Genomic DNA, 144,179 nt, shown 5'->3' on the forward strand with positions numbered 1-144,179 from the left:
TTTTGGTAATTTTTTTCGTTTAAAATACAGTTGCCATACAAACCGCAGTCTGAGACACTATAGCTACCATTATTTAAAAGTTCTAACTGGGTGTTGTACCATTTCTGTGTCCGCAAAGGAAACACTGTCACTGATTGCGGCTTTTCCTTATATGCGGCCGCGAAATAGTGCAATACAAAACATATTCGCACCAGGGCCAGGTAATTTCAAAAATTTCATTAGCCGCTAGCGTGTCTCTACAAAAAAGTCGAAACTACTGCGCGTATAACGAATTGTTCCTTTTCGCAATATACTGTAACACCTATTTCCAATTTTTTGAGATCCGATACTAAAGGTTGAAGAATTTTATTGTAGCAATGCATCTTGGCATCTAACAAGATACAATAAATCATCGGAAATATTGTTTTCGGCGAACTATTGTACCTATTTATTCGGAAAATACTGTATTCTAAAATTGACGACTGATATTTTATTTATTCTAGCTCTGGAGCTAAACACTTCGATATCATCCTGATACAAGCTGAGCCGAACTGCATTAGGATGTTCTTGGATATATTGGCTCTTCTCGAGCCAAGAGACATATTTTTTAATTTCACTGTCCGTCTAACATTGTTACATAACATTAACCAGGTAGTTGCGTAAGGCGTAACAGTGGTATGATTTCATGTTATAGTTACGTAACCTGAAAGTAACAGGAAGATTGAAATCTCTCGCTTATTTTTCAATAACGCTGTTTGTGGTAATATTTATGATTTTGCAATTACATTAAAACAATGTAACGGTACGTAACAACATTCCTTTAGTTAAGTTATAATTTTACTGTAAGGCGACGAAATAAGGACATGAAATGGAAACTTGTGCGCTCAAAACTATCGACGGTTTATACCTCGCGACAAAGCCGCCCTCCTCGGTTAAACATTCGACAGTTAAACAACCCGCCCCGCCAGTTGCCGAAAACTAGGCGCGTGTAGTGGATGAAGCTCTGCCTTCCTCTGTGGAGCTAGATGCTTCGACCCTCGAAAACGGATGGAGTAGGATACGCTCGGCCGTCAACGAGGCTGCAACCGCGGTGCTAGGTGTGGAAACCTCGAGTGCACGAAACGATTGGTTTGACGGGGAATGCCAAGAACCGATAGAGAGGAAAAAAAGAGCTTGGGAAAACTATCTGAGCATATCCACGAGAGAGAAGTTGGCCAAGTATCGACGAGCGCGGAATGAGTTGACCACGGTCCTGAGAAGGAAAAGCGCCAGAAGGAGGGCAGAGATCGTGAGGAGCTGGAACAACTATTCGGGGTTAAAGACACGCGCAAGTTTTACGAAAAAGTGAACCAAACTCGTAAGGGCTACACACCTAAACCTGACATGTGTAGGGTCGGGGGAGGGAATCTAATCATAAACGAGTGCGAGGTGGTCGATAGATAGAAGCAGTATTTCGATGAGCACCTTAACGACGGTATAGTAGAAGGCGACGCAACGGAAGTTAACCTCGGAGTACATACAAGCGTGCCGGTTCCCGATCTCGAGATCCGGCGAGAAATTCGTCAGCTGAAGAATAATAGTGCCATCGGAAAGGACCGACTCCCGGCAGAGCTCTACAAAATTGGCCAAGAACCACTAGCAACGGCATTACATTGGGTAATTTCTAGGACTTGGGAGGAGTGGATGGAAGCTGTAGTCTGCCCCATCTACAAAAAAGGCGACCGGCTAGATTGCTGTAATTACCGCAGCATCACGTTGGTCAACACCTCAAGGTGCTCTCCCAGAGGGCTTGGAGAGATTCCCATCGTACACCTGGCGAAAGTTGGGAGACTACAGTGAGCCGGCCACGTCGCAATGATGCCGGACGATTGTGCAGTGAAATCCATCCTCTTCATTCAGGAACCCCAACGGCACCAGGGATAGAGGAATAGAGGGGTCCAACGTGCTAGATGGCTCGACCAGGTTGAAGCAAACTTGCGTGTGTCGAGACGCGTAACGAATTGGCGACGAATAGCCCAGGACCGAGTACAATGGAGATGAATTCTTGATACGGCAAGAGCGACCCCGGCTCTCGGCTGATAAGTTCTTCTTCAGGACGAGGGAGGGAATCTAATCCCAAACGAGCGCGAGGTGGTCGACAGGTGGAAGCAGTTCTTCGATGAGCACCGATATAACAGAAGGAGACGCAACGGAAGTTAACCTAGGAGTGCGTACAAATGATAACAACGTGCCGGCTCCCGATTTCGAAGAGATCCGGCGAGAAATCAGTCAGCGGAAGAACAATAGAATCCGCCGGAACGGACCGACTCCCGGCAGAATCGGTCAAGAACCGCTAGCAACGGCATTTCACTTTCAGTTTCAAGGATTTGGGAGGAGGAGAAACTGTCGGAGGAGTGATTTGGTCCATCTACAAAAAGGGGGATCGACTAGATTGCTATACTTACCGCGGTATTACGGTGGTCAACGCCGCCCACAAGGTGCACCCCTGATTTTGTTATGTCGTCTAACCTCAATAGCAAGAGAATTCGTAGGGCAGTATCAGGCGGGTTTAATGGTGACTTGTGCTACTACGGATCAAATTTTTATTTTCCGACAAATTCTCCAGAAATGGAGGATTTCAGGGCAGCATACGATACAGTTGAACGCAAACAGCAATAGCAGATTTTGCACGAGAACCGTTTTCCGGATAAACTGCGACTGCGACTGATCATGATCAAAGCGACCCTGGAGCGAGTGATGTGCTATGTGTGCCTTTCGGGGACACTCTCGAGTCATTTTAAATTGTGTAGACCGTAGAGGGTTGCGACAAGGGGATGGATTGTCCTGTGTTTTTTTTCAATATCGCTATTGAAGGTGTGATCCGGTGAGCAGGCATCGACATGAGAAGAACGATCATCAGCAAGAGTAGCCAACTCCTAGCTTTCGCAGGCGAACTCTAGATCATTACTAGAAACCTTGGGACGGTGGAGGCAATTTACGCCAGACTAAAAGCGGAGGCTACGAGAATAGGGTTACAAACCAATGCGTCAAAACTCAAATATATGTTAGAAAGAGGCATTAGAGAAAGCAACGTTTGCCTCCCACGGGCAGCGACTATGGACGGCGATGAACTAGAAGTGGTTGATGAATTCGAATATTTGGGATCTCTGGTCATCACCGTCAATAATGCGAGTAAGGAGATCCAACGATGCATTCAAGCTGGAAATTGAACCTACTTTTCTCTCCGCAAGACGCTTCGATCATGGAGCATAAGCCGCATAAAACTGATCATGTTTAAAACGCTAATCAGACCAGTAGTCCGCTACGGACTTTAGACAATAGAAAATATACGTACATTTGTCGTATTTGAACGAAAGGTTTTGCCTTTTGCAGACTATTTTAGGTGGAGTGCAAACGGACAGCGGAGAGTGGTGTAGGCGCATGAACCACGAGTTGCAGGCACTACTTGGAGAGATTCCTATCGTACACCTGGCCAAAGAGACTACATAGGACCGGCTACTTCACAAGGATGCCGGACGGCTGTACAGCTTGCTTGCTTGCTTAGGTGGCCTGCCGTCCTAAGACAAAGCCTGTTGAACAAAGTTTCTCCATGTAACTCGGTTGAGGGCTCCCGCTCTCCAATTCCTCGGACATCGAGTACTCTCCGCCAGATCTCGCTCCACCTGGTCTAACCATCTTGCTCGCTGCGCTCCTGATCGTCTTGTTCCTACCGGATTTGAGGCGAACACCATCTTTGCAGGGTAGTTATCCGGCATTCTTGCAACATGCCCTGCCCATCGTATCCGTCCAGCTTTAGCTACCTTCTGGATACTGGGTTCGCCATAGAGCTGTGCGAGTTCATGGTTCATCCTACGCCTCCATACTTCGTTCTCCTGTATGCCGCCGAAGATCGTTCTTAGCACTCGTCGTTCGAAAACTTCGAGCACTCGCAGGTCCTCCTCGAGCATTGTCCATGTTTCATGCCCGTAGAGAACAACCGGTCTAATAAGCGTCTTGTACAGGGTGCACTTTGTACGAAGACTTAGTCTGCTCGACCGCAATTGCTTGTGGAGCCCATAGTAAGCACAACTTCCGCTGATAATACGCCTCCGAATCTCACGGCTGGTATCATTGTCCGCCGTTACCAGTGAGGCAAGGTAGACAAATTCATCGACTACCTCAAACTCATCGCCGTCGATCAATATACTACTGCCCAAGCGGTGTCGTTCGGCCTCGGTTCCGCTGGCCAGCATGTACTTTGTTTTAGACGTATTTACCTTTAACCCAATCTTTTCTGCTTCGCGCTTTAGTCTGGTGTACTGTTCAGCCACCGCCACAGATGTTCTGCCGATAATATCCATGTCATTGGCAAAGCAGACGAATTGACTAGATTTGTTGAATATCGTGCCCCGCGTGTTGATATCCGCTCGGTTCATAACACCTTGTAGCGCTGTGTTGAACAGCAGGCATGAAAGACCATCACCTTGACCAAGCCCTCTGTGTGATTCGAATGAACTTGACAATCCACCCGAAATCCGAACACAGCACTGTGTACCATCCATCGTAGATTTTATCAGTTTTATGGGCTTCCTGGGGAAGCTGTTCTCGTCCATGATTTTCCATAGCTTTTTCCGGTCGATGGTATCATATGCGGCTTTGAAGTCAACGAATAAATGATGCGTGGGAACTCTGTATTCACGGCCCTTTTGGAGGATTTGCCGCAGTGTAAATATTTAATCCGTTGTAGACCGACCTTCGACGAAGCCGCCTTGATAAGTTCCCACAAATCTATTCGCAATTGGTGATAGACGGCAGAAAATGATTTGGGACAGCACGTTATAAGCGGCATTGAGAACGGTGATCGCTCGATAGTTCTCACAGTCCAACTTGTCGCCCTTTTTGTAGATCGGGCAGATAAGCCCATCTTTCCACTCCTCCGGTAGCTGTTCCGCATCCCAAATTCTAACAATTTGTCGGTGCAGGCAAACGGCCAGCTTTTCTGGTCCCATTTTAATAAGCTTCGCTCCGATGTCATCTTTTCCAGCTGACTTGTTGTTCTTTAGCTGCATGATGGCCTCCTTAACTTCGCCTATCGTTGGGGCTGGCACCTCTTCCCCGTTTGCTGCACCGTCGAAATCGCTTTCCCCGCCGCTTTGGTTTTCCGTCTGGGCGCCATTCAGGTGTTCGTCGAAGTGCTGCTTCCACCTATCCGTCACCTCACGATCGTTCGTCAGAATACTGCCAGTCTTATCCCGACACATTTCGGCTCGCGGCACAAAGCCTTTGCGGGACCCGTTCAGTTTCTGGTAGAACTTCCGCGTTTCCTGAGAACGATGCAGCCGCTCCAACTCTGCATATTCCTGCTCTTCCAGGTTGCGCTTCTTCTCCCGAAAGATTTGGTTTCGCTGCATCTTCTTCTGTTTGTGTCTTTCCACGTTCTGACGTGTGGCACTGCGCATGTTGGCCGCTCGCGCAGCGTTCTCCTCATCCATCACCCTCCTACATTCATCGTCAAACCAATCGTTCCGGTGATTCCGGGCCACATGCCCGATGGAGCTCTCCGCTACACTGCTGATAGCTGTTTTGATAGTGTTCCAACAGCTCTCGAGAGGGGCTTCGTCCAGCTCGTCCTTTTCCGGCAGCGCAGCTTCAAGTGAATGCGCGTAGTTTGCGGCGACGTCTGGCTGCTTCAGCCGCGCGAGGTCTAACCGAGGCTGGCGTCGGTACCGAAGGTTGTTCACAACGGAGAGGTGGGCGCATCTTAACCATCACTAGGTAGTGGTCCGAGTCAACGTTAGCGCTTCGATAGGATCTGACGTCGATAATGTCTGAGAAGTGCCGACTGTCGATCAAAACGTGGTCGATCTGTGATTCTGTCTGATATGGTGACTTCCAGGTGTACTTATCGTGGATTCTGTGCTGGAAAAAGGTACTTGGACCATGTTCTTGGAGGCGGCAAAGTCGATTAGTCTTAGGCCCATTTCATTGGTCCGTTGGTGTGCACTGAACCTTCCAATCACCGGTTTGTACTCTTCCTCCTGGCCGACCTGAGCATTGAAATCCCCGATGACGATCTTTATATCATGTTTTGGGTAGCGGTCGTATTCACTCTCCAACTGCGCGTAGAACTCATCCTTGTCGTCATCGGTACTTCTGAGGTGAGGGCTGTGCACGTTAATAATGCTTATGTTGAAGAATCGGCCCTTGATTCTCAACCTGCACATTAGAGGATTGATTGGCCACCACCCAATCACCCGTTTCCGCATCTCGCCCATCACTATGAAAACTGTACCCAGCTCGTGTGTGTTGCCGCAGCTCTGGTAGATGGTATGTCCATCTCTGAACGTACGTACCATTGAGCTCTTCCAGCTCACCTTCTGCAGCGCTAAGACGTCGAACTTGCGGCTCTTCAATACGTCGGAGAGCACTCGAGTGCTCTCTCGGAAGTTGAGAGATCGGCAGTTCCACGTCCCGAGTATCCAATCAATAGTCCTTTTTCGTCGCGTGGGTGTATTCCGATTGTTCCAGTAAGAATATATTTGTTCTTCGTTCCGTGCTTTAGTATTTTTCGTGGTGACGGCTTGCAAAGCCTGCTACACCAACCCCCTGTTTCGCCGGAGGGCCAACGAAGCTCGAAAGAGCCCTCCTTTCCTGTCAGCATACGACCTTGGCTTCCACCGGGGTTGGTTACCCGATCTCCACAAAAGTTGCTCGTATCCCGGCTGGTACCACGAGGAGGTAGGAATAGGAGTTGCTGAATAAGAGGCTATGGACCACTGTAGGGTCTATTTTATGTCTACACGTGCACAAGGCACCGACGGTACGTATTATTCAGCCGTTTACCAGCCGGACGGCTGTGCAGTGAAATCCGTTTCAAGAGCCCCACCGGCACCAGGAATAGAGGGCCCAACGTGCTAGATTGCGACGAGTAACCGGTCCCTGGTACAGTGGAGAGGAACTCTTGATGGCAAGAGCCACTCCGGCCCTACGTTGTTAGTTGAAGAAGAAGAAGAAGAAGAAGAAGCAAATGAAGTACCTTTAGAAATGATTTTTCGATATCTGATTTCGTTGAAAAGTTACAGCAAAAACTATGGGGTCCCTCAGGAGAAGTGTTTCGCTGTATTTAACGCCTTTTTTCGAAAACATGTTTTATCACCTTGCGAGACGTGTATGTCAGAACTAAGAATTTGGCTAAAAAGATTTCAGCATATAACAATAAAAATTGTTATGCATACGTTTCTCGAAATCACAATTTTTTAATATTTTTATGAGTAATTTTTGATAAAATAGCACATTTTTTGATAAAATGGCCACCATTCTGAAATTTTTTTTGAATGTTTGAAAACCGCTACGTAACAATTTAGGTATTGACCTAAAGTTTCAAGATCATCATTGAAATCCATTTTCCGATACTCTGTTGGTTCCTGGCTGGTACCACCAGTAAGGAACTGTTTACTAGAGCGCATTCACGCGACCAGCTGCCAACAATAAACACTGCATTTGAAAAAAAATCCAAAACACATCTCTAGGGTAGGGCGCTCTCTTAAGCGCCAAATAAAAAATACGGATCTTAAATTTTATAGAAAAGAATACATAAAATTTGAACAAAATCAGAAGAGTTATAAATTTTGGTATGTCTTTTTGTTATGTACATAGTTACTGGTATATTACATAACTATAATATTACGTAAAAGAGAAAGTTTATTATTTGCTCAAATTTTGGGTGTTGATCTTTGCCCCCTGAATAAATGATAACATTAGATCACAGAAAACGGTTAGCCGGCTCAGAGATTTTCAACTGTAATTGTCAGTGAGCCAAAAGCATTCAAATATTTGAATTAAACATTTCTATGCATCAAACCATCCAACTTTCGGTGCACCTTTATTCAATTTTATTTATGTTTGCTAAACAGCTACTTTCGGCAAATTCCCTCAACTTCCCGCGCGATCAGCTTGAACGCGGTGTTTGCGTACAAAACTGCCTGCGACGGATTTCGGAGGCCACCGGACAAATCTACAAAGGCGGCGATTTGGATCGTCAAATCAACTATGTCGGCCAATGTGTCAACAGAGAAATCTATGAATCACATCGGCTGCTTGGGTCATCGACAGTCTTGCACTGCCTCTCAGAGGATGATTTTCAACGAGAGTTCAGTAACTATTGGAGCATGCCTTCCCGTAGTGAGGACAATAAATTGGCATGAAATGTAGATTTTTTATTTTATTTTAGGTTTTAACGAAAAATGTTTTCTCGGATTAACGGCAGTGCTGATTTTACTAGTAAAAATCGCCACAGTGCGCGATTTTCGCGGAATTGAAGGAAGATGTAAGTATATTGTTGAAAACCTAGCCTAACTACTTTTAACAACACGTAATTTTTAACACCTAGTATTCACCTCAGTCAAACCAACAAGCGAATAATATGTTTTCTACATATTGTTCCAGTCGATCGCCTTCTGAAACCATTTGCTCTGAACCGCAGCATTAAAGCATTGCTGGATATTAATAGATCCAATGAAAATCTTCATTATTTAGAAGGCCTGCGTGCCATTGGCATGCTCGTGATCCTTCTTGTGCATGCATCATTACCGATAATTCGGATGCCATTAAGCAATCCGGAAGATGTGGAAGAGGTAAAGCGAAGATGTTTTCATGTTTGAAATTTAGTACAGATTAGAGTACATTTTGTTATTTTACCTTCCAGCAAACCAACCACCCATCATTTCCCATGTGGAACTCATTCAACACGCACATGATTCAGTTTTTCTTCACCCTCGGAGGAATGGTGCTGGCCGTCAGTTTCCTGAATCACATCGATCGGCAACCGAACTTTAATTATCGTTATCTTTGGAAGAAACTGCTGAACAGATTGAGCCGAATCATTCCGGCATATGCATTTTTAATTTTCTATCAAGCAACATTATTCAAACGCACCAAACAAACGCCGGTGGCGGCAAAGTTTATCGATTACTGCAGTGAACACTGGTGGGGAAACCTTCTGTTCATCAACAACCACATTCATTTGGATGAACCGGTGAGTTGAACGCTTTATGCGCTTGAAAGCGAAACTTGCGTGCAAGTCAACGAAGGATTGAATGCAAATCTTTTCTGCTATTTTATAGTGCATGAAATTTGGCTGGTATTTGGGGGCGGATTTTCAACTATTCCTCATGGGCCTGGCAATTATGGCATTGATTTGGCGATTCCCTGGCAGTAAAAAGACATGCGTCACTGTACTGATTTTGATTGTTTTTCTACTTCCAGGATATGTAATTTACACAGAAGAATTAGATTCAACCATGAATTTTAATATGCGGTAGTAAATTATTTTGTTTAAAACCTACAAGCAAAATATAGCTAGTCTGTTGTTCTAGAGACGCGCTTGGCGAGCTACGGGAAAGCAAATTTTTCCTGGAATTTTACACCCCAGCATTAACGAACGTTGGATCATATTTTTTTGGAATCATAACCGGAATTGTGTATCACTCGATTGTTCGAAATAACCTTCAGTTGAAGGTGCAATTTTATGGGCCAAAAGTTTTACGAGCTGGCTTGGTTGCACTCTGCATTCTGAATGGATTTCTTGTTGTTCTGCCATCGATGGTGCCGAAAAAACCGTCATTATTTTTGGCAGTTTATGGAACAGCTCTGAAATCCAGCTTCGGAATTGTTTATTCAATACTGTTCTGTTATTTTGGTTGCAAATCGAACTCTATTTCCGTAGCCTTTCTCGAACATCCCGTACTGCAGGTGATTGGAAGATTGAGTTACAGTATCTATATTGTTCAATATTCAGTAATATATACTTTATATTCTAATATGAAAGTGCCCATCATGTACAATGCTTTCAATATGGTAGGTATTTATTACGTACGACTATCAGCTAAAACTTGATTAATTATTTTTAAAACCTATTGCAGTTTTTCATCTCAGCCGCAATTGTGACGATGACGTTTGTGTGTGGCATTATGCTGCATTTGGTCATGGAGATACCTTGCCATTCTGTATTGAAACAAATAATCGATGGAAAAATATCTGTGATAAACCTAATCAAACCGTTAGATAAAGTAAAATGATATAACTGAAGAAGCACATCTTTCAATTGGCTGCCATCCTAATGGGACTGGGAGCCACTGTACCCCCTTTCCTGTTAGCATACGACAACCGAAGTTGCGTACCCCAGCCGGCAGCTCGTGGAGGTAGGAATAGGAGTTAATGAACAGAGGATATGGAATGCACATGTTCACGCTTTGCCAGTCGATTCAATTCCACGAATTTCTGTTACTATCGGGTGTTGATGACATCAACGATTGAGTTCCTCTTTCGATATCCAGTTGTCATGTTACCAGGCGTATCATTCGTGCAGGCAGTGATTAATAAATACATACCTGTAGTTTTTGAGTTGTCTCCGATGAGACGTACCACGTTTCGCAGGCGTACAATACGGAATTAACGTTTGAGTTGATATTTTGGGTTTTGGTGTGTTTGGTCCCAAGTTTTAGTTACCTCGGACGCGGGTGAGAGGTAAATCTACTAATCAAAGGTACAGCTTTGCTAAAGTGGTAAAGAAATGATATCATGTGAATCAGATTTCCCAAAAATCTGCGATGGATTCAAGTGGATTTCTTAAAGAATTGTCCAAAGTCCTAGGGGTATTTCTGACTATTCAGATCGATGAAAGTGTCCATCCGGTGTTCCCTCCTTAAGATCCTTTGCAAGATAATCCGTAAGAAGATTCCTAAAACAGTTTGCTTTGATTTTCTCGTGTAAATCTTATGGAAGCGTTTGCTTCAACTCTTTTATTTATACGGCCTCTTGTATCAATTCCTTTAACCATTAACCTGATTTAACGGAATAGATTAGAATGCTTAGATTTAGTGAACGTCGGAAGATTCGGTGCTGACTGTGGGTTGTCAGTAAATCCCGGGAAGTGTTCTGCCTTGACGTTTACTAGGAGAACAACACCAATTATATTCAAATAGGGTAGACGCACCATTAGTGGTGGTAGTACCAGTAGTGTGGAAACTCGAATTATTCCATTATTTTTGCAGATTTTGGTACAAATTGGATACTTATCAAATAATACTGTTACTGGTAGTTCGATACTTATCAAACTTGTACCAAAATCTGCAAAAATAATGAAATAATTTAGGTTTCCACCACTACTGGTACTACCACTACTACTGGTGCGTCTACCCTATAGCTACGAAGAAACAGATAACCCGCAGGTGATACGGGACTTAGCAGTTGTGTTCGATGAAAAACTCTCGTCAACTGCCATATCAATAATTTAGTAAAGGAATGTTTGCAGATGCTTGCACTAGTGCGTCGATTTGACCGCGAACTGAACGATCCGCATGCACTGCTCGCTATATTTACTGGCTTAGTTCGACCCAAAGTGAACTTTGCGAGTACCGTCTGGAGGCCGCAGTACACCTATCAAATCAATCGGCTGGAAGGCATGCAGAAAAAATTCGTAAGATTTGCTTTGAGTAACTTGGTACGGAACAACGATCAACTCCCTTCATATGAGAAACTTTGTATGCCTGTCGATCTGGACACTGTGACTGCCAGACATAAAATAACGGATGTTATCTGGTCGAGTAAGAAGCCAGGTATTAAGCGACAAATTGAGTTTGAACAGGAGCCCAGCTGTCCTTCGTCGGCGCAGAACTTTTGAACTTCCTCTGCGAAGCAGAAATTATTCGCAGCATGAAGCGATATGCAGGTTTATGAACGAGTTTAACGGGTTTTAAAACATAATTACATTGGTGTAACATCTACACCGAATAAGTTACGACGAAGACTTAGCTTGCACTTCAGAGGTCAATTACAGTCAGTCCACAATTATGGGTAATTTTAGCTTTTTCTGCCGATTAATGCATGAATATTATACTAATTGATTGATGAAATTGTTACTCATAAGTAACATTAACAATTTGATCAATCATTAGGTGATAGCAAAGTAAAGCCTAGGTGCTACATTTCGTTATCGAAACTTGACCTTCTGTTTTTATCCGACAGACTTCGCAGCCAGCTGTAAGAGTGCAGGACAATTGCAGGGCCAGTTGCTACGATCCTATTGACTCTAACAGCCTCTCCCAGTCGAGATTCGAACATACGACGACTGGATTATTAGGCCAGCGTCATACCTCGCAATCAACTGGAAGGCGATATTCAAATGGAAATTAGCAGCCAAAGCTAAAATGACCCACAATTGTGTGTGCCCCATGATTGCGGACTGACTGTAATTGACCACTGAAGTGCAAGCTAAGTCTTTATCGTAACATATTCGGTGGCGCTGTTTTCAGATAATATACAAGTAAATTTATAGCATCGATAAATTTATAGTAACCTACTCTGGCGTAGCGCGAAGACTGCACCAGGTGATGCTAGTGTTTTATCCAAGTTTTAGGGGTGCAATTGAAACGATGTTTTGTTAGAAAATTTGTTCGAAGTGTTACGTCTGTTAGGCTGTGCCTATACCCTTAAACTATATATTTATATAGTTGAAAGACAACTATTGCTTGGGCAATAGTGCATGTGTAACGATCGACGGCGATAAGTTTGAGGTAGTTGACGAATTTGTCTATCTTGGCCCTCAGTGCGCCAAGATAGACAAATTCGTCAACTACCTCAAACCAGTGGAATTCGTGCTTACTATGGGCTTCACAAGCAATTGCGGATGAGCGGACTAAGCTTACGTACAAAGTACCCTATACAAGACGCTCATTAAACCAGTTGTTTTCTACGGGCATGAAACGTGGAAAACCTGTGAGTGTTCGGAGTTTTCGAAAGACGAGTGCTAAGAAGGATCTTTCGTAGCGTACAGGAGAACGGAGTATGGAGACGAAGGATGAATTATGAACTCGTACAGAACTATGGCGAACCCAGTATTACAAAGGTGGCTAAAGCTGGATGGATACGATGGGCAGGACATGTTGCTAGAGCGCCGGACAACTACCCTGAAAAAATGGTGTTTGCTTTAAGGGGAAACCGAAAGTGGCTCAAAGATGGCTGGGTAAATGGCTACCATTCGAAGCATGTATTGTTTTGTGCCTTAAAAATGCATCTGTATTGGCAGAGCACGCTTTCGCCACGTAATCAGTGCTTCCAGCGCTGTTACAATTTCCTAAAACTTGTAATTCAATTTATCGATCTGCTATGTCTCAATAAACGCTCAGCAAAACATAATTGCTAATGGAAAATAAATTTAATTGATCATATAGATCATTAAGTGTTCATAAAACGTATAATCTGGAATTAGTGAATAGATATTTGGTTGCGCACATATTTCGTTGAACTAGCGATTTCCGAAAAAGCAGCAACACAGTATCAAACTTTCGTCACGTCAATGAGCTTTTAAAGAGCTTTCAACTTTCGCCGCATCGATGAGCTTAGAGCGAAGTAAACAAACAAAACGCAAACGCAGGAATCAAAAACGCAATCCGATGCAAGCGGATTAATTAAACATCCTAGTGATCCTACGCATTATTCAGTTGCTGCTGTTAATTTTGATTGAATCGGAATGCCTTGATAAAGAAAACAAACACTTTTTCGCGATGTTTGTAGTCAGTGCGGTTGGCTGCGGATCAGCTGTTTATGTTTGCAAGCTCCGCTATTTGACATATATTACCAATACTGATACAATATTCAAATAAACGTTTAGGTTTTTGACGAACACATGAGATGTACAGTACAGTGTTTGTCGCACTAACAGAATAACGTTAGCCACTTTCGGTTCCGCCTTAAACCCGGTAAGAACAGGACAACCAGGAGCATATCGAGCAAGACAGTTAGACCAGGTGAGTCGAGATCTGGTGGAGAATACACGGTGTTCCCATAGAGTCCGTTTGATACTATTCTACGAATTCTTTTGTTTTTGGATATAGACAAGATTTGGAAGTGCGATGTTGACCAGCGTAGTGCATGGTAAGGCTTGTTCGTGACAAAATTTGGACACCCCTAAACACACACAGCTTCGGAAATACATTAATGAGTGAAATATTTTGCAGAGTGGTAGACGTGCTTTCTGAAAATATGACACTTGTTTATAGTACAAGCGCTCAGCGTAAAATGGCGTCGAAAGAAGAGCAGGTGTGAAAAACAATTGTGTGCAGCAGCAATGAAAATCCGGATCTCTCGTTGAGAAAACTTGCCAACAAGCTTGGATTACCTCCAAGCATTGTTCACAGTGATTTAAAATCGTTCGATACTCGTTTGACAACAGTTAGGAAGAAGGGAAGTGGAACAAAAACGGATCTGAGGAACCACCACATCGTTGCGAAGGTAAAACAAATATTACGGAGGAGACCAGATCTTTCTGTAAGTACCATTGCTCGTAAAATAAAAATGTCGCCAACATTCGTGCACACTTCTAAGCAACGACAAGGCATGAAGTCTTTCAAGATGGGGACTGTGCCAAACCGTAATGATAAGCAAAATACGACGGCCAAAACACGCGCTCGTAAGCTTTATCGCGAGTATTTAACGAAGTTTCCATGCGTTATAATGGACGATGAAACGTATGTCCTAGGAGACTTTAAACAGCTCCCTGGTATGTCTTTTTACACTGCCATGAAGCGGAATGGCGTTGCAGAGCATCTTAGGACAAAGAAGAAAGCCAAGTTCCCCAAAAAATATTTAGTATGGCAGGCCATATGCAGCTGTGGTCGAGCAAGTAAATGTTGCATCACTACGGGAACGGTTAACAAGGAAATATACCGTGAAGAATGCCTGCAGAAACGATTGTTACCGTTCCTACACAGCCATGATGCACCCTCGCTGTTTTGGCCTGATTTGGCATCCTGTCACTACGTCAAATAAGTTTTGGAATTGTATGATGCTAATGGAGTCCATATTGTACCGAAGGAGGCGAATCCACCTAACTGTCGAGAGTTACGCACCATCGAGCGGTATTGGGCTTTGGTGAAGAGAGAGCTGTCCCAGCACAAACAACAAGCAACAACTATTGATAAATTTCGGAAATCTTGGACAAACGCCGCTAAATTGGTTGCCAACAAGTCTCCACTGACACTCATGGTAGCGGTAAACTCCAAAGTTCGCCAATTTTTCATGCAGACCAAATAAGTAATGTTAATTTATTTGATAATTATTAACGGTACACGCATAAATGATATAAAATTGTTTCATAGATTAATCTTCTAGCAAATTTGTTTTATTGCAAAATTGAGGTGTCCAGATTTTGTCGCGAACAAGCCTTAATTACAACAACCAAATACTTTTTTTGCAGATGAGTTAAACCATTGTTTTCATTGCTTCTTCTCTCAAACTCTAGAAACTATTCAATGAACTGCCGTTACTACTGGTTCCATACCATATTTGTAGAGTTCTACCGGGAGTTGATCCTTTCCGGTAGCGTAACTAGTTAGCATTTCTCGCCGAATCTCCTCGAGGCCGGGAGCCAAGAAGTTTTTGGGCATTCCAATTCATCTTATATTTAGGACATTGAGGAATTGTCAGCTAAATTTGACAGATCTCCAACTGTGCAGTGAGTGGCATCGCGCAAAAGGTGGCGGTTTATCGTGTCCTACCAAAGAACAATCGAAACCCAGCTTTTACAGCGATCTTCAATACGGGTATGGAAATCAACAGTGTTTGGATCGTGATGAGTTGTGCTGGACCACGGAATACCGACCGTACTTGCGTCTATCCGTTATTGTAAGCATCCTACAGATCACGGCGGGTTAGTTGTTGAAGAAACTGCTAGTGGAGGTTTTACGGCAGGACACGCTCACTAGCTGGGGTGATAGCAGGTTCATAAAGCAGCATAACGATGAAACGGCCGAAAAAGCATGTAACTCCCAAGTGAGTTGCGACCCGGACAAACTGCAGCAGTACGAGACCCAAACTTCGTCGCAAGGTCCGCGCAATTGGACAAGCTGGAGGGATTTCGCGATACAAAGTTCTCACTGAAACTGGAACTGATATGTAGTGTATTGATCGGGTGGTTCACGGGTATCACTATTCACAACTGCTCGTCGACGGTGGTCGTGAGTTTTGACTGGCGAGCGCTCGCTGATCCTTGATGCAGCTATCGTCATCTTCCTTGCCGGTCGACGGTGAAATGACCAGCGACTTCTTTCAGGCGCTTCCTGCGTTGACAGGGATCTGTTGACGACAAACGAGACCGCCTTCTGCCAGACCGAGAAGGTAATCCTCCTTAGTGATTAGGACCCATGCCCGAGGGTTAATGTCCTCTTTAGCGCTTAGCTTCCGAAACGCGATCGCTAAAGAAAACGGTATACCAATGTATACAAAAAGGCGATATGAGGGCGTAAATTTTATCCCATTAGTAGTAGTTCGGCTTATGGATTTTATTTTTCTTGGTGTTACCTGAATGCTCGGGGTAGGGTAGGAATGTTCAAATGTTCAAACCATCCGAAATTTTCAGTTGGTACAAATAAAATACCTTTTATAATAAATATTTGCACTTCCACCAAGAGCTTTATCAATTGATTTAGCGGATTGTCAACCGCATTATCTACTGTTCCGTAAAACTTGCGTGCGTTTAGTGTTTAGTACAAGTTCAAAATATGTGGGCGTTTATCTAAATATGCATAAAACAAAAATAAAAAATTATCTGATCCTACTGTAACGACTGGTTACAATAGATTACATAAATCTTAGCTGGATCTTCTAAACAATTTGGAGTATCCAGATTTTCGCGTTTAAATCGATAAAACTACTTCCAGCAATGTAGCAGCAAACAAGCATATGGAATCTCGTTGATGTGTGTCTATTCTGATAATTAATAATTATAAAACATTTAATCCCAATTTTTCACTGCCTAAATTTTTTTAAATAATTGTCTACTTCAAATATAATAATGAATTGTGATTATTTGTACCACTTTAAAATTTATGATTTTTTTTATAGTTTTCATGTCATCCTCCTATATCACAGTGGCGCGGCGGCCAAGAAGTATTAGGATATGTTGCTGTTTCGTCGTAATTGCCTATTCCCGTCCTATCCAACACAAATTATTAATGAAATCAGCGATTTTTATGACATAAAATGCAAAATTAGTTATTTCCTAATATTTTAGTTGGTTGACTATCATACGCGATCAATCAAAGTGAGCTGAGTTATATTTAAATGTATTTTTTCAAGAATTCCTGGCAACCAAATTTTCTACTTTTTTCGTGCGACGAAGAAGACAATGTCGACTTCAATTTCCGTCATTCATCAAATGAAAACAACTCACGCAACGCATTGTCGTTATTTTGCAGCCGGGAAAACTTGCATGGCCAGCAGAAATTTTGCAGAATAACATTTGTCATGCTGTCCTACACAAATACATGCGCGCTAGCTTCGTAAACATTATTGTGATTTTTAGTTTGGACGATGAAAAATTTTGATGGACGGATTTTAAAACGGTACGAAGAATGTAAGAAAGTAATTTCAATAATATGCTTTACTAATCGCTTTTTAGTGAATCCAAAGTGCACGGATCGGAAAGTAAATGTGTTTGAGTCAAATCAGCACATGAACTTTTGGGATATTCATTAAATCCACCTAAGAAATGATGAAAATTAGAGTGGCTTTCCTTATTACGACGGGAATTTATAAACCCTATTAATATTTGATTAGAATCCTATCAAAATTCAGGGAAATACATACTAGCAGTTACTACTACTCATAATGTCACATTATAAATAGTTCATATATTTCTTGATTACAGAACCCCCTACTGCAAGTATAGTGGTGTGGTTTACTTATGAGAAAGTATTCATTCATACACAAAAACAATTCATCCGTACATATTAAACAACTCAATTTGGATTGAATTGAAGAAAAATAGTGCACAAAACAAACGAGGAACGGAAACTCTATACCAAAAGGCTATAATATGTGTGTAATTTTCTAACAAAACTGAACTGAATTTGCGCTCTCAAGATGTACGGAATTGTGTTTTAAACTACCAATAAACTGAACTGAAGATCGGTTTGATCGCTTATTTTATATATGAAATGATTCTTTGGTTACATTGGATAAGTTTACGGAATTGCTCTTACTATTTCGTAACGATACGCGAACAACGAAAAAGAAACATCACCATTTAGACGACCAGAGCGTCAAAGTTGGGACAAAGCATATAAACTTTGTTCGGTATGAGTCGTTAGAGACGTTCGAACTGATCGATACTATATAGTTTTTTTTTGTTAAGACAATAAACTATTAATTTGAGGCAGTCAATTTGCTTTTCCATTGGCGTCTGGTTAGTTTTCAGTCAGCAGATTTTATGCACTGTGGTTCGTTTGTTAGGGTGGCAGCATTTACTCAACATGTGTGAATATATCATTTGACGAATTAGTAGAGTCGATTGGTGTTTGATCTAACTATGAATCAGTTGTGCTTCACTCAACAACTACTTAAAACGGGTAAAAACTAATAATGATAGACAATTATCATTTCTTAAAACTTCCTGCTGAATAATACATGTTTCAGGGTGCATCATATTGTACAATAAATAATTTAAAATCTTAAACGTAGAGTATGTATAATTCAAAGCTTCTACATGTTACGATTATTTACAGAATATTCTTTCAAATCAATTCGACCATTGCATTTTGTTTGATTTCCAAGTTTGTTCTAACAAATCGACACTTTAAAATTTGGAATTTGCATCCTGGAAAGTCTGCTAAAAAGTGAGAGAGAGCTATATGTATTTGTTTAGCAGGAGGACGCACTGGCATTGGTTGGTTGCGGTGAGCTGGTGTCACTTTGGTTTGACTGATTTTCGTAACGATTCCGCAAGCTGGATAAAGCCGTTAGGAGCCGATTGTTTGCCGCGTCCAGGGCGGCAATTTGCTGTCCTTGTGCCTCGATAACGCGCTGCTTGTGCGTTAGTACAAGCGACATTTTGTACTGCTCCCGTCGGAGTTCCTCTTCCATTGCCAGCAGACTGCGAAAAAAGTAAACCCAAATTGATTGTCAAAAAATAAATGTAGAGCTTAACAAGAAAGATTGGCATATAAACATATTAGGGAAGACCAACGAGGTCCCTCTACTTACCGCCCAATAATGCTTCGAATCTTGGTGTCACTGTGGTGCGAAATGGCTTCCAAATCTTCGGCGACCTCCTTCAGTTCCGATTCCTCCAGCTTCTGTCGCAGTTCGTCCACTGATGCCTGAAGCCGCTGGATTTCTCGTTCGCATTGTTCGACCGATTTACTGGTACTGGTACGATGACGGCGTTTATTATCTAGGTGACTGCTCAGCGCCCCACCGAGACCGACGTGACCGTTGAATGCAACCGAAGACGGGTGCTGTTTGGAACCACTTTCCGTGTCGGTAGAGCTATCGGAGAGAGTACGACCGGAATCGATGCTCATCCTGCGCTGGTAACGATTGCTTGCTCCTCCTCCGCTGCTACTGTGGTGGTGGTTGTGATGATCCCGACTATTGTTGGTGTTAGTATAACTGTTAATCGGTTGCATCTCCAACGGTTCTTCGCGTTTATACTAAAAAGAAAGCGCAAAATTGTAATCCACGTGAAAAATAAAACATAACCTTAGCGTACTTACCTGCATCAGTGGATTAGTCCGTGGCATTCGACTGCTGCCAAGTCGCCTTCCGTGCAGCCCACCGAATGATTCGAAAACGTTTCCATTCCCAGTGTTTAACGAGTCTATATCCCGATAGTTATCGTTATTGCTTAACCTTTCATCGCTGCTGGACGTGTGCAGATTACCGCCGCTTCCAATCGTACTGAGATGACTTTTATAGGCACTGCCTACTCCGCCTACAAGACCTCCATTGCCTCCAGCTCCGGCGTTCGAGCCAATAATTAAATTGTTGTTGTACGCATTTAGTGCAGTCCCAGCACTAACATTGGTACTTTGATGATACAGAGCATTTTTGTATCCCAGAGGAGCATACTGACTATCTTGATCATTATTATTATTGTTATTGTTATTGTTGATGCACGTCAAGCTGGATACGGTTGCCGTGTTACTTGCTGGAGTGTACCGTTGCTGGTTAATGTATCCGTACTTGTTGTTGCTTATCTTTCTCGGGGGTGGAACTTTATTCGTTACGTATTCAATTTGCTGCTGTCCGAGTTCCACCGGACTCGAGCTCTGAGATTGTGTTGTGATGCTTTGGTAACCGGAACTGCAAATGTTGGAAATTTGCCCGATCGATATGTTGCTTCCTTTGCCGGTCAGTTGTTCTTTTCCTCCCTTTTGATTTTCCGTAACTCCCTGTTCGTCGGCGTAGTTCAGCAGATCTTCCAGATCATCCAAGCTCATGGGCATGTTTGATGGATTCGATGCAGGGACTGCCGGTGTTGGAGTGCTACTCGTTACCATGTCGCTGTGGGGGATTCCGAGACTAAGCGGGTTTTTACCGAGATCCGAAAGCAAGCTCAGCTGGGAGCCGTTCAGATTTCGGCTTCGACTGCCGTTGATATGTACCGTCGTGGACTTCAGCAAAGGGGTGGGACTTTTCCGATTGAAAGGATTGCTTGGATCGAAACCAATCTGAATGAGGTTGTTTGCGTTGGTATGATCATCCGTTTCATTGCTGATGCTACCGTTGCTGACAGTGACGTTATTGTTCCGGGGCAGGGTACTAGCCCGAATGCCACAGTTCAAAACCGGACTTTTCTCTTTCTCATTTTTCAGACTGCCAATATTGTTCGAATTGTTCGGGTAGTACTGCGAAACGGTTCCGTACGTTCGAATACTGCCAATTGGGTACTGATATTTGCTCTCGTTGGAATTGGTACTGGAAACGTTGTGATGTTGAATATTTGCACTTACTACGTGCAGGTTGGTGGCGGAATTAATACTTGAGGTGGAGTGCGAGTGTTGCAGAGAGTTCATACTTTGGTTTTGGCTCAGCAGCGGTCGAACCGTCGGATCGTTATAACGGAAGATGTTCTTCTCTAGCGAGGTTGGTGTCAGAACGCCACGAATGATTCCTCGCTCGGCAGTTTGCTTAACTGGTACGGTTACCGTGTTATGGTTCTCCTTGTTCGGATGCGGCTGCGGTTGAGGGTTTTGTTGCTGAGTGGTGATGAAGTTGTTGGTTTCCTTGGCAATGGTGATTGCTTCTAGAATCGCCGGAAGAGGGTGCAAGTCTATTTGCTTCGATGTGGGAATCTTTTGAATGCTCTCGGCAAGTAAAGTGTGCAGAATCGAGAGTTGCTTGCCTTGATCAATGTAACCAGCCCAATCGAGGATGCTTTCCTGCAGTGGGGATTCGGTACGGGTTGAAATACTGTGGAGGAATTGTTTCATTCGGGGAGCTTCCTGTTCCAGAAAATCATTGAGGAACTCCATGAAATTTTCCTTGCCTTGGAAGCGCGTGAAATTGGCTAACGTTTGCAGGGTCTTGGCGACAAGCGTCAAATTACGGGTTGCTCGCGCAGAGGGAAGCTCATTGGTGATGTTGAAAAGACTAGGAGACAGGATTGCCGGACAGAGAAAGCGTAGGAAAATTGACGCACTGATCAGATTGTCAGCCATATCCTCACGATCGAGTAGCTGCAATCGCTCGCGGAATGTAGAGAAGCAATCTCTCAGTTGCATTGGAAAGTTTTTGCCGCTGTCTACAATACTGCTCCAAGCAGTTTTCACCGCATTTCTTAGTGCTTGCTGCTGACGGGACAAGGAGCCATTTGCCTTCAGAGGATCTACTTCACAATCGCGATCTGAAGAGATTATTTCCGATATTGGAGCGGAGAGAGTGTCCTGTAGATACTGTTCGCCGGTCAGTTTGAGGAAAGCTTCCATACTCTTAGTGGCAAGTGAGTTGCCCCTGAAGGTTAACCGTTGATCGCCTACGCGTAGCAAATCTAAAGCGACGACATCGGTCAAAAACGCCGCTGCCATGCCCTGTGCGTGCATCAGCAAAACCAGCGCTTGTCCTATGTCTTCCTTAGCTTTCACGCCAATCACAGGTTCCAAGATTTCACAAACTTTCTTATAATTTTCTTTCAGGTAATCCAGAAACTCCTGGTAAACTCCAATGGGAAGAATATCTATGCTTTGGAAGCGACACTTTATCCTTAACGTAGGAATGGGTTCTTTGGAAGAGTTTTTGCTGATACTATCGTGCTTTTCCGCAATGATCGGGTACCAATCTTCGGAGAATGTCCGGGAGGTTACCTCGTGGATTGGGATTTTCACGCAGCCCACCAGTGCATGTTTATCTCGCTTTTTCTTCTTTTCGCCTTCCCGGTAAACGTTAACCGTTATAACGTTTATATCCGGCACGTCCGGAAAGTCGAAGTACTCACCCCAGAAGAGTAGCTCGGTACGTAATTTCACGGACGTTCGTCCATACAAAGTTTTGTCGAGATTAATCTCGCAGAAGTATTTCTTCTTCGGTGGCAGTGCTTTGGCTTCATACACCCACATTTTGAGTGAGTTGTCCATTCGCCTGGTGTTCTCAGCGTTGGGTGCAATCGATTTGCGCAAACTGTATATCCAAAGATCCCGCTCCTGTCGAGATCCGCAGCTGTAGTACCGCTCACCGCGAGGACCACCCCGCACCTGGAAGCAGTGTCTTCGGCCGAGCACGGAGGCATGTACCGGAACCACTCCGATTGCACCGATGCAGGATAGATCGATGGTGGACATCACAGCATGATTGGAGAGTAGGCTCTCGTGCGACCGCGAACCCCGTAAGCCACCCTGACCGCGCTTCGAACGCTCCAGCTTGGTGACGGATTTAGTTCGCTTCAGCGGGTTCGATCGGAAGGAACTGAAAACGTGAAAGGATCTGTTAGTCGTTTACCATGCGGTGTATGTGAATGTGAATTCTTAGCTACCGTTTCGAGAAGAAGTTGGTAAAGCGGGAGGTGGATTCAGATTTTTGTCCCAAAATGGGTGTGCTTGGTGCTGACCCTCTTCGGCATGCCTTTTCGTAGGATGTGTCTGAAAGAAGATAGAAAAAGAAATGAATTTAGTTTTCGTTCTGACATGCTAATAGCGAGCAGTCTGTAACTGGGACATTATACAATTGAGAGCACCATCAATCATCACGTTCCATCTGCTGGAATTTCGTTTCCTCATCGTTTGAATGAAGTCCGTGAAGCGGGCGGGTGGAAAACATGTCATTCAATTTATTCTGACTGATCATCAATTGATTGAGGTCTAATTTTGTAATGGGTTTGGATAAGATGAAATGCAGTGTAAATGTTTGTAAAATCGCAACTGGCAGGAATGTGGCCAACATAAAATATTTTAAACATTTCCATCAATTTATATAAGATGGTTATAAACGAACATATTGTTGTTAAAAGCCTTACTCGAGTGTTCAGAATTGTATGCATTTGAATTTCACCCAACTATTGAGAAAAAATAACAATCCCACATTCAACCACTGACCGCATCTATCAATCATTCCACAAATAGATCGTCTGTTTTGCGCCTAAATAAACCCTTTCCCTGCTATGATTTAAATCCAAATCCAAATCGGTTGAAATATGAACCTTTCGAGCGAGTAGGAGGACTAGGACAAACATATTTACCAACGACGTAGGTCGATTACTCAACGGATTCGGAATTATTTACTCCAAATCAGTACCATGGATGGATGGACGTTCCTGCCAAACTCGGAAAAAGGTGTCACGTATCAGCACAGCCTCTAAGCCAAGCCAAACAATCACCAAAGCTAACGGGTTGAACTTGTTTGTCTTCATGGGTTTCCGAATTTCAACACGCATCTTGACGCGCTTCAGATACGACGCCGGACGGACGGACGGATGGGACGAGGCCACTACGTGGATGATAAAATAAAAACAAATCCGAACCGAACCGCGTCTTCGCGCAGCGCAGCAACAACCGATGAATTCTCCGGGACCATTCGAAATCACATTTTTCGTTTGTTTATCTTGGCTTCCTGCTGGGCATATGTATAGTTGGTTGTTTTATTGTGACTACGCACAGCTTTTCCCATCTTTTTTCTTTCTTTTTCTTCACAATCACTAACACAAATTTCGTCGGCAGTTGGCGTTCGTCATAAGACATCGTCGTGGTTTAAATCTTATTAATTGAGATCCATTATTGTGCGCTGGACCTCTCGCCCATATGGCAATTGACTGGATAGGGTTGAGTCATGATGTAGGCAATTCTTCATAAGAGACAAAGTGTGAGAAAAAAACGTTCATAGCTTTTCGATGTGGGATAATTTTTAGACTTACTTATATTGTCACGATAAAACTAGTTGGCACCACGACGTCTCTTATAAAGTTTAAAATTCTGGTTGGCTTTCGGTCACGGGTTGCGTGCGAAAATATTTATTTTCCGTTTACAGTCGACGTTTCGAGGGATATCCCCTCATCTTCAGGACAGCTATTGATTAACAAAAAATTTTTTCAAAGTTATACATGTTTAACACTGATTACAATTTAACTACTCACAACGTATACAAATATTTTTTTGTCAAGTGGATTGTGTCATTGTACTGTGGAAAGCTTGTTATTCTACACTAAAAAGGAAGTAGCACATTCGTAATGTATTTTTATGACTATTGATTTAAAAAATTGAACTTACACAGGTTTTACCCGGGCACATCGAACACAGATTATATAATGAAACTTTTCAAAGCAGCTATGTGAGACGGCGAAATTGTTTAAGAAAAAAAGCTTGCAAGGAACGCTTGGAAACAACTAAGAACAGAGATGGCGTAACAAAAAAGAACGCGTTGGTTGAGAGCTTTGATGAAGATTATTGAGCAAGAGAGTACAAAATGCCAGCGTAGGTAGAATTCAAATTGTCGGTATCGGTTCTAAAATTAACTGTGGAATTATCAGAAAAGATGTGACACATCTCTAATATTTGTAAGGCTTGAATTCTACTATCTTGATCGATAATTTTGACTCTCGATAAATCAAAATTATGATCCTCTTCAATTATGTGAACCATGAGCGCCGTTTTTTTGAATTCGTCTCTTTTGTTGTCGTCTCGTCCAGAGTCTGATTGTTTGAATTCTTGATATCGCTTTATCAATGAACGATGCCCGGATAGTCGTTGCTTAAGCTGCTGCGTTGTAAGTCCAATGTAAGAACTTTCGCAGTCGGCGCAAGGAATACGATATATCACATTGCGTCTCAGAAGCATAGATGTCGGGTCTTTCAGCTTTGAAAAAAGCGATGCATTTGTTTTTGCACACTTGAAACTAAGGCAAACGTTTTTTTGATGTTTGTGAATGATCTTCGCAAGTGCGGGAGTAAGATTGTCCACGTGATGAAGCGATCGATATACTTTTTCTTCGCCTTCCGCTTCACTATTTGAACTAGTACTGGAACTTTTTGTGGTAAATCTGTTTATCAGACGATTTATTAACGTGCTGGGATAGTTGTTATTTTTCAAAAATTCCCGTACTATGTTCTTCTTCTCATCAAAAGACTTGCATGTTGAAAGTTTAAAAACTCTTCCTATAAAACCAGTGGCTGTGTTTAGCTTTTGTGTGAGAGGGTGAAGCGAAAGGAAATTTAACATACGTCCACTGGATATTGGCTTACGGTACCAGTCGGTGACGATTCTTTGCTCATCCGTTCTTATTAGAACCATGTCCAAGTACGGCAATCGGTTGTCGCTTTCAACCTCGCACGTGAATTGTATGTGTGCGTCATACGTATTGAGCGCTTGCTTTACGTATTCAATTTTGTCAGCTGGAAGAGCGGTTATCAAATCGTCGACGTATTTTTTGATAAACGGTATTGGTATATCGATTGCTGCCATAACGTGATCAAGTAATGTTTCCATTACCAGGTCGGCAAGTGCAGGACTTAAAGGATTGCCCATAGCGGTTCCTGTCTTTTGCCGAAAGTATACTCCCCGGTAAACGAAATAACTGGATGAAAGATTAAAATCAATCAGGTTGGTGAACAAATCTATGTTTTTTATCGTTGTGTTTTTCTCGATTGAACTCCAGTTGTTTCTTACCGCTGCCATGATCAAGTTTCTCGGTATGCAAGTAAACAAACTGACGACATCAAAAGAGATCAGTACATAGCCTGGTGGAAGTGAAACGTTGTTAATGAATGAACAAAATTCATATGAATTTTGAACGTTGTATTTGTTCTGATCTATCGATTGCCGGATGATGCTTGCAAGATATTTTGAGGGATCATACGTTGGGCAGTTTATGCACGATAGTATGATTCTCAATGGACTTCCAGGTTTGTGAATCTTTGGAAGCCCATAGATTCTTGGGCATGTAGCATTGTAAGTTACCAGCAGAGATCTGGTTTTTTGATCAATCATTTTTTGATCGTGTAAAGCATTGACCAGTTGATTGTTTTTTGTTTGTACTCTGTTGGTCCAGTCCGTGTTTATCCGTTCATATGTATCGTCATCGTCGATAAGGGTTTTCATTTTATCTTCATATTCTTGTTTATTCATTATTACAGTTTTGTTTCCCTTATCGGCTGGTACAATATATATGTCCGGATTATCACGGACGAACTTTCTGGAAATATGGTAAGCTCTCATCAAAAAACGGTTGACCGAATCAGCTGTAGGATCAAGTAAGCCGTTTTTTCTTTTGTTGAGGTGATTTTGAATAATGTGTGTGAAATGGTTTCGGTTTGCTGCTTGTAAAGCTTCGTCCGTTTCCAGTTTGAGAATTGATTCCAAATCTGCTATAATCTTAAAGTATGGGACTTCTCGATGAGAGCTTACCATATTTCCAGAAAGTTCGTCCGTGATAATCCGGACATATATATTGTACCAGCCGATAAGGGAAACAAAACTGTAATAATGAATAAACAAGAATATGAAGATAAAATGAAAACCCTTATCGACGATGACGATACATATGAACGGATAAACACGGACTGGACCAACAGAGTACAAACAAAAAACAATCAACTGGTCAATGCTTTACACGATCAAAAAATGATTGATCAAAAAACCAGATCTCTGCTGGTAACTTACAATGCTACATGCCCAAGAATCTATGGGCTTCCAAAGATTCACAAACCTGGAAGTCCATTGAGAATCATACTATCGTGCATAAACTGCCCAACGTATGATCTCTCAAAATATCTTGCAAGCATCATCCGGCAATCGATAGATCAGAACAAATACAATGTTCAAAATTCATATGAATTTTGTTCATTCATTAACAACGTTTCACTTCCACCAGGCTATGTACTGATCTCTTTTGATGTCGTCAGTTTGTTTACTTGCATACCGAGAAACTTGATCATGGCAGCGGTAAGAAACAACTGGAGTTCAATCGAGAAAAACACAACGATAAAAAACATAGATTTGTTCACCAACCTGATTGATTTTAATCTTTCATCCAGTTATTTCGTTTACCGGGGAGTATACTTTCGGCAAAAGACAGGAACCGCTATGGGCAATCCTTTAAGTCCTGCACTTGCCGACCTGGTAATGGAAACATTACTTGATCACGTTATGGCAGCAATCGATATACCAATACCGTTTATCAAAAAATACGTCGACGATTTGATCACCGCTCTTCCAGCTGACAAAATTGAATACGTAAAGCAAGCGCTCAATACGTATGACGCACACATACAATTCACGTGCGAGGTTGAAAGCGACAACCGATTGCCGTACTTGGACATGGTTCTAATAAGAACGGATGAGCAAAGAATCGTCACCGACTGGTACCGTAAGCCAATATCCAGTGGACGTATGTTAAATTTCCTTTCGCTTCACCCTCTCACACAAAAGCTAAACACAGCCACTGGTTTTATAGGAAGAGTTTTTAAACTTTCAACATGCAAGTCTTTTGATGAGAAGAAGAACATAGTACGGGAATTTTTGAAAAATAACAACTATCCCAGCACGTTAATAAATCGTCTGATAAACAGATTTACCACAAAAAGTTCCAGTACTAGTTCAAATAGTGAAGCGGAAGGCGAAGAAAAAGTATATCGATCGCTTCATCACGTGGACAATCTTACTCCCGCACTTGCGAAGATCATTCACAAACATCAAAAAAACGTTTGCCTTAGTTTCAAGTGTGCAAAAACAAATGCATCGCTTTTTTCAAAGCTGAAAGACCCGACATCTATGCTTCTGAGACGCAATGTGATATATCGTATTCCTTGCGCCGACTGCGAAAGTTCTTACATTGGACTTACAACGCAGCAGCTTAAGCAACGACTATCCGGGCATCGTTCATTGATAAAGCGATATCAAGAATTCAAACAATCAGACTCTGGACGAGACGACAACAAAAGAGACGAATTCAAAAAAACGGCGCTCATGGTTCACATAATTGAAGAGGATCATAATTTTGATTTATCGAGAGTCAAAATTATCGATCAAGATAGTAGAATTCAAGCCTTACAAATATTAGAGATGTGTCACATCTTTTCTGATAATTCCACAGTTAATTTTAGAACCGATACCGACAATTTGAATTCTACCTACGCTGGCATTTTGTACTCTCTTGCTCAATAATCTTCATCAAAGCTCTCAACCAACGCGTTCTTTTTTGTTACGCCATCTCTGTTCTTAGTTGTTTCCAAGCGTTCCTTGCAAGCTTTTTTTCTTAAACAATTTCGCCGTCTCACATAGCTGCTTTGAAAAGTTTCATTATATAATCTGTGTTCGATGTGCCCGGGTAAAACCTGTGTAAGTTCAATTTTTTAAATCAATAGTCATAAAAATACATTACGAATGTGCTACTTCCTTTTTAGTGTAGAATAACAAGCTTTCCACAGTACAATGACACAATCCACTTGACAAAAAAATATTTGTATACGTTGTGAGTAGTTAAATTGTAATCAGTGTTAAACATGTATAACTTTGAAAAAATTTTTTGTTAATCAATAGCTGTCCTGAAGATGAGGGGATATCCCTCGAAACGTCGACTGTAAACGGAAAATAAATATTTTCGCACGCAACCCGTGACCGAAAGCCAACCATAATTTTAAACAAAAAAACAAACGGTCGTTTTTTCATTATAGTCTCTTATAAACTTACCACAAGTGTGGCGCAGCAATACAATATTACACACCAATCAAAATTGATCTTATTACGGTTGCTTGTCAAACCGCAATAAATCTCATCGAACAATCAATCTCATCAAACAGATTTATTGTTGCTATTATGTACGATATATGTCACAGTTCAACACCGAGATCATTTTTTGATGCGAGGCCGTATTGTCATATTCTAGTATTTTGTTTTAGCATGCAAACAAAAGTTCATCAAAGTGCAAAGTGTTTTGCAGAAAGAAAGTTATTATCAATCGGTTTTCCTGTCACAGAAAGCAACTAAAATGATTTTGCTAGAAAGTGAAGTTGACTAACTGAATATATTCATTTTGTTAAAACAACAAGCACTAAGAAATGTTGGCTCTCAAGGTCACTATAAGCAAATCGTTTCAGTCGTTATAATTGCCGGACATGTAGAGATATAAAAGTTACTAGGGAATGTTGTTGCTTCTTCGTAATTGCCTATTCCCGTCCTATCCAACACAAATTTTTAAAAATATCAGCGATTTTTATGACACACAATGCAAAATTTGTTATTCCCTAATATTTTAGTTTGTTGCCTCTCATATGCGATCAATCAAAGTGAGCTGAGGTTTATTTAAATGTTTTTTTTTCATTAAAGAATTCCTAGTAGCCAAATTTCCAACGTTTTAGCATAGACAAACAGACGAGACACTCGCGATTATTCCATCGTCCAATCAAAAACCACTCATTTTTCAAAAAAGCATGTTTCGCAACATGGCCACAACGCGGCGCGCGAGTGTTGCTTTGTGTTTAGTGATGTCCAAAATTTTCAATTATTCGATTACCGATTAATCGGCGAGCGTTGTCTGCACTAATCGATTAATTCAACTATTCGCACTAGTGGTATTCGATTAGAAATATTGGAATACTTTTTTCATTAATTCGATTAATCGAACGATTATGAACGATTAACGGCCATTATTCGGGGATTAATCGCATTCATATTGTTTCCTTTGAACTGTTCGATTAATTCAACCACTCGTGCTGGCAGTATTCGATTAAAAATTATTCGAATATTTTTATAGTTATTCGATTAGTTGAATTAATCGAACGATTAACGGACATCACTATTTGTGTTTTCAGTACAAAACCATTCAAATGTACAAAACCCTACAGTATAAAGCCCTGCAAATGCAAGCTACTCCGCAACATGCATAACAGAGGGTGCTAGTGTGCAAGCAAAATGTGCAGGACGATGGTTTTCAAAGGATTTTATTCTAAGTGTCATGTCAGTTCGTCAGTGAAGAAAGTGTCTACTAATCGTTTCGATTTCCGTCATTCATAAAATGAAAATAACTCACGCAACGCATTGTTGTTATTCTGCAGCCGGGAAAACTTGCATAGCCTACAGAAATTTTGCAGAATAACATATACAATAACAACAATACAACAATAACAAATACATGCGCGCTAACTTTTTAGTTCAGACGATGAAAAATTTTGATGGACGAATTTTAAAACGGTACGGCGAGTTTAAAATATAAAGTCAGTTGCGTAATTTCGATCAAATGCTTTATTTATTGCGTTTTAGTGGATTCAAAGGGCACGGATCGGAAGGTAAGTGTGTTTGAGTCAAATCAGCAGCAGAGCTTTTGGAGCAGGAAAATAACGGACTAACGTAAATATTAGTTACATCGTTAATTTACTGTGGTTTTCGAAGTGTCTGTTGGAATGCACCATACCATACCATATCGGCTGGTGAATGGCTATAACAGTGTAACTTGACCACTTTTAGTTATAGCAACTCTTATCCCTACCTCCTCGTGGTGCCAGCTGGTAATACAACCAAGTCCCGGGTAAAACCAGAAACTCCCCTCTGGTTGGACCCGCGTGGTTGTAAACAGACAGGGAGAGAGGGACACCTAGACCTTAGACTTCTGGTCTACCAGGTGTCTGAACGGTCCGTTGGGACCCATTGGGGCCGATGCCAGTAAGGTTTCAACTTCGGTAAACTGGCGGCTATGTTATTGGACATGATTCGGACACGATATACAACACGACTTAGGGCTGGCATTTGCGACGAGCTCCCCTAGTAAAGTCACGTGGTAGCGACTTGAAACGGCGAGGTGGCAAACGGTGCATGTGTCTCCGTCCCGTCAAACCTGGCAGGCCTTCAAGTACGTTCCAAATCCATCGACCGGCGACCACCGGGCGGGAGTAGGTTCAGATGCATTTTCCTGATTTACGCCGATCTGGCTCTGAGGTGCAGTTGCCCATAAGGCGCTGCCCCAACCCTCGCATGGTTCTCCATGTTCCATAGATCGCCATGGGATCATTAAAGCGACTACTTCAAATGGGTTTGGATAGCGGCTTGAAGGGGGATCCTTTAGAATCAAAATGAGTCTTTTAAACAAATTTACAGCAAGTGCAGATACGGTGAAAAACCCGTTCGCGAGGGGAGGTATCCAGCGTTCTCCACCAAGGGTGGAGAAGGATGCAACCCGAAGTGCTAGTGTGGGTGGCAAGGGCAGTGGTACGCCTGCCACGCCAGACACAGCGATGAACGGCCCATCGCTAATTAAGGCGATGGAAAAGAATAGGGAGGAACTACCCAAAGTGGTAGCTGCGTCACAGCAGCTCGGTATAATCATCAAGTTCACATCAGGTCGCGGCGATTTCTCCAAGGACTTGAAGCAGAGCTTGCTCATGCTTCGGAAAACCTTGTGTGCAGCGACCAACGTGCACAATGACCTCGTGGCGCGTGCAGTAGAGGTGAAGACCGTGAAGGCGTCGAAGTCAGTACAAACGGATGCCTGCTCGTTGACGGCGTGTCACAACGTGGCCCTGGAAGCCACGGAGAGCGCTACCAACAGCGGGAAGACATACCGTAGGAACGGTGCGGAGTCTATCATCGACGTGACATTCGGCAGTCCTGGTCTGATAGGAGACTGGAGGGTAGACAATGGCTACACTCACAGTGACCATCAGGCGGTCCGCTATGGTGTCGGTCAGATAACGAGGCGGCAGGTGGCGAGTAGAGCCAACACTCCAACCATCCGTGGATGGAAGACATCATACTTCGATCCCGAAGTATCAGATTACCGGCTTACTGGTGGACAGATGAAATTGTGGAACTCCGCGGAGCGTGATTTCGTACGAGAAGAATTATGCAAAGAGCTCGTTCGGACGAAGGCAGGGTTGAATGTCGAGTAGCACTTGTTGCTGCACGCGCAGCGCTTAAGAGTGGCATAAAAACTAGTAAACGAGCCTGCTTTGAAAGGTTATGTGCTAGTGCCCTGCCAATGCAAACCCGTGGGGTATTGCCTACAGGGTCGTAATGGCAAAGACCAAGGGCGTGATGGCGCCCGCAGAGCAATCGCCAGAGATGCTGGAGCGGATCATCGAGGGCATCTTTCCGCGCCACGAGCCAAGGCCCTGGCCCCAGGCCGCTGAGTCGTCCCACGGCCGACGTTCCAGTATCTCAGACCATAGCGTAGGATGGTCGGCCTCCCAGCCGACCATCCAAAGTAACGTGGGCGACGGCGGTTTGGAGGTCGAGGAGGAAGTGACGGTTACGAACGAGGAACTCATCGAGATCGCTAAATCCCTAAAGGTGAGCAAGGCACCGAGGCCAGACGGTATCCCGAATATGGCCATTAAAGCGGCTATTCTAGAGGCTCCCGAATTATTCGGGGCAGTAATGAGTAGATGCCATCTTGTCTGTCACTAAGACAGCCGAGGTGGCAATCCAGCCCAAGAGGACAGGTATCCTTTATTGCGCAGTTGTCACGTTCGACGTGAGAAATGAGTTTAATAGCGCTAGCTGGGACTCCATAGCCAACTCGCTTCGGAACGTCCAAGTGCCGGTGTCGCTGTTCAGAAATCTAGAAAATTATTTCCAGAATCATGTGCTATGCTACAACACGGAGGAGGGTCAGAAGTGCGTTCCAATCACCGCAGGGGTTCCGCAAGCTTCCATACTGGGCCCGGTGTTGTGGAACGTCATGTATGACGAGGTGTTGAAGCTAAAGTTCCCGGTAGAGGTGGTGATTGTCGGCTTTGCGGACGATATCATTTTGGAAGTCTACGGGGAATCTATCAGAGAGGTTGAGTTGACGGCTGCCCAGTCTATAAGCATTGTTGAAGATTGGATGCGATCCAGGAAACTGGACCTAGCGCATCATAAAACGGAGGCTATCGTGGTGAACAACCGCAAGTCGGTGCAGCAAGCAAATATCAGCGTCGGGGAATGCACTATTTCCTCAACGCGGTCCCTAAAACTCTTTGGAGTCATGGTCGACGACAAGCTCAAGTTCGGGAGCCACGTCGACTATGCCTGCAAGAAGGCTTCCACAGCTATTTCGGCATTGTCTCGTATGATGTCTAATAGTTCTGCGGTATATGGCAGCAAACGAAAGCTATTAGCCAACGTGGTCCTGTCCATACTTAAGTATGGCGGGCCGGTGTGGTCATCGGCGTTAGGTACCAAAAGCTATCTAGCCAAGCTGGAAAGCACCTATCGTCTCATGTGCTTAAGAGTGGCGAGTGTGTATCGCACAGTTTCATATGACGCAATCTGCGTCTTAGCGGGTATGATGCCTATTGGTATCATCATCAGCGAGGACGTAGAGTGCTTCAACCAACGTGGAACTAGAGGCATACGGAGTACCACAAGATCGGCCTCGATGATCACATGGCGGCGGGCATGGTCTAATTCCACAAAAGGCCGGTGGACACATCGACCCGGGATAAGTCAGTGGTTCATAAAACCCGTACATGGTCCGATGGAATCTGGTTGTTAGTAAATTAGATGGGCGAAGCTGTCTACGAAAAGCAAGGAAATCAATGCGGGACCGCTGAGCCGGGGCATCTATTTCATTGGTAAGAAGCTTGGCCACAAAAGTTGCTTATTGAATCCTTCGACGACTCTCGAATGTCTCTAAATCCAAAAGCTGGCATCGGTCTACGTAGTGGGAAGATTGCTAGGTAGACGGCGGGGTTGATGTCTCAGGGCGATACGAACAAATATTCGGTGAACACGTTCTATTCTGGCTTTCCAACACAGGTTATGAGGATTGCAGATGACACAGGCATTCTCAAGTATTGGACGTAGGGTATTGTCGTTATCGTCGGGCCACTGTTATGGTCGGGCCATCACGATTTTACAGTTTTAGTAACTCATGATAGGGGGGCCCCGTAGCCGCAAGGTTACCGAGTCTGCTTTGACAAGTGAGTGGTCGTGGGTTCGAATCTTAGTAGAATCAAGCCATTTGATGTCAAAGTGACTTTAGCATGGGTTTATTCTCAGGCCCCTCCAATTTACCCTTCCTTCGTGCTGAATTCTATATTTACCCACTGAAGCCTCCTGACAGTGCAAATGTCCCTCCTATAGTTAAGTGTACTGGTCAGAGGTACGAATGAGTCCTCGCCAGGGACGGCTGTAATATGGGATAGTGCTGGCAGCGAGGAATAAGTGGGTAAAGTAGATCAAGCTTTGAAGGAAGGGTGAACCCCAATACACACAAGCACGCATAAATTTAATAAGCATATCGCTCACTCAATAGCGATTATAGCAAAAAGAAATGCAGTGCAGGTCATACAGCAAACACCCGGGCGATATTACAATAGATCAACTATACTGGTCGCAGTAATGAGTCCACACATGAAAAAAAAAAAAAAACTCATGATATCTATGATACAACCATTGTAAAACTTCTTACTGTGACAGCTAACTTTTCACAATATTGTGGGTGTCGAACATGTATTCAAAACACCCGTACTGAATTCAGTGACTTTTAGAAAAAAAGTTTTCCAGGCGCGAGGAACTTTTCTTCAAGAAATGATTCATGAAATGCAATTATTGAGATAAATTGTGAAAATGTATGAAGTGTGTTGTGCTGCATACGAAGACTTTAGAAAAATCCCCTCCAGTAAGGTGTTTGGGAAGGCTAAGGTAAAATACTAGAAAAGCGCTATTTGCACATGTCGGGCCACTTGAGTAGTCACGGTTGGGCCACTATAATCGCTAGAGAATGTCAGTTTCGTAAAATGTGATGAAATAAAGCATAATTAATACGATAAAAACCCAGATTTTTGGTGTTTTCTCCTAGTAGTTGTACACTTCGGAAAAGGCCATTGTAGCAATATTAATTTTACAAGATCGCCAAAATTTCGCAAAAATGCAATTAAAAATAGAGTATACCTATCTGAGCCGTTGTTCACGGAATTCATTCTTTTCATGTCTCTAAATAATATTTCAATACGTATGTCTTACATTTTCTGCGGAGGCCCAACCTGTACAACATGGCCCGACTATGACATCATTTTTTTGTCTTCACGTAGATGCCTATAACATTTTTATTTTTCAAGCAATCAGTTCAAAATTTTCCGGAAATATACCTTTTTCTTAGACCTTTGCAACGTTGTATTTAGATTTCCAAAATTCTTTTTGAAACGAAAGTTATGGGCGAATTCCAAAACGTGGCCCAACCACGACGACACTCCCCTACCAACGCGCAGCACAATGTTCTCAAGCAATGGGGATCTGTGAAGTCTCGGGAAATTTTTGTGATGAACCCAAGCTGTTGCGAAGCAATATAATGTTGGTTGAACATGAGCTTGTTATCCAACAGAACTCCAACATCGTTAATCTGATCGACGCGTCCAAGCATAGCACCGTTTATCGCATCGAATCTGTCCAAAAACAATTCCTTTTGTACGCACTACGTAAATTGAATTGGACCGAATTTCTTTTACCACCGTATAGAGCACACTGCATGTTTATAAACATAGAAACACTTAAAGAACGCCATGAACTTGCAATGGTAGCTTCATCAATGACATTATTTTTCAACGGGTACAGTCTAGTGAAATACTATCCAAATTTAACGTTTATGTACCCAGTCGTAGTTTAAGATCCGGTAATCAAATGAGATGGGCGTATTACATCGGTGGAATGTTATAACCACAAATAAAGGCAATGTTTATTGTGACTTTGTTTCTATTACACCAATCAGCAAAGGTGTCCAACACCAATAGCGCTTGCAATCGGTAGCAATCAGCGATAGGTTGCACAACGATATAGATCTTTAGATCGTCAGCATATATCAGTGCACATCTGGAACCAAGCAAAATGGCAATATCGTTAAAGTACAAGGCGAATAGCAAAGACCCTAGGGTACTGCCCTATGGAACACTAGAAGAATTACTGAATGCACGTGAAACTGTGGAATCTAGCTTGACACGTAAAGTACAGTCTGTAAGATACGATCTCAACCAAGAAGTCAGTCTATCAGATACACCAAGTTTAGAGAGCTTGTGCATGAGTATTGGATGATTCACCGTGTCGAAAGCGGCCTTAATATCTGTGTACACAGCGTCAATTCGAGTTCCTGTTTCCATCTGTGAGATGCAGGTACTAGTGAAATCCATCAAGTTCGTCGCCACAGAACGACCTGGCATCTTTTGAACTTTTAAAGTCAAACATAAACAAAAACCTACCATGCGACACCTCAAACTATGCTAGAATTCAAAAATCAGATCAAAGGAAGTTAAATCAACTACCTAGCACCACGTTGGTAATATCTGGAGAAGGTCTGAAAACTTCCGGGAACACCCAAACAAGGGGCCAGTTTTGTCCACAAACAAAAACTTATCGTGCGACACCTTAAATCGCACTACAGTTCAAAAGCAAGAATAATGGAAGCCAAATCTGCTATCTAGGATCACGTGGGTCCTATCTGGATATGTTTGGGGGACTTCGGGAGCCCCTAGAGAAGTCAATAAGACAATGTCGTAACTCAAAAATTTATCCAACGTGAGATCTGACCAAAATTGGATCAGGGGTGTTGGATGGCAAAACAAACCAGCCAGCTGTCATTTTCCGTTAAAATTGTCTATTCTATTTTTCAGTAGCGGTATTTTAAACACCGAGAACGTAAGTAGAGCTGGGTCAACCACCCACTACGAATGGGTTGAAATGAAATTTGCTAGCAAGCCCTGAATAGGCAGGATATCGCAGCAGAGACTGATCCATGGTCTCGTGGCGACGCATACTCGATAATGAAATGAAAAAAGTTGAGAGAAATTTGAGTCATATTTCTCGGATTTCGGTAGATATCGGCTTCGGTAGACGGCGTTGACTGAGTCATACGTTTGAGTTTATGCAGTGTCAGGGTGTTTGCCGTTGATGCCGTGTAACAGCACAGATTTCACATTATAGTTAATAATTCTGATCTTGGTACGCAAAGCTATCTGGTTTAATCTACATATATTTCGCCAACCCACAAAAGCAGACCTTGTCTACCTTGCCTACATGCAGCTATGATAATTTTGTTACCGCCGTCTGACACTGCCATTTGGCTACCAAGATACTGATAACTTTCGCCGGTGTTTGCCTCACTACTGCACAGTGGTTCGGTTTCGAAAAAGTGCGGACACTAGCAATTGGGTAAAAAATGCGTAATTTTTCAGGGTAGTGTCTTCGGAGAAGTTTAATAATAAAATATAGTGCATCTTTCTGCACTATTAAGGTGACCGTGAATTCATCTATTAGGATGATACAAACTTTTGTTTTCTTAAACAATTTCGAAAAAATTTTTTTTTCAAAAAGTTGCTGAACATATTAAAATAAGCAACTTTTATGCATATAGTAACTATCTATCTCTTACCGGATGCGAAATATAATGATGTGTTAAAAGAGAGCACTTACAAATCAATTACGCTCAATAACTTTGCATACGATATTTTTATTGCTTTCGAGTGTTCTACAGAGTTATTCAGTATGTTAAAATACACATTTTCTTTGAAGACTGTTTATCGCTAAGACACCTATTTAATAAGTTATAAAGTATATGAAAAATAAAATGCGCACTATTCAAAATAAACTAAAAGGTATACAGCCCTAAGGGTTGTACGAAAGGGTGACGTAGGACTATATCAGATCATCAGATCAAAGAGTAATGTAAACTGAATTTCTGGCATATGAATGTTTATAGCAATCTGTGAGTGCCATTGTTTAAGTGAATGTTTAAAAGAGAAGAGCGCAAAATTCAGATTCAATTATTCATTGAATGCAATGGTGGCTTTGAAATACGTGGACGGGGGTTCATAAGTACAACGCCAGCAACCTTTGAAACATAGATTTCTTTTAAAAATCACTTGTGTGCATCAGAAAGGTTGAAATGGTAATGAATGACCAATTTCTGTTTTATTTGTATGAGAATCCTTATTCTCCTATCACAGGGGTGAGGGGTTTCAAATCATCATAAAATAAATAAATTTAACATAAATTCATGCCTCCAAAAACCCCCACATGCCAAATTTGGTTCCATTTGCTTGATTAGTTCTCGAGTTATGAAGAAATTTGTATTTCATTTGTATGGGAGCCCCCCCTCTTAGAAGAAGAAGGGGTCTCAGTACACCATAGAAAACATTCTTACCTCAAAAAACCCGAACGTGTCAAATTTGGTTCCATTTGTTTGATTAGTACTCGAGTTATGAGGAAATTCGTATATTATTTGTATGGGAGCCCCCCCTCCTAAAGAGGGGAGGGGTATCAATTTACCATAGAAAAAATTCTTGCCTTCTGAAACCCCTACATGCCAAATTTAGTTCGGTATGCTTGATTAGTTCTAGAGTTATGAGGAAATTTGTATTTCATTTGTATGAAAGCCCCCTTTCTTAGAAGGGGAAGAGGTCTCAGTACACCGTAGAAAAAAACCTACCTCCTGAAACCCCCACATGCCAAATTTGTTTCCATTTGCTTAATTAGTTCTTGAGTTTTGAGGAAATTTGTGTTTAATTTGTATAGGAGCCCCCCCCCCCTCTTACGCTATCCTTTAAATTGCTCTCTTACCCCCTATAAAATTGATGATCATTTTATCTATCCAACGAAATATAAATTGTTCAGTTTGGTTCAATAGTTTAGTAGTTATTAGCATTTGAAATCTTTCATTCAAGCGTTACACTTCTATTTTCGTTTTCACAAAGTGCTATCCAGTCCCAGTATAGTAAACAAAGACGTAGCCCTACGTCAAAAAATTTAATTTCGGGCAACTATGCGCAAACCAGACTACCGTTAGGTGAAAATACTATATTTTGTCTATAAAACAAAAATGTTTCCATCATGAGATCTCCAAAGGAATTTCAGAAAAAGTCAATGGAAATTTTTTTTGATAAAATATTTTATAACTCATTAAATATGCATCTTAGTGAAAACCAGTGTTGAGAGAAAATGTGTATTTTAGCATACTGAATAACTTTGTAGAACATTTAAAAGCAATAAAAAAATTGTGTGTACAGTTATTGAGTATAATTGGTTTTTAAGTGCTCTTTTCAAACATATCTTTATATTTCGCAACCAGTAAGACATAGATAGCTACTATATTCAGCAAAGTGCTTATTTTAGTATGTTCTACAATTTTCCGGGAGATTTTTTTATGTATTTTTAAAACAAAAGTTCACAAAAAGTCACCCTAATAGTGCAGAAAGATGCGCGATATTTTATTATTAAACTTCTCCGAAGACACTACCCTTGAAAAATTACACATTTTTACCCAACTGCTATATTGTCAATATCCGCACTTTTTCGAAACCGAACCACCATGTACTGTAACGTTGAAGCGATTGTCCACATCAAACGATTTGGTCTTGTTGACGTCAGTTAGCTTAGACTGCATATTTGCATGCCGTTGCAACATCGTCAGCCAGTTCGAAATCATTAAGATGCTTCGTAGTAAATATGCTGGCAAAGCATTCTTTGATTCGGTCAATTGTACCTGCCATGATCTCGTCAATTACGGCGAGCAACCATGATGGTAGCTGCTCAGGTCGGATTGGACGAGGCTCCATTATGCAAGACTCTGCATGTGTAAGCCTCGTACTGTGCTTCGATGAGATTGACGATTTTACGAGTTCTTCGCGTCTCATGATGCCCAAAGAGATTTTCGTGATTGAGTCGAGCAAAAGCTGTTTCGTAGTCAATGAATATCAAATAGACTCGTTGAGAGAATTCATTTACCTGTTGTTGTTAATGCAGAATGTTACAATATGGTTCTCACAAGATCTTCAGGTAAGGAATCTCGCTTGCTTTCATCGGAGAGTTGCATCGTATGCTGTGCATTTCTATAAATGCGATCGACCTCAGGAATCGTTTAATACATTTAATACATCGGATGGCTGTTTTCATTGGCAGATCCTGCCGAGATGTCAATAATTGGTTGGACGTCGAAGCTTGAAGAAGTTCGAAGCAGGAACCGAAACGGTTACATTTTTTCTATACATTTGCCAGTATGCAGGGCCATATCAGAGTCTCAGCCAATCCGTTGATCCGTATTGTTTCTGTATCGAGAGTACCTATCTCTTGCATGCGTCGAAACTAGCTCGAATACGTACATGATAATAAGCAAACGTACTCTTATGTACGGTAACCAGTCACGCAAACTGTCGCAAATGCGGTTTTCGCCTAACATTTATGTTTTGAAAATTGTTTCATTTTTGCACGATTTTGTTGGTTGATTACTACTTTTAGGATCTGGTATGAATAGATGCAGCAGAGTTCGGTTTCAATTTTGGGAACGCTCTTGTTCGAAACCGCATTATTTGGGAAAAAGCTGTAAGCTATGGATTAGATAGCATTTTATTTCGCCTTAGTGTTAGCAATATAGATGATATTACTGGATTAAGTGTTATCTATATGTATAAAACTGAACGTGAGTATATTTCTGTGTTTGTATGTTTGTATGTTACACCATAACTCCAGAACGCCTTGATCGATCTCCACCAAACTTGGCACACATATTCTTTGATATAAGGAAATCAGCACCGGGGGGTTGATAGGAGAGGAGGAGGTCGTAACAGGGGGATGTCCATAACTCCGAAATGCCTGGACGGTTCTTCACCAAACTTGGCATACATGGTCCTTGGCATAAGGGAATCAGAACTCAGGTGGTTGAAAAAAGAAGGGGGGGGGGGGGGTCATAAGATGAGCGGAGGCTCAGAACAGGGAAAAGCGCATAACTCCGAAATGCTTGGACAATTCTTTGTCAAACGTGACACAAATGTTCCTTGACATTAGGGAATCAGCACTGGAAAGTTGACAAAAGGGAATCCCTAACAAGGGGAAGGGATCTAAATAAGTAAAAGGGATAGCGTTTCTCTTGCATTTAAACTAATTGCAGTTGTGCAACTAACTTTGAGAAAAGATGGGGGTTCCACCGAGGACGAATATATGGTAAATAAACTTTTGTTTCGTCTCCATTATTGGGACTTTCATACAGCAAACCGATGCTACGTGGCAGAAGAGGAGCTGACTAGGCAGGAACTGACATATAGGGGGACGAGGAACGTGAGTATGAATGTATGCTCCACCATAGCTCCGGAACTTTTTGACTGTTCTTCATCGTTGTTTGTCAAACACATGTTTTTGACATGATTCTTTTCCAGGGGGTTAACAAAAGAGGAGCACGGTCTCTTAAAAGGGAAAAGAAAGGTTCAAATGGGTAAAGGGGTGCGTTTCTCTTGCATTTGGAACGATAGCAGCTATACAAGTTGTTTCACTTCTGAAAAGGGGAATAGGGTGGCCATTATAAAGGGAGAGGTTCAAAAACGCAAAAAAGGCTTTGTGTCAATTTAAAGGGATTACCGAGAAAACAGATTTACATGTGATTGGGGGATAACGTGAGAGGAACTATCAAAGGGAGTAGACATATTTAAATGAAAAAAGGGTTTTGTTTTCTTGCATTATGAGAGTTTTCGCTCCAAAAGCAGATATACAAATGACTGAATGACAAAGGGGCCCCGAGTAAGATCTTGCAATCAGCTAGTTTTTTTATTTATTTATTTACTATTTGATGGGGCTTTCAACCGTTGGTTGGTTCGCCCCAAAGCTAGTTTTTTTTATACTTACGGTGTGACAAGACTGCAAATCCCGTTATTACCAAAATTACCAAATCACCCAGGATCAGCAGATATCTGACGCTTTTCCCGTCTATTAAAAACTTTGTCTATTACCTTCGTAGGCAATTTAAAAAATAGTTTTTAATAAAAATGTTTTGATTTCTTTATTTGAAATAGAATATTATTTAGCTTGCAGACATATAAAATCACTCGACGAAAACAGGAAATTTGCTTTAATTGGTACCGTGAATTCGGGTGAAATTGATCACTTTTTCGAGTATTTTTTAAATATCTTTGAATAGAAACATATTTAGGAAGATGATTCAATTTTAAAATAAGTACTGTAGTGCTGGCTACACGACAGTATCATCTATATCTTATATAAATAGTTTTATTTTAGATAAAACTTAATGTAATCGTGAAATTGGAAATTTACAAATAACGGGTGAAATTGATCACGTAGAAATCAAGACGATATTGCTATTAAACCATACGCTCTGACAGCAATAACCAAACGTGCAGTATAAAATCTGGCGTAATCGAGATATTGCCTGTATGTAGGCAACAATGTCGCGTACAGCAACTAGCACAAAAATCAAACAGTCAGCTCTACATTAGCATGGTTGATGCATCTGCTAAATAAATATGAACGATAAAAAAGATATTAAGCCAATTTTAGCATCGTTATCATTTGTTTTTGTTTAAACATTGCTGTATATATGTGTAAATGTACGATTTTCGTATACAATCTTCATCAATCTAGTGAAACAAATAATTTAATTCTCCTCATATACGGGAGCTTGACTGTCTCTTTGAATGTGTAGTTGCATTTCGCTATGTAAGCACAAACCGATCTCTTGCACTCTCATGCAACTGCCATATGGAGCGTTTGTAAAATTTGTGCGAAGTATTGTCTGTCTTTTGCACCCTTTTATAAATCTCCATTCTGCTTCACAGAAAGAATAAACTTTCGCAGGTGGCAGCTCCATTTCGCACCCATAGCGATCTAGAAATCTATGTTGCCTCAGTTCATGATGTTATCAATCGTTTTATTTCGTAAAAGGTCAAATCAAACAATTTCTGTCGCATAATTTTATTCATGGAAATTATCAAAGCACAGCCAGATAATTAGAGAATCGAATTAGTTCTATCAAAATTTCCTTCTGCAACGAAATTTGTGTTAACAGCAAGGAGTTTTATCGGGCATGTTGAAAATTGCGATTCGATCAAAATAGTAAATTTTAAAAAATCAAGCCATTTACGAGATCAATCTTGCTGAAAGCCAAGTGACTTTGACCTGTAACTCAATCTTTATATGGATGGGTGCATATTCAGTTTTATGAATCAGTATAAACGTAGAATAAAGAGTTTTTTACTCGTTGGTCCAAGGTGATCAATTTCACCCGACTGATCAATTTCGCCCGAATCGACGGTACCCTTCACATACCATTACTGATTACTGATCATGTCAGCAACAGTATTCTATGAGTAAAGTGGGTTTTTTCCATTTAGTTCTGCCACTACCTTGCAGAACTTTGCTGAATAAAAAATATTAAAAATTCAGTTTTTCAAAAATCAGTATCAGGAATTCGCTAAAAGTTTGCTGTGTAGTCTTAGACTTGTATCTATGTAGTAAGAAAATGAATTGACATCTTGGCTAAGAGCTAGTAACTAATGCAAACCATCGCTAAACTAGAAAATGATACTTTTCTGACAAACGACACATTCATTCGCTGAATACTATTTCAAAGGTTATTCATTATTCAACGGATTGCTAGGAAATATCTCAAGTCTGCTCACCGTTTTTATAACACATATTGTCAGGCAATAAAGGCTGGTTCCTTAACTACGGTGAAGAAATCTCATCAAACGCAGGTACAATAAATTTCCACTATACTCAATATAAACAACCTTCCTGCCTTGGGCTTGATTGTCAAAAAAAACCAACTAGCAACGACAAGCATTAATATTAAAACAGCTATATTCCATCTCTCAAACAATCCGGAGACCATTACATCTTGAGCAATTTCCGGGAGACCAGGAAATTAAATTTTGATCATTATAGGCCTTAATTCGATTCCCCAGTTTGCTGTATTAGCTGCGATTGTGAAAGATTTGCTTCAACTAAACACACTAAACAATCACGTGAACTGCGAACGCAGTTCGCTGCTGTCGAACGAAGTGGACAGATTTTCACTCAAATTAAAATACCCTTGAGGCGGAAGACCTCGACCAGCGCGTTGTTAACCCTCTGCTCTGGTGAGGCGCAAAACCAAACAGAGAAAAGATATATGTTAATTATACTTTCACGTTGAATCGAAACCCCTCACGGCTAGGTTGCCGTCGCCGTTTGACCAGCAGCGCAAAATAGTAACCACGATTGGAGTGTAATCCTAGTAAGGAAAACACAACTTTTGCTCACGGTGTACTCAGCTCAACAGTAGTGTCACTTAGCCATGAAATGCACTTAGCAGATCACTATAAGTTCCTCGGCTGTAGCCATGACTTGTGATCGGAAAGATCCTATTAGCAGATTACATTCACTCGTAAATCTCGTAAATTGTGCCTACCCCGTCAAACGAAGTTTGAATTTTGTTTACGGTAGCAGCACTGCTCTGGGTTTGCTACCAAATGAACGGTGACCATATTTTAATCATGTGGTTTGGAAATGCGCCTGTAAACCGTGGACAGTACTGGGCTTTCAAAAGATATACATTCCTTTCGGCAGGCGCGCTACTACTACTGCTGCTGGACGTAAATTGAAACGGAAGTGAGAGTGGGTCACCACACCGACCGCAAACCGCAGACAGAAGGAGAGTGCCGCACAACGCAATGACACGATTGACGGTTTAGTATTCCGGCAGCTCGTGCCGCTACGAGAGTCTTAATTTAATTCGATAGTAGGAAAAGGATGGTTTGAAATATGAAGCCATGATAATTTATAAGAGTATTCGGATGCAATCGATAAATTTAATGAAAAGCAGTTTGGATTTGACAAAAAAAAAACTATTGAAGTTCATCCATTCATTGAAGTTACCGTTTACGATATGGTTTTTGAAACTTCAATTATCAAATGGAAAATATTTGATCGAATAACGTTACTGAACACAAGGACAATAGCTAAGAATTATTTAAAAATAATAAAGATTCGCAACTTTGTCACTTTGAACTTACAAGCGAAGGCAGCAATTCCATTAATACATTTCCATTAATTCCCTGGGTTATTTATAAGATTTGGGAACAAGTGAAGTAATTTCTCTGGTGGAAATGTATGAAAGGAGTTGTTTGTCGCATGTATAATCCCATGTATAAAAAGAGTGCCGACTGTTCAATACGATTGTGGCAACAACAAATTTTCACCATCCGACAGATCTTGCAGAAATGTCGGGAATAGAATATGTCCACATACCATATCATTATTTATTTCAAAGCAGCGAACGATACAGTCGATCGAGACCGGCTGACGTATGCATGAAAAAATGGACTTTTTTTCGGGTGGTGATAAAAAAACTAAGACACTTAATTGAGTTTGATAAATTTCCCATGGAAGGTAATTATATTAGTTTATTTGCAAAAAAAATCTACAGCTCTATCAGTCGAACTATATCCGTGATGGCGAGAATAGTGAAGCTACTTCGTTCAGAAGTGTGCGCGTTCAAAGAACGGTACCCCGCCGCGTGCCAAAACGGACATCGTACGGCACTTTGTGGACGCCGGATACGCTCGTTCCGGCATCTACAACATCTTGGCACTATTGGGCAACAATCAGAGCATCGAAAGAAAGCCCGGTTCCGGACGGTCGACGACCCTGAGCGACAAGAAGCTCCCAAGGATGCTGATGAGGAAGACCGAGGAAAAAGTAGCTTCATCGCTGCGTGCGCTTGGCAGTAAAATAGTACCTTCGAGTCCCTTCGAGACGCAGTGAGGGTTAAGACAAATGGAAGCCAACTGGCAAGTTTGCAGATAACTTCAACAGCCAAAAACTTTGTGATGGCGAACGCAATCTACGCCAGACTATGAGCGGAGGCTAGGAGAATTGGGCTAAAAATAAATGCATCGAAGACCAACTGTGTAACAGGTAGAGGCCGAGGAAGGACAAAAATGCACTTCGCACGTACAATGACGCCTACGTCATTCGCACGTCTACAGGCACTGATTGACGAAATTTGCATCGTATATACATCTGGCGAAAGTCAGCAGGCTATGATGGGGCGGACAGGCCTTAAGGATGTCGGACAATAGTGCAGTGGAAACGCTTCTCTTCGATAATCCCGCCGGTATCAGGAACAGATAGCTCGAGTAGTTTGAAAGCGACTTGCGAGTTGTTAGACGCCTAGGAAGTTGGCGACGAGTGGCACAAGATCGAATTCAATTAAGACGCCTGCTTGAAACGGCACTAGCCACTTCAGCTTTATGCTCGCAACAATGGCGACGTGGCACCTCCGCGCCAAATACCACTTGTAGGACGCAGCAATGTTGCATCGATATACAGAGCAAATTAAATGATCTCTTCGAGTGCTTCCAGATTGCAAAGTCTAAGTCTATGGTCGTGAAAACAATCTCACCAAGCATCAACGGGATGGGACGGTAGCGGGACAACAGATTAAGTAGGTGGAAACTTTCCAATATCTTGGTAGTTAGACAACGCTCGATAGTGGTATCAAGACTGATTTAGCCACATGGATCAGGAAGGCCAGTTGTGCCTTTTCAGGCCTGCGAAACATCTGACGCTCAAACCAATTCACTCTTCATGCCAAAACCCGAATTTTCAACTCAAACGTCTAATCCGTATTGGTCTATGCCTACGAAATGTGGTGCGTCTCAGCGGAGACAACGCAAGAACTGCGGGAACTCTGGTGGCCTGACAACTGGATATCCAGCGAGGAACTCCATCGTCACTGTCATCAACGGCCGCAACAGGAACAGGCAACAGGAATTCGAGAACGTATATGGAAGCAGATTAGACACACCTTCAGTAAAGGAGCGAATGAGATCTGCAGAGAAGTACTCGACTGTAATCCGCAAAGACAACCTAGAAGAGGCTGACCCAGCGGCTTATGGCGACGCAGCTTAGCCAACGATATCCGGGCTGCTCACGAGAACCTGTCCTGGCGAAAGGTGAAAGCCATGGTGAGTAACTATAGACAGTGGAGATCTCTAATCAAAAACCTACGCACCTACAAATAATTACAGATCTGATGACATCAAGAGCGATTCCTACAATACGTTCGAATGAACCATTGCAAAAGCCCATGCAATATATGGAGCGAATATCATTTTTGGAGGTGGAACCCTCACTGGAGGAACGATTTTATTCAGGTATTGGCAAATACCGCTTTCTTCCGTTGACCAATAACAACTGCCTGAAGATGATAAACTACATCTGGCCATCTATAGTACATACTTTCCACGTTTATGCAGGGGCTACATTTGAAATGGAGACGCTTCGAGATCGACTTGTCCCAATTTAAGGTCGTTACTTTTCGGTTACCATCGATGTGAGGTCTTTTCGGGAACCGAACAACGACTGTGATTTTTGAACGTTTATTTGTTTATTTGTCTTCATGATTCATCTGACACTTAAAGTCTTAATGAATATACTGGTATAATATAGTAACTCATATCATGGAAGATCTAGAAATCTTATTTTTAAAACAGTGACTGGGTTCGTTAAAAATATACAATTCTTCCACCAACGAGAAGGCGCGAATGCATGCCGTGACTGGTTCATTATATCCGAAAGATGATCTATGGAAATTAGGCAAAAGTAGTGTATCGTTACGTAACGTCCTTTGCGGGGCCCGCAAATTCAAAGCGGAAAGCAGCCAGGGGGAGTCGATTTCACTATTTAAAAGCTTTCCAATCAGTATTGCTTGTTGAATGGTTCGTCGTCGTTGTAATGTATCTAATCCCAGAAGTCGACATCGGTCAGGGTACGGAGGAAGGTCAGATGGGTTGCGCCATGGTAAATGCTTTAAAGCTAACCGGATGAAACGTTTCTGGATGCGCTCGATTCGAATACTCCAAGATGCTTGATGTGGACACCAAACTACAGCAGCGGTTTCCAAAAGAGGGCGTACAAGCGCACAATATAGCGCCTTTAGGCAGTGAGGATCAGTAAAATCTTTTGCAATTTTCGAGATAAAACCCAATTGGCGGCTCGCTTTAGAGATGACAGCTGAGCGGTGTGAGTCAAATGAAAGTTTCGTGTCTAGCAGGATGCCCAGATCGTTTATCTGATTTACTCTCGAGAGTGTGACACCATCAATTTGGTATGCAAAAGTGATAGGCGTTAAGATGCGATGAAAAGTGATCACTACACATTTGTCGGTGCTAAGCGATAACTTATTTCTTCTACACCAACCGGCGAATACATTAAGCAATGATTGAAGACGCTCACAATCTTCTATGGCCTGCACAGCGGAGTAAAGTTTCAGATCATCTGCATAAATGAGCTTGCAGTTATGATCGAGCAACAGGGCGGCGTCATTGAAGAACAGAATGAAAAGCAATGGACCCAGGTTGCTTCCTTGTGGAATTCCAGATATGTTGGAAAATGGTCTCGATGTACAGGAATCAATTTTAACTTGCAATGCTCTATCAGAGAGGTACGATTTCAGCCATAAAACAAGTTCCTCAGAAGCGCTCAGTCGAGAGAGTTTACAAAGCAGTATTCGATGATCAATTTTGTCAAAAGCAGCTTTTAAGTCGGTATATATCACATCCATCTGGGCTTTCAATTCCAGGTTCGTAATACACGTAGAAATAAATTGCATCAAATTAGTTGTCACTGAACGGCCGGGCATAAAACCATGCTGGTTAAAGCAAGCAGATATAATTTTTTAATCGCTCTAAACGAGCTCCACTCACAATGATCTCAAACAGCTTCGATGCAGCGGAGAGACTTGTTATACCACGATAGTTTTTCACGTTTCTACGGTCACCGGATTTGAAAACTGGAAACATATAAGAGTGCTTCCACACGAAAGGAAATTTTCCTTCCAGGAACGAGCGATTGAAAATACAGCATAGAGGATCCGCAAGTACTGCTATACAACGGGATAAAACCACTGCAGGAACTCCATCTGGGCCAGGCGAAAATGTACATTTCAATTTCTTTGCAGCTGCCACAACAATTTCCTTTGTAACTACAAAAGTACGTACATCGACTAAATCGATTGGGACATCGGAGGCAGCATACTCGGCTTCCTGTTGGGTAGAACAGGCGGGATTGAAGACAGAAGCGAAATGTTTAGCAAATAGGTCACAGGCGGCTGCAGTTGACGTGGCAGTCACTTCGTCAAGAAAAACATTTGATGGTACCGACGAAGTTTTCCGTTTGGAATTTACAAAGCTCCAAAAACTCTTTGGGTTCCTTTGGGGAACGTGCTGAAATGTTAAAATCACTGAGAAATATGCTTTTCAACATCCAGCGATTAGAAGCTGATGGAAACGTACCCCATCACATCAGCGGAATGCAGAATAGCAGGAGAAATGGGTAGAAGATGTGAATAGGCTGTGCAGGGGATGGGCACGGCGGAATGGAAGACAGTCTTAATAGCCGATTCGATGAAGAGTGTCTGGAAGTGACAATCGAAAAGAATCAGACCACAAGTTGCATGCTCACTGCCCGTACACTTCATATTACAAGAAAATACAGGAAGACCATAGCTGCCGTAAATAAAGCCCATTATCGAAAGATGTGCGACCACGAAATCGGGCTTCTAGCATGATAACACTATTTTTAGAAGCAAGAAATTCTCATGGCCGCTGACAACTTGTTTTCTGATGAATGAGGTTAGATGGAAGGAGGGCTTTCAGGTATTGCTAATGGGTGAAGAATAAGCAATGTTATACAGGAGCAGGATGAGGGCAACCCGCTCAAGAGAAGATTTAAAAAGCAATTAACGCACTGAGAAACGACATGGTCACAGGTAGGAACGGCATACTGGTTGATTTTCTAAAATTAGGGAACGAGTGCTAAAGTATTCATTCATAAAAAAGCTCTTTATAAAAAAGAGTATTCATATTCAATTGAAACATCACTTTTTGCTCAATTTTACACAAGCAAGCTCTCCCGCAATCTGCTTTTCAAATTAAGATCGTTAGCGGAGTTCTCTGTTGGCGAATGCCACGTCTAGTTTGAGACAGATCCTAACTAAGTTCTTGGAGACGGCAGACTCAACATCGCTTAGAAAATTTCAAAGCAGCGTACGATTCAATTAAGCAAAATGAGCTACGGCAGATGATGCTCGAATGCGGTTTACCGACTAACTTGAATAAGTTAGGCTAATGAATAAGGCTAAAATGCGTACAAATAACTTTTGTAACGTTACAACGCGTTGGATGGGCTGAATCATGCGGATGTAGTTACTCTCAAACTCACTATTCAATAATGCTTTGGAAGTGAAATACAGTGAAGAACAGTAGGTATTAGGAAATGACACGTGCGTTAGTCAGCTCCAGGCCGTGGTTTCCTATGCTGTACGAAGAAGTCGTCTCCATTCCACTCGGTCCATGGCCGCAATTCGTCAGCCACGTAGTCTACGTAGGGTCCGCAGGTCGCCTTCCACTTGATCGATACATCTTGGTCGCTGCGCGCCCGGCCCTCTCGTTCCAGTCGGATCGTTATTGAGAACTTTTTTAACCGGGCAGTCGTCCGACATACTCGCGACATGCCCGGCCCATCGCAGGCGACCGATTTTTGCAGTGTGAGCGATGGGTGGTTGCCTAAGCAGCTGATGCAATTCATGGCACAATTTCCTGCCATAATGCGTCTTTGTATTTCTCTGCTGGTGTCGTTGTCTGCGGTAACCAGTGAGCCCAGATACACAAACTCTTCTACCACCTCGATTTCATCACCGTCTAAATGAATCCGGGGAGGGAGGTCAGCATTCACTTCTCTAGAACCTCTTCCTTTCATGTATTTTGTTTTCGATACATTAATGACAAGTCCAATCCATTTGGCTTCAGCTTTCAGTCCGATGTACGTTTCCGCCATCCTCTCAAAGGTACGTGTAATGATGTCAACGTCGTCAGCGGAACCAGAAGCTGGACGGTCTTCGTAAACATCGTGCCACTCGTGTCTATACCCGCTCTCTTATCACACCCTCCAAAGCGATGTTGAACAGCGAACATGAAAGCCCATCACCTTGCCGTAACTCTCTTCGAGATCCAAAGGGACTCGAGACTGCCCTGATACTCGAAGAACACACATTACTCGATCCATCGTCGCCTTGACCAATCGCGTTAGTTTATCCGAAAATCCGCAGTAGTGCATAATCTGCCATAGCTGATCTCGATCGATCGTGTCGTACGCCGATTTGAAGTCGATGAATAAATGATGCGTGGGCACGTTTTATTCGCGACATTTTTGCAACACTTGCCGAAGCGCGAAAATCTTTTGCGTGGTGGCACGGGCACCCATGAATTCCACTTGATATTGCCCCACGAACTCCTTTGCAAATGGTGATAATCGACGACATAAAAGTTGGGAGAGCACCTTGTAGGCGGCGTTCAATAGTGTAATTGCGCGGTAATTCAACTTGTCGCCCTTTTTGTAGATCGGACACACGATACCTTCCGTCCACTCCTCCGGTAGTAGCTCCTCCTCCCAAATCTTGACAATGACCCAGTGCAGCGCTCTTGCCAGTGCGTATTTCAGCAGCTCGCCGGGTAGCTGATCAGCCTCAGCTGTTTTATTGTTCTTCAGCCGACCGACCTCTTCTGCTACCTCCTGGAGATCGGGGCTGGTATTCTGTCGTCTTCTGCACGTGCTCCAAGATCTGTTGCCATATCGTCACCTTCCTGTTCAGCTGCCTCGCTATTAAGGTGCTCGCCATAATACTGCTTGCACCTCTCGATCACCTCACGTTCGTTCGTGAGCAGATTACCGTCTGAGTCCCGACACATATCGGCCTGCGGTACATAGCCTTTGCGCGAACGGTTTAACTTCTCGTAGAACTTCCGTTTATCGTTAGCACGGTACAGTTCTTCCATCGCTTCGCGATTTCGATCTTCCTGTTGGAGTTTTTCCCTCCGGAAGACCGAGTTTCACCTGTTCCGTGCTTGGTTATATCGCTCCACATTCGTCCTCGTACGGTGTTGCAGCATTCTCGTACGTGCTGCATTCTTCTCCTGCACTAATTGCTCGCATTCGCCGTCGAACCAATCGTTTTTTCGGTTCGGATTCATTGTACCTAGTGCCGCCAGAGCAGTACTACCGATGGCGGTCTTAATGCCTTTCCAACTATCTTCAAGAGTTGCTGCGCCAAGTTGCTCTTCCGTTGGTAGCGCTGCTTCCTGCGCTGCGCTGGGCAACTCAGGTGTCTCGTAGCTGCTCGATGTTGGGTCGCGGCGTACGACTTCGACGCGTGTTATGCACCGTCGAGAGTTTTGAGCGCATGCAGACTTCAACTAGGAAATGATCCGAATCTATATTCGCACTGCGGTAGGTGCGAACGTTTATAACAACAGAGAAGAATTTACCGTCGATTAGAATATGGTCAATTTGGTTTTCTATTCGTTGGTCTGGTGATCTCCAGGTGGTCTTGTGGATATTTTTGCGGGGGAAGAAGGTACTTCGAACTACTATACCGCGGGAAGCTGCAAAATTTACGCATCGTTGGCCGTTGTCGTTCGTTGCGGCATGCAGGCTGTTTGGCCCGATTACCGGTATATATATAGCTTCTCGTCCTATCTGCGCGTTCATGTCACCGATGACGCGCGGACGCGCCGTCGCGGACAGCCATCATACACCTGCTCCAGCTGCGCGTAGAACGCCTCCTTCTCGTCATCGGGTCTCCCTTCGTGTGGGCAGTGCACATTGATGATACTGTAATTGAAGAAACGGCCCTTAATCCTCAACTTGCACATCCTTGCGTTGGTCGGTTGCCAACCAATCACACGCTGGCGCATCTTTCCCAGTACTATAAAGCCGGTTCCCAGCTCGTTGGTGGTGCCACAGCTCTGGTAGAAAGTAGCCGCTCGATGCCCGCTTTTCCATACCTTCTGTCCTGTCCAGCAAAGTTCCTTCAGTGCTACGACTTCGAAGTTTCGGGGATGTAGTTCATCATATATTATCCTATCGCAACTCGGGAAGCCGAGCGATTTGCAATTCCATGTCACGAGTTTCCAATCGTAGTCCTTATTTCGTCGCGTAGGTCGACGCCGATTGTTCCGATCCCTATTTTCTTCTTCGTTGTTGGTAACTTTTTGTTTTCCAGGACGGCTTGTTGGGCCTGCTCCTAACCCCCTGTCTCGCCGGAGGACCATCGTGCACAACACTGTTTAGAGTCCCTGTTGGCACGAGGACGAGTATAATAATCAGCCGCCCCTAACATGGAGAACAGACGCTGTTTAAGCCGCACCTCCTTGGTGAACAGACGCTCGTGTTTGATGAAGCATTTCCTCTACCGCCATACTATGGTTACCGCGCCAGTATTCGCGTAGGAAATGACACGTGGTTCTTGATTTTGCGAATTACAACGACATTATCGGAATCATGCGAAAGGTGGTGGAACAAGGTTTTAGGACTGAGAAGTTGCGAGGTTGAAGGATATCACTAACTATGTCAAAACAAAGTACGCTGCTAGGTAATGTGGGAGTCCCTATGATGTTGGAGGAGAAGCTGGATGGGGACTGGTTTGAAGTGGCCGAGAAATTCATATATTTTGATACGCTCGATATGGGTTCTACAATCACATGATGAGCTGCATCATCGTATAAGGCCTTCTACGGACAAATCCCGTAGTTTGCAAAGTTGCAAAAAATTAGCGATCTTTAGAGCTCTGATTCTAACGGTTCACCGGAGAAATACTTCGCTTCAGCTGTATTACACATTTTAGGATCAAATATCTTTTCTGCTAAAACAACACCGGTTTCTTTAGTTTCAATGTGACTCGAATAAATCGCAATTAAAAATAACGATCGGCTGTAAATAAAGATTTCAATGTGCATTGATTCATGCCTTTTATCTCACCTCAACATTGTGTCAAAGTCAATGTACTTTTCTAATTGTTAACCCTCCGAACTGTTAAACTGTTACTCTCATTAGAGCATGTTAATTGGATGTATAATATTGGCTCTTTTTTTTTTTCCATTACCATCATTTTTCCTCGACTGCTGAATTCATACACATATTCCGAAGCAACTAACGGGCAAAAACGCTGCTAGTCATAAAAATGTCAGTTGTTGAACTTCCCCATACTGTCGAACAATAAAACGAAACGTTTCGGTTTAAAACAAACTGAACTCCGAACGATGCTGCTGGGTGCTCGATATGTGATTCAAGCACCGTGACTAAATAGATAAATATGGTAGCAGCAAAGGTGCTGCCACATGGAATCGGAAATCAAAATAAACCCGCACACATCGTACAGCCGCGTTCGAAGCGATTCCAGTCGGTGATATTCTGGAAGATAAACTTAAAGCAGACCAGCTGTGGTAGTGGTAGAGCTTATCAGCCGTAAGGAATCTGTCAGCGATTTCAACAATAAATTCAAGCATTTATTGCAAGCTCTGCAACGGTTTTTGTTGCTAACGATAAATACGTAAATTTAGCGTGAAAACAATTGAAGTGAAAGTTATATTTGAAACATATTTTTAGTAAAAAAAGACTGAAGGATTGTTAATTAAAATAGTAAGTTTGAAACTAAAGACGTTTTTCAATGGAGACCATACGTTACTTAGGCACGTCATGAAATATCATATCACACATTGCAGTTCGTTTTGCACTGCAAAGTGTTTTTCTTTCCGGTCAATCGAACGCAAGTTTCGTAGAGAATACATTAAATTAAATTAACTGTTAACGATAACCAAATAGGATATCAACAGCGCGCTGGAAACGCTACCGTTATGCGAAGGGAAGCGAAGAGAATGAAGCCGACCCAGTTGAGAACAAACACTGTTATTATATTCGAATTATTTTTCGTCGTCTTTCGAGGCGCTTTGATCAGATTCGGGTGGACCCCTAGCGAACGAAAGAAAAACAATTTTAGCTTTCAAATGTGCGTTGTTAGTATGGTTCGACTAAGGATGGTTTCATAAAGCCGCCATGGCGCACCAATGCCAACAGGCGCAGGCATGCAGGCGCAGGCTTGCAGGCTTGCAGGCGCCAGATCTTGGATATTAGATCGAGCGTCACAATCTGTAGTAATTGTTCTGTTCTAATATGCGCGGTTCAAGTGTACGGCAAAAACAGGCAATAACAAATTCAGTGTTCGATTAAATAATAATTATAAACAATAACTGGGCTCATCATTTACTGTCTTGGAATACATCGACCGAAAGCCGCCATCGCTTGACCGGACACTCCGACACGGTCCACGAGACCAAATCTCTGCCCTACCGTAGCGTACAAATTTGGAGGAAGCGTGCTGTGGTTTTTTTACAGTTACTTTGAAACTGGAAACATTAAAACTGTCGGCGCGGCGCGCTGAGCTTCAGCCGTATCTGTGTCCACGCGCAGCATACTCCAATGTGCCGCAGACTGACCACGGGCCGGAGGAGTAGGTAGTAACGACACATAATAACTTCGACGATTTTGGATTTATGGATAGTAGTAACTCGCAACGACGAGCCAAAAAAAAATCGACTACGAAAAGGGTAGCGGTTTCCCGTCAGATGCGGGCGAAAGAAAGGAATCTCGTTTAGACATTCCATTTATGGAATTACAACTACCACGATAGATATGTTATCGACAGAAGAATGCTGCGCCGCGCCACGTATGAGTCACAATGATCTTCGCGGGATATCAGGCAGCGATGTAGCTCTGGAGCATTCATTTTCGTTTGTCGGAAGAGTTACATGATGATGGTGCTTCTGTAGATACCAATTTAATAAAATTTACCTGGAAGGAGAGAAAAAAACAGTCATTAGTCATAATGCCATTAGTGAAAGTTATGAAAGTATGCATATTTATAGCATGTAAAATTAAGCCAATGTGGAATATACACATGTTGGTCAAAAGTAATTTAAAAATAGGTGAATTAAAAATACATATTCAGCTTTACCAATTGTTTCATGTGCGATTGTGCAAGAAATTTATACGATTTAGTTCAAAGAACGCATATAATAAACATTCACAGTTCTCTCGATGAATCAACTCTCATTCTTAAAAATGCCTAAAGAATGACAACAACAAAAAACTAAACGGAATTGAAATAATAAAATGTTCCATTCAACCTATCTCACTTCGGCCCTAATCAAACTGCAGGAGCGTGTTATTGAAGTAAACATATGGCAAGTTGGCGGTTTCATATTGCCAGCAATCGGTGAAGTCTAGAACGTAGGTCACATACCATTCTCCACGAAAAAAAAACAGAAAAAATCAAGAAATAATCTGGGCTGAATAATACTTACTTGCTGTACGCAAGTACGACACGATGGAGGACCATTTTGTGCTAAGACATCTATTTCAAATCAATGGGCTTATGTGTATAAGTGCATGGAGACAACATATTAAAATATAGCAAAAAGCAAAGCAAAGCCTAGGTGCTACATTCCGTTATCGAAACTTGACCTTCTGTTTTTATACGACAGACATTCGCAGCCAGCTCTTAGAGTACAGGACAATTACAGGGCCTGTTGCTACGATCCTATTGACTTTAACAGCCTCTCCCAGCCGAGATTCGAGCATACGACGACTGGCTCATCAAGCTAATATTATTTTTCGATGCCAACTGGCATCGCATTGGCATGACATCGCAACGACATGGCAAATAGCAATAAGTATGAATAATGCTGCAGTTTCCGTCGTATTTAGTTCAGTTTTAGATAAACTGTATTTTGCATAAATACAGCCTGAAACGCTTACGCTTTGCTGGCTTACAGGATAAGTTTGGAGAGTTGATGACAAGCCAAAAAAAATTGTAATTTATATGTATCATCCTATTCAAAGGAAGAGAATAGTGGCTAACAACTTTTCAATTTTCGTAAGCATACAAAAAATTGATAAATTTTTAAAGAATCTTGATTTAATGGATGCTCCCAGATAATGGTCTTGTTTTTTGAGCTCGTAAATTGAGCAAGTAAAGGTTAGGTTGGTAAATGGTTGAATAACTCACGTAGCTGTAGATATAAAAGAGACCCCGTAACTCCCATCCCTACCTCCTCGTGGTACTAGTCGAAATACGAGCAACCTTAGTGGAGATTGGGTAACCAACCCCTGTGGAAACTAATGTCGTAAAAGAATAGCCTTGCCAGCCGTGAGCGACTACCTCCAGGTTAGGGACGGCTCATGACGGTAATCTGACCCCCGGTACATCGCCATTTTTCTATCACTAAATCTGAAACGTCAAAATCACTGGGCGAGAAATCACCTGATAAAAATTCAATGGGACGGCCATTGTTGATTGGGGTTCAGTATCGAAAGGTTCATCTTAATGAGGATACTGTCAAACTCTGTATATAAACTAAAATCGAGATGTCGAAGAGGTGCGGTGATCTCACTGCACGGTGGATAGTCGTTTCCTCACCAGATTTACGGCTGTTTGGAATCTCAGGTTAGAGGCAGCATATAACAGCGACTGATCCGGAGCGGGCGGCTGACTTATGAAACGCTATGTGACTCGCAGACCTGCTCGCACCTTACGCTTAACTCCACTCATAAGGTTCTGTACAACATCCGCACAGGTTCCTCTGTACAAAAACCCACTTTTCTTTATGTTTTTCTCAGATTTGACCTCCTTGGGATGCTTCCGTAGTGCCTACTTCATAATAGCCCAGTATTTTTCAATGGGTCCTAGCTAGTTCCGGTGCGTTTTTGTTCATATCTTTAGGTACAAAAGTAACCAGGTTGGCTTCGTATCAGGACATCCTTTGAATAGTGGTACGAAGATAGATCCGGCCAGAATATCGCAGGGCCCTCGCCTGTTGCTTTAACAGTGGAAGCAGACGCTTCTGTAGACACTCCTTGAGGTACATCTGGCCGTTTACAGTCCCGGTAGTGACGAACGGCGCACTCTGTTCGCCACTTGAGCAAATCGCTTCCCAAATCATGTATTTCTTGGCAAACGTCGAAAGTTTCTGGTTCCTTTCTTCCCCGGAACATCAAATTTGTGCTGGGCGATGAAGAATAGTAGCCCCGAGAGTCCGCCTTGTAAGTCCAACATCAATGATGAGACAATAAGGCTTCGTCACCATCTTAGTGTACAGTAGAGATGGTCGGGTAGCGGAAAATTTGCCCGAAACCCGCACCCGTACCCGTACCCGCCGGGTTCGGGTATTGAAAAAAAAATATTTTGCGGGTTCGGGTGGGGTACGGGTTCTTAATTTTTGTTTTTGAAACCGGGTACGGGTCGGGTATCTCTATTGACCACATTTCTAAAGATGGTCGGGTACCAGGGCCCGTCCCGAACCCGACGGGTTGCGGTCGGGTTCGGGTATCAAAAATAATGAACTTGCGGGTTCGGGTCGGGTACAGGTTTTAATTTTTTTTCTTAATCGGGAACGGGTCGGGTTCGGGAATTCAAATTTTCATACCCGACCATCTCTAGTGTACAGTTTCCCACCGTATTTTACCTTTCGTCACGATTTGGAGCCTTCTGCACTTTGCACGTATGCAGTCCCTCCCGGTCCTTGGTTCTCTGAACGAAAGACTTGAACAATTTCAACTTTTTGACCAGATCCCTGACCGAAGCATTGGGATTCCGCTTAAACGCTTTCACGACACACTTGTGATCGTGATCACTAATAGAACATCCATTCTGACCGCATTTCTACTTCCGTTCGATGCTCAGTGTTTCATAGTAACGTTTAATTACACGACTTACCGTTGACTGCACGATTCCGAGTTGTTTTTCGATGTTCCGCTGAAAGAATTGAGGATTTTCCAGGCGCTTGCGCAAAATCAATTCGACGACCATTTTTCCAATTTACACTCTAAACTACTTCTACCCAAATTTTCAAGATACCCATGGATCAAGGCACAATGGATAATTTTTACAACGTTTTTTTCGTGATGCAATTTGATGTGGGATTACGTTTAGGCGTGGGAAATAACATTTTGATGTGTTATTGATTGGTAAACAAGCTGAAGCGGTCAACAGAAATAGGAAAACGATTGAGGATCCACATCCACCAATTTTGGGCGAGGTTAGAAAAGCAGCGAGAGACCTGAAAAACGGTAAAGCAGCTGGAAAGGAAGGCATCCCCGTCGAAGTTTTGAAAGTTGGAAGCGAACGGTTGTATTGTGCAATCCAATAGGTTATATTAAAGGTATGGGTTGAGGAGAAACTACCTACGCACTAGGGCCATCAGGGCTGACTTAATTTATAAACCTAGTTACTCTGATCGGCAAACTCCAACAAACCAGATCTAACTAAACTCTAATAGGCCCTTTTTGAGATACTGCAGTCTGCGTCCTATTAGTGGTCTACAATTGCAGAGCAGATGTTCCGACGCTTCGCTCTCGGCGTAGCAAAAGCGACAACTATCTTCTTGTCAAAACCACGATTTCGAGGATAATATTTGCTCGGACAATGTTTGTTCGAGAGGACAAGACTCTCTTATTGATACTCGGCCACTTTTGAGTAGCTTTAATGCTCGACGTTATAGCTTTCATTGATTGGTTAAGCGATTGTACGGCCATCCAATTTGATGAATACCAAATGTTCACCTTGCTACAAATCACCGATAAATTCCGGGAATTCAACTTGCAGTTTAACTTTATTGATTCAACATTCAGTTGCCAGTGGCAGACTTCGTTTCTTTTACAACCAGTTACGAAGCATAAAATCGCTCTATGATCATTGATTTAATTGCGAAAATATTTATTCCATTTGATGATCAATTATTTAAGTTGGCACCACTGAATATCCATGCCCGTTGCCTTGGTAACGTGTCAGCGAACCGCTGCCGTGCATTCGCAATCGCAATCGAAACGAATTGAAATCTTTACTTTCAATTCAAGTGAACACTTTACGCAAAATCATTATAATACCTTTCTGAATTGGTTAACTACTAGAGCGCTAAAGTTTTATGTGCATCAAGTTAGTGGTCAATTTTAATTGTGAACATAGTATTTATTGAAATTTATGACCCAAGCACTAATACAACCTATAGAATGTTTAGTGCTTTGAGTCACGAAATCTTCTTACTGCTAGCAGGTTAGTCGTACAAATTTGGATTTTTGTGATGGTTTTCTGAGGCTATGAGAATACGTTGATAGGCGAAAGCGGGAAGGGAAGGGAGTATTGGGTGCCATACTGACTGCCATAAACGTACTCTGATGACCCTATCGTTAAGTTGATCGATTTAAATTACGGGTTACCGCAAATTGAAACAAACTAGTTTACAGCAAGTTGATACAAACTTTGAGCTCGTAAGTACACAATAACTCAAATTCCCAGGGCAGCTTGATGTGAGGAATGAGACTCATAATATTAAGAGTGTTACATACTAGGAAGATTGGCGAATGACTGGGTTCAAGACACAATACAGTTCCGTCTTAGTGTATCTTAGTGTTTCAGCAACCGAGCCCCTGGCTCCCTCATCGTGGTACGAATTCGGATGCGAGTAACCAATGAGAAGTTTTGCAGCTGGTCATATACTGATAGCGGAAGCAGACGTTCTTTTTCTGAAGGAAGTTTTTCCTGCACATCTGTTTCCCAGATTAAGAGCAACTCAAGCAAACGCAACTAACCTAAAATGGAATCCCCATCAGTGAGATAAGAACCTTAGACTAACCAACCTGTACGAAAGATCAATGACCTTTGGCATACAAATACGAAAACTTGCCCAGAAGGTTAAGCTGGCACATCTTACAAGGGAAACTGGCCGCCTGAAGCTTGAAATTCTGGGGTTGTACGAAGTCTGTTGGCCGAACACTGGCGAACACAACACACCATCCGGGTAAGTCTGCTCTACTCTGGCATACGTGGTGAAAATATTACTCGGGCACGAGGAGTTGTGGCCCTAATGAGGTGGAACTCGAAAAACGAAAAAATAATCATCGCCAGATTTAGAACAGGATTTAGGGACCTTGCAGTGCCAACAGATATTGTCAACCTGCAGTAGAAAGAAGGAGAGGGGTTGATAAATTTCAAATTTCAAGCCCTTCAAGCAGCGAACCGTGCAGCTTGAATGCGTCATGCGAAGTGTACACTTCGAAAAAATCCTGTAAATTTCCGTCTTTTGACATGCACATAAATGGAGCATCGCAAATGATGAAAAATTACGTCACAATATGAAATATCGCAGCTTGTGTTGCATACATACAGGCTAATTTATTACATAAAAACAAAGCAAAGCCTAGGTGCTACATTCCGTTATCGAAACTAGATCTTCTGTTTTTATACGACAGACTTCGCAGCCAGCTGTTAGAGTACAGGACAATTGCAGGGCCAGTTGCTACGATCCTATTGACTCTAACAGCCTCTCCCAGTCGAGATTCGAACATACGACGACTGGCTTATTAGGCCAGCGTCATACCTCGAAGCCAACTGGGAGGCGGCGTGATTTATTACATACCGTTGTTAATTTTCTGGAGTATCTGATTGTATGTCATAGCGAACATTGTCAGGAAGTTATGTGCAAATTGAACAGCAAGTTCCAACCAAGATCATTATTATTTCAGACGTAACATCAAGCATCGTTATGGGGGTATTCATGCTACCGGAAATTAAAGCATAAAAAGCTGTCGGGGGTTGGTTGCATACGTTGCGCGGCATGTATAATGTATGTCATATATGGCATTCAAGACCTTATATTTGCTTTGCAATAAAAATAGTTTAATCATGGAATAACATGATTAGATTTTCCATTTGTGTGAAAATTATTAACCTGATTCGTTTGTTGTGCGTTGCCATTCCTTTGATTCCGCGTTGCCAAGACGAAAGAAATTGTAAAATAAACTCAAAATCTCTCAAAACAAACATTTGGATATCGTCAATATTCAATAAGAATTCAATCAGAAAGTGATTTTAGGTGCTTGAGTTGAAATGACAAACATAAAAAGTATAGATTGCTTTGAGTAACACACGTGTAAATTGGATACTATTAGGAGAAACCTTTGAACATTGAAGATACAAAGCCACTATGGAATACAAACCAATTTAAAATACACTTTTTAAGGCAAACAGACTTTTTTAAGAAGTAAGCTATATAACATTGAACGAAAAAAACGCTCACATGCTACAGAACAAAAAGGCAGAACTAATGGGTAATATGTTTTCTCCTTTTCACGGATCGAAACGAATCATGAATGTGATCAAAGTTGCTCAGACACAATGGATAATCGTGGCTAACGGTTCTATTTGCCAGAGCAGGTTTACTACCACCTGGTGTTGCTACAGTCGAGGTCAACACTCGATATGTGCCATTGTACACCTAGGCAGTTGAACGCGACGAACGTGGACAAAACGCCAGGGAAGCTCCAATCGTTCTGAACGGAATGGCACTCTCGTCGGGTTTCACACACTGCTGAACGCTGTTTTTTTAAATGCATTGTACTTTGTCGGTACCCATGCCTACCGCCGGTAGCTTATCAGGGAATGAGTGATAAGCCAAAATTCCAACAACTCTTTGAAACTGCCCTCTTTTCATTTTTAGCAGCACTACCGCACAGTGATGGCGAGACCTACCACTAACGAAATATGACAATACATCATTTATTAATTTCAAAACCAGTCATACAACCGCTAATAAATGTTTAAAATTCTAATTGGGACAGCCAGTGATCTATACCTACTGGCGAATGTCATTAGTTGAACTCAGCAGAACGAAAGATTACACACAGTTGATAACCTCATTGTTTACATAAACAGTCACCCGTCTACAGTCAAGCCGAGTAAACGGACCTCTCCACGAAATAATTGCAACTTGCATGGCATGTTAGGAAATTTTAGATTATCATTTTAGAATTCAGCGTTATTCTTTGCACTTACGTTGCTGTTGTATGTGAACATCGATATATGTACAACATTGCGCCATACAAAAGGTTCTTCTGTGCCACATGTCAGTCACAGCTCACATAAATGGGTACAAATTGAATAGCTCGTGACTGGACAAATGTACACTAGACTGTGAGTCTACTCTGAAATACAGCCGCCATAATAACAATAGCAAGACCAGCGAAACTCGCTGATTCAGTAGCACCCGTGTATCATTAAGTGCCTTATCGCAACCTAAGCTGGGCGGACACAAAGCGTTCCGAGATTCCTGTGTAGCCACCACCATCCACCAAGCTGCCTAGGAGCTCTTCGACAGTTCGTGTGTAGGCGGTGAAATGAGGGATATTATATTTACGACTTAAATTGGCGCTGCATGTGTGATTTGCCAACGTGCTATAGTTATATGAGTGAGTACTTGGTTAGCTACTGTAACTATTATTGGCATTATCATTCGTATCTGATTCTGTCCTTCATAGAAATTTCTGTTTTTTGAATCAGTAGAGCGCACACTAGAGCACATCTCCAGCATATTTTCGTGCTATAAATAATTAAATGAATAACATAAAAGTGCAAAATCAAAGCGGTTGGTTCTCGACGCTTGTAACCTATTCGATTCATTTTCTACGCATTTTAATTTTACTAAACAGCGGAATTTATTATATGAGAAGGTGTAAATTCTCTATACGTTTTCTTTGTGATACCCAAATTCCCAAACACAGACGACACAACCATATAAAACGAGATATTTCCAACCTTAAACGTACCATATTCTGCGCAGTTAAGGGGACATAAACGACTAAATTTTTTGAAAAAATCGTAAATTTTTTATTTCAGATTTTGACTCTGCAGTCTTTTCCGCTTATTTTGATACTTATTTTGTAATGAATGTAATGAGAAAAAGGTACATAAAGTTTGAAAATCATAGTCTTACATGAGCAGCGTTTTATTCCGGCGAGGTTGTTCCACATCGCACTGGAATGCTTATGTGTTCGATCGTTTTTCGGCGACTTCTATTGGTCGGATCATTACAAAACTAGTATTTAAGCGAAAAAGACTGCATAATCAAAATCTGAAATAAAAAATTTATGACTTTTTTAAAAAACAAAGTCGTTTTGTCCCCTTAAGAGATTTTTATTATTCTTCGGCTATTATTAGTAATCTAGACTTGTAAATCCAACGTTGATAGCAGCAACATGTAGTGCTACGGTCTTTAATATCAAGCAAGCCAACAAGTAAGTATATTTTTCGTTATGCAACATCCACATTTGTAACTAATCCACGGTGCCTAATTCTACGCACTTTCTTGCGCATGTTCCTAATTCTGCGCAAGTTTGTTCCTAATTCTGCGCATCTAAAAAGAAAGAATGAATGCTTATGTCATGTTGTTTATGTCTTTAAACGTTTTAACACCAAAAATCCGGCATTTGCCATTACCAGAATAAATCTACGATCCGGCCTTCTTGTGCTGTTCTGGTGGCACTGAAATATTGTTATCATTTTGATTAGCTCAACTTAACCCTCTAACGGGCAACATCGTAAAAACGATGCGATCAAGCAAATGACTACTTTATCATGAAAGTACACTCAAAAGAAGCTCGAGTGTTGATTTTCATGAAAAAATATTTATCTGGAGAACCGCCAGGTATGAAAAAGTCCAATTTCTCGTTTTAGTTTTTCATGCCAAACGCTCTACCCAAATATTTTTTCAGTTCAACAATATCACACTTACCTGAAACCGGTCGGCAAAAAGGTAATTTTTATATTTTGTAAGAACAAAACGTAAAGGGTCCAAAGGTATTTAAGAGTCATTCTAGTTCTTACGTTAGCACGACTACGTAATTGAAGTTAAATATCACAAAATTGAAGCATGTAAACTACTCATGGAAAAAATTTGAGGAGGTCGAACAGTTTATTCTAAATGTCATTTTTCTTCAAAAGTAAAAAAGAGAATATTCGCACCATATTTTTTTTCAAAATTTTTCAGCATTCTTGTTTTTGAAAGATAACTTTGATGAGAATGTTGTGGTATTAATATCAAAATGTCAGGAAATCTGTTCTGAACATATTTTTCATTTTGTCAATTCAAGACAAATTTCGTATGTGGCTCTGGAGCCCCAAAAGCGAAGGCCGTCTACAGACGGTCTTACCCGTTAGAGGGTTAAATATTCTCTTCTTGATGACGTGATGAGCGAATTGACTCGGATTTTCTGCATACTGAACATCATACTTTAGACTGATATTAAAAATTCTGTTTTCATATAGAATCCTCTTCCACTTTCCCTGACAGCTTCATGAAGTTGGTTATTCAAAAAAAAATCAGAAGATATGGTTCCATGAACGAGATGATGCACAGGATTCCAATCAATGCAAGTTAAAGGTTTTACTAGGATTCTCATGCTTCTATGCCTCAGCCATTCGGGGAAGCTTGCGTATTCTTTCGCGTTTTCTTCTACATTACTGCGCATAATTTAGAACATGAATATAAAATCAGTGCCTAAACATGCGCAATACTGCATCGCTTTTTTTTCTAAAGAAGGCACTGCATGCGACTCTTTTTGTCGTAAGGGTAAGCATGACTAAAACTAATTGCTTTTTCGAATACTGCTAGCTAATTTGATCATTGCAGTGAATTGCGATCATAAATTTGTTAATTTTCTAGAAGGACAGTCTTAGCGTTGAGGCTAACGACAATATTTTCTGACATATAAAATACTTTCAGTTTCACTTATTATTTCGTTGTCAAATATTATGGCCCTTTTGTAAATAATGGTGTCATATTCAACAGACATTTATTAAAAATAACACAATGATCATAGTTATGCACAATGTTACAAAAAAGATATAAAACGAAAAATGTGCAGAATTAAAAGCAGCGCAGAATTAGGTACGTTAAAAGAATTGTACAAAAGAGCAAATAAGTATACCGACGAGCGAGGAACTAGTTGACCACGATCCTGAAGAGTAAAACGCGCCAAAAGGAGGACAGAGATCGTGAAGAATTAGAACAACTACTCCGAGCCTATGACAGGTGCAATTTTTAGGAAAAGGTGAAACAAACTTGTAGGGGCTACACTACACACCGAAACCTGACATTGGCATGGACGAGGGAGGGAATCTAGTCACAAACGAGCGCGAGTTGGTCGACAAGTGGAAACAGTTCTTCGATGAACACCTCAATGGCGAAGCTGCAGAAGTAGGTGGAACGGAAGTTAACCTAGGAGTGCCCATGAAAGATAGTAATGTCCCAGCACCTGATCTCCAAGAAATAAAACGATAAATCGGGTTACTGAAGACCAATTGAAGACCGCTGATAAGGACCGCCTACCGATTGAACTTTATAAATATGGCCTACAAACGCTGGCAACGGCTCTACGCTGGGTTATTTCAAAAATTTGGGAAGAGGAGAAGCTACCAGAGGAATGCATGGAAGGAGTCATTTGTCTCATCTACAAAAAGGCGGATCGGCTCGACTGTTGCGACTATTGCGGCATAACGCTAGTAAACGCGGCGTACCAGGTATTTTCTCAGATCCAGTTACTCCGGTTGTCTCCGATAGCTCAAGGTTTCCTAGGGATATATCACGCGGACTTCATGGAGATCGCACAACTGCGAACCAGATTTTTACCATCTGACAGATCTTGCACATGATACAGTCGATCAAGACCAGTTATGGCAGATAATACTCGAACACTGTTTTCCGGATAAACTGAGCAACTGGTCAGAGTTACATTGGATCGAGTGATGTGTTTCTTGCACATCTGGGGAACACTTTCAAGTCCCTTTGAGACGCGACGAGGGTTGAGACAAGGTGACGGTTTACCCTGCATACTGTTCAACATGGTTCTTAAGAGGGTAATCCGACGAGTCTCAAAGGAAACAATAGTGTGCCTCTGACAGACGGTAATTGTAGACGGCGACGAACTAGACGTAGTAGATGAGTTCGTGTATTTCGACCGCTGATGACGCAAGAAACGCAAGAAGCATACGCCATCGTACGGAGCTGACAATGTACAAAACTCTATTAGACCGGTATTTATTTAAGGACTTCAAGCCGTAACGCTGCGCATGAAGAACACTCGCGTCCTTGCCGTGGCGGAGTAACAAACTGATAGCGGAGAGTGGCGAGGGCGTATGAATCACGAGCTACAGCCATTGCTTGCAGAGATTTCCATCGTACATCTGACGATAGTCGGTAGGCTACAGTAGGCCGGACACGTCGTAAGGATGTCGGAAACAGCACGAGCCACCCCGGCTCCAGGCTGTTGACAACGATGGTGAGTTCATTTTCAGCCTAATTGGCGATTTGAAAGTCCAATCCAGAATTATTTTACTGTAATAGGACATCGCCTCTAGTTTCTGATAATAAATAACAGAAGTTGGCGCTAGTGTTTCATCATGCGCCATGCGTGAGAGTATGCTTGAAACTATCATTGTTTCCCTGTTGAATACAACAAATGTCATTACTTTGTAACGCATATTGTACATTTCGGAAACAGCCCAGTTTTACGCGACAATAAATTTACTCAACGCAGCAACATTACTCTCTCATGCATCTCAGTTTTTTTTGTGTTTATCGCTAATCGCAATATTACGTTTGACACCTGAACTAATAAATAGTTGGTAAACATTATTGTTTTTATTTATTGCGTTCATGTTGCGAAATTTAATTTTTTCGAATTGAAATGTCGCAGACATATTCAACTCTCGGGTGAATGGTAGTAAGATGCTATGGAGAGGTATAGGAAAAGTTTGTTTTTTTTTATCAAAATTAGGCAGAAATAAACAAATAAAATATGATTAGTGATTGTTTTTCAGGTAGGTAAACATAGATAGGTAAGAAATTTTTATTTTACTACCACTAGAAAGGCGCCATCTCTTCAAAAGCAACGGTTCGTATGGTGTCTTATTAATTCATTTTATCAACAGCGCATATAGATAGGATTACACCTTAAATAGCGATGTTAAATAGCATATAACACAGTCCCCTTGCAACAATCCTCTACACAACGCCTCCGTAACACGCACGTAGCACATCACTATCCAGGGCAGGTTTGATCAGCCGCAACAGTGTATTCAGAAAACGGTTCTCGACTGTATCGTATGCTGTCCTGAAATCTACAAAAATATGATGCGTGGGCACGGTGTATTCTCGACATTTTTAGAGGATTTGTCGGAGTGTGAAAATTTGATCTTTGGTAGTTCCAGCCCACCTATCCGTGGGACGAAAGTTGTATTTGATATACGACGAAAATCATTTTGAAAGATAGAAAAAGCGACTAACTAACAGGCTACGATCACACATGTTTCCTCAATGGTTTCTTTGAAGGCATTTTATACTTTAGGAGTTTCAAAGTACCTCATAAGTACAGCATAACTACCTTTGTGTACTTTTTGATCGTCGGTTTTGACATGATTTAATTGACTTTGTTGGCAAGATTGAACTTTTATACAGGCTTCATTCTCGGGTTTTTGCTCAGTAGATGCTCAATTGACTATAGCGCTTCAACTAAACCGAATTCGAAAAAGTAGTGTAAAGGGCGATTGTAGAGCTTATTATTATCTACATTATTGTAGAAGAAAGTATGGTTTTATCTTTTGTATTTACGGCGCAATGCGAGTGCTACCCCGTTGGTAGCCAAATGAGCGTCTTTTTGCTACCAACGGGGTAGCAGCCCCATAGCGCCGTAAATACAAAAGATAGAACCATACTTTCTTCAACAATAATGTAGATAATAATAAGCTCTACAATCGTCCTTTATACTACTTTTTCGAATTCGGTTTAGTTGAAGCGCTATAGTCAATTGAGCATCTACTGAGCAAAAAACCGAGAATGAAGCCTGCTTTTATATGTTAGAAATTGACAATCGAAAGCTCTAATTACGAAGTATTTCGGAGGTGAGGACAAACAAAGCAATATTTTTCACAGTTTGCAATCAAACTTTTCGGTCTGTTTATTATTTAAGCTTCACAACGACGTGTTTTTCTGAGAAAATATTATTACCAAGGAGACAAAGCTAACCGGAAGACTAATATACAAGTGATTGCATCACACGACGAGGAGAAGAATATTTTAAAATCAAAACAAACACCCATATAAGAAAACGACCAGAGTTAATTGGTTTTGTTCCACAATTGGATTCGATATAGTCATTATTCAATCCCGAGTCGTCGTCATCGTCATCGTCGACGAATAGAACCGGCTTTTTCCTTTCCGGAGTGACGGAAACGTGGTCAGGAAAGCGACCTGAACAGTTACATCACAATTATTTCCCCCCACCAAAGACGATCGCTAATCGGGATCGGGTGGGTTGAGGACGGACTGCAGGCAGCAAGCGAAGCGATCGCAACACTCGATCACAACCTGCAACCTGCTTCAGGCGGAAAAGCTGTTCTCTTTTGGTTCGATTTCCCGTCGGTTACTGTTGTGGTTTGGTTGATTCGATTCCAGCGTACCTTTTTCTTCACGGAAATTCAATTATTCAGCTTTCATTCCACAGGCTGCCCTTCTTGGGCCACCGCCACCGTTCGTTGATCATATGGTCAATCGAGTATGGCTTGTAACGCTAGGGGCTAAGCTACCGTGTACAAAGATTGAAAAGACTCCAAGCGGTGGTTGTGCAATTAGTATGACAGAGTGAGAGAACCACTGCAGCAGCTAAGACTGATTTGATTAGTTTTGGCATTGGGTACCGATCGTGGACTGACTGCCCATAATAATGGTGAAAAGTGCTGTTAAAATGATTGAGGTTAGGTCTATCATTATGTTGAATTACCAACACGCCTTTGTGCAGAAAGACTGCAAACAGCTCGAATAGGAGCACATCACAGTGTTGGGGTGCCAAAAGTCTGTTAGGCAGTCAGCTGTAGTTCGATTGGCGGCTGGTTTGCGGTGTATGAAGCACCTAGCATCGGCAATGGCGTGATCAACATGGGCGTCAACCGCTTTACCAGGAACTCGTTAACATTTCTGAAATTCCAGAGGAGGTCTGCTGGTGCCAATGCTTTGAATTATTAGAATCAATCAACCAGTGAGCGGAATCATTATTGATGTGTTTGCGCGATAGGCAAATTTAATTCTAATTTAGGTAGTAGAGTGAAGAGCGATAATTAATTTAATATTAAATAACATTTGCAACGTTACATAACCACAAACGATTGAAAAAATATTATTGTAAAAAGTATGCATCATACTATGCGCAATCGGTCCCACATTCCTTTACCTGTGTGTGTGTTCAGCAGATAACCGGTTCTGGAGTGGAGCAGCTCGTTCGATTTTATCTGCTTAATGACGTGCTTTTAAAATTGTCCCACAATAGGCATTTGATCTGGGACACTTCAGAAATCTGACACTATGTTGCCTGTTGCATAATGATTACAAGATAAGGATGGAGAATTCCAATAATGTTGCAACCCACAGTTTTTTGTTATATAAGCGTTCATTGTAATGCAATGTCCATTGTACGTGGTTGCGTTCCGCCCAATTGAAAGGCTCTTTTCGAGCTCTTTTTTTAGATCGGAAACACAAATTTCGTAACATTAATTAAGGGTGCCGTTCCTATACCTATCGATTCGAATTGTTCGTTCAATATTGATGATCCAATCCGTTCAACCTTTGTGTATTTATTGCGTTTCGCAATACTTTCCAGATGTGTGATCAGTTTTTGTTCAAAACGAGTGCGAGCCATGTGCTACAGATGCACTGACATTTGCTCAAGTTCATACACTTTCGTAACACCAAAAGAAACAAGATTCGTTTCTTTCTCACATGGAGATTCTAAACTCGTTCCGGCCGTCAGCTCCATCGACGATGGTCCATAAATATATTAGTTGTCCGTCACGTTTCTGATCACATAACGCGAAAGCTCAGATGTCGGGATGGGGATTAATTTCTACCGGTCGGTTGAAATGGAAACCTGCGCCGAGATCAGACAGCGGCGGCGTTGTCCTGATTATGTCATTCCGTCGCGCGGGATCCGGTTTCCGAATGATGCGGTAGTTATTTTTATCTGATTATTTTCAAGACAATAACGAAAGGTGACGCCAATGCGTAAAGGATTTGCACGTTAAGAATTGAAATGGTTAAGCTACTCGCTGGTTTCTGCTGGAAGAGATCACAGTAGATCATCTTTGGTTCGCCTTGAAATTACTACTACTTTGTCACCAGTCACAAAACCGACGCCAGAGGCATATAACAATAATTTAATGACCAAGTAGTAGACATTCCACTTTTTACTTCACGGCGTTTCAGTAGACCATTTAGCAGCGCGGCTTCTACTCGCAATGGGGAAGTCGATAGTCGTAAGAAGAAATAAAATGGACAACCAGGCAGTAGTGCCACACTGCATCAGCCAGCGGCAATAGCACACTTCTTTTTTGCATCTGCAAATAAGTGAATATAAAGCCACCTAACGTCAGCAAAAAATGCAAGTTGCAATAGAACGACTCTCTCGCCATTCTGTGATCCACTGCCATTCGTTCTACATACCTACAGATGTCGACATCAGCGGTGGTTAGCTTCAATTATTCCGTATGAGTTTTGTAGATTCATGCGGGTAGGACAAAGGAGATAAATATAGGTATATGCGGGAAAGAATGCGGCTGTATTTATTGTATCAGGAACGAATCGAAAGAGTAGATTTGTATATTAAAATGTAAGTACATTTTTAGCAATCTAGAAAAAATTTTGGAATAGTTTTGACAAAATTTTCTTCAAAAAATGTTTTTAAAAAAAGAAATATGACTTAAGCTATGGATATTTTTTTTGTTTACCAATTTTGAATTTTTCAATGGTGAAAATTTCACGACAGTGCACTAGTTGTTTTTCGGTTTCTTCCCAATTCATCAATCGATCGGAATGAGCATCCACGATTTAGAAGATTTGGAAAAGTTTTGATCTATTTTGACAGGTCGTAAAGAGTGCACGCATTTGTCACTTGCATGATACGACATGAAGAGAATGTATTAAATTATTAGCATTAGCATTAAAGGAGCAATTCATTTTTAATTTTATAAGGCTTTCAATCATAGTTCAATACGCTGAATATAACAGTACACTGGAAACGGCAGCAATCTTATACCATAAACGCATTATTTTGTCTGTAACCAAAACCAGACCCCTGAACCCCCCATGAACGCTCTCTTATCCGGGGCAAGATTTGCTGTGGGCCGAAAAAGAACTTGGTGCTATAAACACAACAATATTCGTGATAAAAACGATATACAAATGTCAGTGCCCTGGTTGAAACCCCAGCGCCGAGTAAGCGAAGATTCAAACCAATTACGTCAGATTGCAGTCAATACAAGCATCAGTAACGTAGTTGTATCTATTATTAGTGATACATTTAGACATTTTGGTCATACATTCCAGTGATCTCCGTTACAGTGAATCTAGATTTTCACAGCAAACAAGTGTTGTTTCGTTGAAGTTATAGAAAAATTAGTTGAGTACCACAAATTCGCACTCAATTAGAGGCGAGGCGACACACGCGGGCTACTGCTAGTTGCATTTAAAGCCAGAGGGGTGGTGTGGTTGCCAAACTGCATGCATTGTTCATGTCCCACTCATTGGTTTTCTTACTTTTAATTCTGGTACCTACTTACTGGTTGATTCATCTTAAAGCAACTGAAACTAAGCAGAAAGCAGTTAAACACAGTGTTTTAGCATTAATTTAACTATTTTTTATACGCCTCGCGCGTAAAAGCTTAACAGTTAATTTAAAAAAGTTAATTTTTCTTATGTGGTGTAGCGAACAGCCCATGGAAGTAACACTTACATTTCGACAGGTGTCTAAACCCAGCAGACGACAGCAGTTTGCTGATCTTTCCAGGAAATTTGTAGAAGAGGATAATGAACAAATTCTCGGTGTACATTCTATAGTTTACCGGCCCATATAAACTCATGCGGTAAATTCCAGTATCAAACGGAAAATTGAACAATTTTGAAGCAAAGTGGGCCATTGAATATACTAACGATCTTAAATATGAACATTTCCCTGTTCCATCCTATTCAGTTTGGCTCCCCAAATTTCATATTTAAATTCTATTGCATTTCTAGTGCGATAAACGCTTTGGAAACAACAGTTATCTACACTCAATATCAATTGATTCCATACGCACTAGTCATTAAACAAATGCAGAAGATCCTGTAATATTCTGCAACTCTCAAGTAATCGACGAAAAACTGCCTCACCCCCAATGAGCTGCATAGTTTATGTAGATACAGAACAACAGTGGTTTGAGATTACTACCCTGTGGTACACTAGAACTAGCTGTAAACGCGGCAGACTGGTCGCTACTGTGGTACGAAAATTTGGTAAAAGGTATGTATCCAACCATCTACATGATCTTGTGGTACACCCAATCAGCTCCAGCTAGCTCCTGAGAAGAATAGCGTGGTTTGCATAATATTACCAGGTTATGCTACAGATTGCTAATACAGCAGTCCCCCGAATAAGGCGTTTCCAATAAGGACGGTCTCGAGTGATTCCATTAGGGCGATTGAACGTCCTTATTGGAGTCCACGCAGCATACCCAGCTAACATTTTCGTACGTATGTCAAAGTGAAAAATGAGAAATATGTACCAATATATATCTTGAAAAATCGCACTAGATGCACTAAACCAGCATATGCATACTATTTTGGAGGCGATATACGTACTGCAGATTATAACAATTCACATTCATAAGTATTTGAATACGATGAGATCCGACTCAACATGATTAGTTCCATAATGCTACAATTCTGTGATGAAAATCGTATGTAAATCGATCGTCATCATTTTGTACGATTGAATATAAACTAGGGTGCGATTTAATAAGCTTTGTGTACGATTTCGACTTTGTTTAGAGACATTTTAGATGATTTTTCATATATTGATATACGATTTGTGGTTTGCGGGGTATGGGAATTGACTTAATTGTTCCAGCATGGAATAACTCGTGATCCTGACCGTATAGAAGGTTGGTATCTCCGACAAAGTTGTTCGGTAGATCAGCGAGTTTTCGTTGGATTATAGTATTTCGGAATTGTTTCACTACGTAGCGCTAGCGTATATGTAATATTTTTATACAGGTTGTATCTTGCGCTGCCGACTATCTAGAAAGTTGCGGTCTTCGGAAAGGTTACTCAAATGACAATCACCTTCAAGATGCTATGGAAAATAGCTAAAAATTATTCAACGGGTGGTGCTAGTGTATAAGTGATCTTTTTGTATTAGCCATAACTCATGATCTTGGTAATATAAGAAGTTGCTTTCTTCGAAAAGGTTGTTTAAGTGATAATGATTATTTAACTAGCAGGAGAATTAATTAATATTTTGCTCGTTATGCAACGAAATGCTGACCACTTACAAAAATTCTCTGCAACGTTAGGCTATTGCAAATTATTTTTTAAGTTTTTGTTACTTTGTCCTGTTAATTTCAGAAAATTGGCAAAAAGGATTGATTGAAAAATAATAACGTATACATGAAAAGCAAGAATGGATTAATGTATTACGATTAAACTTTATGTAAAAATGCATAAAACGCCTAATTTTTTCTTGCGTCATAGGTAATACTTGGTAATGTTGGTAAGGAAAAAATACATACACACATATACACTCTCACTTTGTACTGAATTAAGCTTTACCGACCATTAAGACTCTAGACGGGCTCTAGCTAGTTATAAGAATGATATTTGTTCGAGGTGCGAAAAAAGCCACTTGTCTAAAGGTAAATTATAACTAGAGAGCCTTGCAAAATAGTAGAAAAGTACGTCTAATAAGCAGTTCGCTCACTGTATAGCGATACTGCAAAGAGACTGAAGTGCGGAATAAACTGGCAACTAAAATTTTGGAATTTTTTCGCAGCCCTTATGCTTAACAACAAAGGAGCTCAGAGAGAAATGAGAGTATGTATATGTTAGATCTCTCTCTCCTCTTTTTGTTAATATTTTTTGTTTTGTTTATGCTTGCCCAGTTTTGCTAAAAATGACGTCGAAACAAGAAGCATTTCGGGAGCGCGTTGTACACTTCTACGAACTGCAACAGAAATCTCGGCAAAAGTAAACGGTACAACATTTAAAAAGCAAACATGTTGCGCCTTCGACTGTTTACCATATCCTAAGATGCCCAACAACTATTTGTAAGCAAGGTAGTAGAAGACCAACCAAAACTATGAACGCAGAAGGACATCGTTCTCTTTCTCTTTTCTTCAACAACAAGCCCTCTGGTTTGGCTATCAAATAAGATGCACCAAACGGATGTTTGAAGAAAATTTTGATCCTGTTTCTACAAAAACATTATGCAGATGGGCAATACGTGTTTTGGTCGGATAGCGCATCATAGCATTACGCCAAAAAAAAAACACAATCGTTCCTGAATACCCATTCGATCCCATTTTTACCCAAAAACCACGACCCGAAAAATCTGCTTCAGTGCGCCCAATCGAAGATTTCTTCAGGATTTTGAGTTCCTTGGTGTACAAAAATAACTGAAAAGCCACGAATTGCAAACAGTTGATTGGTAGAATCAAGAGATGCATTCGCAAAGCTGAGATGACGCCCGTACACCGCTCCTGTTTCGACGTCAAACGAAAGCTTCGCCGAACACCCGATTACGGACCGTTTTCAAATGTACACTAATTTTTTTTTTCAACAATGGATAATGTAGGGAATGTTCCCGGTTATGAAACAGGTTTTGTTTTTTGGTCATAGCTTTTGATCGGATCATCCAATTTTAAACCTTTTTAAAACATTGGAAAGTTTAAACGTGTACCTATCTTTTTGCCAAAGGAAGTATATGGTTTTTGTTTAAAACACAAAAGTTATAGCAAAATTTCAAAACATGGTTTTTTGTGGCTAAAAAATAAGTGTCCCCGGTTGTGAAACACCTCGGAAAATCATTAGAAAAGAAAATAAAATAAAGAAATATTGAAGGAAAATCAAAAATTAAAATCATTAATTCATGGAAAATACTAAAAATACAAAATCATTGATCAATTTCTTCGTTTAATCATCTAAATCTGAATCGCAAAAAATACATGTAAAAAAGCAAGCATATTATTGGGGCATTTGAAGTGCACTGGCCTGTTACATGTGTTACAAAGAATTGAGATTTTGCTAAACTTAAATGAATCTTGCTGCCAGAAAGATTCATAATGCCCAAGTTAAAGTAATGTATGATCAATGAAGTATAAAATAATTGATTTTCTAGGTGTTTCACAACCGGGGAACTCGACTGTTTCATAACCGGGGCGGTGGCCATATTGCAAAAAAATTATATAATAATTTTTGAGACAATTATTTCACATAAAATTTATCTGCGTGATGAAATAGATGTCCAAAAGTAGGATTCTATGCCTTTACTTGACCTATTTTATTTCATTTGGTACACAAAATAATAAATTGCAAAGCATGCGAAAAAACTTTTTTGGGTGTTTTTTCAAACTTGTTTCCTACAAAGCATTGTAAATGTTGATGTTTGACCGATGTTTGCTCAAAAGTTATATTACTATGAGACTAGACGTTGGTAGTAACTTGACAGCACAGGATAATAAAAACGTTAAAAACTACGGGTGTTTCACAACCGGGGCCGTTTCATAACAGGGGACAATCCCCTATCTTTAATTTCGGTAAATCAGATCTTCTTCATGTATCTTCGTCTTTTTTTGACAGCTTGAGAAAAAAATTCCAAAATTTTAGTTGTCACCCGTTACAACATCTGGATTATTACAATAGGCCAAAAATACTGGTTGTGATGATAAGGTCCATACAGAACAAAAACATCTCATTTTCTTAGTAAATGTGGTGAGTGACCATTAAAAACCATTAAAAATCACTTATTGAAATCGAAGCGTAGGAGATTTTCCGATCGATTGGCGGGCGCAATCAAGTTCAAAATCGATCTGTATATCGCTGAATTAGGCTTATACAAATTTGGAAAAAAGTTTATGTCCTGGTCTCGAAATATTGTTCAAGGGGGGGGCAAGAAAAAAATAATAACATCAAACCTTCAAAACCGAAACAAAAGAGTAGAAACCAGTGTTTATTTTTCCATATTAATGCATATTTAATACAAAAATGTTGTACAGTACTTAAATTTTAGTTCAAACCGAACCAGTCATTGAAATGTTTGGAGAGATAAATCGTAACGACTGCCTAGCAATGAAAATGTTATTCCAATTTAATTCCAGTTTCGCACATTGCCATAATCCATACTAAAACTCTATTTTTAAAGCAGAAGAAGATGCACAGTACAAAAGAAATATAACTTAACATGACTTGATTTGATGTTAATGTCACAAAGTCCGAAAAGTTTCGAACAATTCAGTTACATCCTTTCTGCATGCAATCAATGCATGGTAAAATATTGTATTTGTAAGGTAATATTGTAAGCTTTATGTCCCCAACATCCAAAATTAGGGTAAGTTCTTGGACACTACGGAATAAAACGACCAATTGGAGCCCCGAAAACACTGAAAGCTGATATTCCGGAGTGTCTAATTTGTTGTATTTCTATTTTAATCTATCTGCTACCTATGACAGCATAAAATAATCCTACTGCAATTCGGAATATATCCGTCAAAAGCGGTACCAAATTTCACTAATATATTGTTTAGTTTATTGATGCCTCAATCTAATTCGGTTCTTTTAAAACAAGTTAAAATAAAATGGAATAAGATTTAAAGTAAATGGAGCCAAAAATCTGATTTCAAACACATCCAATTTTCGGCTTTGGGCCCGCCTGCGACCTGTAGCAGGAATCAAAAAACTTAGTTGGTGAACGAAAGTTGATCGAGACTAAGCGGATAATTACTTTAACTTTACACATATTGGGTAATTTAGAAATGTAAACTCGGTGAACTGTAAAAAATCTGCTTATCACTATAGAATGCAACATAATATGTATTACACTTTATTTTTTTGCCCCTTCAATTTTCGAAAATTTTGGAAGGGGGGGGCGACATAAACTTTTTTTCAAATTTGTATAAGCCTTATTAGCCCACAAAACCTAACCACTTTTCGTGACGCATTTGTGTAGGATACATCAGGAATCTTTTTTAGATTTTTTTAAAATGACATTCAACCGCTAATCCATAGGATATAGTGTTCCATCAAAAAACAATAAAAGCACAAAAGAATCACATTTATCCGGTTGGGAACACTTATTTTAACTCTACGAAGGATAGAGAAATTCTTCGTTTCTTCGGTACTGTTACGGCTTAGTTTGTGATACATCAATATTACCTTGGTAAGAATATCTTAAATTGTAGAGCACATAATTGAAGCTTACCTGTAAGGAAAAGAGAAAAATAAATTGCATTAATTTCGACTGACATGACTAATATATTTTACAAATAAAGTTAACATTTTTCCAGTTTAATTGATTATTTACGGCGAAAACCAGCAAAGATCTAATTGATTAGAGAAAGGTAATTTACGGTGACTCAGGATTTTAAAATCATTGTATTGGAAAAGGATTCTGACTTCAAAGGTACTCTTATAACAGTTCACTAATTTACGAAGATACGGACATTGGACATTGAGCACCGACAAAAGTCGGTCTATAAAACAACACAACAACAGTGATTCTTCATAGAAGCGCTAAATGCAGGGCAAATCGGCTTTCGAGGCACTATGATATTGATCTGGTACTCCATGTAATAACTCGGTAAAGCTACGATAAATGTGATCAGATTTGGTATAAGCATCACCTGGAGCGGAACGGTTGCTAGTTCATATGAGTGCATTATAACAAACAGTGCCGCATAATTGAACGCGATTTTGGTACCAAGCTAGTGTACCGTCCATAATTACGTTTTGCGGTAGTTTTACTTTTACACAGTCAGTCATTTATTTATTCATTTCCCTACATTTATAGGTTCTGTTGAATGGTGCAGAAAATGAAGTTGTTGAAAGCTACAAAACAGAGATTGAAGATGACGGAAAAACTTTGGATTTACTCTAACCTTAGACGACATGAAAAATCAGCCAAAACTGCACATTGGATCATCCGGAAGAAACGAGTTACGTGCCATACTTACAATAGAGTCCACTGCCTCAAGTGTAATAATTATTGAGGCATAACTTTCTTCAATTATGTATCCAAAATTCTCTGCCGTATCCTGTTTTTCATGCTGAGGCTATTGCAGGAAATCTTTGTTGGCAAGTATCAAAGTGCTTTTCAAGAAGAATGTTTTATCTCACGATAGACTGTCATTGATTCCGAGAATCTAACCTGCGGACCCACCAACTGTTCCAGCGCAGACTTTAAGGCGACGTACGATAGTCAATTGAAATTAATTATGGGCTAAGCCCGAAAATAATTTGGGCTAGAAGAGAATCGTGTCACTCTTGCCTGTTTTACATCATGCGTTGGGATAACAATTGTAATAACATTTTTTTTAAGTAGAGAGACGCAAAGCAATCAAGGCCTTGTAAAAATTGTATCCAGACGACAATGACTTCGACGGATTTCAGAAAGAGGCCTTCGGGCCCTTCAAGCAGTAAGCAGCGAGAATTGAGGCCCTCATAAACTTTGCCATAACAAAGATCATGATGACTACGACGGTACGACGGGGTGAAGACAGCTTAGACTGCCTAGCTCACAGATTTATTCAAATATTGTGCTCATACATCCGGTAGTGCTCTAGCTTATTTAGTACGAACTCCACAGGAAGCCAACCTACTAGGAGTTAAGGATCAAAATCTTACGACGAATACTTGGCGTCTAATTGGATGATAGAGTGTTGCGTAGTTGCATGAATCACCAGATTTCCAAAGTATATGCAAAGCTACGTAATGCAAAATCATGGATTACAAAATACAAAGTTGACATTTATATTAGTTTGAAGGGTCCCTTGTAAACAATGTCGGTCGTATAACTTTCCGTGTACTGCTGCCATTTGAATGGCAAAAATCGATAATTGGAAGTAAAATCGTTAAAAACTAACCAAGATTGTATTACTTCACATGTAGTAAATCTTTCTGGAATCTCGATTCTTCGGTTAAGCGAACAACGTCATTGTTATTCCATATGCCTTTGCGGGTTAGCCTGCTAATAAGAAAACAAACATTTTATTTATTGCATCATCCCTTTCTCTCTGTGTGGGCTTGACACATTTTCTCGACTAAGAATACTTCCCCGCAGCTCACCAGCAGGTGTCAGCAAACATGGCTACCGGTTCGTTTTCTGGCTTCACGGGGCTAAACCAAGCTATTTGTTTTATGCTCTATGTGCTCTCTCTTCCATCAATCGGGAACGTGCACTTCCTTCCATCAATACCTGCATATTACGAAATGCTTGTGTCTCTATATATATTCGAGAGGCTTTACGATTTTTTATGCCTCCTCATGAATGAAGACGCAATTTAGGTTAAATAAAAAAACAGTCTGACTCATGCTGATAAAAATCACCACACGTCGGAAACAATCCTTCTGATTTCGAATGCAAGTGTTATCTTGCCCGGCTGCTAAGTGGTACTCCACCTTAAGCTCACTTCTTACCTCTTGGCTCAATCGTCCATCGATCGAACGAGATATTGCCGAATCACGCGTTTTCATGAACTGCAGCTAATTCGGTGACGATGAGCTGTTCCCACAATGGCGTAAAATGTTTTTTTCTATCAGAAACTAATTAGTCTCGTCGGAATTTTCAGTTCTCGTCAGACTTAACTACTTAGTACCTTTTCACAAAAAATCTCTTAGATTGCACGTAGGTAATAAAAACTTAAATTCTGATTGGTACACCATACTGCCGGAAGAAACAATTTTGGATTGAGCGGAAAACTAGGTAATAATTTTTTTTTTGTGAAATTCCTCAACCATCAACGGTAAGCACAAATGACCTACCCTATCGTGCCACACTCTGAACAGGATGCTGGTTCCGGTCCGGACCCCTTGTTCTGGCAGACGACACACAAAAGTTGTACGAATAAGTACCAATAAATGTAGGTAGGCTCGACCGGAAAGAGGAAGTAAAATAAGCTAGGCATCAGTCGTCTCCGTGAGCTTCGCGGCTTCAATGCTTTATTGTGTGGCTCATTCTCTTCTGTGCTGCCGACAATAGATACGTAAGAAGGTAGAGAAAAAAAATGTTTTCAACATTTTTCCGCCGTCACTGACGCTTCCGATGGCTGGACGGACGGTGACTTGTGGAGTTCTTTGAGGAATGCGCTGTGTGAAAAAAATGCTCGTAGGGATGTTCAAGCATGAAATTGGAAAAGAATTTTCGTTGCGACTGATGAAGCTTTCTTGCTGAAGTATAAAACAAATCTGGCTTTTAGCTGTCACATGTGAAATTGAGATGGGATTTCACAGTGAAATTTTCTTATGAGAAATAATATAATATGAAACCCACTGATTGCATGTATACGTCATACTACACCAACATAGTTTTTTTAAATACAGGCTTTCACGATTCGAAATCTGGCAAATTAAAAAAAATATCGTGGGAAAATCATTTGAAATATATTAGTCATAATAAACAGAATTAACTTTTATGGCTAGCTATTCCATTGCTCAATAACTTGTAATGTTTCGCAAGATAAAAAAGAAACACTACTCAAGCTGTAGTTAAGCTCAATTTTGCGGAAACACGTAGTGCTTTATATTTTTTATGTTTTTTACAATTATTCTACCCTTGCAAAAAAAGCAGTTAAGAAATATAATATGTTATTTATTTGTTTCGTTTTACTTCATGATAGACGAAGCGTTGCTTCCCAAGTGACAATGCGAGTTTTTATGCGCTCTTATTTAGGTAGAGGATCCATATTTCGCTAGGAGCTATATTTCATGAGTTTTGTTTACATATTCTTGACATTCTTAAAAGTGATTATCTAATGAATTTGTGAATTGATAAAATTTAGACGTCATATGTTCGAATCTCGGTTAGGCGCTGCTGTTAGTTAGAGTCAGTAGGATTGTTGCACTAGCTCCGTAACTGTTCTGTACTCTAATAGCCGGCATGAAGTCTGTCGATAAAGAAGGGTCAAGTTCTTAAGGACGTTTATACCCATGGCTTTGTTTATCTCTGTATTGACTATTCGCGATATTTGTGCAGTCACAGACTTCGTCGTGGATAATGTCCATAGGCGCTACGTCTACTGCTCTTGCATACTTACCACATGACGAACCGTCTCCCAGCGACGATTTCAGAAATGTGGTGAGATAGTGCCAATCTATCTGCTTCCGCTCATTATATGCAGTGATGCTAATGTCCAGCACATCATTTGTGGCAGCTCAGATATTAATCTGAGAGGCTCTGATTTGATGGAATAGTTGATTAGTATCAACCTTGGAATACTCAACATTGGCAATTGTTCAACTTTCATACGAGCAGGTCGAGAGGAAGTGTTAGATATAACACTCTGCTTTAACAGGATCAGTCATGAGTTGGCACAATCAAATGATACACTAATATCTGATCATTGTTTTATATATTTTGATCATTTGGGTGTTTGCTTGAACGCTGCAACATTTCGCAATCCGAGATTTTCCGACTGGGAACTCTTTGAGGAGGAACTCGCGATGAAATTTCAAGGTTTAGAACCGACGATAGAGTTATCGATCGACTTGGGTGTGGCTGTAGATGTCACAACGTCTTTAATTGTAGAATTAATAAAACAACTAGAGGAACACCTTGGCGGAACTCTCATGTCGTGGAACTAGAGAAACGATGCAGGAAAGCCTGGAATAGACGTCGTAGAGATGGGGTGGAGGCTTTCAAGCAGGCCCGGAAAGCCAATGCAAAGGCTCTACGATGTTCTACACGCACGAGTTGGCACCGATTCTGCAGTAAAGTTTCCAGTTTCGGCGAGGCAAGCTGGCTTAATAAAATACTGTCAAAATCGAAAGATTATCAGGTTAACAACAACATTCGAAGTTCGAACGGCGATACTGTAAGAACGACAATGAAATCCTGGAATATCTCTTTAATAGTCATTTTCCAGGCTGTGTGGAACCTGAAGTTCGAAACGGGTCAGAAATCGTTTTAGGTGATTAAGACTCATGGGTTTTCGGAGCCTTGTTACAACTGAAGCAATTGAGTGGGCCGTTTCCTGGAACAGATGGAAGGATTCAAATACTTCAAACACATTCTGAAAAGGATGTTTGTGTGTAATATTACTATTGGGTACATCCCAACTCAATGGCGTGAAATAACCATTAAGTTTATCCCTAAAGGAGGACGCTTGACAAGTTTTAGACCAATCAGTCTAACGCCTTTCTTGCTTAAATCACTGGAGTGGATTGTTGACCACCACATCCGCGAAACAAGCTTAGGAGAAGCTCCTCTTCATTCAGCACAACATGCTTATCAAAGTGGCAAGTCCACAACCACTTTATTACATGATGTGGTGAATAAAATTGAGGTTGCTTTTTCACGAACGGAATCTTGCTCAGGAACTTTTTTGGATATTGAAGGCCCGTTTGATAACGTTTTTTTGGAGGCTGACCGATCAGATGGTTCTAACAAAAATATTACAGAATTGTAGCTCCAGTTGATTTTTCCATCAAAATCTATATATATTATCTATCTATAAGATCTATCTATAATCTATAACAGCCTTGTCTGTAGCCAAAACGGTTCCCTGGTTTCACTGGTCATACTCGATTGCGGTCGCAAATTGTTGCTGAGGACAAGTTTGCCCTTGCTCCTAGCGATGTAACGCTCCGTACTTTTCCGTATAGGACTTTCTCAAGTGTCTTTTCTCCTAGAGAGGAGTGGATGTCAGGCTACATGGAAAGGGAAATTCCTTGTACGAAGGTCGCACAGGTGCTGGTGTTTACTGCCGTGAGCTGGAATTGGAGGAATCCTATTCGTTGGGCAGTTACTGCACTGTTTTTCAAGCGGGAATCTTTGCTATTATGTGCGGAGTACGCATACATTCTTTCAGATGCTTGCGATCACTAACACTTATAAGCTGTAGTAACTCCCTTGAGATAAAAGATGGCGCTAGTAGTATCGTCCTTTGCTGTGTATATACGAACCTTCTACTATGCCCAGTCTTGAGTTCTGTAGTTTTCGGCTATAGGCTCTTATTTATCATGAGTATGCCCCCCAGGGGTTGTACTATTAATAAGTTACCAAGGATTGTAGTATCTCCTCGGGGGTACAAAAATCTCACGGTATTTATGTGCTTGTTCAAATTCCTTATCCATTCCTTCCTATTCCTTCTGTTTTCCTTCCCGTCCTCACCAAGTAAATGATGACACGAACAAGATGGGCAAGGCACAAATCTTCTGCATGATTGTGAGGAACATGCTGCTCGAGTCAAAGATGCTGATACTTGAAAGTTAACAAATACCGGGGAACCACAGCTGGTTGCAAAGTCTGTCGTATAAAAACAGGTCAAATTTCGATAACGGAATTAGCACCCAGGCTTTGCCCGTTAATTTAAACTTTTGCTTATGCAATCTAATGGTATTTCAATTTGAACCGAACCTGTACCGTAAAAAAGAGAATTGACCCATCAAAATAAAAATTCTCGTAAACTCGTTTTCTTCGGCATCTGCTTCAGATGATTTGTTAATGATTTGTAGAAATTCTTTTATTCTCCATAAATCTTTTATTTTGCGGTACCAAAAGAGACAGGGAAACGATGAGCTGTTCGATATAATGTCAACCAAAATATTAATCACTTTTGAATCTACTAAATATTTTTGAAACAAAAGTAGGATCAACCGGAATTTACAACTCACATGAGATTTTAATGATCTGGATTTTAAAGAACCCAGCTGGAGCTTTTTATATGCTGCTGTCATTATCAATTACGTAAGATGTTGCTACATCTATTGTTTCGTGCAAGCTCCAAGGCCCAAAGAAGTGATCCAGCTCTCCAAAAAGCAAAAAAACTCAAACATGTTCTAAAAATTAGTTTAGTCCTTTAGAATAAACGTTGGTTATACGCGTTTCTAAATTTCTTCGCGTTGCTTTTCTTCTAAAATTTTAAATAACTAGGATAGCTCCTGCATGCGCCTTTTCTGTCAAGACTTCAATAATAAGATGAACTTGGTTGTTTCTCACTAATCATTTGATATTTTTTTTACTTTAGTTCGCTTATTGCAAATTTGCCTTTTGGCCTATTTCATATGATTTGTCGGGCAGATTTCATGAGGTTTCTTGACGTTCACTTCCTGGAACTCGATTTAGACTGCATTTTCTACGTACATTCATTTTTGCTATAATAGTACACCGTCACTTTTCGAAAGCTTTTATTTTAATTGCCAACTAACTGTATACAATAATGTTACAACTTTTGCATGGAACATTTGCATAAGTTCATTATTTTCATCGTAACACTGTATAAAATGATCTAAGATTGTCGAAATTATTGTACCATTGATTGGTTAGCTTGACTGTGCAGATAGGCAAACTCGGGAATGGTTTTCTTTTGAGTTTCTCATTTCGAAGTAATTAATCTTTTGATTGATCATAAGCCATTCAGCAAATCTGTCTGTTTGTTCGTTCGTTGAGCGGATCCAAACTGTTCAGCTCATCGAAGTGATCCAATTCTTTTGAACAACTCCAGTACAAAATGTAATCCAGTATCAAATAAAATATTCAGTATAAAATGAGGCAAAGCGAGAGGTCAATTCTTATGGTTATCATGGTCAAACAAATAACACATTCTTCGTATTAGAGAATATTTGCATCACAACAGGTTTGTCAGGGCTAAATTTGGGTCAAGATTGCTTCATTATTTGCGCAATGGATTGGTAAGACACCTAAGTTCGCCCTCTGCCCTCAAACGCCTTCGTTTTTCAACAGTAGGTCTAAGAACATTAGGCTTTAGGTGTTAGCTCAATTGCTTTTCTTTTACCGTTTTTGTAAACCATCTTTCAATTCTTTTTTAGTAAAATGACATTTAATGGTAGGACATTATCTGAGAATGTTACCATTTTTTTTGACATTATTCTGTATAATACGCAAGTTTTCGATACAGTTTATTTAGAAGATATTTCTTCATTGAATATTTTTAACACATTTTTACAGTGGACTATTTCCATCCATTCTAAACTATCCAAGACTAGCTTGGAGTCTAGTAAAGCTAAAGTCAATATCACCGGGTTTTGGTGAGCATAAAATACCTTCAATAGGTTGAAATCCAACGAGTTGGCACATCCTGTTTAAATTTCAATAGAGATATACCCGTTGTTTTTGCATGTCAGTCATTACTGATAACGCAAAGCCTTTCTTCTTAAAATATTGGACAACTGATTTAACTTTATCTACCGTCGATCTGATAACCTTCGCTATTGCGTTTTGAACAGCCAAAATCGACGCATTAGACATCACATTCGCTTTAGCTTCGTCTCTCTTGTTCTTATTGAAAAATATCAGAGGGTTTGTGTACAAGACACGACCGCATATGTTGGTGACGCAGGACTACGTAAGTCTCTTTGTAGTGATAGTAGCATGTATCCATGTTTGTAATCATTCGATGCTTCATGTATATTTGATATATTTAGTATATATATATATATATATATATATATATATATATATATATATATACTAAATATATCAAATATACATGAAGCATCGAATGATTACAAACATGGATACATGCTACTATCACTACAAAGAGACTTACGTAGTCCTGCGTCACCAACATATGCGGTCGTGTCTTGTACACAAACCCATATATATATATATATATATATATATATATATATATATATATATATATATATATATATATATATATATATATATATATATATATATATATATATATATATACTAGCTGACCCGACAAACTTCGTATTGCCACAAATTAACCTGTGTTGTACATAAATCATGAATCTCGGATGATCTTTATCACTTCTCGAGTTTTGCAAGTCCCCCAGTGGGCGGCGCTTCCGACGGCGGGTCACCGGCAACACTCGCGACCGGCTCGTCCTGAATGATCTAGTGTTACTATAGATAGTTTTTGTGGTCTTGTTATTGATTAATGTTTTATGGAAGAGTCTCGAATTTCTCGAGTTGGATTAGTTTTTGAGTTTCGCCAAAATTTCTGTTTTATTTGTATGAGAGTCCATATCCCCCTACCACAGGGGTGAGAGGTCTCTAACTATCATAAAATAAATTCAAGACTCAAAAATCTCCTACATGCTAAATTTGGTTCCATTTGCTTGATTAGTACTCAAATTATAAGGAAATTTGTATTTCATTTGTATGGAAGCCCACCCTCTTAAAAGGGAAAGGGGTCGTAATACACCACAGAAAAAAAATTCTGCCATCTAAAACTCTCACATGCCAAATTTGGTTCCATTTACTTGATTAGTTCTAAAGTTATGAGCAAATTTGTATTTCGTTTGAATGGGAGCCCCCCCCCTCCTAAAAAGGTAAGAAGTCCTAATTCATCATGGGAAAAATGGTTGCCTCCAAAAACACCCACATGCCAAATGTTGTTCTATTTGCTTGATTAGTTCTCGAGTTAGGAGGAAATTTGTATTTCATTTGTACAGGAGCCCTCCCTCTTAGAGTGGGGAGGGGTCCTAATTCACCGTAGAAAATTTTCTTGCCCTCGAAAACCTTCACATGCCAAAGTTGGTTCCATTTGCTTGATTAGTTCTCGAGTTATGGGGAAATTTGTATTTCATTTGTATTGGAGCCCCCCCTCCTAATGTGGGAAGAGGTCCTAATTCATCACAGAAAAAATTCTTGCCTCCAAAAACACCTACATGCCAAATTTGGTTCCATTTGCTGGATTAGTTCTCGAGTTATGAGGAAATTTGTATCTCGTTTGTACAGGACCCCCCCTCCTAAAGTGGGGAGGGGTCCCAATTCATCATTGAAAAAAAAATTGTCTCCAAAAACACACACATGCCAAATTTGGTTCAATTCGCTTGATTAGTTCTCGAGTTATGAGGAAATTGGTATTTCATTTGTACAGGAGCCCCTCCTCTTAAAGTGGGGAGGGGTCCTAATTCACCATAGAAAATTTTCTTGCTCTCGAAAACCTTCACATGCCAAATTTGGTTGCATTTGCTTGATTAGTTCTCGAGTTATGAGGAAATTTGTATGGAAGTCCCCCCTCTTAAAGGGGAGAGGAGTTATAATTCCTCTTATAAAGAGGGGAGGGGTCTCAATTCACCATAGAATAAATTCTTGTTACCAAAAAAAACACCCACATGCCAAATGTTGTTCTATTTGCTTGATTAGTTCTCGAGTTAGGAGGAAATTTGTATTTCATTTGTACAGGAGCCCCCCCTCTTAGAGTGGGGAGGGGTCCTAATTCACCGTAGAAAATTTTCTTGCCCTCGAAAACCTTCACATGCCAAAGTTGGTTCCATTTGCTTGATTAGTTCTCGAGTTATGAGGAAATTTGTATGGCAGCCCCCCCTCTCAAAGGAGAGAGGAGTTACAATTCCTCTTATAAAGAGGGAGGGGTCTCAATTTACCATAGAATAAATTCTTGTCACCGAAAACACCCACATGCCAAATTTGGTTCTATTTGCTTGATTAGTTCTCGAGTTATGAGGAAATTTGTATTTCATTTGTATAGGAGCCCCCCCTCCTAAAGTGGGGAGAGGTTCTTATTCATCATAGAAAACATTCTTGCCTCCAAAAACACCTACATGCCAAATTTGGTTCCATTTGCTGGATTAGCTCTCGAGTTATAAGGAATTTTGTATTTCGTTTGTATAGGAGCCCCCCCCCCCCTCTTAAAGTGGGGAGGGGTCCCAATTCATCATAGAAAAAAATTTTGTCTTCAAAAACACACACATGCCAAATTTGGTTCCATTTGCTTGATTAGTTCTCGAGTTATGAGGAAATTGGTATTTCATTTGTACAGGAGCCCCCCCTCTTAAAGTGAGGAGGGGTCCTAATTCAACATAGAAAATTTTCTTGCCCTCGAAAACCTTCACATGCCAAATTTGGTTCCATTTGCTTGATTAGTTCTCGAGTTATGAGGAAATTGGTATGGAAACCCCCCCTCTTAAAGCAGAGAGGAGTTATAATTCCCCTTATAAAGAGGGGAGGGGTCTCAAATTACCCTAGAATAAATTCTTGTCACCGAAAACACCCACATGCCAAATTTGGTTCTATTTGCTTAATTAGTTCTCGAATTATGCAGAAATTTGTGTTTCATTTGTATGGGAGCCCCCCCTTTTAGGGGGGGGTGGGGTCTCTAACCATCACTAAAACCTTTCCTGGCCCTAAAAACCTCTACATGCAAATTTTCACGCCGATTGGTTCAGTAGTTTTTGATTCTATAAGGAACACAAAACAGACAGACAGACAGACAGACAGACAGAAATTCTTCTTTATAGGTATAGAATATATATATATACATGCTACATGCGTTGTATATAACATTTATCAAAGTAGTAACATTGTATACGTTCAATCCTCAAAAGTTTTCTGAGTTATTTCCATGTGCGTTTGGAAACAATTTAACAAAATCAAGAGCACAAACTATTGCTTTCCTGCTACCTTACGAAAATTAAAGATTGTTTTTATTACCAATGGTTCCCCCACGTTGAAGGGATTTTACCAATTCAATCCCATTTTATCAACAGCACATCTTTTCACTACACTTCCAATAAAACGTCAAACATGCGTATCCATACAGAATCATATTAAAACCGAATACTATAGCTGTTGCGCACTTTTCCAACACAGATATAAAATTCACCTAGGTTTAATCGTTTCACCGTAAAAAATTTGCAATCTATTGGAACAATGGACTTTTGTAATTTTTTTGGCACACTTTCCTAACACAAACATCAAATTGGATTAGGTTTAATCGCGTTTCGCGTTCGTAAGAAATTTGTTGGCACGAGGGGGCTTTGTCACTCTTTCTGGCGTACTTCCCAAGCAAGGACATCAAAATGGTCTAGGCTTAATCACGGTGTGAAGAAATCTTGTTGAGACGAGGAAACTTTGTCACTTGTTTTGGCTTACTTCCCAAGCACAGATATTAAATTGGTATAGGTTTAGATCATCATAAAGAATTTTACAACCAATCACGCAGTGTGGATTTCCAGTTGGACAATGCTTCATTATTTTCTATTTTTCAATAGTACGTACTCTGAAATCAATAAGTTTCATTATTGGTGGGAATGCGTAGAAGATTTTTCGATCGATTGGCGTAAAAATATTTAAAATCGACCTGAAAACCACTAAGCTATTAACGCCTTTCTTTCATTTTTTCGTGACGCTCGCATTTTTCGATTTTTTGGAATGACACCCTATCCCAAACCTTGCCGTAAGACGTAGTCCTACGTCAAAATACCTAATTTCGCTAATTCCTTACACTTCATTTCAAATAGTATTTGGATAAAAGAGCTAAAAATTCATTAGTATTGGGTACATTTGTTTTTTCCTACCAATCGTCTTGTTTTAAATTCAATGTTTACCTTCCTAAACTATTGAAAGCAGCTATCCAATACAAATTGCAAAATTAAACCAAACTCCGAAGGCTATTTGCGTTATTCAACAACATATAACGTACATAAATTTTTATTAACAGCCTACTGTTTAACATACTCATCGGTATGTGTTAAATCACCAGATGTTATGGAAAGGGAAGTCATGAATGGAACACGATTCTTCGAATAATTTTGTACATTAGATACCTAGTCAGACTTGGTAATTTAATCATCCGGGAGGTATAGCAGAAAATTGATTCATGTTCAAGTTCAGCACCTCCATGGTTAAAAGTAATGTACCAGGAAACTGCAGTGTACATAAAATGTTATACTGTTAAAAGCTTATAAGTAGAAAGTCCAACTACAAAGTATTGTAAATAATTCGTGGCAGATGAAACATTAGCAGGCTTTATAGTTCGTTGCCTTCAAACCTCACTGCCTCCAGTACTCTTCGCCGTAAAGCAATACTAATTTTCCATGACAAAAGTAATCCCCCCTTTCTTCTTCTATGATGAACGCCAACCCTGTCCAGTCTTCCAGTCGATAGCACTAGCTGGCATGGCATGGCATGACGAGACACGAGCAGATACAATTACACTCGTATAACCTGCAGCTAGGCAACAGAAAACAATTTTACACCCGAGTGAGCCCAGACCGGAGAGCCGGTTTTGCTGCTGTAGGTACACACCGACCGCGTACACCGTTGTTGTTGTGCTGGTCAACGTCAGCTCAAACGAATGTAAACACACATCAGGCCTGAGGGCCCGAATGGCGGCGCGGCGATGCAACGTGCCAGAGTTTGGCACAACAGTAAAATTTATTATTATACCGTTTTGGCATAAAAGCCACAGCAATTTCGATCAACAACTTCGAGCGTGGTCTTTCGGTTCAGTGGCACACCTTTCCTACGTAGGTTTTAGGTGTCGTAAACCTCCGGAGGCATCCGTGACGTCACCAATACCGGTACCGTATGTGTATGTTAAATGGCGTGCGAAAGATTAATAAACCTTTCACCGGTGGTGCTGATTAACACACCAGCCAACACCCGGACTTTGGGTTGACTGGAATTTTATTACCTATAGAGACCGGTTTCGATCCGTACGCTGATTCACGAATGAAAGTCAAGGTTGAATGACTGCTGCATGATAATTACAACTAATATGACTACTTACCAGAATGAACGCCGCTTTCCTCGTCTTTGTCATCCTTACAGCGAAGAAACATATCGCGAATCATTTCATCCGCCTTTTCACCCGATTGTATGAATTTCTCCAGCCGTGTGTAATCTAACTCTTTAACGACTATTTTAAGTAGATTGAGATTGTCTACGCTCTGATCCACACATTTGGACGTGAGACTTTTCAGCAGAGAGTTGCTTCGGGACAGTTTGGTAGAATGCGTCCGCCTGATGAAACTTAATGACTTCTTCGGACTGAGTGCCGAATATGGCGATGAGGTTTGATCAGGAGAAGGGACCGCGCTTCCACCGACGCCGCCACCGCCAACACCGGCATCCGAGGAGTAGTTGAGTGAAATCTTCGGCGTTGATTTTAACAGGAACGAACTTTTTGGCGGAAACGTATTGGCGGGCGACAGATTTTGCGGTAAAGTTTTCGACTTTTCCTTCGCTGGCGATGGAACCAGCCCGGGTTTCTCGGGCAGATTGAGAATGTTGTTACGGCTACGTGATTTCAGCAACCGAATCGGCGTGGAGGTGTTGCTTTGCTTCTGATGGCACGTGGTCTCATCATCATCGATATTGACGCTGGCATTTAAAACAATGCCATATCGTTTCAGTTTGTTTTCCCTTTCGCTGCCTCCCAGCAGGTTGTTGGAGGAGTTCAGTGAATCGTCTAGGCTCCAGTCGAAGCTGCAGGCACTGAGATCCGGATTGTAAATTCGCTCTAAAGATCGTTTCGAGAAATCATCCGCAGCCGGCATCGATGCTGTACCAGCATCTCCGTTCGGTTCGTGACAGGAGGCATCCGAGTTCAGGGGTACATAAAATGTTGATCGTCGCCGAGACGATTCAGTTGAGGCAAACGACGTTTCGGCTGCTTGTAGCATTATTGGGCACTATTAACGTTTATTGGACATTTACACTTAAAACTTTGGTGTTTTGTACGATGATTTTCTCCCATAAACGGCACTAATTGGTTACAAATCACGCTGATTTATTTGATTTTACGTTCACTTCACTTTTTCACTGGAAACAAAATTGATAGTTGCACGATCATATAGCATTGTAAAGCACGACATTAAAAGCTCTAAAGTTACAGAATGCGAGCGAGCATCATTAGGCACTTGTCTTCAGGATTCACTGCCGATAAATCAAATGGTTGGCTTGCAACATGGTTCAAATTATCCCTTTCGAGGGACCAACAACCTCAACTCAGCGAACGATCAACATAAAAGTGAAAACAAAGGGACCAACATTGTAAAATAATTAGAAAAAGCTTTAACTGAAACAAGTTCTTAGACACTTTAGTGCTGATATTCCGAATCCAATAACAAAGCCACAAACAGGGACCTTTGGCAAACATTATTGTAAAGACGGAAAAGAGACAACCCAAAATTGACCGTGTCTATGACGCATATGCACTCACTCAACTCACGGTAAACATAACCAGAGAACGAAACAACACACGTAAAAGAAGGAAACCCCTGTTTCAATATAAGCACGATTGTTTTACGACTTTTGTCACTTAAGAGGGACCACGTTTCTGGCTAACAACATATTCTGGAAATAAAAAAAAACGTATGCAACCAACACTATTTAGAAAGAGAAAGGCGCCAAGAAGAACGAACATTCTAATTTCGAACATAGATCCTGTCGCTAGCAGAGGGCATTTTGTTAAAATAGCAGGTTAAACACGTGAAACTCACTTATGTTTCTTAAAGTGATAACTTCTGTCCCTATGCCATCGATTTTAGATGGCAAATGACTAAGGGAATATTTTGATGAACATAAATCTTTTGCTGATGAGCACAAATGGTAGCTGGAAATGGTGACGCCATGTCGGTTGGAATGGGATTCCAACTTCATGTGTTAGGATGAAATGAAAGATGAGTCACTGTACGGCCCCACATTCATTGGGAGGATTCAGTCGAGTAATGCCGCGTGTGATTGTGGTTCGGCGAGTGAGAAGCATAAAAGCAACATCCTCTGTTCTCAGTCATTTGAGATTATATAGATGCCAATTAAGAGCAGCTTATGACATTAAACAGCGTTTTGTTGTTTTTAAATTGACGTTCCCATGACTTTGACTAATCATCAGCAACATACACAAGCATACGAAGTTTTATTTTATTTAGAGGTTTACGGTTGAAATCCATCTTCAAATAATAACGAATGTTTCTATCACTGTTAAAACAACATCCATCACATAAGGTTTCAGTAGCAGAAACCCCACCTTCACGCTGTTTACATAGTTTCGTTTGCAAATTTCTGCTCTCCATCGATAAAATCGCATTCGTTCGTTGAACAATTTGAACCACACTCACTGAACGTACACTCAATCTCAATTAGAAGCGTATTCCTCTAGTCTGGTTCTTCCTCCTTCCTGCCTAGACCAAGCAACCACCTTTTAACGAACGGAAGCAGACACTGAACGCCGGAGCTCCTCTCTCTCTCTATACGCCCGTCCTGATACCTACACCCATATCATTCAGCTGCGAACGCGTAAAGCCCCAGTCTCGCGACAGCACGCCGCAGTGATGCAAATAAGCCAGATCGCAATCATTCGATAGCATTCAGCCGAAGTGATCCTTAAAATGAAACTAACACATGGTGTGACGATGGTGCTCTATACGCCATTGAATCAAATGCAAGGAGTTTTTTTTTCTCCTAACAATGGTAATAACACTCTTCCCCCGTTGTCCACAAACGGCGTCCGGGGCCAGTGTGTCGCAGTTATGCATACTCGCACACCACATCAGTCAATTCAAATTGGTTGGGTTTCGCCGGAACGGGCATGTCGATGTTGCCGTCCTCGTCGTCGCATACCACAGTTGCCGCGTCAAATGAAGAATGTGTCTAATTTAGATGCAGATGTTTTGATAAGCGCAGCGAGCGAACTTTTAACCCAACAAGATCCGTAAAATGAACTATAAAATGGAAATCCAAGAAAGGTGTTTCGCAAAAGCATGAAAATGATTTTAATTCATGATGCTTTACGAATTGGTTTTCAAAATGAGGCATAATCGATCAATATCTCTCTTGTTACAAGTAGGTCCTTCGAACGGATACAACAACACGGTGCTTTGGAGGTTGCAAAGAACCGGAGTACCCTCGTTAATTGCGCGCCGAAAGCATTAACGTTGTTTTTACTTATGCGCCGTACCTTCTTTTTCTTCTACATATACTTTTTCCCATCGCATTACTCTTTTATACAATCAATGGAAGTACACATTCTACGTCATGCTCAAGAATTAAATTTTTTTACAACTACCAGCTACAACTAAGAGGTAAAATTAGTACCCTGCAAAGAACCGTTCCGAGGCCACTTTCGTCGAGGGGGAGGAAACGTTCAGGAGGGATCTAGAGTACGTAAAGACGCGGTGAATGCCAGCCTATCGACAGAGATAGATGTGTTTTCCACTTCGTTCTGGTGCTGCTTTGGATTTCGCTTTTGTGAACATACCACTCCACCAGCCAGGCAGTCAGTGACGATCGCTTATGTCGGAATCGGGAGTCGACAAGACATCATGCGACGTGCAGCCCATAAAAAAAACAACAACCCAAGAGTGATCAACGCACGCAATGCCAACTTTAGCAGCCGAGTAACCAGAGTCTCAGAAGTTGCTGCTGCTGATGTTGTTGCTGTTGTTGTTGATGCTGTGAGCTGATAGTTGATTGGTACGAAAAACCGGATCCACAAGTTGCTTGGAATTCTTTTGATACTTCGCTTCGCTCGTATTCTCTAGACTTCTTAGCTCACATTGCGCGCTTCCATTGCTGGTGTAAAAGCATTAAAATACTTCTTTTCATTAGCACATTACATTTTTTCAATAATGGCCTTTTCGACCAAACATAGAAATCTATGCTTGCCACTACATAATTGGATTCCTTCACACGTTTGTTTCTTCACCAGTCGACTCACACAACAGATAACCGCCACTCGCGTTGGATTGTTTCATCAAAACCGTAGAGAATCGCAATGAACTGATTAAACACAAGCTTGTCGAACTTTAAAACAGTGCTTCCGAATTAGCATCGCAGAAAGCCACAGGCTGCAAGCCAAAATAATAACAATCACTGATAATAATTGTACAACTGTTACACACGTAGCATAGAAGAAATTAACTGAAACTAACACAAAGCTAAACGAGTGACTCGCAGCCACACAAACGCGGAACAAAACGCACGACGAAACGCTTCTAACGCATTCTCCAGCTCGACTGTCACTAGTCTGGTCTCTAGCAGCATGTCTGGCAGGCGGACGACGGATGAGCGAGTGAAATGGTTCCTACCGTCTCATTTCGCTCTCCGCTTGCTCTCTCGAAAACTCAAAGAGCAAAGGCGACAGAACCGGTTTTCTGTTTTGTTTTGAAATGGTTTGTGTGTACGTTCGGGACGAATAGTGTAGTATGTAGCCCCTATAGCCCATAACAGGAGGGCAAAGCCGATGGATAGGCGAATGGACTCAAACAAATTTGAGAAAACAAATGAAATACTTTTATAAAATAAATCACAAATTATATATTTTTGCTGCCTATTACTACCGTCTATAGTCGATTTCCGGTCCAAAGTGCTAGATATCATCCTTTTTTCTTTTAAATTACGAATCTTACAAGCGTCTGATATACTGCAATATAGACAGTAAAGGATATACGGAAACAAATTGCATAATTTTCAAATGGCTGTAACTTTTTATATTTTGGCTCATTTTGTTGTAATATTATGAGTATAATTAGTTCCATGCAGGGTGCAGGGTTTGCCCTAAGGCTTATGATCTTTTCCTGGTTCTCTACTGAAAATAGTTTTAGCTACTTTTTCGCTGAGCATTCTGACCAAACGCCCAGCGCAAGGAGCCTGCCACATTGTATTGTACTCCCTTCACTATATTTGCATATTTGTATACTTGATACAACTCGTGGCTCATGCTTCTAAGATTTTCCATTTTGCCACTAAGTGCAGATCGCAAAATTTTTGAATCAAAAACCCTAAGCACTCGTTGATCAGCTTCCTTTAGCGTCCATGGTTCATGTTCGTAAGGGGCACCCGGAGGGTTAGTGCTCTGTAGAGCGCCAGTTTTGTGCAAATTTACAAACTACGGGACTATGTAAACTGTAGAAAACCCGATTTGCAGCTGCCATTCGTTGTTTTACTTCGGACTTCCCCGTTCCCTGGCAGTAATAATGTATTTCGCTTGGTGGTGTTAATGGGGAGTCCCAATCTCGCTGCTTCACATTCAAAAGATCTAAAGGTCTCCTCCATCGCGATGCATCGCTTTACGCTTGAATCCCATGATACCGACATCCGCATCCGCAAAACCAAGAAGTATAGTATGTGAGATTTCATGGTGATAGTCCCATTTCTTTCGCGTTTGCTTTTTGTATTGCACCTATCAAGGCAACGTTGAATGTCAGGGGTTAGAGAGTCATGTCAGAGCTTCAGTCCATCCAACATCACGAAAGCAGCTAAGGTCTAACCTATTCTGACGATACTTCATGTTGACCCTTCCAGCGTCCTTCAAATCAGCTTAACGAGTTTTGTCGGAAAACCATTTCCTAGCATTATCTGGCACAGCCAATTTCGTTTGACTGAATCGTGCGTTGCCTTAAAGTCCACCAACAGCTGATGAGTCTTCAAATTGTACTCCCGGAGCTAAACTAATAATTGATGCAGGGTATATATCTGAATCATACTGGAGCGACGCTCATACAAGCCAGTTTGGTAGTCGCGTACTAAGGACAGAATTGAGCGTAGAATTATATACAGATAAAAGCTATTTTGGTTGAAAATAAGTATTCTTCATCAAACAAAAAAATCAATAGACTAATCTCAAGATTTTAGTCTTGACCTTGAAATGCGGTCATACATATATATTAATATTTTTTTTGAAAACGATGGTTCTACCTGGTATAACCGGATCCGGTTATAATCTCAGATTACAGCTTGGTTCGACTCATGTACCTTCCAGCATTGGACAAAAGGTAGGAGTTAAAATGACTACTTGTCAAGCATAGCTGCCAATACCCCCCCTTCCTTTCCGCTCTTCCCCTCCTTCTCCAAAAAAATTTCATTTCTTTCCCCTACCGTCCCTTCATCAATTGTAGAACCATCGTTTTCAAAAAAATATTAAAAAAAATCAAATTGCAATACAGTGGGAGTTCGAATTTGGCATGGTTCGTGTAGAGTATAAAGTGTAATGTGTTAAAACATCTTAAGAATAAAAAAAAAATTTGGCGTGTTAAAAAACAAAGCAAGCTAATTTTCAACATGAGAAAAAACGAATGTGAATTCTTCCTCTTTCTGACGATAATTGGTAGCAGACGGACGCAAGTTTAAAAAGCTGCGTGAAAATGGAAAATCACTACAATGGCGCAAATTCGGATGCTCCCAAAAAGTGAGTATTTAAATATATTGCTGTAGTCCCCTATGAAGGACATCATTTTTCCGTAAAAAAATGTAAGAAAACTCCCCTGACAGGGATTTGTAGTTCTGCAAAACTACTAGATAATGATCCCCTGCGAGGGAGTTTAGCTCCGTGAAGCCACGAAAATTAACTTTATGCCCCTGAGAGGGAATAACAGCTCTGTGAGGCTAGTTTAGCTCCGTGAAGCTACGATAATTAACTTTATGCCCCCTGAGAGGGAATAACAGCTCTGTGAGGCTGGAATAGTATTTAATTTTCCCTGTGAGCAATCTTCCCCGTGAGGAAACGTCAGTTGACTATACAATGACGATTTAATTATTTTTCTAGGAATGGCAGAAAGGATTGCCAAAAAGATTTGAAAGACTTGCAAAAAGCATTGAAATCTGAAAAAACTACCTCGATTTTGGCATGCCTCGATTTTGGCAACAAAAGTATCCGTTTTTGGCAACACATATTATTTTACTTGCACCGCACGGATAGCTCTTGGTGGATTTTGTAAACGACACGCGTTTGATGCCAAATCCGAAATCCTACTGTAATAGAAGAGAAATGTTGAAATTTCGGCCTCGCAGTTGGTATTGAGGTACGTTGTATGTTCGAATCTCGGCTGGGAGAGCCTGTTAGAATCCATAGAATCGAGTCTCTTCGAGACTCGGCGAAGGTGCTGCTGACAACTTATCCTGCATGATTTTTAACATCGCTCTTAAAGTGATGCGACAAGCAGGTATCAAAACGAGGAATTTGATTTATAGTAATGGTAACAAATTCCTTGGCTACGCAGATGACTTTGATACTAAAGCCAGAAAATTTGCCATAGCGAAGGCCATCTGCTTTAGACTGAAAGCGGAGGAAAGCGATCATGTAAAGCTGGTGAGTACAGTGTGGTGTCCAGTGTTGTGAAGCTTCCACACACGTGTGGTCTAATTTTCTCATACACGCGTACTAGTTCTAACGTATTCTTATCATGCACTGCGACGAGTTTTTGCGAGTGTGTCTCTAGTTAACAGCTATAGTCGTTGCTCTCGTTCGTGGTTGCAGCACGAGCTGCTGATACCGTGCTGCGAGTGTGTATGTAGCAGAATGTCTGCATCTGCGCACAGCAACGACGGCTATTCCTTTAACGCCTGCGTAAGCGAGTGAGTGTTGAATGCTATGCTTCTTATACTCTGTCGCGTGAGTGTAGGTATCGTTGACTTCTCACTCTATTCGCATTTTTGGCCCTACCACCACCAAGTAGCCCGGAACAATAGGGCAAATGATGCCAACCAAACACTCCTCCACCATTTTTTCTGCCTCCCAGATACTGCTAATGGTCCTGTGGTCCCGGTTTTCGAATTAGACCTCGTCTACAGTCCGGATGTCGTTGGCTAAGCTCCGTCGCCATTAGCCTCTGGGTCTGCCTCTCCTACGCTGTCCTTGTGGATTCCAGTCGAGTGCTTCTCAGCAAACCTCGTTCGCTCCTTTCCTCAAGGTGTGTCCGATCCACTTCCACTTGAATTTCTGTGGCTATCGGCCGTTGATGACACCGACGATGGAGTTCCTCATTGGATATCCAGTTATCAGGCCACCAGGCACGAATGATGTATCGCAGGCACCGGTTAATGAATACCTGCAGTTTTTGTGTTGTCTCCGCTGAGACGCACCACGTTTCGCAGGCATACAGCAGAACGGATTTAACGTTTGAATTAAAGATTCGGGTTTTCGTACGTAGAGTGATCTGGTTTGAGCGTCAAATGTTTCGCAGACCTGCAAAGGCACCCCTGGCCTTCTTGATCCGTGTGGCCATATCAGTCTTGGTACCACCATCGGGCGTTGTCTGGCTAACAAGACGGTTTTTATAGACGGTGGGTTCTTAACCCTCGTTGATCAAGCTTTCGATATTTGCTCCCCGAAAAGACCATACATCGATGACATCCGAAAAGTGTCGACATGTCAACGAATCAAGACATGTTCGATCTGCGAGCTAATCTCCATTTGAATGCCTACCAGTGTGTTTCCAAATGTACAAACTTAGAAAGTAGGTTTTACAGGTGGCCATACCTCTGGCCGCGGCAACATTTATGACCCGTTATCATTAATCCACAGGTATGTCTGCGAACTACCTTGAATTCACATAAATAGTACAGGAAAAGTCGGATGCAAAATATTAACCTAACTTTTTATATAATTTCGACGCGAAAATTATTTTCGGTGTGCGGAACAGACGCTCAAGTTCGCTTAAGCTGCTCCAATATGTACATGTACCTGAAGCATTTTCAGGTATGGCTATCGATCGTCATGGTTTGACTTAGATCTGCGAAGTGCCACTAGGTAGGGCCTTGAGAGAGTGTGAGCTATATTTGACGCTCTTCTAAGTAAAAGCAAAGCAAAGTCATGGGTATAAACGGCCTTAAGAACTTGATCCTTCTTTATCGACAGACTTCGCAGCCGATTATTAGAGTACAGGAAAATTACGGGGCTAGTGCAAAGATCCTATTAACTCTTTAGCGGCTCGGCCCAGTCGAGATTCGAACATAAGACGACTGGTTTGTTAGACCAGTAATTTTTCCATTTCATATCCTGTTACTGCTAATTACACCATATAGGGCAATTAAATTTCCGGTAACAACGGATTTTTACAAGCTGTTCTAAGGTCCACACATGAACAATTGTGAATTTCCTACTCTTTCGAATGCGATGAATTATGCCAAAAAACTGTCAAAATGGGAAGTAGGTAAAACTGAAAACCAAACAATGATTGGAATTTTTATAACCTGCTTCACTTCGGACATGAAAGCTAATGATGAAACTACTTTTTACTGTTGTTGCACTAATGACAAAAGTGTTCGAATTGATCAAAAAACGCAGAATTTAGGGAAGCCCAGAGAGCCAAAATTTATGTACCGACTCAGCCCGATACATCTATTTATCCGGTAATCCTATCACAGAAATGCACATTCAGTTTTCCGCAGTTAATTTCAGAAAAATCTTTCAATTCATGAGATGAATCGTTTACAAGTTAAACATTGATAATAATATATTCTGTTACATACTGTTTGAAAAAAGTTTTCACAATTTGCCACGCGAGAACTAAGTTTGAAAGCAAAGAGAAAGTCGCTGAGAACATTGTGCTACGCACCATCTACACTGAGAAAACTTTTCGTATAGTTTCTATGTGTCCCACATATAGATTTTTGCAATGTGCCCAGTAAATGATTTTTATGTGCCAAACAGTTATCATTTATGTGCACGCGAAAAATTTGCACATATTATTCATATGCGTATAATTTTAATGTGTATAATTGCACATACTATTCATACGCGTATAACTTTTATGTGTATTTCTGGGAGGATTGTGTTTATATGCGGCTCATGATAATCATATGGAATTTCATATGGAAATTTACTATTAGTTATGTGCAGAATATTTTGAGTGTAGGGAACGATGTCTTACACAGTTCACCTCGCTTATCCACAATTGGGGTACATTTATTGCACACTGTGGCACCTTTTCGACACCCAAATTTTCTAATATCGGAATCTGGCAGCTCTGACTATCTTAGACATTATCGAACTGAACAATAATGAGCTTAAGTTTAACATGATCGGCACAATAAGACACACCCTGAACAAAATTGGTACGAATAAGGTGCATAGAGTGTTCTAAGTGACTTACCCTTGTTTGAAAGCTTTCATTTCTTATACGTCACGATGTTTTACAAGTGATTTTATAAAGATGGGTTTTGATCGGAGTGGTTTTTGTTTCTTCGAAAATTCTTGATATAGCTTTCTGTTTCGGAGAGAATTTTCTTTTTGTTTGTACAACATAGTAAAGCAAAGTTTAGGTACTACATCCCGCTTCCGAAATTTAACCTTCTATTTTTCATTCAACAGACTTTGCAGTCAGTTGTGATACGACAATTGCTGAGTTAGTGGTACGACCCTATTGACTCTTACAGCCTATTCCATTCGAGATTAGAATATGCGACGACTGGCTTGTTGATCAAATGACAGAACAACATATCGTTTTATGCAAATGCAGTCACTGTAAGTTTGCTTGGTTGTTAGTCAAGCTGGGAAGTTAAACCTTTAAAATAAATTATTTATTTATTTTTAAAACATTGAATAACCATCTAACAACCCCTCACTTCGCTGATTCATGTACGAAAATATGCGGGAACGACACTGACCCAATGCAATCAAATTCGTGCTTTTTCACTATATGTATTCTGAGTCTGACGACGCTGGCGTATGCATACTATAAACGTAACGAAAGCCCAAGCCCAACTGATTACGAACACTACACCAATCCATTGCTCATACGTAAGAGACACAGCAGCAACAGCTGTATTTCAAATAATCAACATATTCTACGACGGAGAGCCGTAGTGTGTTTCTCATACATTCTTCGTTAGACAGTTGTGGCTGCGGCTCCAGTTCGATTCGCTCTTTATGCTGGCCATGTTATGTTGATTGGTTTTATGCTGTGCTGCTGTTGTGCAGTTTCCTACACTTTGTTGTCGTTTTATTTTTATTTTTCATACTTATTTCTGCTATGCAGGATTTTTCTGTTGATCGTACTTATGGAGGTGAAGGTGTATAGAGACATGCATAAATTAATGATTCACACACTTATTTAAAGCATGCACAAGCACGCTTGCTCGTTGTAGAACGTCAAGCTGAAGGCTCACGATCTGACCGTTTGAAACTTAACCCTGACGGCATATTGGGAATATTAGATTTTGTAGGATCTGCATCTTGCGATGATGTTTAACCAAATTATCGTATCAAACAAACAATTTAATGTCTAACAGATACAGATAGACAGATACAAAAGTCTAATTTTTTTGGACGTGTTGACACTAGCTTACCTTTTTAACTGTTTGTATAAATATTTCAATACAGGCTGCAACAAATTCCTAATCAATTTCGTTATTGTTTTTAGTTTCGCATAAAAATACAACACTGTCATTGTGCTCGTTAACCATTACTACATTTAATCTGTTTTTGTTTGTTTTACGGATTACTTTTTCACATGTTTTTTCTCCAATAACATTATTTCTCCTCCGGTTGCATTCAATTCTTCTGTTGGCTGTTTGTCATTTGAACACTAAAAAAATGCTTAGAAAAATATTGTGAACCAGTTTCTTCAAACAACTATAGACATCGCGCAAAACAATGAAACAGATGCTCAACGATCAGTGAGCCACTAATTCACATTTTAATCCCAATTCAACCTGGCAGTTTCGCTGCTTTTACTTTTAACAGGCCCTTACAAATTATATTTATCATTTGCAGGATATAAAAAGTTCACTTCTATTTAGATTTCATGCAAACGAATTAACCGTTACTGCTCTAACGATCAAATTTGGCTGGCGACACGGCGAGTAACGAGGGTAGCCACCCCAATGAGGATTATAAATCATATGATCCGTATAGTCTACAGTCCGTATCTATCGCTTGGACGTTTTTTTTTCAAGGCTATGCCTAGCACAAATCAAAAGTAAGGCCAGTAGGAACTAGAACGTGAGAGCAGCTAACTTTTGGTTGTAATAAACATCAATCCTAAAGTGTTAAAGTAGGTGGTTCATTGTAGCAATTTATAGTGATTTTAGAAATAACTTATGCCGATTATGGTTGTTATTAGAAATTTTACACCCCGTTACACAACCTTGTATGAGGTTGCGAAGCAACAATTGGCATCAATTTTGCTACTCCTAATACTTTTTCAAAGTTAACCTTTTCTTATATATCAAAAATATCATGAGCAATTATGACTGCCAACTCTTCATTTGCAAAAGATCTGCGCACTCTGCATGGCCCATCTGTCATATATCGATCGCGAAATGACAAAGGTAGCTCAGACTCAGCATGACATAATAGGTTTAGTGCCGGTTTCATTATTGAAACTGGTTTGCAGATTAGCAAATAATTTAATGAATGCACTTCTGACAATGCAATGCCAGCTTTTCCAATCAAAGGGGTAATCCTCGTCGGTGCAAATCCATCCAGAAACGATTTCCTGTTTCGCACATCAATGAAGTACCTAAATTGAGTTGTGCAATTTGCAATAATCGCATTGGTAGCACGCACCCCACCAATGGAAAAAGGGCTAGATATTTTATTTAATTATCGGTTCGGAATTTTTTACAATGGTCTTCAAAGCAATCTCAGCCCTCATCATATTTGGGTACCCTTTTTTGCATATTTCATGAGTGGTTACGAGATCAATGTCTACTTTGCCATTTATCGTTATACGATAGTAGTTTCTACCCTTTAGGTTTAACCGAAATAATTGGCTGATTGTGAGCACCTAACGATTATTTTTGCACAGACGAATAATTTTCATAATTCTTACTATTGGCAGCTCGTTTTAAAATCAGTATTCTTGAATCAGCTGGGCTGCGCGCCACAGTATATAAATATCGATCAGTAGATTGTGAATTTGTAGACAGGCAAAAAATTAGCATATATGAAATATCGGATTAAATAAAATCGAGTTGTTTGGTTAGTCTCAAAAGTGTGTTTTAGTCAATAAGTCGAACCTCTCGTAGCACTTGCGGGAGTATTTCTTTGATCTTTGTTTGAGACGTACAGACCTCCGCATAGGTGGTGAGGACACTAGCTAAATTTTAATCAGGTCTTTGTGTAATCCATCGAAGCTTAGATCCTAATTGTAGCGAAAGTCTTTTCTCTCCAGATACAGAGACCTTCGCAGTAGTAAGGCAACTAGCAGGAGATGGGAAAGGTTGAGAAACTTAAAACCTTCGCCGGGAAGACTTATGTCACGCGCGTAGCATTATCATTAGCTTGATTTACGATAAGCACCACCGACTCGATTGCAGCAATTATCGTGGAATCGCCTTCCTCAATTCTGCATGCAAAATTCTCCCCCACAACTTGTTCAACAGACTGGGTTCCATAGAGGAATCTTATGTTGGTGAAAATCACAATGAAGCACACAGCTTGTAGTAGATGCTCGCCAAATTTCGAGAATTTTTTTTACAGGCTCACCATCTGTTTATAGACTTCAAAGCAGCGTACGACTCAGTAAAGCGAAATGAGTTATAGCAGATTATGATTGAACATAGTTTACCGACTGACTTTAATTTCAACCGCTGAGGATGATATGTGTCACCTCACGATAAAAATGTGGGGGTAGCGTTTGTGGTATTAAAGAGTATCCAGAATTAAATTGCATCATTTCCAAATGGCTGTAACTTTTTATGTTCTGAATATTTTTTTAGCTTTTGCAGTAATGTAAAGATCGACGACGATGAGTTAGAGGTAGTCGATGAATTTGTCTACCTCGGCTTACTGGTAACGGCAGACAATGACACCCGCCGTCAGATTCGACGGCGTATTATCAGCGGAAGTTGTGCTTACTATGGGCTTCACAATCAATTGCGGACGAACCGGCTAAGCCCCCGTACAAAGTGCATCCTGATGCAAGACGCTTATTAGATCGGTTGTTCTTTGCGGGCGTGAAACGTGGCTAATGCTTCAGGAGGACCTGCGAGTGCTCGGAGTTTTCGAGAAACGAGTGCTAAGAACGATCTTCGGCGGCGTATTCAGCAGAACGAAGTATGGAGGTGGAGAATGAACTATGGTGAACCCAGCATTCAAAAGGTGACTAAAGCTGGATAGATACGATGGGCATGTGGCAGGGCATGTTGCAAGAATGCCGGACAACTACCTTGCAAATAAGGTGTTCGCTTCATATCCTGTAGGAACAAGACGATTAGGAGCGCAACGAGCAAGATGGTTAGACCAGGTGAAGCAAGATTTTGCGGAAAGTACGCGGTGCCCAAGGAATTGGAGGGCAGTAACCCACAACCGAGTAAACTGGAGAAATTTTGTTTAATAGGCATTATTTTAGGACGACAGGCCAACTTAGTAAGTAAGTAAGCGAGCCCGGCTTTATGTTGCTAAAGGAGGAGGAGGAGGAGGGATCTGTATGTATGTATGTATGTATGTATGTATGTATGTATGTATGTATGTATGTATGTATGTATGTATGTATGAGGACTACCACCTATCTTAGCAGAACAACTGTTCATAGCAATGGGCCTATTTTGACAAGGAGAATTGTATAAACATAACGATTGGTCACGTTTGCCAGCTCCTGTATGAAGCGCCAAAAAGGAATCGGTCGGCAAACAACATCACTTGCACGTACCAGGGGTATTTAAGAATCTCCTTCCAGAAACTAGATCGCGTGAGTCAAAGAGAAGGAGGGGAATCTGTACCAAAAAATCTAAAATTATGTTAGCCGTTATTTATTGACAATCGTTATTTTATTGATAACTTAATTATCTAATATACCAGTCTCTTTCAAGTAACCGGAAAGGCGCCCCCTCAAAGTGGCGCTCCAAGCAACTGCTTGTTTTGCTTAAGGGAAGCGCCTGTCCTGACAGTAGAAAACGTTTTCAGGTTACATGAAAACATGGCAAAGATCGAGTCAGAAGAAAATCCGGTCCTCTCTCATCATGCAATCAGCAGGAAGCTCGGTAAGTCGTGTCATTGGTTGTTGTGTCAGCTTACGTTTAACTGTCGGAAGGAAAAAAGTGTCCAAAACTGATTTCCGTACAGTGAAAAGAATCACAATAGCGAGTAGTTCAAGCTGTCAAGAGTGATGAATTCAAATAGTTCAGTTAGAGAATGTGGCGACGAAATTGAATTTAAGCAAACCATCTATGCACAACGTGAAAGATGTGAGGAGCTTGCACGTACAAAGTCCAAAAATTGCGTTGAATGGCTGAATGTGCACAGAAATACTATCCCAGATTTCGACGAAACCGCGTTGCCTCGTTATGGATGATAAGACCAACGTTAAAGGAGACTTCCGTCAGCTTCCGGGCTCCAGTTCATCACTGCTTCTCATAAGTTCGACGTTAGAAAGCCGAAGATGTCAAAGTATGCCAAAATATACATGATTTGGCAAACAATTGTCTCTTATAGAAAACTGGGCATTCCATTCGTAACAACTAGGACGGACAATGGGCAGATATACTTATGGGAATGTCTCCAAAAGCGTCTATTTCTACTTATGCGCGACACAATGGTCCGTATTGGTACGATTTATTGGCAAGCATGTATGTACGTAATACTAATTTTTAACATTTATATAATTAGGACCATTGGCGACACTTTTCTGGCGCTAATCGTAGCAGAGTAGCAGAAGAGACTTTCAGAAGTCTTAAGAAGAAGTCTGCGAGAATTGGGCAGAGACCGTGGTAGCCGCCTAGAGGTGATCATAGATGGAGATACTTTTGAAGTCCACGAATTTCTTTACCTTGGTACACTACAATAGGCATTACCAATGTTATTCGAACGCCAATAAACATTTAGGTTACCTTAAATGGTACTTTAAACTGGCCTTATAGTGATGACAATACTTATTTGCAGCTGATTATTGACAAGAAGAATTTGAATAGAAATTTGGAAGCTAATTTACTACAGCTATGAAACTCCAATAAATGGTTATATTAATGCTTATTGGTTACCTGGCTAGTGACATGTGACATGTGATGTCCTCCAGCTACCGAACCCCTGGCCGGTTAAGGCCCTAATCCAGCGAGGTTATGGTGCCGAACAAAGCCGCATTCGACTTTGCGCGACCCCAATACGATGGGAGCGGGAACTCTTATCCCTACCTCCACGCGGTGCCGGCCGGGACGCAACTGGGCTTAGGGTCGACCAAATACCAGTCTCTGGTTACACCCTCAGTTGCGTGCTAACAGGGAAAGGGGGGCACGTTGTGCTTGCGGGTAGCGTGGCGCAGTGGTGTAAAGAGGCGAGCGGGGCTCAACTCCTATAAGCCAGCTGCGGACGCCGTAGTATCCTGTTAGAGCTCAGGACTTTAAGCAAAAAAAGCCGGGTCAGGAGTGCCATGGGCACATTAGGATCGGTTCCAGGAAGATCCTAATTATGGTGTACTGGACGGGCGGGAAAAACGTTTGGATTCGGCGCTATAGGGCTGACGACTGTGTTATTCTACTACCATAGGTAAGGAAGGGTGGTACCTTCCCGAAACGGCGAGTAGGCTAATGGTACAGCGGCCTTCCGTCGCGTTAAAACCGTGGCTGGACTCTAGGTACGTTCAAAGCTCGTCACTCACGTCAAAGTGCTGTGGTGTAGGCTCAGATGATACATTCCTGACTAACGCTGATCGGATGCTGACATCCCTGGCCCCATGAAGGGTAGGGGGGAGTGTCCCTAGCCATGGCCTCCCTGCTTGCATAGATCACCATGGGATCGTTAAGGTGACTACACAATTACGAGTGGATATAGCGGCCTAGAGTTGGGACCCATAAGTATGGATAAATTTTTCAATTTCTACCGAGGACACGAATGCGGGTGCTTCTGGAGGCAAAGATGATAACTTTGCCAAAAGCAGCAAGCTGACGAGATCACCGCCAGCAAAGACAGGTAGCCCCCGTAAACGGGAGCGCAACCCGAAATCGGGGGCACAGCCCAAACAAGGAAGCCCCCCGAAAACGGGGGCGATACCGAAAAGGAAGTTGACTCCGCCAAAGTCTAACACCCCAGTTAGAACGCCGGTGGCTACCGCTGCTAGCTCAGCCAAGAGGGCGGGCGACAGCGGTAGGAAAATGTCAACGGAGGACGTGGTGCATCCTCTTGAGACGGGAGTTGGGCTTCCTCCAGCCAGTAGCAAGCTGGAGGATGCCAAAAGGTTGGTGGACGAGTTGTACTCGTTCTTCAACTCAAGGTCAAATGTCCACCTTTACATTAAAAAGCTGGCGGTGAGCCTCCGCTCTACCGTCATAGCTGCCGAGGTGGAGAGGTAGGAGCTTCTGCAGCGATGCGAAATCGCCGAAGCTCGGGCCATAGCCGCTAAGGCTGTGACCATGCCTAGTGAGGCGCGTACGCCGCTTGCCAAGCGCAAGGCGGCTACGCCCAGCCATGGACCAATGCTGGTGGCCAAGAGGCAGTAGACCTTGGATCGCGCCTCTACCAACGAACACGCGGAGGCGGCCCCGGATGAGGGTACCGAATCATCTATGCAGGTTGCTTAAGAGTTACTTCGAGAACCGGACGCTAGTGTACGACACGGCGGATGGGGCGAAGAGGTACAAAGTGACAGCGGGTGTTCCACAGGGTTTGATTCTCGGCCCCACGCTTTGGAATGCCATGTACGATGGGGTGCTGAGGCTCGAACTGCCCACTGGGGTCAAGATCACAGGTTTCGCCGATGATATCGTCCTTACAGTGGAAGGCGAGTTTCTAGAGGAGGTGGAAATGCCGGCATCAGACGCCATAAGCATAATAGAGGGTTGGAAGGCGGGCGTCAATCTACGATTGGCCCACCATAAGACGGAAGCGGTGATGGTCAGTAACCGCAAGTCGGCCCTAGAGACCAAAATAATCGTTGGGGGACAGGTGATTGTCTCCAAACGAAGTGTGAAGTACCTGGGTGTCATGACAGACAACAGGCTGAACTTCACCAGCCATGTGGATTATGCTTGTGGCAAAGCGTCAACGGCGGTTACTGCGTTGTCCAAGATCATGCCGAACGGCTACGGTCCTAGCAGCAGTAAGAGACGCCTGATGGCCAGCGTTGCCATGTCGGTGCTACGATACGGTGCACCGGCGTGGGCCCCGGCTTTGGAGAGTAAGCGCAATCAGGCATGTCTGAACAAGGTGTTCAGGCTGTTAGCATTGCGCGTTGCGTGCGACTACCGTACCATATCGTTAGATGCGATTGGGGTTATTGCAGCCATGATTCCCATATGCATACTCCTAGGTGAGGATATCGATTGCCATAGGCAGAGGAACGTCAGGGGCGCTAGGGACTCTATTAGGCGTTGGCAGACGGAATGGGATCGCACCGACCATGGTAGGTGGACCCATAGGCTAATCCAGAACATATCGTCCTGGATCGGTAGAGGACATGGTGAGGAAAACTTTTTCCTTACCCAGTTTCTGTCGGGACATGGATGCTTTAAGAAGTATCTACATACGCGTAGGCGGGTAGGCTCACCCTTTTGCCCCGTTTGCACGGTAGCCGAGGAAACGGCGGAGCATGTGATGTTTCACTGCCCGCGTTTCACGACCAGTCGGTGGGTGATGTTTGCGGTCGTTGGGGAAGACTCCAACGCCGACTACATCGTGCAGAGAATGTGCGCTGAGCAGCGCGCATGGGGCGCCTTCGATAGGGCGGCAACGGATGTGATAACGGAGTTGCAACGGCTAGAACGTTTGCAACGACAGGGCCTGACATAGTTCGGCTAGGGTCAGTAATGGGCTGATTGGGCAGCCCAGGCCCTAGGTGAAGGGTAGAGGCAGTACGAAGTGACAAGGGGGTTGTATGAACCCACACACTCAACGGATAAGTCGAAATAAAAGCAACCGAACCCCTACCTTTACGTGGTACCAACTGGAATGTGAGTAACCAAAGAAAAGATCGGGTGACCAACTCCGGTGGAATGGTTGTTTCGCAAGCTGGCAGACGATACGAACTTTCTTGTTCGGAAGGGAGTCTTGGACTCTGCCCAAGGCCTGATAGTGCACGAAACCAAAAATCTTGAGGTGAAACAATGGGGTTGATGCAATGGGGCCTTGCTACGTTCGTTCAGAGATGGACATACCATCTATCAGAGCTGCGATGGGCGAGATGCGGAAATATGTGATTGTGGTGGCCAAACAATCCGCGAATGTGCAGGTTGAAAATCAAGTGCCGGTTCTTCAACCTAGCATAATCAACGTACACAGCCCTCATCTCAGAAGATGACGATAAGGATGAATTGCGCACAATTGGAGAGTGCTTACGATCGCTGCCCAAAACATGATATCAAGAACGTTCTCAGGGATTTCAATGTCGGCCGGAACACAAACAAGGGATTTAGCGCACATCAGCCGACCTATGAAATGAACCTAAGACTTATCAACTTTACCGTTTCTAAGAACATGGCTGTACTTAGTATCTTCTTCTAGCAAAGACTCCTACACTTGTACACTACACAAGGAGGTCACCAAATCAGACAAAGTCACGTTTCGATCGACTGTCGGCACTTCTTAGACATTATCGACGTCAGATTCTATCTAAGCGCTAACGTTGACTTGGATCACTACCTACTGATGGTTAAGATGCGCTCAAAACTCTCTGCTGTGAATAACATTCGGTACCGACGCCAGCCTCGGTTAAATCTCATGCGACTGAAGCAGCCAGACGTCGCTGCGAACTACACACATTCACTCGAAGTTGCGCAGCCAGAAGAGGACGAGCTGGACGAAACCCCTCTCGAGGACTGGTGGAACACCATCAAAACAGCCATCAGCAGTGTAGCGGAGAACTCTATCGGGCACGTGGCACGGAATCAGCGGGACGATTGTTTTGAAGATGATTGTAGTTGGGTGATGTATGAGGAGAACGCAGCGCGGGCGGCCAAGATGCGCAGTGCCACATGTCAGAATGTGGAAAGACACGAACAGAAGATGACGGAGCGATGCCTAATCTTCCGGGAAAAAGCGCAACCTGGAAGAGCAGGTTGGATCGGCTGCATCGATCTCAGGAAACGCGAAAGTTCTACCAGAAACTAACTTACTTACTTAATTAATTGGCCTAACGTCTTATGACAAGGCCTGCGCAGTATAATTTCTCCATCTGTTTCGGTCCATGGCAACTGATCTCCAGTTCCGCGGGCACCCAGTGCTCGCCAGATCTCGCTCCACCTGGTCTTGCCACCTCGCTCGCTCTGCCCCTCTTCGTCTTGTTCCTACCGGATTTGATGCGAAAACCGTTTTTGCAGGATAGTTGTCCGGCATTCTAGCAACATGTCCTGCCCAACGTATCCGTCCAGCTTTAACCACTTTCTGAATACTTGGTTCGCCGTAGAGAAGCGCGAGCTCGTGGTTCATTCTTCGTCTCTATACACCGTTCTCTTGCACTCCGCCAAAGATGGTTCTTAGCACCCGCCGTTCGAAAACTCCGAGTGCTCGTAGGTCCTCTTCTAGCAATGTCCACGTTTCGTGCCCGTAGAGGACAACCGGTCTAATTAGCGTTTTGTACAGTGTGCACTTTGTACGGGGGCTCAGATTGTTCGACCGCAAGTCTTTGTGGAGTCCGTAGTAGGCCCGACTTCCGCTGATAATACGTCTTTTAATCTCACGGCTGGTATTGTTGTCCTCTGTTGCCAGCGAGCCAAGGTATACGAACTCGTCGACTACCTCGAACTCATCCCCGTCGATTACCACGGTGCTGCCCAAGCGAGCCCTGTCGCGGTCGGTCCCGCCCGCCAGCATATACTTCGTTTTAGACGTATTTATCTGCAATCCAATCTTCTCTGCTTCGCGTTTCAGTCTGGTGTACTGATCTTCCACCGCCTCAAATGTTCTGCCGACAGCATCCACGTCGTCAGCAAAGCAGATAAATTGACTGGATTTATTGAAAATCGTGCCCCGCATTTCGATCGCCGCTCGCCTTATAACACCTTCAAGCGCAATGTTAAATAGCAGGCAGGAAAGACCATCTCCTTGTCGAAGTCCCCTGCGAGATTCGAATGGGTCCGACAATCCACCCGAGATTCTCACACAGCACTGGATCCCATCCATCGTCGCCATGATAAGTCTAGTAAGCTTACCCGGAAAGCCGTTTTCGTCCAAAATTTTCCATAGCTCTTGTCGGTTTACGCTATCATATGCGGCTTTGAAATCGATGAACAGGTGGTGCGTGGAAACTAAACGGATCCCGTAAAGGCTTTGTGCCACGAGTCGAAATGTGTCGGGATAAGAATGGCAGTATTTTGACAGACGATCATGAGGTGACCGGTAGGTGGAAGCAGCACTTCGATGAACAACTGAATGGCGCCCAGGCGGAGAACCTGCAGCAAAGCCGGTAGTAACAAGACGACCAGGAGCGCAGCGAGCGAGATGGTTTGACCAGATGGAACGAGATCTGGGGGAGAGTACTCGGGATATCTTGTTCAATAGGCTTTGTCTTAGGACGGCAAACCACGTAAGTAAGCAAGTATCCCTCGGACATACAAGTATTTTGCGAACGGTCGTCCCTCTTTTCATTAAAAAGCGCCGCTTCGACAAATACGGAGACATTTCCAACGAAAACTGACTGTATAGAGAGCATGCGTAGAATAGAAAAGTGAGTGTAATGTCTGTTGGTTTGCGGTTTAACCATTTGACATTTAAAAGATACAGTTTGTTTTAAATGATATGCCTCAGAAACGATGCGCTGCGACGTACAGCCTTCGAATGGTGATTAAAGAAAAATAAGACAGATTTGGACAGAGTTTGTAAATTTTAAACATTAGGATTTCATCTTTGTGAAAAATTAAAATTTGTGGATTTTATGCTCTTGTTTTCATCATTGACAAGCAATCCTAATGAAGCTGTACTTTCAATGACAGCAAGTAGGTATTACAAGTTTTGTTTGACTAATTTCATCATCTACAAGCTCGCGATATTCATTCTGTATCGTTGTGGTGAATAATCGTGGGAATGTTTGTCTTTCTGGTTACTATACCAGACGATAGTCATCGAATGAGAATATTTATAAAAAAAATTGCCTAATTGTTTGCCGGTCTGTGTCTGATTAGTCATATATTAAATTCGAAATTTACCGAAACGAAATACCTTTTACGCACCATGTCCAAATTATGGATTTGGGGTCACAAAAAGGAATTATTACCTACAGCGTTTAAGGCCTCAAGCTGCGCAACCAATTCCCGCAGCATTTGATGATCATGGACGCATTGTCGTTGTTTTCGATTTTAGTTCCAGTAGAGTTAATGTGTGAGTAAAAAATCTTGAGATTTTTTTCAACGCTGTCATACTGTCATAATGAACATAATAATTTGTATATAGTTCACCCTTAGTGTACAATTTTACAGATGAGGAATAGAAACCATTACAGATAAAATAAAGTGTAAGCACTTACAGCATGGCATTTCAAACAAACGAGAAAGTGAGCAAAATGAAGCATTAGGCTCGCTTACGGTACTTGTAATCTACTTCAGTGTAGTTAAATATGAACTATGGCATTTCAGTATTTCGTACTAAATTACATAGATGTTTGAAATATCAAACTTACATAAAAAGAGGCAATGTCGAAGACCCTAATAACATAATTGTGCCGTTATCACATCGAATTGATTGGATGCCCGGTAACAAGTAACATTCTGCGCAAACGTTCAATCAATGCATTCCAACAGTTAACCCGTATTGCTCTTCTATTTAAAACATTTGATTTATGAACCAATTTTAGAAACACGTAACATAAGCATGATTTATGAACTGCAAAGCAATTAATCTCTATTTTCACGACAGTAAAAAAACCTATCTATACCGGTGATCAATGATGGCAAAGGATACGATTCCCCCCCACTGCTGGCACGGCACAATGTATAAACATTCGACCGCATTCGAACAGCAATAACAAAGGGCCAGATATTCGGATATCATTCAGACAGACAGATAGCGGAACGGAACCCTTCTGCTCGTAATCGAAATAACCAATGTGATTAAAACTCGTTGACAGTGCTGTGCTGAGCGTGGAAATTCAATCTTCGCGGTAAGTGACGTAGGTACCTTCGAAGACCTGCGGCGGCTGAAATCATTTGTCTGCCCGAACAAAAAGAGTTAAGTGAGGATTGCACGTGAAACCAGTCTATTTAGTGCTTCTCATTGAACTGGATTCTTCGCGCTTATATTTTTTCCAGATCGCACCGAGAGTGAAAGAGAGATTCTCGCTATCGCTATCGATTTGAATATGAATGAGCCTCGCCCAGCGGGAATATCCAAATCGAGATGAACGGAAACCAATTTCGATTGCGTACTCCATGCGGCGTTGAAAGCGCGCTAGGCTCTAGCTAGGGGATGGCGAAAGGGGTTTTTCTCTATCACCGAAGGAAGGCGCTGCGTGATCTATGCAAATTAGTTTCTGCGTAATCGGTTCATGCTCTGCAGCAGCACCAATCAACCACACAGCGACCCGGTGGAAAAGTGTTGAGAATTTACGCAATTACAATCGTGTTTTCCCTTCTCAATCCATACCGTTTTCCACGTCTTAATGATGCTGGAGGCAGCCGTAGGAAGAGAAATCCTCGGCTGGCCGTCCTTTTTTCGTCACACGCACGACGCATATGGCTACAGATGAAAGGGCTGCTATTGCAGCTTATGCTGATTGCAGGCGGAAAAAGTCATCAAGGTTGGTCCTGCTTTTGAAGCGTAAACTATCATGAATAAGCTTCGGGCAGGTAGCAAGGATTAATAATTTGTATGCACTTTTCACTAACAAATTATTTGAATTCTTAAGCTATTAGAAGGGAATGTTTCATTTTACCCAGATTTGACAGAATCTACGAAAATGGCCATCAAATACAAGCTCCATATGGTGAAACTCATTGAGAAGTGCATCTTGAATTTTTTTAGAAGGGTACATAATTTGCAGCTGAAAAGTCTAGCAATTATTTCAGCCTTTCGTCATCATGTTGTTGCTATGATTTACCTTCCGCAGCAGTTAACGTACTGGACGTTTCCGAGATATCATCATCCTTACCTGAAAGACAAAAAGAAAGAAAAAATCATGTATTTTTAATGTTTCTTGACTCGTTTGATGCTGCTTTGAAAACCTAGTATGTTAGTAGGACTCATTAAAACCATGCTGGGAAAGCAACGATCGGTTATTATTTCCATAATACAATGTTTACCCTCAGCAACAACAGACCGAGTGTATAGGGGAAACTTCGGTAATAATGTGGCTAAACCTGCTGCTTTTGATGCCGGAGCCCGCCGTTGCCAGTGCCAGTCCAGCTAGCCGAGGGACCAGTGTGTAATTGTTTTCACTTTCAGCGCTTAGGAAGGTGAACATGTCAACCGTAAATCTTTAGACAAAATGATATAGATATCCGATAAATTCTGTTTGACCACCCGCCGTTTACGCATGGCATGCATGCGAACGACAACAATAATTTCGTAGCCCGACTTTGCGCACCAGGTGGGGAAAGTTGCCAATGAAAGCGACAGTTTTCTTTTAATGTTGGATTTTTCCACGCTTGCATTTTGAACGATGTCAAAGTATCGCTTTAGAAGGGGTCGAACATAGCTGGTAATGAACATAAGTGAAAGAAAAAACTCTTGCAGTGGCCTTAACCTTAAGCTATATTCTAATTCTAAAATGAGTTTAAGTGACAACTTTTATCATTTTGAATTCGACTGTATAGCAAGTTATTTTGTACTTCATATGAGGGAGTAAAAGTGTTTTTTTTTGAAGAACGAACATTGGAAGAACCGCGAAACATTATATGCAAACTGAGAAAAATAATTGACTGTCCAGGTGGGACTTGAATTCTCAATCTTGCGTCGAGTGCGTTATCCAATTACACCACTGCCACCGACCAGTTTGGTTCAAATAATTGTGTTCCTAGACGTTCCGTGAGATATGGATTTCTTTTAGCTGGCCACAACGAAACTCGTTTCCGTTGTTTTAGTAGTAGTAGCAGCAACAGCTTTAGCTGTAGATTTATTTATAATTAGCGTTAAGAAATGTAGTATTTAAGTATAATCACCTACAAAAATCGGTTTTCACGTGTCTCTTAGCCGTAGGAACAAATCTAACCTCAACACTTTAGTATTTAAGTAGGGTTTTAATTATTTTTAGCTGCATGATTTTAATTAGGTATTTCAATAAATTGGTTTGACGGGGAATATGACGTAGTGTGGTTGTTAAAGTAACCTACGATCACAGCAAGCAAGTCTTAGCAACCGGGAATCCTGAAGAAACGGAAGATTATTAAATCGAAGTTAAAATTTCAAAAGAAAACTTTCGGAAGAATGATCGCTAGAGACGACGCTGGGACGAAGCTCTGGTGGAGGTGAAGTAACTGGAAGTACACGGACGAATGCTGGCGGAGTTTCTAAAGGCAGTAGACGTTCCAGCGGAAGTGTGCGTGCTTTGAAACACGTGCTATGGAAACGCAGTGAATTTACCGGCCATGGAGAAGTTGTGATAACGTCGAAACTACGTATTGCAAAACCGGCCGAAAGTCAAGTTGTCGACCCGGATTTGAACAAGAGGGCGTTTTTTTGTGTAGATATTATCACTACGATCAGCATTTTGATCTATTGTGATCTTATCCAGGTGCTGTTCCGTACTTCGTTGTTATTGCAGTATCGCTATAGAGTCAGTGAACTGCTTATTATCCGTGCTTAACGGTAAACTAGCAGTCATTAACTTTTCGTCGGAAAGCCCAATTTCGGAAGCAGTTTTTCGGCCCAAAAGCGGGATTCTGTTTATAAAAATGTAAATACTGCATTCTTCTTGCTAGTATGAACACAGCGAATATATTTTCATAAACATAATTTTTGTTTCAAACAAAAAAACTGCTTTGGAATTGGCAGAATCGATGACGACTAATTTCACCTTAAAGTGTCGGTGTGTCTTCACCCATTTTTCCCTCTACTCTTCTTATTACTTTTCAACCAATCTAGCTCTAGAGCCAGGCAGTGCGGAGACTAGTTACAATTTGTCCTTGGACAAGAGGCTTCATTCGCACCTCGAGCAAGTATCATTCTTAAGGCCCCCATACACGTACGCATATGTTGGGTTGGAAATGAACAAAATGTTGGAGGTTCATTCCGACCGAGCGCCGAGCCGAACATTTTCTTCTGCCAGTTTGGTTCGTGGCACTCACACACAAGCGAGCGTCACGGACGAACATGAATTCACCAACATTTTCGGCCAACATGTACGTACGTGTATGGGGGCCTTTATAACCAGTCCCGGCTAAAGGCTTCATGGTCGGTAAAGCAGAGTTCAACACAGAGTGAGGGTGTGTATGTGTGTATGTATGTGTTCCTTATTACTTATGCATTACTAATCTCGTCCCTAGAACCAGCAAGCGGAACGAGCTATAATTTGCCCTTGAACAAGAGGCTTCATTTGCACCTCAAGCAAGTATCACTCTTATAACTTGCCCTGGCAAGAGGCTCTCATTGTTAGTAAATGCAGAATGCAGTAGGAAGAATGTGGAGGGGACTGAGAAAAACCCATGCTAAAGTCACTTAACATGGGATGGCCTGATTCTACTAAGATTCGAACCCACGACCACTCGGTTGTCAAGACAGACTCGGTAACCTTGCGGTTACAGGGCCCCCAAGAGGGCGTTAGTGACGATTTGCCTAAACCTCAGCGAGCAAATAGAGGCATGAAACTGTCTGTAAAAGGCGTTCCTGGACAACGGTCAGCTAGACCGGCTGACCTCGGTGAAGCTCGAGGAATGCGGATCGGTAGAGGACTGTATGGACGAGCTGGCAACTACGACCAACAGCTTGATCGAAATTGGTTTTGAGGTTAGCTTAACGTTACTAATGATAGGACCGAATAATACAACCCCATGGTTATGGAACTTAAAACGTCCGGAATGGAATTACGGCAGACGTTTTAAAAGCATATTTTGCAGGACGTGAAGTGACCGTTGAAGATCTCTACTACGGAAGGAGTTCACTACACGAAGCAGAAACTACGACAACTGAAAGCAGAGAAGAAGAACGGAGCGTGCTTTACGTGCAAGAAAGCAGGACATTTTGCAGCGAATTGTCCGCAGATTCAAGAGACTTCCAAGCCAAAAGGAAAGGCTCGGCTGTATGCTATACTGACTGCGGTGAGCGATAAGGAAAAAGCGTGGTATTTAGACTCACCGGTGAGCTCTCACATGACGAGAGTGGGGGAAACTTTCAGAAGCAAAAAGATCCGACAGTTTCCATTGACACAGTGTACAACCAGTCGATTAAATACGTTGGTATCAATTGAGTTGGAAGAAGGACCGATCTCTAGATCTTTAGTATAAAAAGCTCTACCCCTGAAATTTTATCGCTAACTAACTATTGCTAACTTTGTTGTATTCGCTGTACTGTCTCCACAATAGAGTGAAATAGTTAGCGATAACTACAGATCCTCGGAAATTAACCGGTGGATACGTTTATGGGAGGAGCCGTCTCGCGGACTGTTAAATGGCAATCATCTGTGACCTTATCGTCTTGCGAGGTAGAGTTTACGGAGCTGTGCACTTGAATCGAGCCCGACGAGCAGATTGGCGCAGCGGCGAAACGAGCGGATCGTCGATCAACAAAGGAAAGGCAAAGCCTTGGGCTTAAACCATATTTAGGCATTAACCTTCTTTATCGATAGACTTCGCAGTCGGTTGTTAGAGTTCAGGATAATTACGGGGCTAGCGCAACGATCCCAATGACTCTAGAAGCACCGCCACGATACGAACAAACGACGCCTAACCACTCTAGCCAGTGTTAAATCAACATCGTACCTCAAAGCCAACTGGGCGGATCACCGATCAACATGTAGATCGAAACGTCCCAAGAAGCCGAGCCTGATTCTGTGGTCCCACCGCACCGCATTAATGCATTAATGGTTCATTATAGATGCATTTTTCATTTACACTGCAAATGAATGCTAGCAAGCAATGAAGAGGAAAAAGCTTGAAAAAACTATCTACGGATTGCCACAAGGGAGAATTTGGCCAAGCATCGACAAGCGCGGGTGAGATGATTACAATCATGAGGAGGGAAAAGCGCTAAAAGAGTACAGAGATCGCTCGAAGGGCTAGAAAACTATTCTTATTTAATGACACGCGCAAGTGAGATAATTGTAGCAGCCATCAAGAGTATGAAATCCAATAGAGCGCCAGGGATAGATCGTATTTCAGTCGAAATGCTCAAAGCTGACCCATCTTTGTCAGCTCAGATGATGCATCAGCTTTTCAGTAATATATGGGAAACCGCAACTTTTCCAGTGGACTAGATGCAGGGCATATTGGTCAAAGTCCCTAAGAAAGGAGACCTAACGGAATGCGGTAACTGGCGTGGCATCAGGTTGCTCTGTATTACTCTCAAAGTACTCTATAAAGTAATGCTCAACCGGATCCAGGAGAAGATTGACGCTACTTTCCGGCGGCAGCAAGCTGGATTCCGTGCTGGCCGATCATGTGTAGACCATATCACAACGCTCCGCATTATATTGGAGCAGATCAACGAATTCCAGGACTCTCTTCTGCTGGCGTTCGTTGACTTCGAAAAGGCGTTCGACCGACTCAACCACGAAACCATCTGACCATCGCACTTAGGCGTAGAGGAGTTCCAGATAAGCTAGTCCATCTCATGGAGGCTCAGTACGAGGCGTTCTCGTGCATGGTTTTGCACGACGGCGTCTTGTCCGACTCCATAAGGGTTACTACTGGCATGAGACAGGGCTGCATTTTATCACCGCTTCTGTTTCTCATCGGTATGGATGAGATATTAGTTGGAGCAATTGGAGTTGGACCAAATCGAGGACTGCCTTGGAATCCTCTAACGATGGAGCAGCTAAATGACCTCGACCTAGCCGACGACATTGTCTTGCTTACACAACGCCGAAACGATATGCAGAGCAAGTTAGATGACCTCTCCGAGAGCTCCCAGGCAAACAGTCAATGTAGCGAAAACTATATCTATGGTAGTGAACACTGACAATGCCACCAGCTTCACAGTAGCGGGACAACAAGTTGAGCAGGTAGACGCCTTTCGATAGCTTGGTAGCCAAACAACGCCCGATGGTGGTATCAAGACTGATATAGCCACACGGATCAGGAAGGCCAGGGGTGCCTTTGCAGGTCTGTGAAATATTTGGCGCTTAAACCGGATCACTCTACGTACGAAAACCCGAATCTTTAATTCAAACGTGAAATCCGTACTGCTGTATGCCTGCGAAACGTGGTGCATCTCAGCGGAGACAACGCAAAAACTGCAGGTATTCATTAACCTGTCCCTGCGATACATCATTCGTGCCTGGTGGCCTGAGAACTGGATATCCAATGAGGAACTCCATCGTCGGTGTCATCAACGGACGACAGCCATAGACATTCGTGAACGTAGGTGGAAGTGGATCGGACACACCTTGAGGAAAGGAGCGAACGAGATTTGCAGAGAAGCACTCGACTGGAATCCACAAGGACAACGTAGAAGAGGCAGACCCAGAAGCTCTTGGCGACGAAGCTTAGCCAACGACATCCGGGCTGTAGACGAGAACCTGTCCTGGCGACAGGTAAAAGCCATGGCGGGTAACCGTCAGCAGAGGAGATCTTTGACTTCATCCCCTTGTTCTGCCGGACCGGCGGACATTAACACATATGTAAGTAAGTAAGCTAGTGAGATAACAAGGCTTCTTGAGAAGGTGACATATTCGCGTAACAGATACACACCAAAGCCCGATACGTGTAAAGACGAGAAGCAATGGAGACGGAGTGGGAGTTAATCGAAGAGTGCCTACAAACGATTACAGCCTCCAGGCTCCTGATTTCGAAGAGACGCGGCAAGAAATTGACCGGCTTGAAGAATAATAGAGCAGGACCGACTCTCGACAGAATTCCACGAAAATAGCAAAAAACCACTAACAACAGCATTTCACTGGAAAGTTTTAAGGAGTTGGCAGAAGGAGAAACTACCAGACGAATGGGTGGAACGTGTGGTTTATCCCATCTACAAAAAGGGTGGTCAGCTCGATTGCTGTAACTACTACGGCATTACGCTGATCAACAACGCCTACAAGGTGCTCTCCTAAATTTTGTTACGTCATCTATCATCAATAGCAAGAGATTTCATAAGGCAGTATCAGGCGGGTTTTATGAGGGCCCGTGCTACTACAGATCCTTCAGGAATCCTTCAGAAATATCGGCAGTACAACGTACCAATGCATCACATATTTGTGAATTTCACGGCAGCATATGATACAGACGAGCGCGAACAGTTATAGCAGATAATGTATGAGACCACTTTTCCGGACAACTGATGCAGCTGATCAAAGCAACCTTGCTTGGTGCAAATTACGTACAAGGTGCGTGGTTCGGGGGATCTTTCTAGTCCTTTCAAATCGCACAGAGAGGCTAGCGCAATGGCAAGGACAGTCCCATCGATATCGAAAATGTTTTATTTTTACTGACTTTTTCGCGGTCAAACGTAAACTCTATTTTGATTAAAGCAAAGGAGCGTTTGGTGCGAAAAATGTTAGACTGAATACTGGAAAAGTTTCGATCTGCGGCTAAAAATATATAGGGTTTAGTTTGTGGCAGTGGGACTCCAACCCACCATTTCTCGATTAGTACTCGAGTGCTTTACGCATTTAATACATTATAATTAATACATGGGTGTGGTATAGTTTAAATGCGTAAAGCACTCGAGTACTAATCGAGAAATTGTGGGTTGGAGTCCCACTGCAACAAACTAAACCCAATATATTCTTAGCCGCAGATCGAAACCTTCCCAGTATTCAGTCTAACATTTTTCGCACCAAACGCTCCTTTGCTTTAATCAAAATCGAAAATGTGATCTGACGAGCAGGAATCGAAAGGAGAGCAATGACCTTCGGCAAAAGTAACCAACTCCTAGCCTTCCCCGATGGCCTTGACAATATTACTAAACAACTTGGGACGGGCGAGACAATCTACGCCAGACCTGAGACGAATTAAAAGCGGAAACTAGGAGGAGTTACAAATCAACGTGTCAAAAACCAAATGTATAAAATGTACAAATATATGGTAAGAAGAGCTTCCAGAGAAAACTACGTTCGCTTCCCACAGGCAGTGACTATTGACGGCGATGAACTGGAAGTGATGAGTTCATATATTTGGGATCTCTGGTCCCCACAGACCATAATAGGAGTAAAGAGATTCAATGACCAACGTCGTATACTAGCTGGAAGTTGAGGTTTTTTCTTTCCGCAAAGCTCCGTGTTTTAGATTTAGCTTGAAAATCACAACCAGTGATCATCAGCACTACAAAACGCCATTCCGGTTGCCATCCAAAGACTGTCACATTACCTTACATGGTTCGAAACGTCCAGAAGCGACTTGGGCGAAATCTACGACGGAGTGATAATCAAATGACTAACGAACTGAAAATATCTGATCCCTGCATTCGACGCAGGTGAAGGTCAAGCCTTATAAGAGAAAAATTGCCCAATTGAGCAGTCCAAGACGCAAGACACTCAAAAAGTTAGGATTCACTCGACCGAACATTCATACGAGAATTTAAGTCATCAATCAGTCACCAGAAAGCAGCATCCGCCAGAAATAATGGTTTGGGTCGCTGTAACCAAGGATGGGCGCTCTACAGTCGTTTTTATTGAACCCAGACTCAAAATAAAAGCAACATACGATCAGGAAAGTGTTTTGGAGGTAACGTTGAGGTCTTGGGCAGACAAACATTTCAGTCAAGGACCATGGACGTTTCAATAAGACTCGGTACCGCCTCACAAAACACGAGTGAACCAAGAATGGCAGAAAAACATCGTTTGGAACTTCATTTCGAACACTAAATAGACGCAAACCCAATGCATTATTGTTGTTGCAGTTGAAAACCGTAATAATCGACGTGCGATATTCGGTTTTATTCTTGTTCTGTGTGTCGCAACTACGTCGCACGTGGTGCGCTGTGTTCGCACATTGATGCGCTAGTTGCGACACACAGAACAAGAATAAAACCGAATGTCGCACGTCGATTATTACGGTTTTCAACTGCAATAACAATATTCTCTCTGGTTATTTTGGACAGCAAGGTACGAGCCAAAAAAAAATACATTAACCTTGAGACGCTGGAGAAAACCATTGTCCGTGAATATACTAAAATACCGCCGAGTCACATTCGGGCGTCTCAAGGCCCTAGTCTAGGCAAAAGTTGGTCATATTGACCAAAAGAAAGTGAATTGATTCTGGGGTTTTAATTATTTTTACAAAAGAATGTGAAATAAATAAGAATCATTTTCCAAATCGAATTTATGGGCTTTTGAATAGATTACACATCAGGTGCCGGTTCCTGTTCAGCTTATATTATGGCTATTCAACTAATTTCTATTAACTTATTAAGTTCTACATATCGAACTCTCAAAAACATCTGCAAAATATTTGCGTATCAAATTAAGCCGCACCACATGTGAGAGCATCCAGAAAAAAACACTGCTGCCAAATATGCCTAACTAGCGGAGGTTAGCCGAAAGGACGTTACCCGATGCGATCGCTCGCTGCTGTTGTGACCGCAGAAACACCTGTCCTCCATCTGCTGTTGTTGCTGCGCTGGTTGGGCTACGAAACCCGGATTGAACGTGAAGTCTTTTCGTTTCGGGTTGGCTTTTTATTTTTTATTTTTGCCTCCATTCGGCTTTTTCTTCCCGACGAAAAGGGATATGTTTTTAGACCTTTCTGTTTCTTATCCTCCCATCGCAAGAATATGTTTGGCTTCAGGTTGCTTCTGTAATGTAACAGACAGAGTGCTTTGTGTCATCGCATCGCGCAGGAACAGTACTGATGGTGTGCTTTTTGGACCTTCAGCGAATTCCACATATTTTTACAGTTTGTTATATTTTCTCTTCCCAAAAGCGGGTTTTGATCCTTATTAATGATTCCATGTGATTTTACTGTTCCATCAGCTGCCTTATTTCTGGCTATAAATGAATATTTGATTATATTAAACGCATTTTCTAAACTTAATCCCATCAAAAGTATATGGTTGTCATTTTTTCCGAATAGGGTGGCTCATTTCATGTTTTGATAAAGGATCCTCGCGCTTGGGTATTTTTGAATAAAATAATAAGCCTTAAAAAGTGCTAATGCTAGCAGATAGATCATATAGATGCGAAACGCTGATAAAAATCATCGGAAAAACAAAACTAACCAGTTATAACAACGAACAAAGGATCCGTAGTTGATCTAAACCGATAGTGATATTCTCCGCGGCTTAGAAACAACTTTTATCTATAGTCAAAAATTGGGCTATGTCTGCTTACACCGGAATAAGTTGTAATTTATGGTTAACCCTTTCTTCCCTAGGCGCTAGAACGATTTGTATTCCATTTCACCATTGTCACTTGGATGAGGATTTATGAGGTTATGTTTGTTTAGTTTTGCCGACCTAATTGTAGACAAGGATGGTTTCCAGTTTCAAATCGATTTTTTTGCTTCCGTTCTATCACCTCTAATAGATATACTGAAAGCAATGCTCCAAGACCAGCAGACAGGCAGGACTCGACACGTTGCGTAGAAACTTGATTTATTTCACGTTTTTCAATAGAAACCCGTCTTTAAAGCATTTCGTTGCGGGACACACAATGTCCCGTGCAATGCATTTCTGAGAAGATAAAACATGAAATATAGCTCTGGATGTACCTTCTTAGAGTATCATTTCCGCAAAGGTTTTTAATGCCGAATTAATGGATTACTTTTTCGTCCGTGGCCATAGGCAAGGAATATGACATTTCTTTTCGTCACGCTGCACTGCTAGGTATCGTTTTCATTAAGATTGTACGACGTTCTCAACAGTGATAAAGGGCTATTTTCTAGTTTCCACAAAATCTTATTTCTAATGCTACAGACCGGAACGAATAGGACATCGTTAAGAATGGGATAAACGCGCTGGTCAGCCGTTTCGTTTTTTCCCCTTCGCTGTCAGTCGTTCTGCAGTTGATTTGAATGTAATTAATAGGTGTCCCTGGACAAAGCCGTCTTTGGCACCGGTAGAGAAATAGGATAATGCGAAAGATGCGAACAGGTCAGACAACGGTCACTCACCGGAACCGATTCTGTGAATAAATGAAAAATTTAAATGATAATTGAGGAAATTTACAAAATAAACAATCGGCCTGGTTTGGAATCCGCTTTACAAAGGGGTCCGAATGATTGAAATGGTTGGCAAAGTAAAAACGTGAGATAGCCCTGAATAAAAATGGCTGTCGATGGTGACCAAGTTTTGAAAAGATCCGATCCGAAAAATACGACCGAGGAATGTAAAAATGCAAATGACGCATTTCGATTATTTCCTGTTTGGAATGGAAAGAACCGATTGAAAAAAGACCTCAACATTTTAGATGTTTTCCATCTCAAAAATTGATTAGAGTGCCTACCGGAAAGACATTAAAAGTTTCTGATAACATGTTTAATCACTTTCGCAGGAATTGGGAAACTTTCCGATGATTTTGTCTGAGTGGTTTGCCTTGAGGCTGAACATATGTACGTTTTCTCACTGAACGATACTAGAATGTCTGCCTGATCCGACTGTCTTCGTAGAAAGGGCGTTGCGTAAATCATATTCTTAAAGGGAGCTGTCCCTCGAGGAATCGAAAAGAAATCTTCTTTATTCCGTTTTATTATGATAAACTTTCTACAGATGACCAGACAAAATATCACAAACAAGGATGAATCTAAAAATCACAGTTATACCGGCTACCGATAGGAATCTTGAACATGTTAGCGATTTTACAACTAAATAAATGACTTTTTCTTATCAGTTATATTAAAAATCCTTCCACGTTCCAAAGTAGGTTTATTTTGACGTTACGTCTGTACCGTTTGTGAAAATTCAAAAGAAAATTCATTCATATGGAGATCTTGTCACACCAAACTTTCATCTCTCCTTCCGCACACCAAGCATCTACTGACTCGTTTTATTTCCGGAAATACTCGGAGTAGAGAATGACATTTGCTACGTCCTTTTGGCGGCAAGCCAAATCCAGCAAATTTATGGCCCTCTCGAATTTCGCTTCAGCACCCATTGAGAAGTTGAGAAAAATTAAGATGTGCCACCAGCCAGCAGGTCATGCATAAACATGTAGGTACCTACAGCAAATGAGGCAAGATGAGGAAGTAAAACCGTTCATCCTTGTTTTCCTTTTGCAATTGGTGCTGGTACTTTTGCTCCTGGGTGTCATTGTTTTCGCTCTATTCACTGAGTTGTGACCAAAATGTGCAATATGAGAGCATGTGGGTACTGGGTACTTTCGAAGAAAATGCACGGTCAAACGAATGCATGTAACAGTACTACCTACATGTTTGGTTCAGGCTGATGCCGTCCGTTCCTGTGTCTTCTAGTTCTTGGAAGACATCCATTGCATCACTACTGGCTGTGAGTGTTAGATTGGTAACGTTAATTATAGCTTTCTGTCATCGCCGCCGGTCGTCCGTTGAATTTTAACTATTCAACGACCGTTGCAATTTCAATTCCGAACCAACTGATGTTTACTTCCGGTTGTAGCATGTGCGTTTGTTTCTATTTGATCTAACGGAACTGCACGACAATGGACACATACCGTATGCAGTCTTGCTGCTGTCAAAGCTGTCGGACCGGTCATAGTCACGCATTGCAATCATTCAAACATTCGACAGCAAGTGAGGGCTGCTCGTTTTGAATGAATTTTAAGTAATGCTAATTGGATTATCATCGTGCTCTATGAATATGTTTAATATATTTGACGTAGCCGTCGGTCATACTATAGTAAGCAGTAGGATGAAAGAATAATTTTTAGAGGTTCATTATCTACTTACGCTATGCAGAATTAGCATATATTTTCATAAATTAGATTTTAATTTAAAATTCATTCAAATTTACCTTCGAATCCGTTGAATCTATTGTTTGGTTATTATTTGTAATTAAAAACTACACAAGGTCAACTTGATTTTGGCCAATAACCAATATGATTAAAATTCTCTAGTCTAGTTTCGACTGGGCGGTGCTGCTTGTAGAGTCAATAGGATCTTTGCACTAGCCCCGTAATTTTCTTGTACTCTAATAACCGGCTGTGAGGTCTGTCGATAAAGAAGGGTCAAGTTCTTAAGGACGTTTATGCCCATGGCTTTGCTTTTATGGCCAATAGCTCACAAGATGGCGTTTTTATATTTCTTTTCGATGCTTATTACATACTAGTCTAATTGAGAGCGAATACCCAACCTAATGTTCTATAATTACGGCGAAAAAAAATTTTTTGACGCGATAGTTTAGATTCATTACAATGGCGATAACCGGAATGAATGACCAAAACGCTTATATATACTTCTAACGCTTTGTTACATCTCTGAGGTGCAACTACATTAATGATGCTTGTCGTGATTGTAATCTGGCATAATTTGTTTTCAGTCTTCGCTTACATTTAAGATTATTAAAGGAACTATATATCCCAGTCTTTGATTACCTCACACATGAGTAAAAAGTATGCCATTAGCACTCAATGTGGTTTAAAAAGGTGTGGAAGAAGAAGACATTTGATGGTATTAGTAGCGAAAAATCGGAAAAATCAGAAAACGACGTCAAACTACAAAAACAAACCGCGTCGAACAATGGGGTTTGTTTTTGTAGTTTGACGTCACGCTTGATCGTGATTGGTCCGTTTACGATTCCACCCACACCATGATGAAATTTCTTCATTGCACTAACTCCACTTAAAAAAAATTGCCACACCTGTATATATCACATTGATTAGCACTATCTGCTGGCGGCAGGATTTACTACACTCAAAATATATTTCACGTCGAAGTTACCTGAAAAGTTATGTGAATATTTTTCACCTAGCTTTTCCTGTACTATTTACGTGATTTTCAGGTAGTTCGCACGCATACTAATGCGTTAACGTGAAAATCAGATAGATATTATTATATTTTCCAATAACAATCACCTGAAAGTCACGTAAATCCCTGTAGAGAAATTTACGTGATTTTTCACGTGGAAAGGATGTGTGGATTATTTTGAGTGTAGACTATCATAGGCTTTGTATCGCCTTCGCATTTTACACAAGTATTAGCGACAGATGATATAATTAAACGTGTGTCTATGAGAACGCTTTACAAACACTATACAGTATCCCCCCGCTAATCCGACACCCAATAATCCGACGACTCGATAGTCCGGATCTCGCTAATCCGGAAAATTTCGAATTAAAAAGCATTGTACTTAGCTTGATTCAACGGAACACTGCTTTCATTGGGTGTCTTTATTTGAGTCAAGATGTTACTCATTCCAACTAAATGGAAAGGGTAAATGGTGCTCCTTATAACTGCGTTCAATTTTGCCAGGAGCTCCATTTTTCATCACTCTTCTCAAAAGATTGACGTTCTTGCGCTCATTTCTAAGCTAAACAAGAATTTAAAAGTATTTTATACAATAAATTGAGCATTTCTTAGTACAACACAAATTTATTGCGTATTTGCAACATTTTTTTTTTGGAAATTTCCGGAGTTGTTTATGTCTGGATGTAAACAACACGACATCTCAAAACCCCGCTGACGTTAGTTTGACTGCCGGATTATCGAGTCAAAATTCGTTAATCCGGCCATGAATTTGTCGGATTAGCGGGGTGGTACTGTAATATGTTACGAGCCGTCGGGAGCCAATGTGATATATATAGGTGTGGCAATGTTGGTTGAGTTGTGTAAGTGCAATGAAGAAATTACATTATAGTATGGGTGGAATCGTAAATCGACCAATCACGATGAAGCGTGACGTCAAACTACATTGTCCGACGCGGTTAGTTTTTGTAGTTTGACGTCGTTTTCTGATTTTTTGCTACTAATACCTAAATACTAATGTCTTCACCACACCTTTTTAAACCTCATTGATCGGTAGCCACTTTACTGACAACTGAATCTGCGAAGAACGGCGTATTCATATTTTTTAATAATCTAAGCTTCCATTCATATACTAAGATGTCACTGCCAACTGTGGTGCTGGGTCTTTAACCAGGGCACTGACATATGTACATCGTTGAATCACGAGTTTTATTATTGACGTAGGACTACGTCTTTCATGAAGGTAGCTGGTATAGGGTGTCATTCCAAAAAATCTTTCTCGAAAAGGTCAGGTCAGGTTTTGAACGCTAATAGCTTAGTGGTTTCCCGATCGATATTCAATATTTTTACTCCAATCGATTGGAAAATCTGCTAAGAATTGGCCGAAATGAAGAAAAGTATGGATTCTTGAAGCTGAATTATTGAAAAATTGAAAATAATGCACCTATGTTTTACCAGAATTCTCGCTTCGTGATTGGTTGTTGGAAATAACGTCATCAAAGTGGAAATGCGTTTTCACGTATCGGCTTATAATTCAGTCAATTTTCAATAGATTTCCAAGATATTTACATCAATTGATCGGAAATCGATATGAAAAATATTGGAAATATAGAAAACTATTGATTTTCAATACGCGTCATTGAAAAATTGAATTATTTTCATATTTTTGCTTTCCCATGTAAGTGCTTCCCTAGCACGGATGACAGAAATATACACTCAACCCCCGCTAATATGAAAAACACCTCGTTCAGATTGGACGAGTTCATTTTTAATCTGAATATTTGGTAACTCTATTCATTTTCATATACGCGCAAGACGCGCACCCTATGAATTTGTTGTTTTGATTTGACGAAAACAAACGTTTTGAAAACATTTCAAACATGCGCGAATTCTAAACGTCCGGTTTGTAGAAGAGGCGATTGGCTCGGTAGTTTCGACTAAAATGGTCTATTTTGAGTGCTAGCGGAAGGTAAGTTCCATATGCCCTATATTGCCAAAGCTCTTGAGCAAGAGGAAACGCATTAAGTTTTTTTTACTTTTTTCAATTTACCCGGTCAACTTTAACGTCAATTGTGTCAATTGGTTTTTAATGTGAACGCGTTCATACCACCGGGGTACAGATTAAAAAAGTTCAGATTAAAGAAGGTCATACCAACGGGGGTACACGGTATACGATGTCAGCTATGGGCTAAGCTTCCTTATGATTGTATTTAATTTACGCCCTGTAGAATCCGATAGAAAATTGTGAAGTTTCAGCTGTTGCTGCTTCCCCGGTTAAGGCAACGAAGACATCCAAATTCACCAAGCGAGATGCCAACAAACCGAAGAATCCATCGACTCATCCGCCAGTGAACGATATGGTTCTGGCTGCTATGCCTTTGACTGCGCATCGTCAGTCGGTCAGTGGCTTTCGTTGGCGACACATCGGCAAGCAGCTAGCTTGCGACACATCGGACAGGTAGCTTTCGAGTCACATCCGTGGCATAATTTTAAAGGTTGTATTTGGAACATTGTTTGCCTTACGGTGCCTTTCGTCGTCGGTTGGTCGTGTTCATCGGCTGCTGAGGAAAGGAAAGAATGCTGAGCGCGTTGGAACTGGAGCACTCGTCTCGCTGCCATGATGGAATATCTGGCTGCTGAAGTTCTGGAATTGGCAGGAAATATGCTGCTCCCGACAACAAAACGACCAGAATTATGCCACATCACTTACAGTTGGTCACCTGGACTGGTATTTCATCGTGACTCATGACCATACGAACGGCTTCGTCAATCGCATAGCTGCTGAGGCGTTCCGGCTGGTCTGTTGCAACAAGCCGTGCCTGGTTAGCGGTTATCGGCACTCCAATTTACCGAAAAGAGAATTGCGTTAGGTGCAAGCTTAATGCAAGCTAGAGTTATGATAACCAAACAATTGGTCCTTTTAAGGATCACACAACGATTGAAAAGTTTATTATATTTTCTTGCCCAGTTAATACCATAATAACACAGCCAACGAGGGAAAAGTTGAACTTTTCACCGTTGCGGACGACCAACAAATGGCAGGAATAAGTTTTTTGGTCACGGGCGACATTTTCTGCCACTTCCGAAAGGTCTGCAGCTTGTAAATGCTTTAATATCAGTAAAGCGTAAGTGTCTGTTTTTTAAGACAACTTCTATTAGATTATCACACAAGAATCACGCACCTGATCGAAATGCGATCTTGAACAAAATTGTTTCAGCTAACTGCGTAGCTAAGGCTGGTACGATTAAAATTTGCTCGACACTACTTTGAAGTTTCTGTTTCCCGTTAATTGTGCGGGGTTTTCAACCCTTCATTTTATGTGTGCGCGTGCGTGCGGAATGATGCCTCTGTTTTAGTTTTGGTTCATCAGTTATCAAAACGGCGTCCAAGCCAAGAGGAGCCACGCATCAAAATCTTGCACGTGAATTACGAAAATCCGAAATACTAGCACGGTTAATTAGCCAAATTGTCAAAAGAGTCCAAATCAAAAATCATTAACGTAATCAGTGGTTGGAGAATTCGCGAAAAAGTTATCATTTGAATCGATGAACATCCCTCATGAACATACACTATTCGCCTGCCTCGCCGATAATGCACGCATCAGCTTTGAATTTTATCACGAACAGAACCTCAATGAGAACATCAGAAGTCGTTCAAAAATTGAATATTGAACATTGAGTGTGTTCGATTTATCGGATATAGAATGCCCGGGGACGCCGGAAGGTATTCAAAATAATATTACCCCGAAAAGGGAATAGTTTAAAGTAGTGTTAGTGGCTTTACAAGCAGCAGAAGACGGTAAATCGCACTTTTGCGTTGCTCACGATATTCGTATATTCAGCGATGCTACAAAGCGTGAGTGCATGTTGCTCATTGTTATAGGCGAATTGAACCACTCGCTTACCTGTTTTATCATGATAAAAACCGACCCCCCGGCACGTCGCCATTTTTCTGTGACTGAATCTGAAACGTCAAAAATACTGGGCGGGAAATAACTCCATAGAAAATCAATGCGACGCCATTGCTGTTTGGGGTACAATACTGAGGGGTCCAACTTAATGGGGGTACTGTCAAACTCTGTAGACCAAGATAGCCGATGCTCGGCGTAGACTGTTTGCCGATGCTCTGCGTATCTATTCATTTTGCGAGTTTTCCAACCTCTGAACGTAATAAAAGTACTATTAACACAGGACATAACACTTATCTTAGTTTGTTTGCGTTATCTCGAAGTGTGTGTGTGAAGTTAAAAGCTTGTAATAAAAGTATTCGGGAAAGGTTTGTCAATAGCCATGAAGTCTGTATCGTGGAGAAATCAAAAGAAAATAGAAGCCACAGCAAAAAGATTGGCCAGCGCTTTCAGGCGGAAATCTAACCTATTCCTTCGAGATAACGCAAACAAACTAAGTTTACAACCGTGCATCGAGTTAAAAACTAACCAAGCTGATAATGCAAATCGCAACGACAAACAAAACAAGGCGGCCAAAGCACGATCATGGAAACTACTGTGTACACAAAGATGCTGACGAAATTCGATTGCGTGGCGTCAATGCAGACTTAAAGCAGCTTGCTGGATCGAAGTTTCATGCGACAACTGGAAGGGGAAAACTGACAGACAATTTTAACCAGCAATTTCTGGCTTAGCAGGCTATATCTGTGGCTTGAAATAGTAGAATTAATATATATAGAATGCTAGTGTCGCTGCAGTGCTCGTGGTAAACATCACACATTTGAAAATTATGTATAAATACGTTGTATGCGCTCGATTCGAAACGGGAATCTGATTGTCAAACTGAAAAGGCAACCCAATAAAAAATCCTTCCTGCTCTTCCGTAAATCACGTAGGATAAATCACCCGATTTGCTCGTTTCGGGGTATTTCGTCGGCAGAAAAATTTTCTATTGGGACATTTGACAGTGTTGTTCCCGTTCCCGTTCTATATATATATTGATTATACTCTTGAAATATAACTTATTCATTGCAATCGGGACCGTGACCGTCAACCAAGAAATTAACGTGATCGAGTATCTGGAAAAACGTCTGCAATACTAACACTTGCTATGTTGGCAACAAGATTTTTACTTATTGTTTTGGCGAATTTGGAATCCCTTCATCAAGGAAGAAAGGGCGCGGAGTGTTGGTTGGTGAACGGTTGGATAATGCGTAGCGTAACATCAATGTTTCACGTACATACAGGTATAATATAGACCCAGTGACAGTGGTCCCTAGCCTCTTGTCCAGCAACTCCTATCCATCCAACCATGTCGTGGTACCAACCGGAATTCGAGCAACCTTAACAGAGAACGGGTAACCATCACCGGTGGAAACTAAGGTCGTTTATCGACAGGGAAGAAGGCTCTCATGCGAATGCCGAAAGTAGCCATGAGAAATAGTCTTATCAGCCTTGAGCGTCTGTTCCAATGTCAGGAACGGCCTTTGATAGCTTGACGATACCTCAATCAAGTGAGCGGTTGTACTTCAGCGTCTACGACAGCGTCGCGCGTTACAACAGCATCTGATCCGGAGCGGGCGGCTGAATTATGAAATGTGGTGTCTCGGCACTAAAGCTAAGATAATAGCCCAATCCTCATCACGTGACTCGGTTGTATGGCCCTAGTGAGTACGGATTGGAAAACTCGGTATCGACCTAGGTAACGAAACAAGAACGATAAATAGAAACTCGATACTTGAAGCTGCAGATCGTCGAATTTCGTAGGTGAAAACAGGGTGTGTGTTTGAACAGTTTGAACCTTGCAAAAATCGGCTTCGTTGCTCTGTATGAAATTCGAAAGGCGACAAGGGTTTGTAAAGTTTATTATGTTTCCTAATTTATTCGTGTACAGCAATGCAGCTGTTGATATGCATCAAAGGCTTATGCGCACTCTGCCGGTAGGTGATGAGTTTACTGAAAGCTTCGCGTAAAGCTTACACAGTGAGTTCCACCACAAGATCTCATTTAGAATTTTGCGCGCATTGGCAAATTCCTTATCATGCGTTAATTTGTGTTCTTCTGCAATTTTCGCCTTGTAACAATAGGTGTTGATTGCCGGAGTTACGATAAAAGCAACTAATAAAAGTTGCATATGAAAGAGGGAGATCGCATGACAAAAGTTTCCGAAGTGGAAATGAGTTGGAAACTCGGATGTGGAATTGATCGGTCAGGATTAAGAATAATCGCGAGCCACGAATCAATTTTGTGCGAACTTTTATTCGAGGCGGTTTGATAGCTAGTTTAGCTAGAAAAGATCTAGGGAGTTCTAATTGAAGTGCCATTGTCAAGTGCCACGTGCTTGAATAGTAAAAGTAAGTGAAATATTAGTCTCTAGTTGGCACTAGATTTCTTAAATATTAGTTTAGCTTACAGAATAAGAACGTGCAATAGTGCCTATGAACGCTTTATTTAAAGCGAATTGGTTAATACACATACTAGGTAAGGCGAGAGTCGTCTAATTGAGAATTAGAATAAGACTTTTAATTATTCTGTGTGGTGAACAGAAAACCTACTGTTCACGTAGGTTTTATTCTAGGCTTAAATTGTACACGAGCACCGATTGTACAGTGTAAAAAGGGCCACCCTAGAACTTCATCCCGCCGCGGCCAGGCGTAACAGAACCACCCGCTGAAATTCCTCCGCACGACACTCACGGAAGTTCAAAAGTAGGACGATTTCCCGTAACACCACCCAGCGTGGTTTGAAAGCTTGAGTTTCGATCATCATCCGTCGTCGAAACCCTCTCCGTAGACGCGAACCAACGTCGTTCATGTAGCGTCTACGCAGATCATCGCATCGTGAATCGCATCCACCGGTCATCCTTTGTCATCCCCGGCACGCATTAGCTACGGTCGTAGCCCTCGCTAGTTACGCAGCTTTGAGAGTAATCCTGGAGTAATCGGAACCGTACGTCGGAACGTTGCGAAATGGTTTCAGAGAGTTGCTGGTGGCAAAAGCCACAGAGTTATGTTGGAGGTAGCATGTAAGTGCACAAGTGTAAACCCCTCATGAACAGGTTGTGACGTCACGAATATGTAGATTGGCCTTTGTAAACTCGATGAATATAATGTATCAACAACGCTAAAACGTTTTACAGGACGCTCGGTAAAGTTTCGCTCCATTTTTATTCGTGTTAGTCCGTTTAGTTTACCTTCCCATGCATTTTGTTTTGCGAACATCTCTTTGCGCGGAGTAAATTCGGTAATTTTGTGCTATTTCGGATTTTTGCCTTTGCTTTGGGAAGTCTGAATGATATCGGGTGTTTGAGCTTTTGAAAACCCGCCCTAAGAAGTGAGCCTCAGCCGGGCCCTTCGAACATGTCTCAGTAGCCTCTCCCCACAGGAGAGTGGTATCGGTATCGACTGATGGTATCGCGGCTCAAGTCATTTCGTTACAGGTTTAAAGACCCGTCGAAAGGTCCAGTTTTACCAGAGCGATGTGCATGCCAAAGAACTGGGAGCGGGCTTTGTAGTGTTGGACAGAATGAAGAGTTGCGTGCTAGATTGGAAGACAATCAACGAGAGAATGTGCCTATTGAGGATAAAAGGCCGTTTCTTCAATTACAGCATCATCAACGTGCACTGCCCGTACAAAGATGGACCTGCGGATGAGAAGGAAGCGTTCTATGCGCGGGTGGAGGCAACCATCCGACAGTTATTCGTCACGGGACATCGAGCTTGTCGTTGGGGATATGAACGCCCAGGTCGGTAGGGAAGAAATGTATAGAAAATGTATAGACTGGTGGCGGTGGCCAGGCCTCATGACCTGTATACCGACGCGAACGATAACAGCCAACGATTTATAAACTTCGTAGCTTTTCCTCTAACATCACGTCTAACAAATACGTTACCTACGAGGTGTGGATATTAACTCTGTGCATCACCTAGTAGCAGCATATGTGGGCCCAAAATTGTCAACCGAATACCAGACACGTCAAAGTCGTCCTCTCCGGCTGAACATCAGGCAGCTAGATAACCCGCAATCTGCCGAAAACTACGCGTGAATAGTGGATGAGGCAGTAGTTTTTCCAAGCAGTTAGGGTTCTTCAACCCTTGAAGACGGTTGGGGCAGAATACGCTCGGCCATCGAAGACTGCCGATCGCTACAGCGGCACTGGGTGGAGACCCCCAGAATATTCGAAATGATTGGTCTGATGGGAAATGCTAACAAGCGCTAGAGAGGAAAAAATAGCTTGGAAAAATAATCTGAGCATTGCCCCATAGGAGCTCGAGCGACGAGCAAGAAACCAGCTTGCTACGATTCAGAGAAGCAAAAAGTGCAAGACGGATTTCTGTGATAAACACCTCAATGGTGAAGTCGCAGAAGGAGGCAGAACGGAAGTTAACCTAGGAGTACCCATGGAAGGAAGTAATGTTCCAGCATCTGATCTACAAGAAGCCAAACGAGAAATCCGGTTGCTGAAGACCAACAGACCCACTGGTAAGGACCGTCTACCGGCAGAGCTTCATAAATATGGTCGAAAAACCCTGGCAACGGCTCTACACTGGGTTATTCCAATATATGGGAAGAGGAGAAGCTACTGGAGGAATTGATGGAAGTAGTGGTTTGTCCCATCTACAAAAAGGATGATTGACAGTAAATATCGCGTCATAACGCTGGTAAACGCCGCGTACAAGGTACTCACCCAGATCCTGTTATGCCGGCTGTCGCCGACAGCACAAAGTTTTCGTGGGGAATTACCAGGCGGGTTTCATAGGGAGTCGCGCAACTACGGACCAGATTTTTACCGTCGGACAGTTCTTGCAGAAATGTCGGGAATGCACACGAACATAATACACGAACACGGTTTCCCGGATACACTGACGCAACACTCTCGGGGACACTCTCGAGTCCCTTCGAGACGCGGCGAGGGTCGATCATGCTATTCATCATCGTTCTTGAGCGGGTGATCTGACAAGCGGCCATTGAAACAACAGGCACAATTTTCATAGGTTTTGCTGATTACTTTAATATCATAGCCAGGAACTTTGCGACTGCGGAGATAATTTGCGCCAGACTGAAAGCGGAGTCTAAGAGTATTGGGCTAAAAATAAATGCGTCGAAGACCAAATATTTGAAAGTAAAAGGTTCTAAAGAAACAAACGCGTACCTTCCACGAATGGTAATCGTTGACGGTGACGAACTAGAAGTGGTAGATGAGTTAGTGTATTTGGGATTGTTGGTTAACGCGGACAACAACACTAGTAAGAAGATCCAGTGATGCATTCAAGCGGGAATTCGGGCTTCCTTTGCCTTTCGCAAAACGCTACGGTCAAGAAGCATTGTCGCCGTACGAAGCTGACGATGTGCAAAATCCTTATAAGACCAAAAGTTCTTTATGAACTAGAAGCTGTGACGTTGCTCACGGACGAAATACGCGCACTTGCCATGTTCGAGCGGAGGGTACTGCAGACGGTATTTGGTGGAGTACAAACTGAAAGTGGAGATTGGCGAAGACGCTTGAATCGCAAGCTACAGGTACTGCTTGGAAGGATTCCAATCGTACATCTGGCGAAAATCGGTAGGCTACGACGAGCCAGACACGTCGTAAAGATGCCGCACGACCGTGCGACGGAAATGTTTCTCTACAACAATCCTACCGGCACCAAGAACTTCGGGGCAATAACGTTTTTGCACGGCTTCACCTGGTTGAAATCGATTTGCGACTTCTGAGGTGCCTGAGAAATTGGTGACGACTGGCCAGAGTGGTAGTAGTAGTTGTGGGTTCAAGTTCAAGTAAGTAAATATTTGTGAGCGTAACCTTTATGAACGAAGGTGGTACCTTAAAGTGATAACATGAGCGGCAGCCAGGTTCTGTTAAGAATAAGAAGATGTTTATTGCAATGCAGTACCTCCACATAATAGTTTTCCGGGAAATTGAATTTTCCGCCAACAAGTTTGCGGTGTAGTAGTTTCTACCGCGGAGTGGTATATTTCGCAAAATTGCCTTCTCTAGACTGTTTCGTTGCATAATAGTATTCCGCGATATAGGTGTCGGCGAAATGTTATACAATCATGAAAATCACTGTTGGTGTTTCAAATTAGAGTTAGTCTACATTGCTGTTTCACAATTCAATTTAATTGAAGTTTAGCATTAAAGAGCATTACACCGACTATACATGCATTTCGTTACCGAACTCATTAATCTGAAGCAAACATATATGTTTTAACCGAAATATGCTTGTAGCTTGTTCAATTTGATCAAAAAAAAACATGAAGCGGGTACGGAATGCGAAACCAGCAAATCTCGAAGTAAACGTTCGCTTACTATTGATTGCCATTCAACCCTGAAATAAGTGCACACACAAATGCAGAGCAGGTCTTATTAAAACTTCTGAAGCACCAATTCGTCGCTCATTACAGCAATTTTTACCGGTCTCATTAACTTCATTCAGTACGAGTGCTTTGCTTATGCGCTTAAGAACAATCAGAATGGGGCAAAAAAATCTTAAGACCATCTCGGAGAAACTACCTGCCCTCGGCTCGGCTCAGCTCAGCTCAGAAAAAAACCTTATTCCTTTCTTCTAGACTTTGAAAGTCCGGCGGCTCTCATCGACTAAATAACTTTGAAGTGCTTCGAATTTTTCTTCTATCGCTGTTACGCCGCAGATCGGTAATTTTCGGCGCCAATGGCTTTGATGTTTGTCGCTTTCTGCGGGATTTCTATAGCTCAAGCGGTTGTAAGATTTCGAATAACAGCAAGTTTAATATTTTGCTTCTTGTTTTCGCTTAACTACCGGGTGGGGATTTGTTTTGCTTGTACCTACAAGCTAGCATGGCAGTAGACTTCTATGAAAAAAAAACAGACTGAGTTTGCCTTTGCTCGTTTCCCTGTTTTATTTCCCGATGAAAGTAACCGTTTCTAATCATTAGCTCATTAGTTGATCGAATTGAGAGTTTCAAAGGCACACGTGCCTTGCCTAGAAGCGAAATGTTCACTTCAATTCGTGATAAAGAAAACTCTAGAAAAGCGCCAATTTAACGATAATTACCACGATATCAGCTGTTACCACTTTTCATTCATTTGAAAAAGCTTCTTCGCTTATTTGCAGCACGCGATACAAGTCAACTGTATGGAAATTTGCTTTCAACGTTTGTAAGACACGGATTATTACCACGTGTTATTAGTTAGCTTAGTTTAGGTTAACGAGTTTTTCTATTCAAAACGATCAAGGATAGCAACATTGCAGTTTAAAAACTGGAAATTCATCTATTTATGTGAGCATAATTATAATGATCTCACGAATAGTCTCGGTGGCTCTGAACTCAATTGCATCGCTTAGTTTGCTCGTGATATGAATTCTCAAAATGACAGCGAATGTTTTTGAAATAGAAATCAATATTGGCTTTGAAACAAGATAATGACGCTAAAATGACCCGAATGACTCATTTCAGAGAATTTACCAATATAGTACACAGAAAAGGTTATTGAGCTTGTGAGTTATCATAATAAGCAGACCAAACAGACAAAGGCCAAATCTTTTCAACAACAAAAACAGACAAATCTTGCAGTAAAAAGTTTCCGCTGAAATTTATTTATTAAATTTATTAACATGTGAATTGCATGTTAATAATGAACTTATAATGAAGTAACTTGGTTCGCTTTACATTAGGACTAAAAAATATGCTATATAGAATAATGCAAATATGTAGCTAACCAAGCAAACTATAAATGCCATTTTACAAGAAATAAAAATTGCTTTTGAGACCCTAGAAATAAGACGTCCGGTATTTTTAGGCGTTTCAGGGCCTCCCCACCCCCCCATCGTCCTTTTTCGTCCACCTCAGCTTAACCCCCCCACCCCCACTAGAGCGGACGCCCAGGGCCAATTATTGTTTTTGAAAATTAAGCGTTTTATGGTATTCCGCCCTTCCCACCAAACTGGACTCTACAGCTTGAAAGTGCGACTACCCCATACTGTGATCAAACTGCGACAAACTAAAATCACTGTAGTAAGAAAGAGAAAGAGCAACAACGACAATGTTGCTGTTTCGTTCCATTATGTACATTGGTATTAGGGAAAATTGTCCAGATTTAGCTGCCAGGCACAATACATTGCATATCAGTCTTTACCATCCTATTGACATCTTCATCTGCAGCCGAATGAGAGCTGAATTTGCCGGATTTTTTTTATTGTTTTTGATTCTTGTGATGGGAGTATTGGATGTCCGAAATCACGTAAACCCCTCCTCCTCCTGTAGTCCAATGGCATCCGTTTTTTTTTTCAAACCCACCCACCACCCTGTTCGACAGACGTCTTTTGTGAATGACGCCTAATGACGTGTGTTTAAGCCTTAGAAAAATAACTGTACGATGTTTAGTTTATCGAAAAATTAAGAATTTTGAATTTCAGTTTTCACGGCTTACTTTAATCATGAATCTTTGTAATAGTATTTAGTCGTTCCCGGTACAGGTATACCTCGATATAAGACAGCCTCGTTATAAAACAACCTCGATATAAGACAATTCGATATAAGACAATTTTGTCTTATATCGAAACAAATCCCTTTGACATAGCTGATAACGATACCAGAGCTGATTTTCCATTCTGAAATCGGTGCCATGAAGATGTTCATTATTTCAAAATAACCCCAAAAATAGTAAAAAACTAATAGTTCAAACAATAATAACTAGTTCAAAAACCGTAAACACATAACACAGAGCAAAACTGGCGACCGCTAATACAATTTTTTTTTTTTAAAAACCTTGTTTCGATATAAGACAATTTCGATATAAGACAACTTTTAGAAATTATAAATTGTCTTATATCGAGGTATCCCTGTATTTATATATATTGTAAAAGTTTTAAAATTCTGCAACTGCAGAACCAAAGAAATCCAAAATCGAGTAATATTGCAATGCATCCTAACGAGATATGGAGGACGAGCATTACTGAACTGTTTTATAATTAAAAATCTGCTCGACTATGAAGCAAGGTTGTTGAATGCGAATGTTATAGTACGCAAGCTTGTAAAGAAGTTCGGAAAGGAGATATACATTGGAAGCAATGTTTACTGTCTTACACATTTTATAGCATGAAGTTGCATTTCATTGCCTACTAACAGGCGTTTTCTCCCCGTCAATAAAGAAAATTATATTGCAGCTGCTAAATTGTCCTGTCGAGCAGTTTGCATCATTTTAACTTCTTTCCTGGCAAACTAAATGCATACGATACAAGTGGTTGTGGTTGCATCGTTTAAAATAAGTTCACTTAGTTTTTTCGCATAAATGAGAGGATTTTGTATAGTAGTATGATCCTATATGTTTTTTGATTGACTGAAAATCTGACGAAATTCGAGCAGCTCGATTATAGATACAATGCACATAGGAGTATTTGAGCCGAAAAGTTGACCAAAAGTATTGTTAATCATTTTTATTAAAGTAAACAAGCGGTAATGAGTGAAAAATGGTATCATTAGTTCTATGAAGTATTTTTTTATGGAATTATGTTTGTATCTACCTAGTAGTGTAGCACAACTTTTCTGCTACTGCTTTTACTGAGTTGGAGAATGAAAACTTAAAAATTGTGTGTGTGTGTGTGTGTGTGTGTGTGTGTGTGTGTGTGTGTGTGTGTGTGTGTGTGTGTGTGTGTGTGTGTGTGTGTGTGTGTGTGTGTGTGTGTGTGTGTGTGTGTGTGTGTATGTGTATGTGTGTGTGTATGTGTGTGTGTGTGTGTGTGTGTGTGTGTGTGTGTGTGTGTGTGTGTGTGTGTGTGTGTGTGTGTGTGTGTGTGTGTGTGTGTGTGTGTGTGTGTGTGTGTGTGTGTGTGTGTGTGTGTGTGTGTGTGTGTGTGTGTGTGTGTGTGTGTGTGTGTGTGTGTGTGTGTGTGTGTGTGTGTGTGTGTGTGTGTGTGTGTGTGTGTGAATCAAAACATGCGCAAATTTTATAGAAATTTGGTGAATTTTTCCTTTAAAACCTAAAATTTCTTGTTCACTTATTTTATAGAGCATTCTTCTGGTGTCTCACAAGCACAATGACATAAAATTTATCTTTCAAATGCTTGAAATTTCATGACAGTATAATTTATCATAAGCAAAATGTTGTAAACATAAATATTTCATCATTTAGTAAAAAGCTTTTATTTATAAAATTGCAAAAAGTTGCAAAAATTTCACTCACAACCCTCTTCCTGGGACTCTAAGCTCTCAAATTGCATCCAAGATTATGATGAGAAAAGGTGGGAACATAAACAAATATCACTCTAAAGTAGCAACATGTTTATACTAATTTGCTATAATAAATACTGCTCGCTTATCATCAATATCCCGCACTTTGCACCTTACTGGACACCGCAGTCTAAGGCTTGTTCGCGACAAAATCTGGACACCTCAATTTTGCAATAAAACAAATTTGCTAGAAGTTTAATCCACGAAACAATTTTATATCATTTATGTGTGTATCGTTATTAATTATCAAACAAATTAAGATTACTTATCTGGTCTGCATGAAAAATTGGCGAACTTTGGAGTTTACCTTTGCCATGAGGGGCAGTGCAGACTTGTTGGCAACCAATTTAGCTACGTTTGTCCAAGATTTTCGAAATTTATCTATAGTTGTTACTTGTTGTTTGTGTTGGGACAGCTCTCTCTTCACCAAAGCCCAATACCGCCCGATGGTAATATTAGCAATTAACTACATAAGTATAGGTTGGGGATCTGCTGGATAATGCGCAATACAGACCCCATGGTGGTCCTTAGCCTCTAATCCAGCAACTCTTATCTCTATCTCTTCGTGGTATCCGTCGGAATACGAGCAAGCAGTCAGACAATTATTTTCAATTACTTTGGAAAAATTGATTAGCAAATTAACAATCTAGTAGATTGTTAGAGATGGTTAGAATGGTTGATACTAATATCTCTTAAATATATTAAGGATTGACCGAGTTATAAGCATGAAACTGTTACCACTTCGATACTCGTTACGTACATTTACATTTACTGAATTACAAGCGTGTAAAACATCAGTTTGATGACATCTCTTCCAACCAATCACGAATTGAGGCTCAGTAATAGTTTGAATGCAATTCACTTGACAGTTAAAGTAATTATGACGAAAACGTCCAGTACATCTATACCTATAAAAAAGGATTTCTGTCTGTCGGTCTGTCTGTCTGTCTGTCCCTATGTTCCTTTTTGAATCGAAAACTACTGGACCGATCGTCGTGAAAATTTGCATGTAGAGGTTTTTGGGGCTACGGAAGGTTCTCTCGATGGTAAAAGTCCCCTCCCCCACTAAGAGGGGGGGCTCCCATACAAATCTATGCCTAAAAAATGGATTTCTGTCTGCTTTATGTTCCTTATAGAATCAAAAACTATTGAGCCGATCGGAGTGAAAATTTGCATGTAGGGGTTTTTGGTGCCAGAGAAGGTTCTTATGATGGTTAGAGATCCCTCCTCCCACCAAAAGGGGGGGCTCCCATACAAATCTATACCTATAAAAATGGATTTCTGTCTATCTGCCCGAATGTTCCTTATAGAATCGAAAACTACTGAACCGATCGGCGTGAAAATTTGCATATAGGGGTTTTTGGGGCCAGGAAAGGTTCTTATGATGGTTAGAGACCCCTCCTCCCACTAAGAGGGGGGGGGGCTCCCATACAAATGAAACACAAATTTCTGCCTAATTCGAGAATTAATCAAGCAAATGGAACAAAATTTGACATGTGGGTGTTTTTGGAGACAAGAATGTTTTCTATGGTGAATTGAAACCTCTCCCCACTTTAGGAGGGGGGGCTCCTATACAAATGAAATACAAATTTTCTCATAACTCGAGAACTAATTAATCAAATGGAACCATATTTGGCATGTGGTTGTTTTTGGAGGCATGAATTTTTTCTATGATGAATTAGGACCCCTCACCCTTTTTAGGAGGGGGTCTCCCATACAAATGAAATACAAATTTACTCATAACTCGAAAAGTAATCAAGCAAATGGAACCAAATTTGGCATGTGGGGGGTTTTGGAGGTAGGATTTTTTTAATGATGGTTTGAGACCCCTGTGGTAGGGGGATACAAATCATACACTATCAAGGACTATCATACAAATAAAACAGAAATTTTTGCGTAACTCAAAAACTAATCGAACTGGAGAAATTTTAGACTTATTCATAAAAGATTAATCAATAACAAGACCACCATAAACTATCAATAGTAACATTAGATAATTCAGCGCGAGACGACCACAGGCCGCGAATGTTGCCTGCGATCTGCCGTCGGATTCGCCGGTCACTGCGGGGAG

General features: G+C 41.4%; 2 protein-coding genes across 3 annotated transcripts in view; one reads left to right on the forward strand and one right to left on the reverse strand.

Moving 5' to 3' along the window:
- LOC128735736 (O-acyltransferase like protein-like) overlaps positions 1–10,034 on the forward strand; it is a 15,036-nt gene extending 5,002 nt beyond the window's left edge. The window contains exons 3-9 of the mRNA XM_053830225.1: positions 7,872–8,112; positions 8,189–8,284; positions 8,404–8,591; positions 8,663–8,992; positions 9,081–9,274; positions 9,333–9,813; positions 9,879–10,034. Of these exons, the coding sequence (XP_053686200.1) occupies positions 7,872–8,112; positions 8,189–8,284; positions 8,404–8,591; positions 8,663–8,992; positions 9,081–9,274; positions 9,333–9,813; positions 9,879–10,034 (1,686 nt within the window). The remainder of the gene's footprint in view (positions 1–7,871; positions 8,113–8,188; positions 8,285–8,403; positions 8,592–8,662; positions 8,993–9,080; positions 9,275–9,332; positions 9,814–9,878) is intronic.
- Positions 10,035–17,638: 7,604 nt separating this feature from the next.
- On the reverse strand, positions 17,639–95,348 carry LOC128738397 (ras GTPase-activating protein raskol). 2 transcript variants are annotated; one of them, XM_053833485.1, is made up of 6 exons: positions 95,030–95,348; positions 91,201–92,234; positions 22,763–22,868; positions 19,509–22,695; positions 18,997–19,445; positions 17,639–18,886 (listed from the first exon to the last, which is right to left on the reverse strand). In XM_053833485.1, exons 2-6 carry the CDS (start codon positions 92,093–92,095, stop codon positions 18,655–18,657), a joined length of 4,869 nt encoding a protein of 1,622 aa, XP_053689460.1. In that variant the 5' UTR covers positions 92,096–92,234; positions 95,030–95,348; the 3' UTR covers positions 17,639–18,654. The 2 variants fall into 2 exon arrangements, with proteins under 2 accessions (XP_053689460.1, XP_053689461.1); XM_053833486.1 differs by having other exon boundaries at positions 94,969–95,348.
- Between the last annotated feature and the right edge of the window lie 48,831 nt (positions 95,349–144,179).

The sequence above is a fragment of the Sabethes cyaneus genome, chromosome 2, assembly GCF_943734655.1.
Source record: "Sabethes cyaneus chromosome 2, idSabCyanKW18_F2, whole genome shotgun sequence".
Lineage (NCBI taxonomy): Eukaryota > Metazoa > Arthropoda > Insecta > Diptera > Culicidae > Sabethes > Sabethes cyaneus.

Coding starts and splice junctions, on each gene's coding strand:
- LOC128738397 (XM_053833485.1), bottom strand. CDS start 92,095: ATGCTACAAGCAGCCGAAACGTCGTTTGCCTCAACTGAATCGTCTCGG. Junction 22,869..91,200: donor GGAAAGCGGCGTTCATTCTG/GTAAGTAGTCAT, acceptor ATCTTCTTTCAG/ACACATCCTACGAAAAGGCA. Junction 19,446..19,508: donor GGACTAATCCACTGATGCAG/GTAAGTACGCTA, acceptor CTTTCTTTTTAG/TATAAACGCGAAGAACCGTT.